The sequence below is a fragment of the Arvicola amphibius genome, chromosome 11 (assembly GCF_903992535.2).
Source record: "Arvicola amphibius chromosome 11, mArvAmp1.2, whole genome shotgun sequence".
NCBI classification, from domain to species: Eukaryota; Metazoa; Chordata; class Mammalia; order Rodentia; family Cricetidae; genus Arvicola; species Arvicola amphibius.
The window spans coordinates 10,365,047-10,509,225 of NC_052057.2; the positions used below are offsets into that span (position 1 = coordinate 10,365,047).

Sequence of the window (144,179 nt, forward strand, 5' to 3'; positions counted from 1 at the left end):
ATTGGAGCAGTGGTTAAATGGTTAAGAACACTGACCGCTTTTGAAGATTCAGGTTTGGAGACCACTCTTCTCTACCCACCATAAATAAAGAATGTTCACTTTCTTCTTAGTTGCCCATCAGAACTCCATGATAATAACCTTTCTCTGAAGACACCATACACATTGATCACCAAACGTCAAGAAGTTGTTGCTGACCACAAAGGTCTCTTGTCATTGGCTAGCTATCATACTTCTGGAAGGTGTTATGAAAGAGGCCAGGGCACTCATCAACTGGTTGACTCAACTGTTAACCCTATGAACTCTAACGGTGACCAGCCCAGCAATAGTGGCATGAATGTTATGGGGGAATGGGATATTTTCTAGCTGGATATATGGCATCATCATATGCATATTACTGCAGATCTGACAAAGAACTCATGGCTTCAGAGTTCACATGCTTCAGGGGTAAATCTATTACTCTAGTTTTGGACATGGTTTCCAACTGCCCCCTAACTTTCTATTCATTCCTAGATTAGTGACATTCTCAGACTTCATCAGACAGAATTTATGAGGTGGATGGCGGTTAATACAAAAACTCGCCTTTTGTTAACATACAGAGCTAAGTGACTGGGGAGTGCTCAGCCACAAATGAGAAACTTGCTGCATTCATAAAAACCTGAGGATACCTCGATAAACATGCCTTGATCAACCAAGTCTACTTTCCACTGTAGACTACAAGGAGGTGCATGAGCTTTGCCATTGATTTAGTAGCTATAGATTGTTGATGATTTCTGGAGAAGAGTAAAAAAAATTTTTTAAGGATTTTATTGCTGCTAGATCAACCAAACTCCAGTGATATGTGCATACCCAGAATTCCAGGGGAAGTAAAATAGGAGTTTAGGGGCTAATTAAAAATAAGGGAGAGCGCATTAGGTTTGGTTGGTCAGGATGTTGGGGTGGACCTGGGAAGAGTTAAGAGAAGCTGGGAGCAAAATGGTCAAAATGCATTGTATGAAATTCTTAAAGCGCTAATAAAATCTTTACTTCCAGGCAGTGGTGGCACACACTTTTAATCGGAGCACTCAGGAGGCAGAGGCAGGAGGATCTCTGTGAGTTCAAAGCCGCCAGCCTGGTCTACAAGAGCTAGTTCCAGGACATGCTCCAAAGCTACATAGATAAACACTCTCTCATAAAACCATAAATAAAGCCGGGCGGTGGTGGCGCACGCCTTTAATCCCAGCACTCAGGAGGCAGAGGCAGGCGGATCTCTGTGAGTTCGAGGCCAGCCTGGTCTACAAGAGCTAGTTCCAGGACAGGCTCTAAAAAAGCTACAGAGAAACCCTGTCTCGAAAAACAAAAAAAAAAAAAAAAAAAACCATAAATAAATAAATAAATAAATAAAATATTTACTACAAGTAAAATAAAAAATTCAAATGGATATTCAGCATAGTCACAAATTGGACAACTATGATTAAATTTTACTTTATGTTATTGGATAAAACTATTATTTTAATGTGTATATGTTGCCACTTCAGCAAAAGTTTTCGAATGTTATATCAGTTAGTTTTTGGAACATTTCAAAACCATAATAATAAATTTTGCATGCAGTACATACAGAAGTAAGTGAATCAAGCATGTTATATAGGAAGAATCTAAGAAAATCTGTTGGGTCAGTTTAGATAATAAATTTGCCTGAGTCCAACAGTGAAGTGTTACTTAAATTTTGTGTCAGGTCTCTTGATTCCCTTGTCCTCATTCTGCTTCTGGAAGAAAAACAAATCAAGTATAATTTTTCAGTATCCTTAAAATATTCTGAGTAATATATTATTTAAGATATTCTGCTTTTTTGCTTCTTTGTTTTGTTTTGTTTTTTTTTTTTTGAGACTTAATTTCTCTGTGTAGCATTGGCTGTCATAGAAATGTCTCTGTAAACCAGGCTTGTCTTGAACTCACAGAGATCTACGTCCTTTGTGTTGCAATCAAAGGCCTGTGATACCACTGCCCAGGGGATATTCTGCTTTTTAAACCAACTTTCTCTAAACCCATATTTAGAAAAATTCTTTTTTAAAAATAATTTTGCATCAAGTGTGTAATTTCCCCTCCTACCTCTCTTCCTAGTTACTCCTCCTGACACCCCAACTACTCCTTCTCTGTTACCATTCAGAAAAAGGTAGCCCTCTCATGGATATCAACTGCCCAGGGGAGGTGTAATGCCTGATCTCCCTGCTGCAACTAGAGAGGGGTTGGGCCAGCTCTCCCACTCCCATGGCCCAGGGGCCAGTTCTGTCATCTGCCACAGGTAGCAAGGGGAAGGGGGAAAAGGGGCATTTTTTTCCCTCGTCCATGCCACCTTATGGCAGTTGAGGGGGAGGTGAGGTAAGTCCTTGTGCTCTCATGCCCCCCAGGTCTGTTCATGTGCACCCCGACAATAGAGAATGTGTACTCTTAAGTTCCATGTTTTCGTACTTCCTTAATCATATCACCATTGGATAACAGAGTAAATTAATAGTGGTTTTCTTTATTGCTGAGTCTGCCACATGTATGTCCTGAAACCTATATCTCAAAAATAGTATATAGTGTACTATATTTGATTTAATTTATTTAATTAAATGATTTAGTTAAATTTATTTTATTCAATCTCATTTCTCTTTATTCCAAAGCTACTTCCTCCTATGTTTCTGTTCTCTGTTTGCCTCTCTTGTGTGATTGCTTTGCTCTTTATTGAATAGAAGTAGAAATACAGGGAGACGCAGATATTAAATTGAGTCATTGGAGAAAATATTTTGTGTTAAATAACAGGAAAAGCAATAAATAGCATTATGAGAATTACAATAGAAAGGAATCATGGGAGAAGGAGCTAAGTTAGAAGAAGTTAAATTTGGGTGCATTGCATTTGAAAGGCCTGGAGGCTATTTGAATGGGAAGTAGTAAACAGCTGAAATATATAATTTGAGTACCATAGTGATGAAGAGGGAACTGTTTTAAGTCTCCTTTAAATGAGAAATCTCTGTAAGATTAAAACCAATGAAAATTAGAAGGGATAAAATTCTGAGGACCTACATTTAAATAGCTCAGTGGACGTCATAATCTTAGAAGAGCCTTTTGGCTGAAAGTGGCTTTAATGACAGAGACAATGGTATTTGTATTTTGTGCAGAATTTATTTCCCTGTTATTGAAACCAGATTATTTCCTCAGACAATGTATCCTGATTATGATTTCCCTCCCTCCTCTCTTCGTAGGTTCCCACCACCCCTCCTCCCATCCAGGCCCATTGCCTTTCTGTCTCTCATTAGAAAAGAACAGGATTCTAAGAGATAATAACCAAACATAACAGAATAAAATATAATAAAGTAAAACAGAAGACATCAGATCGATGTAGTCCAAGGCTAACAAAGAGAAGGAAAGGACCCCAAGAGAAGACAGAGTAATATATAGTAGATATCCTTTGATAGACTCAAAATATAGGAACTGCTCTTTTAATTACAGTTTACAGAGAACAGCAAAGTTTCCTAATCCTTTCCCAATGGTTAGTATTATATTATTGACCATAATCTTTGTTATTTGTCCGTGTAAATATTATTATGTTCATTTTAATTTCACTAATTCTTTAGACATTGAGTTTCTATTTTTGAGAAGTCTGTTTTAGGGGAAGGATAACACCAGAAAACAGCATAATAACAATAGAAATTTATAAGAGAATGGCAAGTTGAGGAATTGCATTGCAACCTAATGTACTGAAAAAAAATTTGATGGCACAGAGATTGTTAGATTGGAATTTTAGTATTCTAATCGGTAAACCAATTTGAAAAAGGAAGCATATGGTCTGGAATGGTGGGCAAAAGGGTGCTGGGAAGATGAGGGTGGAAAAAGAATTATGAGTTTGGTTTTATGGGAGGAAAGCTGTTTCAGGTCAGGTCAAAAACGCAACTGTCCATGTAAATGGGGAATGCTTTGTCTTTGGAGAGCTGTAATGTGAAGGTGTTGCTAGTGATGTCAAGACAAATCAGCTGGGGAAGACAGCAAGGCATGATTGTGACAGGGCGGTGCAGCAGGTTCTGCTTGTGGAGATTTTGACCCTTGGAATTTAACACACATAGCTAAGTTATAATAAGTAGACCTGGATCATAAAATCATAAATCTTTAAAACTGATGTGGATAGTCGAGATAAACTTGTTCAAATTAAGCCATTTTACAACTGAGGAAACAGAGAAAACTTAGGTTATCTAAGGCCAAACTCTATAGGAGTAACAAAGTTAAATTAAATGATACACATGGATCATGTCGCACTGAAATTGAGGGATCTTTCCTATCACGTGAAAGTTATCTATGGAATTTGTCCTTTTAAGTGAGTTGAGTTTAAAATCCTTTTTTTCCCCAGTACTCTATGTATTGGTAATAGTTTACTTATTGACAATAAAAATTTCAACAGGCAAAATCACAGTGATGTGTACTGGACATTTTTTTAGAAGCCACTTTCCCTTTTTATTGAATCTATATATTTAACACATCATTTTTCTGTAGACTTTATATTTCTTTTCAATGCTGCATGTTTTAAAAGTCTTTAGTGTTTTTTTAAATGATTTTTATTGAGCTCTACATTTTTCTCTGCTCCCTTCCCTGCCTCTCCCCTCGCCTTCAACCCTCTCCCAAAGTTCCCATGCTCCCAATTTACTCAGAACTTCTTATCTTTTTCTTCTTCTTATGTAGCTTAGATCAATGTATGCCTCTCTTAGGGTCCTCACTGTTGTCTAGAAAACATCATTTTGAGTGATGTAACCTAGACCCAGAAAGAAAATTATCACATGTACTCACTCATAAGTGGTTTTTACATATAAAGCAACAACAACAACAACAACAACAACAAAAACCAGCCCACAATCACAATCTCAGAGAACCTGAACATTTTTTTTTGAGTGGCTCAAACAGATTATATCACTATTTTGAAATGTTGTTTTAACGTACAAAGAAAAAATTCCTCAATTTTCTTCAGTTAATATTGAATTCTTAGTAAATTCTATTGCTGTTTGTTGAATGTTTTGATTAATTTACTGGGAAATATTTTAATTTAATCTTCTACATAGAATCACATAACTAAGCTAAAGAACATTAGCTTACATTACATTACGAGGTGTCTCAAGCCTGTGGTCTCAGCACTTAGGAGGTTGGGAAAAGTGGCCTTTAATTCAATGCCATTCTAGGCTAGAATGGAGAACCATGATCATGTTGAACATCTACCTTTACCTTGTTGCAATGAGAAGAGTTCCCATTCTTCTCTGAAGAATCAAGCAGTGTCAAAAAAACACAATTAAATGGGAAATTTTCTTATATCGTAGTGATATTTTTATAGAATTGAAGATATGACATAGAATATTTAGGTCACAAACAAAAACTAATCCACATCCAAAGACCAGAAAAATTTTGAAATTGAAGGTAAAAAGTTCATCAGTGGTGGTCATCACCGAAAGAGTAGAGATAGGGTAATTTTTTGACAAAGACAATTTCATGACAAACTTACCATTAAAAAAAATGTTCCCAGAAGCATTCAAAAATCTTGAAAGAAAATAACAGACAGAAAACAGAAAAAAAACTTCTTTACCAAAGACATTAAAAACTCCACCCACAAAACAAAACCAGAAAATGGAAAGTTTATAATATAGACAAAATAAGAGAAATAAAAGTACCAGTGGATAGGTAATCAAATATTGAAGAGAAAATTACAAGATAGACTAAATTGCCAAACATAAAAAAAACCAGTGGAAGCTAAATATCTAGAAAAAATACAGGGCAGCTATACACATGAAATCAAACCAGTTATGATATAATGCACAAGGTGTCTGCAAATGCAAGGCAAACCAAAGGTCATCATGGAGAAGGAACATAGGCATAAAGTAGTAGCCACAGCCAAGAGAACTTTGACAATTAATAATTGCTGAGAAGGAAGAATTAGTGTCCTTCAAAAATGTCATGACTGATAAGTCAACAGCATAGGAGTAGACGGTCATACAACTAAGAGTGTATGCACAACACAAACTAGATTTGAGTGTTAATTTAAAAAGAGGGAGAGGGAGAGCATACAAACACAAAGTCATTTGGGTAGGGAATGGGGTGGACCTGGAAGGAATTGGGTATAAATAGGATCAAAACACATTTTATGAAATTCTCAAAGAACTTTTGGAGCCTGTCCTGGAACTAGCTCTTGTAGACCAGGCTGGCTTCGAACTCACAGAGATCAGCCTGCCTCTGCCTTCCGAATGCTGGAGTTAAAGGTGTGCACCACCACTGCCCAGCCAAAGAACTAATTTTTAAAAAGCAAAAAAAAAATGATACTGTAAATAAGGGAAGGTAAAACAATTAAGAAAGTAAGCTATCTCTATGTCACTTGAACTGGTGAGATGAATCATGTATTCTGTGATATTAAATATAATTTATAATGTAATAGTCAGAGAAGTCAAGAAACTAGAAAAACTTTATACAAAACCTAAAAAGAAACTCTAAGAAAACTTCAAGTAACTCACAGAAAATTGAAAACAAATTCCTTTTAAAAGGTATACAATTACTGAATATGAGATAGTGCATTCATTATGCAGACATAGTAATTGAAACAACATTGTCAGATTGGATTACAAGGTAGTGAGCCTAGCCTTTAATGGCTGAGCCATCTCTCCAGCCCTTGGATTACAAGGTATGGGCCCATACACAACTTCATAAAACAATCAGCAGTTTAGGTTAAGTCAAAAGTACAAGGATGAGAAAAGAGTTTATGGGAGATTTTATTGAACAAAACCCAGGAATGCTATATGAATTGCAGAAGAAGAAGTCTTAAAACAACACATTTGACAGCAATAAAAGAGGCATGATGTAATAATTAAAGTGTCAGTCTATCAAGAAGCCTCAAGTACTGGATTGCAGAATAAGTATATGAATAAGTATATAAGAATAAGTATATAAGAATAAGTTATGGAATAACCATCAACTCAGGAAACTGTTAACTGTAAAATGTTTAGTTTTCTCCTCGCTAGCAAGAAACAATTATTTTCTGTAGTATTAGAAAACAGTGTATGTTCCTTTATCCAATTGTATTTTGATACTAGGTGAATAGAGATGAAATTCTGATAGAAGATTGTTTTACCTACACTTTAGATACTCATCATTAGCCCCAGGTTGATTTAATTGTGCTAGCTTGGTTCTAATTCAAGAGTTCTACAACTCTCTTCTTAGCTTCAGTTAATTAGCCTAAGGATCTGACAGAACTAAGGAAAAAAAAATCTTAGTGGTTTATCATAAAAGAAAAGACAGAGGGTGTGGACTACCAAAGGAACAGAGTAATGTTTTCAGTAAGGGAATTGATACTTGATAATTTACATTTGGACAGCTGTGTAAACTTACAAGTAGACCAGAAGGGCATAGGTTATACGAATAGTCTTTGTAGAAAACCAGGCCTGGTGGTACAAGCTTGTAATCCTTCCTTTTGGATGAAACAGGAGGATGGTGAATTGGAAGACAGGAAAGCCTGAAACATATAGCAAGCCCTTTTCTCCAAACAAAACCAACCAACCAACCAAACAAACAAAACAGAAATGAAAAAAGCAAGGAAAAGGGTAATAAAGAAAGAGAGAGGAAGAGAGCATGTCACTCTCCCTCCACGATTGGAGCAAGAACCTCTGACATCAGGACAGCCTCATGTTTTACTCTCAAACATGATGGCTCAGATAACGTTTTATGGCAACTAAAGATAGGAAGGAGTACTGATTCGATGAGTTTCTGTCTTGTCGAAGAGAGAAGTATAACCTGGGAGTTTCAGTTTAAAAAAAAAAAGCCTCTATGTAACACATACATATGCATTACAGCATTAGAAGTGAGTCACACAGTAGCACTGGAAAACATGAAACAAATTGTTAAACATTGGAAGGATAAATAGATATGACAAACAACTAAAGTTTGATACTTCAATATTACTCTTCCTCCAGTTTATGGTTTAGGAGGATATAGAAGACATCAACAGCAGCATCTAAATGTTATAATAAAACATCTCCAGAACTTCCCAACTAACACAATCAAAGCATCAGTTGTTTTAATTTCATTAAAATTCATTAGCATAGAATAAATTTGAGGCTTACAGCAAATAAAAAAAATTAAAATAATCAGAGTCATAGAAAATATATTCTTGAAGTAAAATTAAAACTCAATCACAGAAAAATCTTAAAACATATGGAAATTTAAAGAAAAATTCTAAAATAATCCAAAGCATTGGGGGGAATTATCAAGGAAATAAAAACATAGAGTGGAATGAATAAAAATTAAATTACTTACACATGATGCACTTGCTATCTCACCAAGAATAAAACAAAGAGGAGACACCTATATTCAATAATGAGAGCTCTAACACCAAGATGAGAAGCAAGCAATCAATTTAAATCCAAGAAAAAAAAGGACTCAGAAAAAAGAACAAAGTGAAGCTGAAAATATAAAAAATATGTAAAAATTAACTTTTGAAAGAATCAATAAAATGGACAAAATAAAGACTTGAAAATTTTCAAAAGGTAAACAAATTTCCAACAGTATACAGAACCTGGAGACAAAATTATCAACAGTAATATTAGTGGCAGTAAGAGGCACACCCACAGATACGAAATGCTGGATATTTGGAAGGCATTTTGAAGAAATTTCTCTCTGTCTCTGTCTGTCTCTGTCTCTGTCTCTGTCTCTCTCTCTCTCTCTCTCTCTGTCTCTCTCTCTGTGTGTGTGTGTGTGTGTGTGTGTGTGTGTGTTTGTGTGTCGGGGGCATATGTGTGTGTGTGAGGGTGTTGCATCCCTGGGAACTAGAATTACAGACAGTTGTAAACTCTCATGTGGGTGCTAGGAATTGAACCCGAGTCTTCTGAAAAAGTGGTCAGTGCTCGCAACCTCTGAGCCATCTCTCCAGCCCTCTTTGACTATTTCTTACTTATCATGTGTGACTAATGAAGTTTTACAAAATACTTTTTTTCTGTATTTATTGATTGAACTGTTTATCCTTTACTTTTGTCTTTTTATCATGGGTTTTATTAATTGTTCTTCAAATATTAAGTAATCCTTGAGTCTTTCAAATAAATTCCATTATATTATGGTACATACATTTAACATATATTTATGTTTATTTATGGTATATATAATTGTAAAGATTTTAAATTGTTTCTATTGGGCTGGGGAGTTGTCTCAATCATTAAGATCACTTATTGTTCTTCCAGAGGTCTAAGACTTGATTCCCACAGTGAGATTATGCTAATTGCTTTAAAAATAATACATAATTAATCACTAATTAGTGACTCCTTATATGGAAAATAACAGTAAAAGGAGTGAAAAATCAAATATAATGACCTTCTGACAAATTGTTTTTTTGTTCTTTCAAAAAGCATAACCACTTGTAGAAATTTGTGTATTTATTTTTGCAATTGTTATGTTATTTTAAAAAATTAAACACTCCAATTATTTCTTTCCCCCTTCCCAATCACTCCCATGTCCCTGCAACTCCTTCTCAAGTTTATGACTATATATATATATATATATATATATATATATATATATATATATTTGTGTGTGTGTACATGTGTGTGTATATATATGTATATCTGACTAAATAGACTCATCAGTATTGTATCTATCTATCTGTCTTTGCAGAGAAAAAGTATTATTTAGGATTTAATAATCAAAGACAACCTCTTTAATTGGAAAACATATACTTGTGCCTACGTTTGTCTGATCTGACCAAGTAAATTTATCCAACGGATGCTATAAATACCCATATCAACTTGTACCCCAGTTACAGATGCACTTATGCATACATTTGTATTACTGGGAACTTAAAAGAAACACTCAAAATTACTATTACTAAGAATTGGAAAAAATTATTTTTGATTTTAATCCAGGTGTGGTCATAGGAATGAATTTCCAGGAATTGAGAGGAAGATAGGGAACTCTCAACTTCACAACTTGTCTTATCTACAAAGGGTATTGGAGGTCATATTGGGCGGTAGGAGATGATGTCCCCAAACAAAACTAACTAAACTAAACAAACCAAATCCCTCCTCTTTAGTAAACCAGCATAATCCCTAAATAAATATTTGTCCTTCTACACAGACATCACTGCAGCCCTCACTCTTAATCAAGTAGATTTCTCTTATAATAGACACCATTATGGAAAACCACAACCAGTCAAACAGCAACATTGTAGAGCTCATATGGAACTGAGGCATCAAAGAGTAACTCCTGCATACGAAGCTCAGGAATCATTGGGGAAGATTCTAAAGCCTGATGATCAGGGATTTTGCTGTGGGATTATGTCTCCTAGCAATGGCAGAAGCTACACCCATAAAACCTCATCAACATGGCTACCCAAACATGAACTGAGCAAAGTAACAATAGATATACTAAAGTGGATGGGGAAAGGCTGAGGAGGTCTCATCCCTCCACAAAGAACTACAAAAAGACAAATATGGAATCCTGAGAGTGGGAGAAATAGACTTCCTGAAGGAAGAGCACACCGGTTCGATACATAATACACAACAGTCAAATCTGAAAACATATAAATATAAATAACATACAGACTGAGCAGGCTGTATGTATGTGTCTAGGAATATGCACATATACATTTAAAATATGTAAACAGGTTTATAGAATATGCATGCATGTACATAGCAACAACTGAAGACAAAGGAGGTCATGAATTTGAACAAGACTAAGGAGATGTATGACAGGGCTTGGAAGGAGGAAACAAACGGGAGAAAAAAATATAAACACATAATAATCTCAAAAATCAAAAAATTAAGAAACCCTTTGTATATAAGAAAGTATTTTTATAATTTTTATAACATAAAAAATTAATGTGAATATCATAATCTATAAGCAAAGATAAAATAGTAAGCCTATCTGATTAAATAATGAAGCTATGTAAATAATGTCAGTTTATGTTTTATATTATGCACAATACTCAATAGTTTTAATTAGTAGGTTTATCATAAGCTTAGTTGCATGCTTTCAATTTTTTTTCCATTACGACTAAGGAATTTAGCTTACCAAAATGATCCTACATTTTTAAAGGACTTTTTTTTCCAAAATATTTTGAAAGAAATTAGGTCATATCAATAAATTATTTAGTCTGTTTTCGAATGGTAGCACATTAATATCCTGCTGATGCTTCACTGTTTCCTGGAATAATCTCCATCTGAGATGCATTGGCTGTCTGGGGCCATCAGTGTGCTCTTCAGTAAATGGCATCATCATGGGGCATCATTTTTGTACCCACCAGTGTTTATTGCTTTTCTCTGCTATTAAAGACCAGGAAAAACAACCAGAAAAGAATAAGGAACTGAATTGATTTTCTCTTGGCAGACCTGGTGAGTAGATGCCGTATTTGTCATGTGATTTTCTATTTTGTTCTGATTTTTTTTTTTGTTTGAATGAGCACATATACTAACTACAAGCACATTTTTGCCTCACGTGGGGAAAGGCTGCCCCATGGTTGTCTGTGCTATCTAAAGAGTTTTATGGCAGGGATTATCATACAATTTGTCAACTGGTCAAAGATCAATTTAAAGCCAGCTCAGGAAAATGTTATTGTGTAGATTGTTGTAATGCAGGGATTGGGGGGCAGTCTTAGCTCCAATTCTATTCTACAAACTGGTATGGAAGATATACCATAAAGTTTGAAAAGCCAGTCAATTGAAATTGACCATCTTGTAACAACATAGGAAATACAAGAATGGAAAACTTGTATAGTAGCAAGTGAAGTAGCAACTTCAGAGTCTGGAAAGAAATGTGCAAAGAGATGGTTGGTGTGAACTGGAAAACATTATGCATTACATTGTGAGATTTAAGGAAACTGTCAGTTTCTATAGTTAGTTCTCTGAAGTCATAGACAAAAATCAATGTTAAATGAATCTGAGGAAAGTTTTCCTAATAATTTAGCTATCATCTGAGCGATATCTTCAAGGACAGTGTGCATTACACTCTTACAGTGACACTGTCACTGTGAGCTAAGTGGCAACAGCAGTATTTTATCTGGACAGGGACCAGGGTTCCCCAAATACAGTGAGAGTCCCTTAGGGGTTTCTGTCAGATTACTTGCTTAAGAATCTCTTGAATATGAAGATGTTTGAGCTGCTGACTTCAAGGTTTTGAAGCATCATATATAGAGCCCAGAAGACTCACTTTGTGGAAATTCCAGGATATTCTGATATAATATCAGAAAAATCTTAGCACGCTTACTGTTTATAGACAGGGAGGTTGCTTGATTCAGGTGCTAGAAACTTTAGGAATTTTTTTACCCTATGTAGATAATTTACTTGACTGTAATCAAAATTTCCTAGTTATTTAGAATCTGTCAGGATGATAAAATATGGACTAAAAATATTATGTCTGCATTATTTATGATAGCCATATTCTTGCCTATATGACTGCAATACTTGTTTATAACCATAATAAAACTCCTGAAATTGAGGAGCAATCTGGCATATTTACATTATGTTTTCAAACTTGTAAATATTTACTTTGTATTTTTTGCTGTACAGCCAGAAATCTAACACATTGTCTTGCACTGTCTACCAGCACACTCGTCCTGGTGACCAGCATAATACTAAAACATATCTAAACAGTGTTTATTATTCTTGATTTCCTATGCAGATATTGATTCACCATCAAGGTGTTTGAGGCCTTTTCTTAACTTTTTTTTCTTTTTATTTTTTTGGCAAAATGCATTCTAAGTAGAGATGTAGGGATGCTAGCATTACTGTTCTGTTGAGCTTAGGAAGGTGACATTGGAAGCGCTGGTGTCATCTTTTTCTCTGCTCTCACTCCATTACCTGATGTAATGAACCAAAGTAGGAGATCTTTAGCCTTTCCTCATACTTATTCCCTCTCTCTTTATCTATTTATTTTTTTGAAATTTGTGACTACAACGGATCTATTCATACTGTTCTATCTGAAATTCAGAAAACAGGTTCTTGTAATGGTGGTTAATTTGACCAATAATATAAACTTGAACAAGATAATGTTATTCAGAAACCTGGAAGTGACTTAGCAGAAGCTGATTGTAAATATACTTATCATAGAATGAGTTAATGTGATTGCTAAATATCGACTAAATTGGTCTTACTTGGATCTCAGGGTCTCTGTTTAAAAAGTCCGTATACCTGCTTGTTGGTGGGTAATCTAGTAAAATCACATTAATAATTAATGATGGATTTCTTTGTCAGGAGCTAGTTTGTACAGAAACCTTCATAACTAAATTGATGAGGAGCCTTGAGTCATAGCAACTTCGAGAGTGTCTAAGGAATGTTTCAGAATGTATCTGTAAGCTCTGATTTCCTGTCTTTTTTATTAGATTCCATTAATTATATTAATGGATATATTAAATGTATGATTTTATTGTCCTCGTGCATCATGAATGCATTTGGATCCTATTTACCCCACCTATTTCAAGTCCTTTCCCTCATTTTCCTCTCCCACACCCCTCACACTCCTGATGCTTTCATGCCCTTCTTTTATGCAATATGAACTTTGCTAGTGTAGTTTATTAAATGTTTTTTCATGCAATTTTTATTTTTTTCAATCCCTAGCTCTTTTAACTCCTCCCACCTTTCTACCCAAACAACTTTGTGTTCTTTCTCCTCCCTTACTCTCTTAAGAAAAAAGCAAAAAACAAAAGAAAAACAAAGGAAGAATAAAAAAAGATAAAAATATGTAACACGTACCACCACCACAAAATGGTGTCCATTTTGTATTCGTCAACTACTCCTGGGCATGGGACTTATCCTCAGATGTGGTTGATAAACCTAACGAGTGACATTAAGTTGAAGAAAACCATTTTCCCTCTCTGCAGGTATCAATTGCATATATGTCGTTGCTTAAAGATGAGAACTTGTGTCCACTTCTCCTTCTCTGTGTTGGAATGTTGTGTAGGTTGAATCAGTGGAAGTCTTGTGCATGTTGTCACAGTCTCTGTGAGTTCATATGAGCATCAGTGCTGTTATGTCTGGAAGATTCTCTTCCCTACAGTCATCTGTCACATCTTTATCTTTTAAAAGATCTGCCTCCTCTTCCAGATCCTTGAGACTTGAGGGACGTTCATAAAAACATCTCATTTAGGGCTTAGTGATTCAATACCACTCATTTTCGTCATATTGTCTAGCTGTGGTTCTCTTTTGATTACCATCTAATGCAAGATGCTTCTCTGATGAAGGAATTCCAACCTATGGGTTTACAAATATTTTATTAGGAATTATCTTATTGTTCCTCTATTACTTTAGAAGAGTAATAGTAGCATCTTTTCTTCAGGGCCTTTGATCTATCTAGTCTTAGATTCTTTGATACTCTAGTAGTATGTGTTCCGTGTCATGGAGTGGGCATTAAATCCAAATAAAAAGAGGCTGATTTATACTTTTTTTGATACTCTTGTACCAGTACATCAACCTTTTCTTCCTTCGTTCCTTCCTTCGTTCCTTCCTTTGTTCCTTCGTTCCTTCGTTCCTTCCTTCGTTCCTTCCTTCGTTCCTTCGTTCCTTCCTTCCTTCCTTCCTTCGTTCCTTCCTTCCTTCCTTCCCTTCCTTCCTTTCCTTGTTTTTCCCTGATTTTTCGAGACATGGTTTCTCTGTAGCTTTGGAGCCTGTCCTGGAACTAGCTCTTGTCGACCAGCCTGACCTCAGACTCACAGAGATCCAGGTGCCTCTGCCTCCCAGTGCTGCATGTGCACCACCTGTTTCTGATGAAAGCAAAAGCAGAGATCCACAGCGAAGCACTGGGCTGAGCTCCGGAAGTCCAGTTGAAGAGTGGGAGGAGTGAGACTATGAGCAAAAAGGTCAAGACTATGATGGGGATACCCACTGAAACAATTTACCTGAGCTAATGGGAGCTCATCAACTATAATCAGACAGGGAAGCAACCAGCATAAGACCAAACTCGGCCCTCAAAATGTAGATAACAGTTGAATGTCTGGGACAGTTGTGGGGCCACTAATAGTGGGACCAATATTTATTCCTACTGCTTGTATTGGCATTTTGGGACTCATTCTCTTTGGAGGTATACTTTGACCAGCATAGATACAGTAGGGAGGGCCTTGGTCCTTCCTCAAAATAATTTGCCTTACCCTCTCTGATGAGTGGTTGGGGTAAGGTAGGGAGGAAGGTGGTAGAAATGGGAGGGGGCGGAATGGAAACTGGGATTGGTATGTAATCATTCTTCAGTTGAGAGGCATCTAAGTTGTTTCCAGGTTATAGCTACTATTAACAATGCTGCTATGAACATAAGGAAACAAATGTCTTTGTAGTATGATTGAGCATCTTATGGGTATATGCCCAAGAGTGGCATTGATGGGTCCTGAGATAGGTTGATCCCAAAATTTCTGAGAAACCACCATACTGATTTCCAGAGATGTTGCATAAATTTGCATTTCCACCAACTATGGAGGAGTGTTCCCCTTACTACAATCCTTTCCAGCATAAGCTATCATTGGCGTTTTTGATCTTAGTCATTCTGATAGGTGTAAGATGGTTTTGCAGAGTTGTTTTGACTTGCATTTCCTTGATGGCTCATAATGTTGAGCATTTCCATAAGTGTCTTTTGGCTGTTTGAGATTCTTCTGTTGAAAATTCTCTGTTTATATCTGTATTTTATTTTTAATTGGATTACTTGGTATTTTTATCTCTAATTTCTTGAGTTCTTTATATATTTTGGAACTCAGTCATATGTCTGATGTGGCTTAGCTAAAGATCTTTCGCCATTCAGTAGGCTGCTTTTTGTCTTATTGACTGTGTCTTTTGCTTTACAGAAGTTTCTCAGTTTTAGGACATTCCATTTATTTATTGTTGCTCTCAGTGTCTGTGCTATTAGAGTTATATTTAGGAAGTAGTCTCCTGTGCCCATGCATTGAAGGCCACTTTTCTCTTTCTTTTCTATCAGGTTCAGTGTGTTCATATTTATAATGACATTTAATCCATTTGGACTTGAGTTTTGTGCATGATAATAGATATAGATCTATTTTCATTCTACAAGTGACATTCAGTTATGACAGCACCATTTTTTGAAAATGCTTTCTTTTTCCATTGTATAATTTAAGCTTCTTTTCAAAAATCAGGTGTTCATTGGTGTGTGGATTAATATCTGGGTTTTTAATCCAATTACATTGGTCAACAAGTCTTTTTTATGCCAATACTAAGCTGTTTTCATTACTGTAGCTCTATAGTAGAACTTGATGTGAGGGATAGTGATGCCTCTGGAAACTGCTTTGTTGTATAAGATTATTTTGGCTATCATGGTTTTTTTTGGCTTTGCACATGAAGTTTATTATTATTCTTTCAAGATTTGTGAAGTATTGTGGTGGAATTTTGATGGAGATTGCATTGAATCTATAAATTGCTTTTGGTAGGATTGCCATTTTTATTATGTTGATTCTACCAGTTCAAAGCATGGAAGATCTTTCCATTTTCTACTTTCTTCTTCAATTTCTTCTTCAAAGACTTAAAGTTCTTGTCAATCAGGTCTTCCGCTTCTTTGGTTAGTGCTATTCCAAGATATTTTATATTATTTGTGGCTACTAGGAAGTGTGATGTTTCTCTGATTTCTTTGTCAATTTCCTTCTCATTTGTATATAGGAGGACCACTGATTTTTGTGAGTTGATCTTGTATGCTGTCACATTACTGAAGGTATTTATCAACTGTAGGAGTTCCCTGGTAGAGGTTTTTTGGGTCACTTATGTATACTATCAGATCATCTGCAAATGGTGAAAGTTTAACTTCTTCTTTTCCAATTTGTATCCTGTTGAACTCCTTCTGTGATTTTATTGTTGTACCTAGAACTTCAAGAACTATATTGAATAGATATGGAGAGAGTGAAAGTCTTTGTTTTGTTCCTTATTTTAGTGGCACCATATTGAATTTCTCTCCATTTATTTTGATGTTGGCTGTCAACTTGTTGTATATTGCTTTTATTAAATGTTACTTGTATCTCTGATCTCTCCAAGACCTTTATAGTGAAGGGGTGTCAGATTTAGTCAAATGCTTTTTCAGCATCTAATGAGATAATCAAATGTTTTTTTTTTTCTTTCAGTTTATTTTTATGATGGATTTTCATGTGTTAACCCATGCCTGCATCTCTGAGATGAAGTCAGCCTGATCATGGTGATTGATTTTGCTCGATGTGTTCTTGGATTCGGTTTGTCAGCATTTTATTGAGCATTTTTCCATCAATGCTCATTAGTGAGACTGGTCTGTAATTCTCGTTCCTGGTTGAGTCTTTGTGTGGTGTCAGTTTCAGTGTAAATGTAGCCTCATAGAAAAGAGTTTGGCAATGTCCCCTCTGTTTCTATTATGCGGAACTAATTGAGGAATATAGGTATTAGCTCTTCTTTGAAGTTCTCATAGAATTCTGCACTGAAATCCTCCGGCCCTGGGCATGATTTGGTTGGAAGGCTTTTCATGACTGCTTCTGTTTCCTTGCAGATTTAGGTCTATTTATATTGTTCACCCTGTTTTGATTTAATTTTGGTATGTGGTACATATCAAGAAAATTGTTCACTTCTTTTACATCTTCTAATTTTGTGTAGTACAGGTTTTGGTATTATAACCTAAAGATTCTCTAGATTTCCTCAGTGTCTGCTGTTTTGTACCCCTTTTCATTTCTGATTTTGTTAATTTGGATATGCTATCTTTGCCTTTTGATTACTTTGGGTAAAGGATTGTCTGTGTTATTGATTTTCTCAAAGAACCAACTCTTTGTTTTATTGATTCTTTTTATTGTTTTCTTTGTTTCTATTTTATTGATTTAAGTTTCCAATTTGATTATTTCCTATTGTCTACTCCTCCTGGGCGAGTCTGCTTCTTTTTGTTCTAGAGTTTTCAGGTGTGCTGATAAGTCACTAGTGTGAGAATACTCCACTTCTTTTATGTAGGCAGTTAGTGCTACAAACTTTTCTCTCTGCACAGCTTTCGTAGTGTCCTATAAATTTGGGTGCGTTGTACCTTAATTCTCATTGAATTCTAAGAAGTCTTTAATTTCTTTCTTTATTTCTTCCTTGACCTAGGGGTGATTCAACTAAGCACTGTTCAATTTCCATGAGTGTGTACGCTCTATTCAATTGATGTTGTTGTGAATTCTCACTTTAAACCATGCTGTTCTGATAAGATACAGGGGTTTATTCCATTTTTAAAAAATATCTGTTGAGGTTGACTTTGTTACCAAGTATACGATCAATTTCGAGAAGGTTCCATGAGGTGCTGAAAAGAAGGTATATTCTTTTGTGTTTGGCTGAAATGTTCTAAATATGCCTGTTAAGTCCACTTGAGTCATGACATCTGTTAGTTCTCTTATTTCTCTGTTAAGTTTCTGTCTCGTTGACCCATCATTTAGTGAGGGTAGGGTGTTGAAGTCTCCTACTCTTAGTGCATGGAGTTTGATGTGTGATTTAAGCTTTAGTAATGTGTCTTTTACATATGTGGGTGCTCTTGTATTTGGGCATAGATGTTCAGGATTGAGACTTCATCTTGATGGATTTTTTTCCTGTGATGAGTATGAAAAGTTCTCCATATCATCTATTTTATTTTAGATTGAAGTCTATTTTGTTAGATAATAGGATAGCTACACCTGCTTGTTTCTGTGGTCCATTTGATTAGAAAATCTTTTCCCAGTGCTTTACTTTGAGGTAATGCCTGTCCTTGAGGTTGAGGTGTGTTTCTTGAGGAGGATGGATCCTGCTTTTGTATCCATTCTGTGAACCTGTGTCTTTTTTATAGGTGAATTGAGTCCATTGATAGTAAGAGATATTAATGACCAATGATTGTTAATTCTTGTTGTTTTTTTTTTTTTTTTTTTTTTTTTTTTTTCTGGTGGTAGTGTTTGTGTTCTTACATTCTTTGGAATTTGCTAAGGGAGGTTATGTGCTGCCTGTGTTTTTGTGAGTGCAGTTCATTTCCTTGGGTTGGAGTTTTTCTTCTTGTACTTTCTGCAGGGCTGGATTTGAAGATAGGTATTGTTTAAATCTGGTGTTGTCTTGCATTATCTTGTTTTCTCTATCTATGGTGATTGATCTTTGCTGGGTATAGTAGGCTGGACTTGCATCTATGATCTCTTGGTGTCTGCAGCACATCTGTCCAGGAACTTCTGACTTTCATGGTTTCCATTGTGAAGTCAGGTGTAATTCTGATAGATATGTCTTTATATGTTACCTGTCTTTTTTCCTTTGTAGCCCTTGCTTTATTCAATGTATTTTGTGTTTTGATTATTATATGACAAGAGAATTTTTTTTTGGTCCAGTCTACTTGGTGTTCTGTAAACTTCTTGTACCTCCAAAGGGATATCCTTCTTTAGGTTGGGAGAGTTTATTCTATTATTTTGTTGAATATATTTTCTCTGCTTTGGAGCGGGACTTTTATTCTTCTTTTATCCCTAATATTCTTTGCTTTGGTCTTTTTATGGTGCCCCAGATTTTTTGGATCTGGATGTTTTGTGTTAAGAATTTGTTGGATTTAACATTTTTTTAACCAGTAAATCTATTTCCTCTATCTTCAATACTAGAGATTCTTCCATCTCTTGTATTCTGTTGGTTATGTTTGCATCTGTAGTTCCTGTTCATTTACCCAGAAGTTCCATTTCCAGAATTTCCTCAGTTTGTGTTTTCTTTATTGCCTTTATTTCAGTTTTCAAGTCTTGAATTGTTTGAATTGTTTGCTTCACCTGTTTGATTGCTTTTTTCTTGGTTTTCTTGGTATTTTTTTAAAAAGAGGTTTATTGAATTATTTCTATTTTTTGTCTTTCCTCCATTTCTTTAAGGGAACTTTTCATTTTCTCTTTAAAGGTCTCCATCATCCTATAAAGTTACATTTAAAATTGTTTTCTTCTGTTTCTTCTGATTAGGATGTTTCAGTCTTCCTGTTCTATGACTAATGGGTTATGGTGTTACCATGGTGCTTTTTAGGTTGTTGAATGAATTCTTGCATAGGTGCCTACCAATCCCTTCCTCCAATTGGTCCTGGCAGTGTCTTTGCCTCTGGGTCCTGTCCTTGCATTTGGGAGCTGTTCTTGGTCTGCTCTGTACTGTTGCTGTCTGTGTCTCAAGGAGTCACTGAGATCTCGGCCTGCTCTCTTGGTATACTCTCTTAGTCTGTTCTCTTAGTTTTCTCTGTGCAGTTGCAACCTGCGCTTTTGAGTTCATCTTTTGCTCCTCTCTGTGTAGTTGCAGCCTGTGCTTCAGAGGTCCTCTGATGTCACAGGGAGATATGAAAAGAGGGTTTGGTGGTGATGTGGGACTTGTAGCTTATAGGATACAATCGATGGTGTGTGGGTATTGGAGCAGCATAGCTTCTGGAAGCTTGCCTAAAGACTGGCTAGGGAATCTGAGGCAGGAGTGGGAGGTGCCTGGAGTTTTGTTCCTGTATGGAAAGCCTAGAGAGTAGGCTGCTCCGCTGCGTGGGTGATCACTCACCTCTTGGTCTTCTCTGTGTGGTCACAACCTGTGCTTCAGCGTTGCTCTGAGGCTGGTTGGGATATGAGGGTTTGGGGGCAAAGTGGGACTTGGAGCTTACAGGGTCCTATAGATGAGGTGGAGTGTTGGAGCAGTCTACCTTCAGGAAGCTTGCCTGCTGACTGGCTAGAGAATCTGAGGCAGGTGTGGGAGGGGCCCAGAGTTCTCCCCCACACCCTATTCTGAGGGTCTAGAGAGTGAGATGCCACATTGTGTGTGTGATCACTACCTCTTGGTCCTCTCTGTATAGTCACAACCAGTGCTTTTCTTTCTTTTTCTTTTTCTTTTTTAAAGACAAAATATCACTTTGACTATAAGGTTGACTTTATTCTGCCAAAATATACCTGCCTCTGTCTTCAGAGCACTGGAACACCAAGGGTAAATATCACTTTAAGGTAAAGGATGGAAAAGGTTTTCCAGCTAATGAAAACAATGTGCAAGCAGATGTACCTGTTGCAATATTTGATAAAATAAAATAAAAACTATTCAGAAGAGATGAGAAAGGACATTCCATTCTCATTAGATGTACAATCCACCAGGAAGATATTTGAATTCTAAACATTTATACACCAACCCAAGGGCCCACAATTTTATAAAATAAACACCACTGTAGTTAAAAATCATGTACTGACCCCAACACAGTGATACTGAGTGGGGTTAATGCCTCACTCTTGTCAATAGACAGGGCAAAAACTAAGCAGAGAAACAATGGAGCTAAATTTTCTTAAATCAAATGTATCTGAAAGACATTTGCAGAACATCATATCCAACAGATACAGAAAGTTCAGCTTCTACACTGCGTCCCATACAACCACCATGGCTTAAACCAAGATTTCAACAACAAGAGAAACAACAGAGGATATGTAAATTCACGGAAGCTGAGATGCAGAATAAAAATTGGTTCAAGACAGAAGTAGGGAAGGACATTAGGGGTCATTCCTAAATATAATAAAGGCTATTTACAGCAAGCCGACAGCTAACATCAAATTAAATGGAGAGAAACTCAAGGCCATCCCACTACATTCAGGAACACGACAAGGCTGTCCACTTTCTCCTTATCTCTTCAATATAGTGCTTGAAGTTCTAGCAATAGCAATAAGACAACACAAGGGGATCAAGGGGATTCGAATTGGAAAGGAAGAAGTTAAACTTTCGTTATTTGCAGATGATATGATAGTGTACATAAGCGACCCGAAAAACTCCACCAAAGAACTCCTACAGCTGATAAACTACTTTAGTATCGTGGCGGGATACAAGATCAACTCCAAAAAATCAGTTGCCCTCCTATATATAAAGGATAAGGAAGCAGAGAAAGAAATCAGAGAAGCGTCACCTTTCACGATAGCCACAAATAGCATAAAATATCTTGGGGTAACTCTAACCAAGGAAGTGAAAGACCTATTTGACAAGAACTTTAAGTCTTTGAAGAAAGAAATTGAAGAGGATACCAGAAAATGGAAGGATCTCCCTTGCTCTTGGATTGGGAGGATCAACATAGTAAAAATGGCAATACTACCAAAGGCAATCTATAGATTTAAGGGCAATCCCCTTAAAGATCCCATCAAAATTCTTCACAGATCTTGAGAGGACAATAATCACCTTTATATGGAAGAACAAGAAGCCCAGGATAGCCAAAACAATCTTATACAATAAAGGAACTTCTGGAGGCATTACCATCCCTGACTTCAAACTCTATTACAGAGCTACAGTATTGAAAACAGCTTGGTATTGGCATAAAAACAGAGAAGTCGACCAATGGAACCGAATAGAAGACCCAGATCTTAACCCACAAACCTATGAACACCTGATTTTTGATAAAGGAGCTAAAAGCACACAATGGAAGAAAGAAAGCATCTTCAACAAATGCTGCTGGCATAACTGGATGTCAACCTGTAGAAGAATGAGAGTAGATCCGTGTCTATCACCATTCACAAAACTCAAGTCCAAATGGATTAAAGACCTCAATATCAATCTGAACACACTGAACCTGTTAGAGGAGAAAGTGGGAAGTACTCTACAACATTTGGGCACAGGAGACCGCTTCCTACGTATAGCCCCAGCAGCACAGACATTAAGGGCAACATTGAATAAATGGGACCTCCGGAAGCTGAGCAAATTCTGTAAAGCAAAGGACACTGTCACTAAGACAAGAAGGCAGCCTACTGACTGGGAAAAGATCTTCACCAACCCCGCAACAGACAAAGGTCTGATCTCCAAAATATATAAGGAACTCAAGAGACTAGACTTGAAAATGCTAATTAACCCAATTAAAAAATGGGGCACTGAACTGAACAGAGAATTCTCAACAGAAGAAGTTCGAATGGCCAAAAGACACTTAAGGGCATGCTCAACCTCCTTAGCAATCAGGGAAATGCAAATCAAAACAACGTTGAGATACCATCTTACACCTGTCAGATTGGCTAAAATCAAAAACACCAATGATAGCCTTTGCTGGAGAGGATGTGGAGTAAGGGGTACACTCATCCATTGCTGGTGGGAATGCAAACTTGTGCAACCACTTTGGAGAGCAGTGTGGAGGTTTCTCAGGAAATTTGGGATCAACCTACCCCAGGATCCAGCAATCCCACTGTTGGGAATTTACCCAAGAGATGCCCACTCATATTACAAAAGCATTTGTTCAACTATGTTTATAGCAGCATTATTTGTAATAGCCAGAACCTGGAAACAACCTAGATGCCCTTCAGTGGAAGAATGGATGAAGAAAGTGTGGAATATATACATATTAGAGTACTACTCGGCAGTAAAAAAACAATGACATCTTGAATTTTGCATGCAAATGGAGGGAAATAGAAAACACCATCCTGAGTGAGGTAACCCAGGCCCAAAAAGATGAACATGGGATGTACTCACTCATAATTGGTTTCTAGCCATAAATAAAGGACATCGAGCCTATAATTCGTAAACAATCCTAGAGAAGCTATATAAGAAGGTGAATCCAAAGAAAAACATGTAGTTATCCTCCTGGATATTGGAAGTAGACAAGATTGCCAGACAAAAAATGGGAACTTGGGGGTGGGGTGGGATGGGGGTAAGGGGGAATGGGGAGAGAAAAGTGTGAAGTGGAGGATGGGAAGAGCTTGGGGGAATAGGATGGTTGGGATATAGGAAGGGTGGATATGGGAACAAGGAATTATATATCTTACTTAAGGGAGCCATTCTAGGGTTGGCAGAGACTTGACTCTAGAGGGGTTCCCAGGTGTCCAGGAAGACGCCCCCAGCTAGTTCCCTGGGCAGCTGAGGAGAGGGTGCCAGAAATGTTCAGATCCTATTGCCATACTCATGAATATCTTGCATATCACCATAGAGCCTTCACCTGGCGTTGGATGGAGAAAATGACAGAGCCCCGCATAGGAGCACCAGACTGAGCTCCCAAGGTCCTGATGAGGAGCAAAAGGAGGGAGATCATGAGCAAGGAAGTCAGGACCGTGAGGAGTGCGTTTACCCATTGAGACGGTGGGACAGATCTAACGGGAGACCACCAAGTCCAGTTGGAATGGGACTGATGGAACAGGGGACCAAACCGGACTCTCTGAATGTGGCTGACGGTGGAGGAGGACTGAGAAACCAAGGACAACGGCAATGAGCATGAACTCTACAGCATGGACGGGCTCACTGTGAGCCTTGTCAGTTTGGTTGCTCACCTTCCTGGACTTAGGGGGAGTTGGGAGGACCTTGGACTTAACATAGTGAAGGGAACCCTGATGGCTCTTTGGCTTGGAGAGGGGCGGAGTGGGGGTATGGGTGGAAGGGAGGGAAGGGAATGGGGAGGAGGAGGGGAGGAGATGGAAATTTTTAATAAAAAAATGAGAAAAAAAACTTTTATAATGAAATAAATCGAAAACACCATATACCCAAGGTTATGGGGCACAGTGAAGGTAATTTTAAGCAGCAAGTTCATAACACTAAGTGCTTACACAAGAAACATTAGAGGAATATCATATTAATAACTGTGGCACAGTAGTCTCTTCTAGAGAAAACAAGAAAAAATTTTACCCAAAATTAATTGACAGAAACAAAGCAATTAGAAAGAATCAATGAAATGGAGAATTGGTTGTATGTGAAAAAAAATCTATAAATCTGGCAAAATATTAATAAATTTAAAGAGGAAATTTTAAAGAAGAATTTCTTTTGGTGGAACTATGTTTGGGCATGCCATCAGTGATGTTATATGGTGACAAATACAAGTTCATCAAGAAACCACATGTGTGAATACTGTATACACTTTTGGCTCAGTAAATGAATTGCTCATCTTCTCCAGATTGAGTTATTCTGAAAGACTATACTTATTAGTTTATCGCACAGATTAGATTTGTCTAGCTAAATTTATCTCAGTAACTTAGTTTAGTTTAATTTGGAGAAATTAGGCATTAAAAATTTAGAACTGTATAAATCCGGGGCGAAACTAAATAAGTAACAGGAAGGAGCATAAATTTAACTAATGTGAATACTAATTTTCAAGTTATTAATTTTTAACTCATGATTTATTGCAATTGTTCATTAACTTGTATTCAAATTTCATCCTTCCACCTCTCAAATGTCCAAGACAAAATCAAAATCAAATCTTACTTAAAATTATCTTAAGGAGAAATATGTGATAAAAATGAAGACAAGAGGTTTCAACTTTCCTTGTTTAATGCAATCAGTAAAAAATAAGAAACTCTAAAGTCAACATACTGATAATGTCACAGTCTTTAAAACTATTTTAAATGACATAATAACTATAGGGTTCATTTAAAAAGCAATATAACAAAATGTGTGTATATAAGTATCATAGTGCCAGAATGGATATTATGTTTGAGAGTGTATTCTATGATGTTATGGAATCATTATTAAAATTAGGTCAAGATTTTATTGCCTATAATAATCTCCTTCAAAAAAAGTATTTAGACTTTTAGTCTCAGAGTTTTTCCCAGAATTTCATAGAAATAGATACTATCATATCCCAATGTCATAAATGATTTGAAAGTTGTAGGAAGCATAGCTTAAGTAACTAACCAGGAAGATTCATTGTAGAAATGTGATGTGTGAATCTTTTAACTTTTCATTTAATTGTGTATTGATGTTCACTATTTTGAATAATGAAGATAACTGTGTCTTTTCTAGTAAATTTTCTGGTGTTTCACTTTGCAGGTTCATAGTTGTGAAACACATATAGATACACTCCAAACCAAATTGTTTGCTTTAATAAGGAAGAATATGGGTAAGACTCTGGATGACTGGTTATCTCTATTCCTTTTATAGTTTAATAATTTTCATGTCTTTTTCATCTGAGAGTTTTAAAAAAGTAATATATTTATTATTTTTATTTTTGTTTGGGAGACAAATTATATTGAGTTCAGAGGGCAATGTCTAGGAGTCAATTCTTTCTTTCCATTTATCGGATCCTAGGAATCAAACCCATGTCTTCTGACTTGACAAAAAGCACCTTTACCCACTGAGCCAAGTTGTAGCTAGAGGCTGCTCATTCATTCCCAGCCAGAAAAAAAATCACACAGAAATTATATTATTTGCAATATTGTTTAGCCAATAGCTTAAGCATCTTTCTAGTTAACTCTTATATCTTAAATTAACCCATTTCTATTAATCTGTGTATCACCACATGGCTGTGGCTTCAGGGCAAAGTTCTGACATCTGTCTCTTGTGGAGGCTACATGGCAACTCACTGACTCTGCCTTCTTTCTCCCAACATTCAGTTTAGTTTTTCCCCATGTAGCTCTATTCTGCCCTCCTGCAGGCCAAAGTAGCTTCTTTATTAACCAATGATTATAAAATATATTCACAGCATACAGAAGGGAATCCCACAACACCAAGTCATCTTTCTCTGGGAATTAATTTTGAATGTTACTCATATCCTGAAATCATTTGATGTATTTCTCTAGATAAGGGTTCATTTAAGTGAAAACTCTATCAGAAATATTTTGTGCATTATTAAAGATCTAAAAATGAAAATGACTCCTTTTTTTTTAGCAAATAGCTAAAAACTACCTTAAAGTATAACTGTAGCAGAACCATGATTACCATCTCCTTACAAAACACAAACATCTAAATTAGGCCAGTGTGGTGATATATGCTTGTATCCCACAACATAGAAAGCTAAGGAAAAAGTTATTTTGAGTTTGATGCCAGTTTATACCATATGGATGTTACAAGGTCACTACCAAAAAATAATTGAGACATAGTTTCTAAACCTTAAATAATGTAAAACAAAGAAATAAAACAGAAACCAAGCATATTTGATTTAGAAAAATTTTGTAGCCTTATCAAATATAACAAGTATCTAGTGGTAGTCTTTGATGAACTACAATCAATTAAATTATTTAATTTTGTTTTTATTTAGGCAACATCTTTATTGCCCAGGGTGGTCACCGATTAGCTATGCAACTAATGATGATCTTGAAGTTCTGTTATACTTGCTTTTATCTCCTGAGTGCTAGTATGATAGGCATGCACCCCCATGCCTGGTTTTTGTCATGCTAGGCAAGGAAACTAGAGTATACTAGATAAGTCCTCTACCAACTAAAACATATAGGTGGCCCGATGTATTTGTCATTTGAATTCATTTTTGATCATCTTTGTTGAAGTCTAAGCTGTCATCCCTGTCCAGTTTTTGCTCACTGGGGTAAGAGAGAACTGAAACTTGTTTTTCATTTCTTGGTTAGAAACTTGCTTGCTTGGAAACCACTCCCGCACGTGCTTCCTGCATGTGTACTATCACATCGAGATAAAGAACGCTTATAAGTTACAAATGACCCTGGGAACTTTGGGACTTTACTCGGGTTATTCAGATAGTGGCAAGAAACCTTTTAATATTGACATTGTACGTGTGTCTATTATTTATTATTTGAAATATATGACAGGTTAAACTCCATTGGCTCATAATTGATGGAAAGAGCATTGCCTTTGGAGATATAAGTCTATGGCCTTTCTGCTGAAAATGTACATTGAACTACAGAACAGCTGAACAAGGGTTTGTGAATATGCATTTTATTTATGGGTTTCTTTTCTTTCTCTTCTTTTCTCTTCCTACATCTCCTCCCATCCTCTTCTTTGAATATACAACAAAAACAAAGCATAATATAATAGTTTTGTTTTTGTTTTATAGAAAAAATCTTCCTGACACAATCCTTGTGCATAATTCCAAAACTGCTGTGATGATTCACCTCATACATACAACAGAGTTGTGTTTTAATTTTTAAAACATTTCTGTGGAACTCAATTCCTTTAGGGTAGACTTCATTTTCAAGAGGAAGGTGACTTTGGAGAGTGACCTGAAATAGACAAACCACTTCAAGTAATTACTTTTATTTCACAAATATGCAAACTTTTGGGAGAAAAGTCAACACAGAGTCATTTAAAATCGAACAATTTTACAAGTAAATTACTATAAACTTCTCATTGTTCTTGTGCTTCAGGTGGCCTCACCTCTGCATGTCTATGATGGAGTTTGTATTTATCTGACTTCTTAGATCTTTCTTTGAATGGCTTTTTTCTTAACTGTTTGTATATTATTGGGTTTGAAAGGGGAAATATGTCTAATTCTGTTCCAACCATTTACATCATCTTAACAGACGTTAATCTATTTGTAGATGTTAAAATACACAGATTTTCTCCAAAGAAATAACATGAAGTTTCTCTTTTTTAATGCCTCAATATGACCAATAAAATATTAAAATATTCAGCTTTTCTTGCACATTTTTTATTTCATTTTTAATGTAAATAATTTAAAAGTTAAGTCATATAAAAATTACAGAATAAGTAATTTTGAATGATGACTTCCCACATTTGACTTGATTGCGATTCATTCTTGCTTGTTTGTAGTTCTTCATCAGGCTGTCATTGAAATTTGAAACAGATAAATAGATGAACATACTATCTATTTCTCAGAATGGACTTCTATTTTTCATTTCCTGAGTTATGTTTTAGTCACAAAAGTTAAAATTCTTTTTTTGAATCCTGATCAATAGATCCACAATGGTCTTATGTCTATTATGATTCCTGTCTTATCTGAACCACGTCTGTGCTATTCCCAGTCAACAAAGAGCTTTTCAATAGCAGTCAATTGAATGTACAGAAATTCTCAATTTCCTCAGTCATCCTAACTGCAAGCAACTTTATCTAACAACTAGTATGCATCAGTGGGTATATTATTAGCAAGATGATAGACTAGGGGGAAATGAAGGGATTAATGAGCCACAAAGGATAAGTGCATCATTATAAAGAACAAAGATGTGGTTAAAGAATATGGGAATCAAGAAGAAAGAGTTTAGAATTTGGGATTTGTGTTTATCTCTCATAGTTAGATCCAGAAACTTACACCAATTCACAAAATGTACATGATTCAAATTATGTGCATGGAAAAATTTTCTAATTTTAGACCCGGGATTTTAATGTAGCAGCAAATGACAATAGTTGAAAAGCAATATTTCTCTGACATAACTAAATCTAGATTTCATAAGGTAAGAGAATTTTATTAAAACTGAAACTTAGCATAAATATACAATAAAACCCCTAAGATTTGTGTCAAATGACTTGATCAGTCTCAAGTGTAAACATTCAGGAGTTTATCAGAGGCATCTGTCTCTAGGAATAAGGGTCAAATTGGTTAGGATAGCCCATTTCCAAAGATACAAAGAATATTAACTAACCTAGGTTCCTGCTAACTTTAGAAATTAACACAGAAAACCAAACATAATAATGAGTGTGCTGTTTCTTAAATGTTCTAACCTGAATACAGCATTAAATATACTGATAGATTAATGACTAATACATATGTAACTGATATTTATTTAGTGTCTACAACCTTAGCTTCATATAATTGTCTATTCTCTCTCTTTTTCATGTGTGCTGTATGTATGTTTGTGCAAAGGCTAATAGATATTCTCACTCATGTGTGGACATTAGAAGACCAGAAATTAATAAATTCTCTCTCTCTCTCTCTCTCTCTCTCTCTCTCTCTCTCTCTCTCTCTCTCTCTCTCTCTCTCTCTCTCTCTCTCATTTAGCATATTTTTTATTGGTTCTTTTGGTATTTCACATTGTGCACCCTCATTCTGCTCACCTCCCAGTCCACCAATATCCTCCCCCAACCCATGCAGTGCCCCTCCGAAAGAAAATTTTTACAAAATCTTATCACTTTGGAATCCCTGAGCAATAAAATAAGATGTATCTAATGTTAGATTTATTTTAAAGTATTTTTAAAAGTAAATTTATTTTACCTGATATATTAAACAAAAAAGGACCTGCACACACACACACACACACACACACACACACACACACACACACACAGAATGATGCCATGAAAATTCTAAGAAGGGAAAATTCCTGGAGAGCTGATTTTTGTATATGTATTTATGCAGCACGGTTGGGCATGTGTCTGGCACCAAGTAAATGAGGAGGTCAGTGAAAGCTTGTGTGAATGAGATATTTTCTTTTTCCTGACATTTGGCTTTACAGATCAAACTCAGAATTGGCAAGAGGTATATTTTCCCCAGGAAGTCACTCTGTTGACCTGAATGATCAAATTCTAATCTTGAAGGACAAGAAGTGGATCTGTAATGCTTTCTCTAAAACTGGTGGCAGAAAAACTTCTAGGAATTCTTTAGGAATAAAAAAAATAAAAAATAAAAAAAAACAAGAGAAAAGATGTTGTAGAGTTGGCTCTAGAATCTCTGACCTTGAGGAATGAAAACTCAATCAAGGAAAAACTTACAGGGGAATGGTATATCTTTGCTCCTGGAGCGAAGAAGATGAAAATAGAAATAATACAGAGGATGAAGTTCTTTATACTGTAGTTCAGGTGAGGAGAAAGTAGAAAACCAAGCTTAGCAGTTTTCAACAAAGAGATGACAACTGAAGGATGAGCTCTCCCAGGAAGAGAATTGTAAGAAAAAAACATGGGTCTAAAGTAATTTTAAAAGCCAATAAAACTTTTTGTTGATCTGCCTTTTGATATCTAGCTCAATATTCTCTTGACAATCATGAAAAATATGAAGAGTCCATGTCCAGAAAGCAAAGCTGCTGCCTCAAATACCTTTTTTTTAAAAACAAAGGCTTATATCAAATTCCATTTACAGCAACATACTTTTAAGAAAGCAGTAAGATATATATCTGTGCTAGTCACATCTTTTCTCTTGAAAAAAATATTTCATCTAAATACTTGATCCCTTTGGCATAGAAAACATTAGAGAAAGAGGAAAATTATCTTTATTTTTCCAGAAAGGACTAGAAATATTTTTAGCCGAAATCCAGAATTGGATTTGAACATGAATTTTACATTTCTGTTACTAGTTTTTTGATAAAACTGTATTGTTTGGTAAATTCCTTGTCCTCACGGGATCTTTTAAAAGTTATGTCAATTTATTTATTATAAATTGAGTATATTTGTGTGTCTCTGTGTAGGCATGTTTAAAATGAGTGGAAGCGCCTGTGGAGGCCTGTTGTTGTTTCCCTTTCAGATGAACCTAGGAGCTCTGCAATAGCAATATGCATGCTTAATCACCAAGCTATCCCTCAGTTCCTCTTTTATAATCTCTTAATCTGAATTCTATTACTATAAAGGATAATCATATTTACAGTCACCTCTTGACCTTAAGGTGGTTGTATCTGTAATGAAGATAGTTATAATAAAATGCTTACTCAGTTGTTACTACTTTTAAAACTGCATTTAGTTTTTATTTTCCTTTGGGTATCTCATTTTAGTTCTATTTTAGAATTTTTTTATTAAAAATTTCCATCTCCTCCCCTCCTCCTCCCTCTTCCCTCTCCTCCCTTCCATCCATACCCCAACTCTGCCCCTCTCCAAGCCAAAGAGCCATCAGGGTTCCCTTCATTATGTTAAGTCCAAGGTCCTCCCAGCTCCCCCTAAGTCCAGGAAGGTGAGCAACCAAACTGACAAGGCTCATTTAGTTTTTTGGCATGTTCCTTAGAAATGGTCAAAAGAAAAGTTAAATAATGGTACATTTACCATTTTCATTTTTTTCCTACAGCAAAATAATTGGTGGATACGGCTGGTGAAACAGCTCAGTGGGTAAAATTGTACTTAAGGTACAGCATGAAAATGAGCATTCAGAGCCACAGAATCAGATGAATGCCAGGAAGGATGGATAGCCCATCTGCAGTCTCTAGCTTAGGGGAAAGACACAGGGTATGCCTTCAGCAAGTTGATTAGCCAGGCTAGAGGAGTCTGGAAGATGTGGATTCAAGGGAGAGACCCTGGTTCAAAATATGAGAGAAGATACTGATGATGATCAATAATACCTGATGGTAACTACTAGCCTTCACATTTTCTCACACTCATGAACACATGTGCCCCACATATGAATGTGTACACACACAATCATGTATATTTCACATATATACTCACACAGAATTATTTAATATTTTAATTGAAGTTACACGAAGTTATATGATTTTACTTGTTTAGATTTTCCAGTAAAGACTTTCATCTAGAGTTCCTTTGTGGCCATTTTATCACACATCACAGGTATATTAGGGATTTTAAATTTCTTGTGTGCTGCAGTGAGTAGAAGATATTGATTCAAAAGAGCTGGTAACATGCTGTTAGACAAAAAAAAAAAAAGATCACTCATGTTTGTTTCTATCAGTCTTTTTTATTATTGAAGCAATCTTTTTGATTTTACATACCAATCCAGGTTCCTGTTCCTTCCATATTCCCTCCAACTTCACCCCACTCCATCTACGGTCCACTCCTCAGAGAGGGTGAAGCCTCCCATGTTAAGTCAGTTCCTATCACTCTTGACAGATGAAAACTCTGTCTTGTTGATTAGTAGAGAATTATGGCAAAGATAAATGTTTTTAAAAATTTAGAAGAAAGTAGCTGCTTTAAATTAAAAACCATGAAAGATGGTAAACTGCATTTGTTGCCTAGTCAATAAATTATTAACATAGGAAAGAATTATAAATATACATGCAAAAATGACATATGGAACTGATCATAAATATGATAAGAAAGATAATGGCACTAAACAAATTTCATATTACATATTGACTATGGCAACCAAATTTAGAATAAGAAATAACTTAGGAATTAAATATATTAGACAAAGAGATAGAAAAAACTTGACTTAAGATTATTAATAAAAATGTCTTCAAATTGATTAGTGGTAAGTATTATGTTTTTAATCACTTACTGTCTTTTTCTCCTGATAGACTCTTTGAGACAGTTTTTAAAATAAATTTTGAAAGGACATTTTATTGTCTGTACCTAAAATAGAACATAGTGTATGAAAATTGTTGAGTAATTATTAAATAATAAATAAAAAGTAAAGCACAAACATATTCCATAAAAATAACATTTTACTTTTTATATGTCTATGAACTCAGAATATACATTAGTATCACATGTCTATAATAAATATAATTAATATATAAAATATTTAAAACTTGACCTACTAATTTTGTTGATTTCACACTTATTTCTAGTGCATATTTATTTATGTAAATGAATATCTATTTTAGTTTAGAAGAATGAAGGACACAGTGTGTGAGGATCTCATTAGCGTGGAAGGGGATAAATGAACAATTTTCTGAAGTGTAATTCCAAAGAGAATTTAAATTTTTTAAAGAGGTAGCTCATTTAAGAGCTAAACTCATTGCAGCTTTATTCATAATAGCCAGAAACTGGAAGAATTTCAGATGTCCCGCAACTGAAAAATTAACAAAGAAAATGTGTTACACAATGTTATATTACTCAGCTGTTTAAAAAAGACATCATAAAAAAATGCAGGCAAAGGATGTAACTAGAAAAAAATTATCCTGACTGAGGTAAACTCAGACCCAGAAATACAACAGGTACTTATTAGCTATTAAGCAGATGGTCTCTGAACAACCCAGGCTGATGCGAGGACAGGTCACTCTGAAAACTGACAGTAGAGTCCTGTTGCTGAGGGTAACGTCCACACAGTTCATTGAATGTAGAGAGGCTGAGCTTGTGTAGATTTGGAATCCATGCCCTGCACTGCAGTAATGGCTGAGAACTTGACTGGAAAGCCCAGAAACCTAGGGTAGAATCACACGACTGTCAGAATGAAAAAAAAAATCAATGAAATGTTCATAGTGATATTCAGCTATACTCCTAAATTGGTGCCTTGTGTTGTGTTCATCAGAGAGGTTTCCAATGACAGCAGATGGCAGTGAGTGCAGAGATCCACAGTCACACAGTAAGAAGAGAATGAGTGTAAATTAGAGGGCCCCATCGGGTCCCTCTTCGAGGAGCTCCGGGAATCTCATGGAAGAGGGAAATGAATTATTGTAGGAGTCATCAGGTGAGACACCAGAGAACATGGCCCACAGAATAAACCAAGCAGCACACACAAGGACACTCAGAGTCTGAAGCAGCAAGCACCAGGCCTGCAGGGGTCTGCACTAGACCCTCTGCATATATGTTATGACTTTAGTTTTGTTTCTGTGAGACTCCTAACAGTGGAATCGGGTGTGTCTCTAACTCTTTTGCCTACTCTTGGGACTCTTTTCCATCCATTGGGTTCCCTTCTCTAGCCTAGATATGAGGGCTTTTGCCTTATCTTATTTTATTATGTCTTGTCCTCTTCAACTGTCATCTCCTGGAGGCTTGCTCTTCTATGAAGATGAAACAGGAGTAGTGAATCTGGCTGAGAGGGAGCTGGAGGGAGCAGGGAGAAGTGGACAGAGGGGAGGCCGCAGTTGAAATGTATTGCATGAAAAAATAATCTATTTTTAATAAATCAAAAAAGAAAATTTTAAAAAGTAGCATTTTTATCTTTCCCATGTTCTATATTTTAAACAGAAGTCAGAATTTTAAATACTGGATGAAACAAACATTTAGGGAAATCATATTAAAATCATGAAAATTGTGTTGTAGCATTTATAATGCATATTTATCACATGTGATGTAGCCTAAACCTAAATTTAATCCCAAAACATTCTAACTTTATATTGCAGCTAGAGTCTCTCAAACAGTCTAAGACGGATAATTATGAAGTTAATAATGTAAGATTTACTTTTTATATTCCTGATGAAAACTATAGGGAAGCTATTAGTCACATAAAGTGTCTTTTCAGTCTTTGTTTTATTTAAATTAGAGAGTTTTCTTATCATTTCATAAAGAATTCTATAACCGGGGGCTTTTGTTCCAAAGAGAAACTGCTTCATAGCTAACAAGGCTGTGATGAGAGTCTTTTATTTCTCTCCTTTCTCCTCCCTCATGAAGAGCTGGATTTTCCTAACACATTAACATGTAACCATGGTCACAAAAACCTCGACATGCAGCACTTATTAATATGTGAGCTGGGAAGGTTTTCTTGGTCCAATAGATGTTCGTTGGCTTGGAAAGCACATGGGTTAAATGACCCTTTATATCCTGAAAGCTTATTCATGAAATGACTGTTAATGTGGACATAGAAAAGCTTGTGTTGGGAGTTGGTAGATACAACCTTAGAAATATCATAGAGATGTAGTAATTAATAAAGATTCTCTTATGACTGTCAACATCCTACTGGGACCATCATCTAAAATTTCTCTGTTGTAACAGAGAGCTAGCATATAAGTGTCTTATAAGATAAATTCTGCTTCTTTTTCTTCCTATTTCTGGATTAAAACACAGAACCCAACTCATAAGAGGAAAGAGTTTATTCTATCTGAAAATTTATAGTTTTTCATGAACATTGTATGTTGATACTCTTTCTATGCAAGTTCTTTCTCTGTGTCTAATATGTAACCCTTTCTTATCATTTTAAAGCTGCTACTATATTTGCAAGTTCAAGGCTAAAATGCTTTCAAAATCCAAAAATTTAGATTACTTAAAGTAATCGCACCTACTAGTCCCAACCAAAATAATTCTTCCAGCTATAACAATGCCATTGTAATTTTGTCACTTATTATCAGAAATGCAGAAACATAATTTATCTCTATTTTTAATTATTCAAATTTTTATTCAAAATAGATTTTTTCATAAAATTTATTCTGATCGTGTCTTCCACTCTCCCAACTTCTCCCAAATTCTTCCCACTAAATTGGAATCGGCATGAATTTGAGAAGAAGAGATATGGAGATAGAGAACTAGAGTTGGCAGAGTTCTATTTAATATGAACTGAAGATGAGTTATCTAGAAATTTGGGTATGAAGCTTAGGAGAGCAGTCAGGTATTGATATTGAACCTTACAGTGATATATGCAGTGCATCACTGCCTAATAATCTTGGAAACATCCCAGCTCCTTTTAAGCATTCTATTTTCTGAAAGATCTTTGTATGACAACCAATTTTTTTTCTGAATGATAACTACTGAGTACCTTGTCTTCCTCTTGTACTCCTTTTTTGTTCTCCTCTTCCAATAGTTCTCCCTTACCGTCTTCTTCCTTTTCTCTCTCTGTCTTTTGTTTGTTCGTTTGTTTTTGTTTTTGTTTTTCGAGACAGGGTTTCCCTGTAGTTTCTAGAGCCTATCCTGGAACTAGCTCTTGTAGACCAGGCTGGCCTCAAACTCAGAGATCCGCCTGCCTCTGCCTCCCGAGTGCTGGGATTAAAGGCGTGCACCACCACCGCCCGGCTTCTCTGTCTTTTTTTATTCCTTGTCCTTATGGTTTTCTTTTTCTCGCTACCCTCCCTTTATCTTCCTACTGAATTCTTGCTTCATCCTTTGTCACTGTGGTCATCTGCTTGCTTTTCCTGTTCTCCTGACCTAAACTTCTACCCTTATTCTTACAATCCTCCTCTGCCCCCTTCTCTCTCCCTCTCTCTTTCCTTCTCCTCCTCCTCACCTTTATGCTTTTGTCCTCTCTTTTTTCCTTCCTCCCTTCTGTTTCCCCGCTCTTTTCCCCCTTTGTTTCCTTGTTTGTGATGGCATGGCCTCATGCAGGTTCAGTGTCTCTTACTTTTAACTTTGATATATACTTCTGCTTCTGGCTTCTGTATGTAAAGCTCAAGTTCTTCAAATCCTGGGGCCTCCTGTCAACTTTGTTCCACTCTGAAGCTGGTTATTTTCATTTCGTTTCTGGATCTAATTTTGTGTACATCCGTAAAGTAAATAGAAACTTTCTGATAATTTAGTGTTTTTTAAATATCTCTGCATTATTTCTGTGCATGTTAGAATTTTGCTACTTAATCTTTCTACAATGTTTAAAATCAACATTTAACTCTAAAGATTTTGTAACTATTACTGTAATATGCATATTTGATATACACTATTTAACTACCATAAATTTCAAATCCAGACAATTAATACGCCTAAGCACATCTACCTATAAAGAGAACATTTTAGCACAAATCTGTGTTGGTTATAGTAAGTTTCACTCACTGTTATTTAGTTTTATTCTATTGTTTACATCTTCTTATTTTCTAAGCCACTCAAATTTGGGTTATTTCAACTTAGAGCTTTATGGCTGGAGAGATGGGCAGCAGGTGCTGTTGATAATGGTTAGTTTTTGTTAAGTGGGCACAAATTCATTATTCGGGAAGTAGGGACCTCAATTGAGAAGTTACCTACACCAGATTGGCCTGTGGGCATGACTTTGGCAGCATTTTCTTGTTTGATGATTGATTCTGAAGTGCCCAGACTAATGTGGGCAATGATCTCCCTAGGTAAAGATGATCTTCTCTCTTCTCCAAAAAAAAAAAAAAAAAAAAAAAAAAAAGAAAGAAAGAAAAGAAAAAGTAGTTGAGCAAGCCAGCGAAAGAAACTAATAAGCGGTATTACCTCATGTGGTTTGCTTGAGGTTCTGCCTCCAGGGTCCTCCCTGGCATTCTTGCCTCTGCTTCCCTCAGTGATGGACTGTAAATTATAAGCCAAGATAAATTTTTGCCATTCAAGCTTTCTTTCGGCCAGTGTTTTATCACAGAAACACAAAGCAAACTAGGACATTGTTGTTGCAGAAGGAACTGAATTTATCTCCCAGAACCCAAGTTAGACAGCGCAAAACTACCTCCAGCACCAATGGGAATGAAGAACTCTAGTCGCTGGGGACAACCTGCACATACCCAAGTCCCCCAAGTGCACCTAATCGAAAATTAAAGATTAATCTTTAAAATTCATGTTTGTATTCCGTTACAAAATGTGTTGTGTTAAAAGGTTTTGCTTGATAACTACATATAATTTGCTTTTGTTTATAATTGGATAACTATCATGGTTTTATCTGAAGTAATCATTTAGTAATTTCTAAACAGATTATTCAATGTCGTTGGTAGAGGGGAGTAAGAAGACAGGTCAAACAACGGTAAAGAAACAAAAGGATAAAAAAATGCTCAACGCATAATACCAGGCAGATGAGAATAACGGAAGAGAAATGTATTAAAATGCAACCATATATGTTTAATGATTTAGTTTACTTTAAAAAAAATTTTTTTCTTAGCATGTAAATTGTAGATTTCACAATGATAGTTGTGATTTCTCTTCACCTCCACTCTCTCCCTTTCCCTTTCTATCACCCCACGCTTTAGTAGCTTCACCTCCACTCTCTCCCTTTCCCTTTCTATCAGCCCACGCTTTAGTAGCTTCACCTCCACTCTCTCCCTTTCCCTTTCTATCAGCCCACGCTTTAGTAGCTTCCTGTACTTCACTTGTGTCCTATGGACCTCTCTTTCTCTCAACACCAACTGTGATCCTTGCCCTCCTCCTGCACACACTTCAATGTTAGCTTATCTAGAATCGGGGCCTCCTACACTCTCACGTGTCCTGATTTACTACATACACACAACCATTCCAATTAGGATTCACATATGAGGGAGAAAGTATGATTTTTATGTTTCTAAATCTGGGTCAACTAAGTGCATTTGGAAAAGACAAAAGTTCCTACTTAAAACACATTAATATACAAAAGAAAACACGAAAGAAAAGCAATTGAAATTGTCCATTATTCAAATTGAAAAGGAACTGATCATTGGAAGGTGCTATGTAAGGAAGAAAAACAGCTGAAAATTCTAGCAAGAATGACCATTATTGTCTCAGCAATATACCCCCGACGGTTAAAAAGTGGCATTTTAATAGCGGGAATAGCCAATAACTGTCTAATTGGATGTAAGTTCCATTAAGTGGAAGGGAATTCACGTCTCACACAAAACACACAGCCTATTATCCATGACCAAAAAGTTTATTGGCCCAGAAGAGAACCTATAACTTCCGTTTCTTAAAAATATAGATTATAACTTTATTATAAATTTTATCTTCATACACACAGATTAATTTAGATTTTATTCCGTATCCCCATTCCATTCAGCTAAACAATTACAAAAATCCTCAACTGGCCAAACTACACAAAATACTTGACTATAGGGTACACAGTCCTAATTTCTTCATCTACATTAAAACACTTACACCCAAGACACAGAAAGAATAAATATGCAATTTTATTACAGTATTTGAAAACATACATGTATGTTTATAGAACCATCAGCTTGATAATAAGCAAGAATTCTATCTTTTCCTTTATTTGGCTCTTCTTTCATCAATTTTTTTTAATTTTTCAGAATAGAGTATTTTCTTATAGTTAGAAAATAATTCTACCCAGGTATGTGGCTTTTGTTCTTGTAAAGTGATTTTTACAAGAACAAGTCTATATATATATATATTTTAGATTCAGCTTCCAAATGGTCATTGTTACCTTGGAACTCAATAGACTAATATGTATCAGCCTGCTATACATTGGTGACATTTGTATATTTCATTTCTAGGGGATTTGGGGAGAGCTGATATTTTCTACATATGTTTACACAATCTATATGTAAAGAATGACCCTCTCAAAATTTCTGTTGTATTGAGCTTGTTTTTCTGCTCGTGGAGGCCAGTCCAGGGCAATCTCATCCTGTTTCCTTGTAACTACAGGTTTTCATCTCTCCCGAGAGTCTTATCTACTGGCCTTTTATTGTTTATGTTCACATTTGTACTCAGATTGCCTCAAGAGGGGATTGCTCTATACTCTGTGATTCTATTATTTCAATATTTCTCTGCTGAAAATGAAGTGAGAGAGAGTGTTTGCAGAATTCCGGCAGAATGTAAGCGTCAAAGCCGACTGCCCTTGTGACAGTCCGGGCGAAACAGTGGTAACATATAAACGATTGTATTTTCTCATTGAGCATAACATTGCAGAGTTTCTTTAACTCTTTTTACACAAAGAAATATATTAAAGAAATATATTCTTCAATAAATTTGCTCACAGTATCTGTGGTCAAGTTAGATTTTTTATATCCTATGCTCTCAAAAACCATAGTAATAATATTTTCAACTAGTAGCCTCAAAAGTTTGTAAAGTTTGTAGTATGAACAGAGAAACCTTTACGTCATCTTTTTTTCAAAATAAGTTAATGTCCTACATAAAAGAAATATATGTTCTTTAGGTCCTACATTTTTTTTTCAATTTTTTTATTTCTTAATTATTTAAAAAATTTCCATCTCCTTCCCTCCTCCTCCCCCTCCCTCCCCTCCTCCTCCCCCTTCCCTTCCCTCCTTCTCCCCCTTCCCTCCCCTCCCCTCCACCCATACCTCCCCTCCCTCCCTCCTACATTTTTATATTCTTCTTTTGAATTTCCTAAGTTCTGCAGCCTTTGGGCTTGTAATATACACGATTAACTCTTATATAATTATTATTTTCTAATATAGAATTATCTTTTATCGTTTTCATCCAGATGAATTTGAGTTTAGTTATCTCTTTATAAAGTGAAAAGCAAACATAAGAATGAACAAAATCAAAATCTGTAAAGAAACAGCTTCAGTGCCATGTCTGAAGACAATGTCAAAAACGTCAAAGCGGTTTTGAGTTCACATACCATAATCTGTGATTTTCCAAATCTTCTCCAGTCATTTGAAGACCTGTGATGTAAAATATCAGCTCCAACCTTTGATTTATCACAGTAAAACATGCTAGCTAAATGTTGGTCCTTGAAAATACTTTATAATCTCCATTGTTCAAATGTTTTTAAATCTCATAAAATGAGATATAAATTCCTAAATCCACATCCAAATATTGAAATAAAAACAGACTTTTTAAAGGGAAAAAACAATTTCAAACAGTGATGATGTGTTATTTCAATATGTCCTACTATCTAAACGTCAAAAGCTATCTAAAAACATGGTTATTAATTAACATGGGATGGCAGAGTGGTTTATTTATGTAAACTACTTTCAGGACTAAGGCTTCAGCAATTGAATGTTGAACAGAAGAACATTAAAGGTTGATAAGCTTATGAAAGTGCAATAAAACTTTATGAGTAGTCAATATATACCTGAGCAATTTTCTCTGATCATTACTTAAACAGCCTTTCCAGCTCCAATACAGCACAGCAAATAGGACAGGCTATGAGCTAAGGTAAGTCTCCAGATCCCATTATATCTCTATGCTATGTTTCTAAGCAAATATACTTTTTCTTTAACTAATTTAGAAATATTTCTATCTGCACTTTTTGATAGTCAAATAGTAAATTTGTCATTCTGAGTATGTTGCATGTTCTAAAAGCAGAGGAATAAATTCAAATTTTATAAGATATTAGCATTTTTTCAAGCTTGTTCTAATGGTTTTTGTTCAAATACAGGTGGAATCTTGGTTTTGTTTAAGTAATTATAAAATAGATTTGAAAATCTAAAAAAATACTGCAAAGCTTCAGGTATTGTGAAAGTATTTTTTAAAAAGAATATCTGCATAGGCAGAATAGATTCTAGATTTATTGCATATTCAATTATTGCTACCAGAACCATTAATTAATACCCATCAAACCATCATCTAATAAGGTATTTCTCTTGTAAAATTTGTTATAAATTGTAGCTTATGAAGTTTTGTTCAAAATTCACATGATCTCTAAGATTTTTGCTGCAACTTTCACTCACAAAATAGATCATTTTAGCCTCTAGAGTTTTTGAATAGTCATATCTAGTTTGATCTTTGTCTATAATTTTTGTTCTTGTCTTCTTCATATAAAAAGGTTCTTGTCATGGTACTATGCATTTTCACGTCTTTTTGTTGTATTATATTAGATTTTGAAAAAAATATATATATATTTGAGATTAAAATGTAACTAGATTACATCCCCCTATCCTTTTCTCTATCCCAAGAGCCCCAATCTCTTTCCAACTCAGGGCAGCTTTGTTTTTCACTGTTGTTATAGATATAAATTCCCACAGCTCTGTTTGCTTAGAAATTAATATATATATAAATATTCATAATCAATTGTGTCTTACTGATAAAAAATTTACATTTCCGCAAAAATTCCTTTCTTTCCCTAGATGGCGAAGAGGAAATTCAGCGGGTTAGAGATCACTCTGATTGTCCTCTTTATCATCGTGACAATAATAGCTATTGCTCTAGTTATTGTCTTAGCAACAAACGTGCCTGCTGTGGACGGTAAGCAGAAAAGGGAAGTTTTCGGGGAATGTGACTACAGTAGCTGTGTGTTAACTGCTGTTATTGGTGCCTGGGAGAGGGAAGCAATGAACTAACTTTCTCAAGTTACAAGTTGCCTTCTTGCTTCCATAAGATGTAATAAGACCAAAGTAATGTCCCCTGGTCAATGAATAAATGAAGGAAATCAAAAGTAGCTTTTGAGTAATTTATGAAAAGTGACACGAAACGTGAAGAGCTCAGTGTATATTCCAAAATACTATAACATTTTCAGCCCACCGGAGTCTGATGTTTGTAGTAAGAGACCTGGGCACTTTTCCATAAGTGGACTTTCCAGCATGAGGTAAAGAAGTAAAGCTTTAAAACAGGTGAGATAATTTGCTGGTGGGATCTCCTCCACTTCACCCCATCTCATCACTCAGTTTTGAGGATGCCAAGATTTTTTATTTGGTTTTCAAAAACTTCAACAATGCATGGATGTTATAGACAGAATTCTCTTTGTCCTTGCTATAACCGATGAAACAGAGAGTACAGGACTAAGTACAAAGATGGCGACTTGAAGCTTTGACTTTCTATTCTGGTTTTCCTAACTTAATCACATTGCCATTTTCTGTTGGTCAAATATCAGAAAAGGATGTTATACATCGTACTTCAGCCAAACACTTGTTACAGATCTGACCAATGTCATTATCATATCTTCTCCCTAGTGTTGACAGCTTTATAAAGACAATATTCATCTCTACTAGATATGAGACCATGCACACAATTGTAAATATTATTTAAACCTTTTGCTTTACTGACAAATGCTTGAATTTATAGGTCTTCTAGAATCAGAATTGATTTCATTTTAATTAGGTATAAAATAAATCCATTCATTTGTTAAACAAATTATTAATCACTTGAGAAGTACATAAAATAATTTTCATATTTTCTTCCAGTAGTAACTCCAACTGGTCTTGGAAAGTGCCCCACCGAGCAAGATGATTCTATCAATGAGAGAATAAACTGCATCCCAGATCAAACTCCAACACAGGTCTGCCAAAATTGTTCTGGATGATTTTAGAAATATATACACCATTATGTGCAGATAACTGTTCAATATAAGCTAATTCATATTGTTAAAGATCTAAACAAAAACCTTAGTTATGCTACCATTATTTTTCTGTATAAATACATGAAAGTATATATATTAATAAGTCTGTTTTCAATTCTTTTGTTCAATTCAAATTAAGAGGTTAATATCCATTCTTACTTGCCAAACTATTGTTGATATTATACATCCTCAAGAAAGTTTCATTGCGTGTCCCTGCTTCTTAATGTATAATCACTGATAGTACAGGGCCCTTGAATAACACTTGAGAACTGTTTAAACTACATTGTTTGTAGTGGTGGCATTAAGAAATATTTCACACCAAGAAGTGGTAGTAAACACATTTAATCCCAACACTTGGAAAGCAGAGTTTCCCAATTGGATATCTGTCAGTTTGAGGCCAGTCAGGTCTACAGAGCAAGCTCCAGGACTCACTCCATAATTACTGAGAAATCCTATCTCAAAAACCCCCCAAAAGGAAGAATTTCTAGAAAAATTAAATACTATTCACTTTCTAAATATATTTATATGTTATTCTATGACTATTAGTAGAGAAGCTGGTTAGATTCATGTAATCATACAATGACTCAGACTTTTTAATTCATAAAATTTGTGAAAAGTCAGTAAGTATATGCCTTTTATATCCATATTTGACAATTTCTCTAATATTTGTGTTTGAATCTCACTTCAACATTCCATATCAAACAAAATAATAAAATATTGACAAACCTTTAATTTACACAGGATTTTATTTTTATGTTATCAGAAACTAAATAGATAAATGATGTATTAATCATAATAGTGTACTTATATTACTATCTCCTATTGCTCACCAGTGAAGCAGCTAAATAGATCAGTGATTACTGTTACAGATAAAAGAAAGTTGATATTCTGATTACTATTCTCAATACTTGATTGAAGATTAACACAATCCTTTTAGGAAGCATATTGGTCTTCTAAGAAAGTACCATATAAAGAGGCATTGATTTAGCTTTGATGCAATCTTTAGTTCTTTATTGTTATTCAATCCATTAAGTTGCTTAAGAATATTTTTATTTTCATGAGCTTAGTAATGAACTAATAGTAATAAAACTAAGCTAATGAAGTAAACTCTACTTCAGCAAATATATTTGCATTTGTCATTAAAAAAGACAAAATGGGTCCAACATATGTTTCATGGCTGTAATTCCAGCTACGAGAGAACCTGAGTTAAGATAATCATAAGTCTGAGGTGAGCCTGGGTAAATTAGCCAAGAATAGAAATCCATGTCTTCAATACACCCCAGTGGGATTGTGCTTACATAGCATTGTAATGTCTGGGCTTATCCAAAGTACAGGAAATGAAGTTGAGGTAGAAGGAGACAGCAACAGAGAGTTTCTTGACATTTTGATAAAAAAAATAAACTCAAGCTTAGTTAAAATAGTTTAAAAGAATTACATTAATAAAATAACTCTCCCTCATTAAACTTTAGACATAATTGGAAATTTGAAGAGCTCCTCAAGGCTAAATGAGTATGTCAGAGGAGTTCTGCAAGTGGGTGCAAAGTTCAGGCTTAGCTCATGTTCGATAAACTCAGTAGGCATTAGTCATTAACTAGTATAATAAATGATTTTAATTAGATAATTTTAAAAGGGATTTTTTATATAAAATGCTGATAAAGCAAATGATGGATAAATAAAAAATAAAATGCGCTAGAAATCAAGAATATGGGCTGAGTATTCTTCCTTCTTTCTCTCACTTAAATTATAATATACTTTATAAGTGTAATGATTATTCAAAACTTGTTATGTGAATTTTTTATAATGTTACTTTTAACTATGTGTTTACAATAATATTTTCTCAGTAATACCTTGTAAAATCCTGAAGACACTTGAACTGTAGTTTTCCACTTTCTTTAGTGACAATATAAAACAGTAGTTTATTAACTTAAAGTATATATTTGAATCTCTAAATATAAAATTAGCATTTGAAGATATATATTTTAGTCCATACAAGACATCTAAGATTGAGTTAGTCAAAATGATAATTTTATGTTAATTTCCATCAGTTTTTTCATTATAAATATTCATTTGGGTTTATATATTTGAAGATATATCATAATTGATAATACTTAAATTTAAAATATGAAACACATTGTGTATACAAGGCATACATACTTATTGCTCAATAATGCAAGGTACAGAAGAGTAACAATGGTAACTTAACAGCTGTATTATATTGTCATTCAGTATTTTAGTTAGCTTAGGCTGTCATAACAAATATCTCAAAATTGACAGCTTTCTGCACTTATTTCTCACAGCTCTGGAGACTAGTTGTCGGAGACAAAGTAGTCATTTTCTCTAGTTTATAGTGAGGACTTTGAATTTTCTTAAGTATATATGCTTATTTTAACATTCCCATTCCTTACTTTTTTCCTACCAACAACATTCATTCCCCTGCCATTTTCACATTCATGCCTTCTTTTTCTTTAATTGCTACATATATAACTAATTGAATAAATACATCCTCCTGGATCCATTTAGAGTTGCTTGTCTCTGTATGTTTTCAGAGCTAACTGTTTGGTATTAGATAACCAATTAAGGGTCTTATCCTTTAGAAAGACTCACTGCCCCTCGGTCAGCAGTTTCTGACTGACTGTAACTCTTCATCTAGGAGTGGGACCTTGTGAGACTTTTTGCCATCCAAACTGGCATATCTACTACTTGTATTATATTCTTCTCTTGTGGGGGGTAACCATATTGGCCAGATACCATGGGTGTGTCTTGCCTGTCATATTTAGAAGACACTGTGCCACAGTAGAGATCTTGTTCTTCTTGAATCTTAGTTGTAAGGGTTGGACTGTACATATATCATTTGGAGCTAGGCAACCCACCATTATTTTGATAAGAGATGGCTTCCTGTAATGGTCTCTGTCTGCTGAGAAAAGACAATTCATCAGAAGCAAATGATCTACCTGCCTGGGGGTTATCTAGAGAGGACTTACTAATATTTCTTTAGATAGAGTTTCTTGCCATTTCCTTTTTTTTTTTTTGAGATAGGGTTTCCCTGTAGTTTCTAGAGCCTGTCCTGGAACTAGCTCTTGTAGACCAGGCTGGCTTCGAACTCAGAGATCCGCCTGCCTCTGCCTCCCGAGTGCTGGGATTAAAGGCGTGCTCCACCACCGCCCGGCTATTTCTTGCCATTTTCAAGGAACATTTCTTAATATGCACACCAGAAGGAAGAAGCTGGTTTTATAAAGACACCAATATTCTTGAATGAGGCTCCATGTTATGACTTTATTGCAACCCCTATTCTTCCTTAAAAGTGTTATTGCCAAATGAACTAATATGAAAAGGCCTTCCTACAACATTTAAATTTGAGAACATAATTTGGTTGATACCAGTGTTTCAACTAAGTATCACATAAGTATGCCATAGAATTCTGGTTAAAGTATGTACATGTACTCGAGCCACATAATTAGATAAGAACTGAGAATTTTTTGCAATCATATTTATGGGATTTTACTGAAATCATGACTGCTCATGGATTGTCAATGTTTTTTAACCTTCTGTCTTTCAAACAAATCAGAAAGAAACATGAAATTAGAGAGGTAAATAAAAGTATTGAAAGATTTAAATAACAGAAAGAGCAGCTAAACAAATAAAGAAATATTAAATTCCACAAAAAACATAATTAATAACAATTACCTTTAATGTTCTTATTGTTTTTAAAATAACACTATAATGTATGTATGTGGTTAGTTACATTGTGCTTGCCAAGGATTTGTGTGAACTTGAAGAGTCCTAAACTGTATGTTATTTTGCAAAAGTGTTTTTAAAGATTAGTTTAGTTTCGACTGTTGACTTTATATGGAGAATCTATGCAGAGTGACAGGTGGAACAAAATTGAGTAAAGATTAGAGCCAAGGATTGTCAGTACTTCCCAGAGTCACTGGAAGTCTTGGAAAAAAGGAAGATTCTCCTCAGCACCCTCAGAGGAAGCACGGCTACATGGACACCTTAATTTAGGGGTCCAACCAGCAGTGCTTTGAAGGAATTTATTGCTGTCACCTTTAGTCACCTTTCATTTCATGGTTTTTTATGGCAGCCACAGAAAAGTAGTAATAGAGTACCTGTTAAGAAATTCGCTATAATTCCATTTTACTAATTTTTCACTTTATAAAAATATTCTTATGATGTGCTTGGCTTTTGTTTTTTTTCAAGCATTACCTCAAACCTTTTCAGATTTTTCCATCTTTGTCTGGTTCTATTTTTTGTTTGCAATTAGAATAAAACACCTTCGTCTGCTATAACGGTCATTGTTTTAATCATTTTACAGCATATATAACTTTGTGTCGTTAAGGATCTTTCAATAGGTTCTATAACTAGAGATAAAATCGTTTAAATAAAGGCTTACATATTTGATATTATGAGAAGTATCAACTGATTTTTTTGCACTATTGTGTGTAACGTTTAAATGTGTGTGTGTTTTTCCATGGAGCCATTTTTTTTTTTTTTTTTTTTTTTTTTTTTTTGGTTTTTCGAGACAGGGTTTCCCTGTAGTTTCTAGAGCCTGTCCTGAAACTAGCTCTTGTAGACCAGGCTGGCCTCGAACTCAGAGATCTGCCTGCCTCTGCCTCCCGAGTGTTGGGATTAAAGGCGGCTCCATGGAGCCATTTTAATGTGATATGAAGATAGGAATTTGATGTATACTTTCAGTTGAATAGCATGCAGCACTTGAAATACTGTTTTCTCAAAAAAATTATGTAACTATTATACCAGTATTTATTTTGCAAAAATGTTTCATAATTGAAAATATCACTTTTCAATTATGCTCAATGTTACCACACCATTCAACATTTTAAGTATGCTTGCACTCATGGTTTTTTCTAATTTATATGTTTTTCTCATGTAGTTAGTAAAATCACTGTAAGTCAACATTTTGTAATGTTTATTAAATTATAGTAATTTGTTCTGACTTTAATATTACTCAGCTACCAAGATATTTAACTAATTAATGGCTGACAACTTGTTATAAAACTTTGGGCTGGGACTGCGATGCAGGAGCAGTAATCTAGCACGTACAAGATCCTGCTTGTAAGCCCTAGTCATTGCTATAAGTTACATGGGCTTGAACTAAATCTAAATTTTCATTTATGTAAATTCACCTGACTTTGATGTCTTGTAAACACAACATAAGTATTCAGATTCTTTTTCACTAGTATAATGATGAAGGGAAAAACATAATTATGAGAGGGTAAAAAAGTTTTAAAACGTGCTTACTGAAACTGGTAATAGTAAACAAGATACTAGTCCATCTTATTACAATGCCATTCATGTTATTCATTGAAAATATTTTCCCAGGCAAAATGTGCAGAGCGTGGCTGTTGCTGGCGCCCATGGAACAGCTCGGTCATTCCCTGGTGCTTCTTCGCAAACAACCATGGCTATAGTGCTGGGTCCATAAACATAAAAGGTTCAGGTAAGGAGTGTCCCTGTCATGATAGTTCAGTGCATGTTCTGAGTAGAAAGAGTCTATTTTAGTTTTTCATAAAAATAGTATCTTCAATAGAATTCCAAAAATACACACAGCAAAATTTTTCAATATTATATTAAGATATTTGTCATGGTTTTATCATGCAATATAAAAAAGAAAGAGTTATTTGTGATACTATTAGAAAAATATTAAAATAGATAAATTAGTAATAAATGTTAATATTTATAACTATTCCAAACGTATGTGCTTCCCTTCATTCTGTTTAAGGACATGAAGCTACACTGAGCAGGATCGCTTCTCCTACTCTGTTTGGTAATGACATCACACGTGTCCTCCTCACAACTCAGAGACAAACCCCAAATCGTTTTCGGTTCAAGGTTTGACTTTTACTATTTCTAAAAAATTATTTCTGTTTATTTCATATGTGCAAATTCTGTCTGTCTCTCTGTATGTGTGTTCACATGGGAGCAGTGCCCGTGGAGGCCCGAAGAGGCCAATAGATCTCCTAAAACGGAAGTTATAGATGGTTATGAGGCACTGTGAATATGCAGGCAATTCAACTCAGGCCCTCTGTAAGAGCTACATGGCATATTAACAAGAGAGTCATCTCTCCAGCCTTTGCTTTTAAATATTTCTAGAAAGATTTTGACATAAAGTATACTTGAAGAACATGCTCTTTTCCTTACCATGTGTTGTCCACCATGAGAAATGTTTATCTCCAAAAGATGACTACCAAACTATTTACCCTTTTAGGTGTCATTCTCCCATTGAAGACAATTTCAATAATAAAAGTTTCTTCTGTAGTTATCTTTCAAGAATTCAAGTAACATAGTCTCTTTAAAATACTTACATTAGAGCCGGGCGGTGGTGGTGCACACCTTTAATCCCAGCACTCGGGAGGCAGAGGCAGGCGGATCTCTGTGAGTTCGAGACCAGCCTGGTCTACAAGAGCTAGTTCCAGGACAGGATCCAAAGCCACAGAGAAACCCTGTCTCGAAAAACCAAAAAAAATAAAAAATAAAAAATAAAAAATAAAAAAAAATACTTACATTATTGTCTTCAGAAGAATTTGTGCCCAATAAATGTTTGTATTAAAAAAGACATGTAAGACGGACAGTGGTGGTGCACGCCTTTAATCCCAGCACTCGGGAGGCAGAGGCAGACGGATCTCTGTGAGTTCGAGGCCAGCCTGGTCTACAAGAGCTAGTTCCAGAACAGGCTCCAAAGCCACAGAGAAACCCTGTCTCGAAAAACAAAACAAAACAAAAAACCAAACAAATAAAAAAGACATGTATAGTCTCTGTAGGATTGTTATTTAAAGCATTTTTATCATTTGTCTACTTTGTTTGTATAGATGTATTGTCTTTGTGAATGTTTTTGCACTATGGGTATGCCCAACACTTACTGAAGCCAGGAATGGTTATCCAACCCTGGAAAGGGAGTTACAGATATCTGTTAACAACCATGTGGGTCCTGGAAATTGATTCTGGGTTCTCACTCTAGCAGCACAATAAGTGTTCTTACCCTCTGAGAGATCTCTCCAGGACGTTAATTCAAAATTTGAGTTGATAGAAGTTAATAGTGCTTTGTGAATTCAATGGCTAAAGCTTCATTCTTGAGTTTAAAGAGACTGCTGGTTTATAGAAGGGGGTTAGTCGTGGATGTATGCACTCACATACACACGTATAATCTGTAGAAGAAAATGATGATTATGCAAATTTTTAGGAAAACATTCAAAAATTTAACAGACTTAAATTATTTATATGCTATGTCAGTTTTACGCTGAAAAAGAGACCCCATGTGAATGAATATGCTGAAAAATGATATATTACCACAGTGTATGTCAAACATATCATTAAAGGTGGTTTTGTATATAGTGTTTTAGAGACAAAGGTTCTCTGTTTAGTTGTCCTCCTTTCTGTCCTGGAACTCACGTTGTAGACCAGGATAGCCTTGAGAAATCTGCACACCTCTACCTCCTGAATGCTCGGGTTAAATACATGAACCACCTTACCCAGCTATTTTAAAACACTTTATTCACTGTGGCAAAAACTGGAATAAAATGAGCAGTCAATGAACAGATGAATATATATATAATTATATATATAATTATATATCTGTATATACATATAAAATTTTAATATAATAGTACACACACACAAACACACACACACACACACACACACACACATATATATATATATATATATATATATATAGTATGCTATTCCATTCTAGAGAAAATATAATCACAAAATTTAAAAGAATAATGGGTGGAATAAGTACTGAACAGAAGTAATAAACAGAGATATGAAAGAGAATATATAACTATATGTTTTCTAGTTCTAATTCTTTCAAGATGTGGATACATGCATAGAAAATATTCTGTCCTGCGAGCTTAAAATCCAACGAAAACCTTCACAGCTTCTGTCTTAATGGCTATTTATAGTCTAGAGATTCATTGAGATGTATAGATTTAGGGTATGGTTAATTTCACTGTGTGATTTTTTTCATTTGTTGGGTTTTTAATTTATTGGAAAAATTATTTGTTTAAAAAATTAAAATTAAAAATATTCAGTTTTCATTGGAATATCTATAGATATAGATACTTAATGTACTTAAAATAATAAACTTTAAAGGGTAGTTTTAAATTATACTTAGTGACAATATCTTTCTTACATTATCAATAAATATATTTATCCAACCATATAGAAAACGTCTTAACCAATTAAGTATAATTAATTCTTAGGAATTTGTATGGTTTATCCATGTAAAATCATTCAAATGTTACATTTATATTGTGGTATTAAATTATGTGTGTGTGTGTGTGTGTGTGTTTGTGTGTGTGTGTATGTATACTGCTTGCATGCAGTAAATCAGAGGTGGGAGAAGCTCTATAACTTACTGTTTATGTATAAAATCTTGACAGATTACAGATCCAAATAATAGAAGATATGAAGTTCCACATCAGTTTGTACAAGATGTTCCTGGAATCTCAGCTGACAATGCACTTTATAATGTTCAATTCACTGAAGACCCGTTCAGCATCAAAGTGATCAGGAAAAGCAACAACAGAGTCTTGTAAGTGATAATTTCATTTTGTCTTTACATCCATTCAAATAGGTGGCCAATTTTATTCTGTTGCCAGAGAATACAAACTTCTTTTAAATAGGAAAAAGTGAGGATACAGGTAACATTGAATAGTGCTGAAAGTCAAATCTTATCAATTTACTTTAACTAAATAGATTTGGACCTTTTTACATTTTACAATTTGCTTTGTGGTATTTCCTAAAATTCTAAGCCGAGAAGTCCAATACAGAAAGAGAAATACTTTACTGAATTAATTACATGTGAACTCTAGACAATTCTAACCATAAAATTGAGTAACACAATTTTTCTCAAGTTGGATAAATGGAAGAAGATATGGAGACTTTTGATAATGAGTGAGAAATGAAGAATATGTTTTCAAAATTTTGACATGATATCTTTTATTGAATTTCAAAACCCTGATTTTGAAATTAATTTTATCATGAATGAAATCAGTAGAGTGATGCAGTACCAAACGCAAAAAACACAGTTCGAACCTGGGTTATAGTCTTTGAGAACATGACTTGCTTTATTTATTTATGTATACATCTATTATGTATTTCTATGTAAGTTGCTTCTGGAAAGCATGAGTTTTAGTGGTAGTGCTATTCTGAGACCTGAAGAGGACTAGAGAGGAGAATGCCTGTGAGAAACTGTATTGATGGAAACAAAGTTATGATGATACCATAAACAAGTTCTATTTGTGGAACATTTGATTTTTCAATAATGACTGCAGCTGAAGGCTGATGCTCTAGAAATTAAGTCTCTTGGATGATGTCTACCTTTAACTAAAAGGAGGAAATATTTCTTCTGTACACAAACCATTTCTTTTTATTTTGTGGTACAGGTTTGATACCAGTATTGGTCCACTGGTGTACTCCAACCAGTATCTGCAGATTTCAACAAAACTTCCAAGTGAATATATTTATGGCTTTGGGGAGCATATTCATAAGAGATTTCGCCATGATTTATATTGGAAAACGTGGCCAATCTTTACTCGAGATGAACTTCCTGGTGATGTATGAGATTTTCCTGGCTTTATACATTAAATCATTACAGGGGAAAAGCTAACACATTTATGGCATTTGACAATACTATTTTTTTTTTTTTTTTTTTTTTTTTTTTTTTTTTTTTTTTTTTTTTTGGTTTTTCGAGACAGGGTTTCCCTGTAGTTTCTAGAGCCTGTCCTGGAACTAGCTCTTGTAGACCAGGCTGGCTTCGAACTCAGAGATCCGCCTGCCTCTGCCTCCCGAGTGCTGGGATTAAAGGCGTGCGCCACCACCGCCCGGCTTGACAATACTATTTATATAAAATAGTTTCTTACTATTTATATAAAATAGTTTTTTTACTATTTATATAAAGTGGTTTCTATATAAAACCAGTAAGACTTTCTTTTCGCCATCATTTTTAGGACTCATCTGCACAATCTCATGCTCTCATCTTCTCTTAACAAACACACTGCAGTATCTAAGACAGACAGCTTTCTGTGTGTCTTGTAGGAAAAAAAAATGGATCCAGTTGAATGTATATATTTGAATGGCTTATTCAAATATATTTAATTTTTTTTTCCTTTCTCATGGTTTATTTTTTTTTATATTTAAAAATTTCCATCTCCTTCCCTCCTCCTCCCCCTCCCTCCGCTCCTCCTCCCCCTTCCCGCCCCTTCTTCTCCCCCTTCCCTCCACCCATACCTCCCCTCCCTCCCTCTCAAGGCCAAGGAGCCATCAGGGTTCCCCACTCTATGCTAAGTCCAAGGTCCTCCCAACTCCCCCCAGGTCCAGGAAGGTGATCGACCAAGCTGAGAAAGCTCCCACAGAGCCCGTCCATGCAGAAGAATCAGAGCCCAGCGCCAATGTCAAATATATTTAATTTTAATAAGGCAAAGAGAAGCAAGTGATCTATTAATACATGTTAATGTCTCTTTTGCAAATACAAAATTATTTACTGATGTACATTATATTATTTATATGCTATAATCCCTTATGTAATATATAGTAAGGGAAATTAGTATAGAGCTATAGGAGAACAAATTGTAAAAGTAAGCAAGTTTTAAGTAAATCCATTTCAGCATATTTTTTTCTTCACTTTAGATTCAGTTCAATATTTAATCTTTGAACTTCATCTTTCAGAATAACCATAATCTCTACGGGCATCAGACATTCTTCATTGGCATTGAAGATAACACTGGGAAGTCTTACGGTGTTTTTCTCATGAACAGCAATGCAATGGGTAAAAATAATTTATTTGACGTTTACGTGAAATTTATCTTGACATGTTCAACTACTCTTTTGATTCCCGCCATAGATGTTTGACTTCAAAATAAACAACTTTGTAAATAGAGACAGCATGTGAAATTTTATGGAAAGGTTGTAAAATTAGGTTTTAATTGTGAATGTTCCTGTTTGGGAAAGCATACATTGTGTTGTGACACAATTGTTCAGCAAAGGAAGTCATTTCCGTAATTATCCAGTCAATTCTTTGTACAATGTTAAGTTAAAGAATTAGGATTTCTTTTAGAAATTAATGTGTGGTTATACGATGATTCAATCAATCTTAAATTACAATAATTAATTGAGATATGAATTTAGCAAGATGCTTGATCTTGCTAGGAGTCTGACCCTTTATGCTCTTCTCTGCATTCTCCAGAGCAGCCATGGCAACTCTGGAAAGGGAAGTCTTGGCTAGCCTGTCACAGACCTTACAAGCAGCATATGCTTTCTCCAATGTTCTTCTTATTTTCAGTAGCTGACTTTCTATTAATAATTGAACATTATGTGCACTGATATGGCTAACAAGATGCTCTTCAATGTGTGTACAGTTGTTTTATCATTATGGACACTACTCAAATTATGTATATTTTGTCCTGTTTCTACTTTGCAGAGGTCTTCATCCAGCCAACTCCAATAATTACTTACAGAGTTACTGGAGGCATACTAGACTTCTATATATTTCTTGGAGACACACCAGAACAAGTAGTTCAACAATACCAAGAGGTTGGTTTCAGACTGAGCTTGTCAATTATTTTCCTACACCAGTTTGCTTTATAAATTGTTTAATAATTTCTTGTTGCATGCATCGGACTTCTTCTCTACATATATGTTTCTTAACAAAATTTAAAGACGTTAGCTGATAATGTTCATTATTTCCATGTATAATGAAATCTGAATTTACGTAAATGTATATTTTTATTTTGATTAATTTTTATGGTGAGATAGCTAACCTCAGAAATCATATTTATTTGGAACATTAGAGATTAAAACTTTATTTAGTCATGATAGTTTTTGATAAAATACATCAAAAGAAATTATAATATTTCGGAGAATAGAAATAGCCAATGAAATTATAGGTCATTCACAGTTTTAATCAAAATAGGAAATGAGTAAATGACAAAAAGCATATTTTTGTGTTATAATTTCTTTTTACTATGCTTTAGTTCTTTTTTTAATTTACTTTTAAAAATTTCATTTACATTCCAATCACAGTTCTCCCTCTCCTCTCCTCCCTCTAAATCCACTTCACATACACTCCTCCCAATGGCTAAGGGCTGGCATGAGAAGTCAACAAAGACTGACACATTAAGGTGGGGTGGGACCAAGGCCTTTCCTCCTGCATTATGACTGACCATGGCATCCCCACATAGGGAATGGGCTCATACAAGCTAGCTTATGCACCAGACATACACTAATTCTTGTCAGTAATTTTCCATAATAGATAAATATACCTTGCGAATGTTATTTTTTCTAGGGGTTTCTTTAACATAAAATACAAAAAAAAAAGATGTGGGACAGAACAAAAACTTGATGTTTTAAGAGACGGTTCTTGGAGATTTTGAGGAGAAAAATAGATTTTAGATGGGAGTCTGTATTTATAGCATATACTTCAGCGAATACTAGAGGAATTGTAGAATAAAGATCACATTAATATTAGTAATTGTAAAGACATTTCTCTTTGTCGAAACTAACTGACTGCCCATCCTCCTCAAGCTCATTGGTCGACCAGCAATGCCTGCATACTGGAGTCTTGGCTTTCAACTGAGTCGCTGGAATTACCAGTCACTAGATGCAGTGAAAGAAGTCGTCAGAAGAAACCGGGAAGCCGGCATTCCATATGTAAGGAGAAGGAAGCTTGCTAGGGATGGGGGATAAAGGACAAGCATCTTAACATAACAGGAAATGACGAAAGTGTCAGGATACTCGAATACATAAAGTATGTTACATTGATGATCTAGAACATTTATAATTATAAAAGTGATACATGGTAAATTCATTCTACATTCTTATATGATGTCCATAGGTTGATTGAATTTATTATTTTTTTTGAAATTATAATATATTTACATCATTCATTACTTTCCTTTCTTCTTTCCAGACCATCCAATTTATACCTTCTTGCTTTTTTCAAATTAATGGCCTCTTCTTATTTGATTCAACATATTTGGAAGATATTATCAGGAGTTTTATCAAAATGAAATATTTGTTGTCAATTTTTAATATAATTTTTGAAAATTCATGAATGAGTGCTGTATTTAGTCATTGGCACCATCTCTCTCAGTCTTCTCATTCCTTCTGTGTTCCCTCCATTTCTCCTCAAATCCATAGCTTCTTATTTAATTATTGCTATGTACATATAAATGTGTATACAAATACATCCTCCTGAGTGTATTGAATGTTCCTATATGTATTTAGCTGACCACGTAGTATTAAACAACCTATTCCAAGGATTGTCCCCGGAGAAGACTGATTTTTCCCTCTCTCGGTTGCCATTTTTCACTAGAAATCTTCACCTAAAGCTTCATCTCATTTCATCTAATTTGGATTTTTGTGAGATTTCGCCCATCGATGCTGATACACCAACTGGCACTGTCATTACGCAGCTCAATCTTAGATGACCATATCGTTAAGATTTCATGGTGTCACATAGAAAGTCACTATCTCACAGCAGATGTCCTGGACCTCTGACTCTTACAATATCCCTACCCATTCTTGTGCAATATTCCCTGAGTCTGTAGGGATTGCACTATGGATGTATCAGTCTGGGTTGGGGACACCAACATCAACTGTCCGAAGCCTTTTCATTAGTTGTGGACTGTTCTAAAGGTCATTACTGGCTCCAAGAAGAGGTTTCTTTGCTTAGGAGTAAAAGGTACACTTATCTGTGGGTATAAGGACTGCAGTTAGCAATTATACACATTTAGGTGTGTGTATATATACATATATATATATATTTAACTATATTAAATATATACTCATAAATTATACACATTTATTTAAATGTGTTAAATAAAATTTTGTTTTTTAAATGTTTTATACACACACACACAGATATGATATGAATGAAACTCACCAATGACAAATTTCAATTAATAGTAGTTTAAGCCTTTTACACATGAAAAAGAGATAATCTAGGGCTAAGAGAGTGATTCAGTAGTAGAATATTCATTAGACTCTAGCTTTTATAACCAACACTAAAGAGAAGAAGCAAACTAAATGAGCCATATGAATGGAAGTAAACAGCTTTATAAAAGTATTATTTCTTCATATAAAATAAATTATACATTAATTTATCATTTTTTTCTTGAAACAATGTCTCTACTCTGTAGTTCAGACTGTCCTTGATTTTAAGGACCTCCTACTTTACCTTCCAAATTTTGATATTAAATTACACTAGATTGCTTCCTATGACCTTGTTGAGTTCCTTGTTACGTTACTTTCTCTCTGTATGAAACAAATGTTTGTGCTTAAAGACTGACATTACAAGAAAGCTCTTTCAACTCTCACTGAAGCTCTCTTTGCTAACTTCCAGGATGCACAAGTCACCGATATTGACTACATGGAAGACAAAAAAGACTTTACTTATGATAGTGTTAACTTCAACGGGCTTCCTGAATTTGCTAAGGATTTACATGACCACGAACAAAAATATATTATCATCCTGGTAAGGATAAATTAGTAAAACATTTTCATTATTATACAATTATACATTAAAATATTGCCTACAGAATCTTACTTCTTTATCAGGACCCTGCAATATCTATAGATCGACGAGCCAATGGAGCAGAATATGCAACATATACGAGGGGTAATGAACAAAATGTTTGGGTGAGTGAGGCAGATGGAACGACACCACTTATTGGAGAGGTAAGTTCTCAAATCCATTAAGTTCAATTGGCTCTGGTTTCCAATTTTGCAAACATTGTTCATATATGTGGTGTGTGTGTGTGTGTGTGTTTGTGTGTGTGTGTGTTTGTGTGTACATGTTTTCTTCTTTGGATTTCAATTATAATTATGCAAGGATATTTTACTCAGATAAACATGCATTAGTCTTTAAAGGAATCTAGTTGTGAAAAGTAGATAGCAGAAGATCATTTAAAGTGAATAGTTAAAATCAAAGCCAATAAACAATAAATCTGATACACTGTCTAATGTCTTACAAAAATTCTGTAAGGTTTGCATAGATAATTTAATATAAAATATTTGCAAGTACAAACTGAGTAACTGTATACTAGGCATTGAGTTCTATGAATTCCTTTTAAACCTCAAAATAACATGCATTTATTGAAATCACTTCAAAGGAAGAAAATTGAAATATAGAAAATTAAAATGAAATTTCAAAGATCACAGAGCCAGTTTTGAAGGAATTCAAAATGTGCCTAGCTGTTAGATAAATGTGTATTTCTATAAGCATCTGTCTATCAGTATATCTGAATGCATATGCATATGAGTTCCGGCTCATATGTGCCAGCAAAGGTCAGAGAATAATGGGGTGTCAGTCCTTGCCTTCTTCCCTGTTTGAGACAGAGTCCTTGTTTGCTGCACTAGCTCGTTCCAGGAACTTGCAAGGATTCTCTTGTCTCCTTCCATCCTACTTTAGGAGTGCTGATATTTCAGACTGCTCTGGGAATCTAAATGCTAATCTCATGCTTATGTGGCAAGCACTTTACTGACATAGCCGCCTGCTCAAGCTGTGATGCATATATTTCGACAGAATAAATATTCTTTTGAGAAGTATACTCATAAGTCTTGTCAATAGCAAACATTGACTCTATACATGGAGTTGGTATTAACTGCTGTAGTTTTAATAAAACTAAAGAAAACTGCAAAAGGAAAGAGCAATTTTCAAATGTGTATTTATTAAACTATTATTTATGACACTGACAAATATCCTACCTATGCTTACTGCAATTAGTAAGCTTAAATTTTTAGGGCAACATTTCTTTCCATGGTTATAGACTCCACAAGTGTCAAACATGACCTTGCTCTTACTACCCAGTAATGTTTTACCATCTTTTCTTAAAACTTGACATTTTGTTCCTGAGCAGATTAGCAAGCAATTGTGTTTATATGGTTTTAAAACTATATATCCTTGTCTTAATTAACAAAATCCTGTTATTTATTAATGCTATTATTGAGTCAATATATAATAAATTAGAGCTTGTAAAAGAATACATAATCAAGAGATAAAGTCTTTGATATCATAGGGTCTGGTCTTTGATGCCTTAAATATAAATTCCCGCCAACCAGGTGTGAGGAGTATGGCCTTGAACATCCTATTCGATTTGTCTGTGTGTCATGTCTCACCTGCAAGAAGGATTTAATTAACATACCTGAAATGTGAAATGATAATAAAAGTATATCTCTCAAATTTCTAGTGAATATTATGTTAAAAATTATAAAAACTTTTAGAACACAGAAAATGTCTAGTGTATATTGTTATAATAATGAAATTTTCTTCCCTTGAAGCTTTTGGAAATAGATGTTTAGAAATGTAGTGATATGTTTTCAATGAACGAAACTGGAATACATTACAGTACTCTGGTTTATTAATCAAATCTACAAGAATACTAAGTGTTACTATTACCTGTACTCCTTATGGCATCTATTCCCGTGTTTGCTCTTCTAAATACGTAATGCTTCTTTTTTATATTTACTAACCAATTTTCCTTTAAGGGAGTTTAACATAATGGACAGAAAATTTTGAATGTGGACTGTACATGCGTCATACATACCCACTGAAGTACAATATTAGAAATACAATACTGATATGATTATTAAGTACATGTGTGTGAAATACGACTTATGTTTTAAGTTCTCTTTTATTCATGTGCACATGTGGATGAATTTTTCTTCTAGGTTTGGCCAGGATTAACAGTGTATCCCGATTTTACTAAACCCCAAACCATTGAGTGGTGGGCAAATGAATGCAATATCTTCCATAACGAGGTGGACTATGATGGACTGTGGATTGTAAGTAGCTATTGTAAACAAATAGCTCTATTTGGAGATCACAAAATGATTTATCCATAAGCACACACACATGCATTATATATCTCTATATAGAATGTATTCTAAATAAAATTTAAGCATTTTCTATCACTTTCCAAAACACAAACATTTTCCATGTGGAAGAAAGGAAACAAAAATTTAAAGTGTAAATTTAGATTTTTTTTGTTCCCAACTAGTGGACTTTGAAGAAAAAAATTAATTTTTATATAAGGATTTATATATTTTTGGTATATCTTTTTTTTATTTGAGAAGATTAACTTGGGGACAGACTTAATAAAAATAGTACAATTTCAAAGCACATATGAAAATCACCAGGGAACAACTATGGCATGGTGTACCATTAGTGCCCACCTTAGGAGGCTTCCCTTCCAGTAAGTGATGGACAAGAACAATCTAAAATTGCAGTGGCCTGTATTTTATTTCAAAGCAATTAAAATTTAATTCCTAGATTATTTATACATTTATGAAGTCACTAAATAAAACCATAATATTTGGAAAATTCTTGGGATGATTATTGTTTGCTTGTTTTCCTAATTTTATTTAATCACAGTCCAGTCATTTACAGGTCAGTCAGCTGAAAGTCAATGTAAACCTGTGTTTATTGTGACTCTAACTTTACTAGAGGACAACAATACATTCTAAACACTAGTTTTAGGATAAACTTCTCATAAGCCAGGACACACACACACACACACACACACACACACACACACACACGAAACAGAGGTTTAGGAAAAGCACAACAGCTCTGCAGAGCAATAGATATTGTAGATGGGTTTTCCTTGGTTGTCTGGGTCTGTTGCCATGGTAATGAGCTCACTGTATAAAAAATTAGGTAGTCATTAATTTACCTAATCGGGAGTTAATTTTTAAAAACATACTTGAATTATCCATGTATAAGTTCATTTGACAAGGACAAACCAGGGAAGTTGTCTGTGATGTCAGGATTCCTGTGCAGACTTTCATAGAAGGGTATAGGGAATGTTTATTATAATTCTATGAGGTCACACTGTTTATACTTACTCAGCAGAAAGAATACTCAAATATCTATGATGTGTTTTAGGTTCATTTTCTCACTAGTCTCCAAGTCTGTAATTTCCTACTACCATTCAGAAAACAATGTTTATTAGAAAGCAATTATGCGATACTTTAGTGACAAGGTTTGGTTGCCATCAGCTGTGTGGCCCAGATTTAAGGTGGATCTTAATTAAATTACTTCAAACAGTGTAATTAGGAAAAATTCCTCCCAGCTGTATTGAGCTGCTTGCGCTTTTGTTAACTACAAGTGTAATCCAGTTAACAAACAAGAATATCACATCACAGATGCCTTAAAATAATTCCTCAACACATTTTCAAATATAAATGTGATTAACACTTTCTTAGAAGAAAATTAAGATGACTTAAGGCTCCTTGGAAATCTTTCAGGTTTTTTGTGATGCTCCTACCATCCCATGCTTACATGGTTTAGGACAGTTTGCAAGCTACGGACTAAGTGAATATAGGTCTCAGCAGTAGGCTGAGTGCATGATGAAATCTAGATAACTGCCCATCAAAGTCAAATATGGACAAGAATGAACTTGCAGGCAAAGGGTTTAAATAAGTCACAGCGAGAAGATTGAAACAACTCTCTGAAAGTTGTTTATTGAAGGCACGGTGTGCTTTGTGTAGATTTTATAGCTCTGTAAAAGGAGAGGTATTTTTAATATTTAAAATCCTTTTCTCCAGTCTAAGGTTCCTGTCCTAGCATATGCACCCTGTTTTTAGGTCTGTTATGTAATATTCCATATATGCCATACATACACATACACATATAGATATACATATATATGTATGTATATAATCAAGGAGATGAACAATTTTAACGATGTCTTGTTAGATAGCATGAGAGATCTGCTATTATTCATTTTTAATTGATGTTATTTTCTGTTTTTCTATCTGCTTAGGACATGAATGAAGTTTCCAGCTTTATTCAAGGTTCTCTGAAAGGGTGCACTGTCAATGAATTGAATTACCCTCCCTTTACTCCTGGTAAGTTCCATTTTCTTACCTATAGTTAAGACCATAGTTAAGACAAAGTTTTCGTTAACCAACCAAATTCTAAAATGTATTTCTAAATCATAAACTGTTAAATTTTTGAATCCTAACAGCACTGATATTTCTTTTCCTTTGTCAAATATAACAAGTTGTGATTACATTGCTATAATACTTATTTCTGTATATATTGTTTGTACGTATACATGTTTTCAAGTTTACAGATGAAATGCTTAGGGTCTTGTCTATTCTCTTCTACCTTTTTAAAGTCGATTCTTTGTTTGTGATTTATGTATGTGTACATGTTTGTATATTTCCACATGAAAGCATGTGGAAAATAAGATTCTGATTCCTTCATCTAGCATTCTGCATCATATTTTGTAAATTTTATTTATTATTATGATTACATGAATGTTTGCATACATGTTCATGAGCACATATGCAACTGGAAAGATTTTTGCTTTATTCTCCTATCACCCATTGTCTGTCCCACTGAGGAAAGGTTTCTCTTTGAAATTAGGACTCACATTTTCCCATACCCTAATGACCCTTGCTCCGACTCACTGAGTTACAGATCTGAACTATATGTACATAGCTTGCTATATGGGTGCTGAGCTTTAAATCCCAGTGCCCAAATTTTCAGAAAAAAAAGCCTTTTTATTTAGTGAGCCAAAATTCCTCAAAACACATTTTGAGATAGAATTTCTTCATTACAGCTAGACATCACTGGTTGGCTAGAAGGTGGGGGGGGGGGGAGAAAGAGAGAGAGAGAGTTCTGCAGAGCCAACTGTGTCTACCCCTCAGTGCTAGGGGTAGGACTCATCCTCATGTGTACCTTGCATGTGGGTGCTGGAGATTTGAACTTATGTGCACATGCTTGTGTGCTGAGCACTTTGTTTCCTGACGCATCTCCCCAGTTCCTAACCAAAATCACGTTTAAGTCAACTTCTGTAGTATGAATGACAAAAATTAGTATTTGCGGAATTTCTATATGTGTGTACATCAATGACTCTTTCTCATGGATTTATTATTAAAACCATAGAAGATTATTTAGTTAAATTGCATAAAGTGTAATTAATGTGTAATGCATTTACACTTATTGCAGCGAAAATCATTTCCCAGTCTCTACAGGAATAAAATGCATGAACATAATTGGATATTTGTTTAACTAAATGTAGTCTTCTGCTATTTTTGATCATGTATGGGAGAACACAATAGAAAATAAAGATACAAATGCCTTTCTAAAATAACTCACAAGAATTTTTTTGTTATTTTCTCGAAGATATTCTTGACAAACTTTTGTATTCCAAAACTCTCTGCATGGATGCCGTACAGAACTGGGGGAAACAGTATGACGTGCACAGCCTCTATGGGTACAGCATGGCTATAGCCACAGAGAAGTAAGTGAAATTTCCTGAAGAAAAGCGATAACTCATTATGTTTGGCTTATTTGTGTGTTCCTGGAAGTCCAGCAATTTAGATAGAAAGTTTTAAGCGTAAGAAATTTTTTAAAGATTCATGGTAAAATTCCATGGTATTAAAATATCTTTCTCTTTTACTAAGACTTATCAATATTAGTAAGTTATCAAGAATCACGTAATACACATATTGAGCAAAAATTGGATTAATTCATAGAAGTTCCCTTTAAAAATTTGCTCTGTTTACTTTTTATGGAAAACAGTAATAAAGTTTTGGGTTTTTAGTAACCGTGACATTCTCAAGTGGCTTAAGAAAATGGTGATGCAATAACTGTTATTCAGTCGCCAAAATCAAGTGTTTCAATGCACTTAGTTTCTAAGCAGCAGAGCATAATAGAATAAGGAACATAGCACTAAACAGAACCAGGCAACCAGCGCTCACTGAATTCCTGTTCCTTAGCTAGTGCTGTGTAAAGTTCCACAGAGCAGTCACTGATAACACTCAGACCATAGTGTCAGTATATTTGCAAGTGTAAGTAAGTGCTCAAGTGTTAATGCTTTGCTGGTGGCGAATCATACAATGTACCAAAACTTTTTAATATTTTCATTATAATGTTCATACTCCTCTTTGTGCACACCCACATGTAAGAATAATAATAAAAGAAAAAATATTTTATTAACTTGAAAGTAGAGGACAAAGAGGATGGTACTGGCTGGAAGGAGAAACGATAGGAGGGAAACATCTTAATTCTATTTTAATTAATAACATTCAAAAATAAATTAATAAAACCTAAATGTGGTGTGAAAGTAAATTATTGAAGGAATAAAACAGCCATATCTTATGGTACAATATAATAGAGCTTATAATGTACAAAAGGCACATAAGGATTATATATTTTTATAAAGGAAGTCTGATTGACATCTTACTTTGAAGTACTTTTAGGTTTTTTTTGTTTGTTTCTGATAATTTTCCTTTGAGATAAAATGGTCTTTTTTCAAAGATGTCCTTCTTATGTATTTGATCAGAATTTATTTAATTGAGCTGCATTGTGGTACCTAAATGCAAAACTGAGGCTAAAAATTTTATAAAATTTTCTAAATATTATGTCTTGTGTAAAATAATCAAATATGTATTTGAAAGCAATGTTTTTTAAGTTAGTGAACTCAAATTTGTTTTGGGGATAACACTTTACGTTTTAACTGGGTTAAATTTTTAGGGCTGTGGAAAGAGTTTTTCCTAATAAGAGAAGTTTCATCCTCACCCGCTCAACATTTGCCGGCTCTGGAAGGCATGCTGCTCACTGGCTCGGAGACAACACCGCCTCCTGGGAGCAGATGGAATGGTCCATCACTGGAATGCTGGAGTTCGGTATATTCGGCATGCCTTTGGTAAGACGGTTTAATACTAGTCAAAAGATAAAGGCAACACAATGTTCAAAAGATTTAAGGTAGAGAAAATACAGTAAATTCTAAATATGAACTATGAACAGTCTGAAAGTAAATCTTAAAAATTAGCATAAAATTCAGGAAGTCAAGATTATATAAATCCATCAAAATTATATGAAGTGTATGTCTAATGATTGTTCAGTTTGCTTTCGTATACATGAATAAACTGAACACCCCAAACCTAATGAAACAGAATAGCTTCCACACACAAAATTGAATTTATAAGGTAAGAAATACATTATGATATGTGTATATATATATAAATTTTATATATATATATATATATATATATATATATATATTCAGCCAAAACCAAGGTGAATTTGAGAAAAGGAAGAAAAGTCAACTAACTTTTAAATGTTAGTAATTTGGTCTTTCTAAATAAATGCTTGTTTGTTTTCAGTTATAAAGAAATCTTATAGTCTTAAATACTAAATCAAAACCCAAATAGGTGAGCATAGTAGGCATGCCTGCGATCTCAGCTTTAGGGAAGCTGTAGATAAGATCAGATTATACTTCTGAATATCAAGTACCTTGAAAAACTGGACTACAGAGTAAGATGTTTGTCTTGAAAAGTAAAAATAAATAAAATGAAGCAAATAGATGTAGGCAAATAAAATAAAAAAATCAAAGACACAAATAGTTCAAATTCTAATTAGTGCATGAATTTAAATATAGGGAAGGAAAGCAATTAACTTAAAATGTGTAGTAATGAAAGACTGGTTATTTCAATGAAGCAATGTGAAATATAATAAAATATGCAAAAGAGATTATTAAAAATTCAAACAATCATGTGTTATTAAAATAAAATTTCAATAGAAAAAAATTCCTTAAATGAAAAACACTGATATTAACAATAGAAGACATTAATTTCGAGTTACTTTTATTAAATTTTTATATGTCACTCTAGTTTGCGTTTATTCATTCCTCCCCATTGTTCCACCTATTCTTCCCTGACCCCAATCTTTTTTATCATTTGAAAATTTCATATCTGCCTATAATGTCTTTTGGTCGAGTCCACTTTCTGTTCCTTTCCCTCCACTTCCTCCTCTATCACCTCCAACTTTTCATTATATTTTTAAAACATATCAAGTCTATTTAGTGCACTCAGCGTTTACGCTGGTGTAGGGCAATCTACGGAAGCACAGAGAACCTCTCACCAGTTACATCCCTGAAGAAAACTAACTCCTCCTCAATAATTATCTACCAATAACCCCTGAGGTAGAAGTGGGACTGCATGGGCCACTCCCTCTGTACTGGGTTTTCTGGCTCAGTCTGTCTTGTGGGCCTCCTTCCTCTTCTGAAGAATGTATTGCACATGTATTCCCATTCCTGACTTCTCTTTTTGCCCTCTCTCTCTTCCCTGTTAAAATCTATAAAGGTCAGAAATTGTAAAAAAAAAAAAAAAATACTAAATAAATTGAAGAATGAAAGCACATTTGCAAATATTTGCAAATAGAAACACAAACTTTTCCCAAATTGAAATCCAAACTCACTATGCATGATTTTGCTGTGTCAGATAAAGAAAGCATCATGAACACATTGAATATGGTCTGTGGGTTTTCAATCAGGCTTACTCTTTTTTAAAAAAATGGCACACATTCATGTATATATACATACCTTCTAAAAGACCCACAAACTGTAGCTATATGAGGAAAGTATCAAATATTCCTACAGATGATTAATTATACATTTGAAAAAATAACACCATGCTATTTCTTACATATTCTGTAAAAAATCAATATCAAGTAGATAAAAATATGTGATTAAGGTAAACTTTAATCACTTTAAAAGTAATTGTAAGAGTTTAATTTATAACATGTTAGAAGAATAATATTGCAAACAGAACATAGTAGATGCAATTGACAGAGGAATGCATATAAATTGGATTTACATTTTGCTAATCAAATAATATCTTAATGATTAAGAGTAGAAAGCAGCCAACATACTAGGAAATTATAATTTCACTTTATTTAATCATAAATGATCAATTTTGAATTTACAATGCCCAGGGTAAATCTATAGAAAACAAGAATAGAGAACTTTGGAAAGTGTGTTTGACAAGAAATATTAAAAGAAAAACCTCCACATACATGAACACTTCAAAAGATTTTAACCTAAACAGAAACCAAATAAATTAAAGCTAAACATTAGTGAGACACATGTAAATCAGTGATAAAATTTAAGCCTGGACAACAAGAAGCGCTCTGAAAATTAGTATATGATTTAGAGTGGAGAGGTGAAGAAAGGAGGAAGGTGGTGGGAAGCAGAGAATAAAATTAATGTCGATAGATATAAAGGAGGATCAAACATGAATAGAAAGTCAGTTCAGAGGATGTGTTTGAAAACAGTAAAACAAGCAGACAACAAGCAAAACCAGTCAGTTGGTGCATACCCTGAGATGTAGTAGGCAAAGCTGAATGTCAACACTGACTAAGAGACGCACTTCTTTAGGTTGGAGCAGACATCTGTGGGTTTGTGGGTGATACTACAGAAGAACTCTGCACAAGATGGATGCAACTTGGAGCCTTCTATCCATTTTCCAGAAACCACAATGCTGATGGCTACAGGGTAAGTGACACTCGTTCGTCATGTTCTCGAACAAACAACTCTATTTTTAGAAGGAACTGTGACATTTCGTGCAATCAGACCTTTTGCCAATCATCATTGACCACACCTGTAGTTTTAAACAATGTCCTTTCATCGATATAATGTGGTAAGAAAAAAGTATGTAATATGTTTTATAAATGAATATTTGAAATCTGTTTCTCAACATCAATGTATATTATGTGTAAAAGTGAACAAGTGAGAACAATCACAAAGCATAATGTAGTGATGTAATATTTTTGTCTTAGATTTTATAGTGGACATTTCAGTTTATTTTATAAGAAAATATAACATTCTAAGCAAGAGTCCTAAATGTGGTTGTTTCTTTTTTAATATAAAAGGAAGGCAGAAAATTCAAGACACTTATAATTTGAATCTTCAAGCCAGTTAAGAACATGCAATTTAAAAACAATACAGTGTCAGTGTTCACATGTTGCTATCATACAAAAATCTTAGTTCCATCCATCTGGGAAGCATCAACTGTATAGTTCATGCTATAAGGAAACTTAAGAGAACAAAAACAAAATGGTCCAAAGGAGATTCCAAACAATCCATGTCCATAGGAAAGCTATTTACAAGTATTTTTGCACACATCTGAGTTTTCTAAAAAACAAATGACATGCCAGAGTGAAGATGATAATGATTAATTGCTAAAATGCACGTGAAAGACAAGAGTGACTATGAGCCCGTGGAGTGCTGGGAGTCTTCGATTTACTCTTTTAGGTCTGGTCCTCATGAAGCAGACAGAAGAGTGGCAATCTTAGAGGGAAAATCAAAGAGCAGCTGGGTTCTAACAGACTTTTCTAGGTCATTGGGAAAGATATTAAGGTGAACAGGACCCCTGGAAGAGCCTTGAATCTTCCCAAATGGGTCAGTCACCCCAAGCCTACTGTGTGTTATGTGGCTGGGATTAGTAACAGTAAGGGTGATGTCACTGTAAATTTACGGGGAAACCTCAGTAGATTCTGTAACCATGTAGCAAAATGTAAGCAAGTTTTATTATTGTGGTCCTCCTTGGCACAGAGAGGCAGGTATTTTCTAGGTAGAGGATCTATTGGTCTCAGGAGAGTAAAGCTGATGTTTGCTAAGTGGCCCGGAAACTTTGTTCCATGTGGTTCTGTACCTGAAGGTGTTTTCTGCCCCTTCTGAATTGAGTAGCTATAGAAAGGACAGAATTCTTTAGTAAATTTCACGCCTGTGCTTGAATGGGTTATGTACATCCCATTTGTAAAAGTATGCCATGTAGCTGAGTACAAATTCAATTTTAGGCATGCCGTTATAATTGCAACAAACCACAGATTATTTGACTAAGGTTTAGACAACAAGAAAAGTGGAAAACATCATAAAAGAGTGAAGAGTTGGAAAGTTTCTATTTGGTCATTTTTCACCTTTTTGAAAAATAATTTTAAGTGAGAAATGTATACTTTGAAATAGAATTTAATTAAAATATAAATGAGGATACAAACCCTGAAACATCCAGTCATAAAGAGTTTATAATATAATAGGGATGTGTTTAACTTTTCATAGAGGAGCTCATATACAAACAATTTGCTTTAAACAATAATCAAATGGTTCAATTTGAAATGTTTATTTTCCTTTTCATTTCTCATTTTAATGTTTTTTGATATATCGTACAGGAGCAGGATCCTGCAGTTTTTGGACAAAACTCTATTTTGGTAAAGTCGTCAAGGCACTACCTGACCATCCGCTACACCTTACTTCCTTACCTCTACACTCTGTTCTATAGAGCCCATGTGTTTGGAGAGACAGTTGCGAGGCCATTCCTTTATGAGTGAGTAGCAGGAATTATAAGTGAGAATTGTGATTTAAGGGGTTGAAAAGCGATCTCAGAGGGTTAGAGACCTCACTGAGCAAACGGGGAATAAAGTTCTAATCCCCAGCACCTATGCAAAAAGCTAGAGACAACTGCTTTTGAAAGGAACCACATTATTAGAGGCCACAAAGAGAGGTGATTCTCCAAGAACTAGCTTGTCTGCCTCTAGCCTATTCTAGAGGGTGAGCTCGGTTCAGGGGGTACCTTGATCAAGGCAAAGAGAAAGACAAATTTCTCTCATCTCTCCATGTAAGAATGAGCGTGTACACTTTCAAACTCAAATGCATGCACCACATACACATACATTGCACACACATGCATACACCCACACAGCACACACACACATAGTAGCACATCCACACACATCCACTACACATACATGCATCATACACACACATGAGTTACCCATGTAATAAATACAACACATGCATACAATGTAACACATACATACACATTTATGCATGCTACCCACGTATCATAATACGCAACTACATTACACACATTTATCACAAACACAGACACATAAACAAACATAAATCATAGTAAAAAAAGTACATTTGAACACATAATAAAACACTAACAAATAAATCAAGATGCAATGTGGATCTATGATTATTTTTCTAAATGTATAGAAACTTTTTAGATATATACCATGATTGTGATAAATATAATTAATCTGGGTAGACAAGAATAAGCTACAAATGACATAATTTAGCAGAACTTATAAAGGAAACTACATAAAAACACATTAGGAATATCAGAAATAATTAACTTTAAAAATTACTGAAAATGTAACAATCATGCATTGTAAAAATCACCTAAATGCAAAGCAATAATGTGGTATAATTATAAAAATGTACATTGTCTACATGTTTGTATGCTATGAACAAATATAACATTTCTTAGGGAATGACCTAATGTTTCTTATAAATCCATATTAGATGTTTGGTAAAAATATTGAAAGATTATGAAATAATTCTAGAATTTTATGAACTTTACTTATAAAAAATAAAAAGAAAATTGCTTATTAAATGTTAAAAGTTGCCATATATCTGTGGTAGACTTCTTGGGCTTTTTGAATGTAGAGCTGACTCATGCCTACCATTCCTTTCTCCCTTTCCTCCCCCTCCCTTCCTCCTTGCCTGTCTTCCTTATTGCATATTGTATGAACTACATTAGAATTATTGCTTAAGAATGACACATTTAACAAATTTAAAATGATGATTCTCAGGGGAAAAATAAAAACATAAAGAAAATAATTAATTTAGCTTTTTGCTTCATATAGTATATCTTGAATGTTATCATTGTCCTTAGATTTTATGATGACCCAAACAGCTGGATTGAGGACCTCGAATTTCTATGGGGCCATGCACTACTTATCACTCCTGTTTTGAGAGAGGTAGGCCTCATACGTGTATTATATTTATCACTTAAAAACAATTTTGCATAGCAAAATCTTTCCAATGTTATGATAAATCTGAATAACATTTATTACTCATTGAACTGTTTCAAGCTCACAATCTCTCACTGAAATTTAAAATGTCAAAAGATTTTGACACAAAGTTATTTGATACCTTATGAAATATGTAATAAAGAATGTAGCAAGGGTGTGTGTGTAATCAGATTTAGATTAAAAAGTTTATATTTATTGTATTACCTCAAAGCTTATCCTAATGTTACTTAGCTTTTACTTAGGGAGACATAAACATTGCAGTTTTGCTAAGATCTAAGTAAAATAGCCATGTAAAGCAACTGACCTTAAGAATATGTAAAACGAAAAAGTGGAGCAAGATTTTTGTGTCTCCCATTTCTAAGATCTGGAGTCCATGTATCTATTTAGAAATGAACATTTTATATCATAGCAATAAAGTGGTTTATAGACAAGTGCATACATGAATTATAATTGTCACCTAAATAGTATCCCCTTTGCCACTAGAATCCATATGTTACATTACGATGTAACGCTAATAGTTCAGAACTACTGGACTATAGCCACTAGAATCCATATGTTACATTATGATGTAACGCTAATAGTTCAGAACTACTGGAGTATAAGAACAGGGAAGGATTTTTTTCTCTAGAAAATAGAAAATCTAAAAGAGTACTTAAGATTCTTAAAAATTTGAATTTCAAAAATGTGAATAATATATTATATATAGTACTATATATTGTATATTTACATGTATTTTCTTTAATTTAGGGAGCAGAATCTGTGAGTGCATACATTCCTGATGCTACCTGGTATGATTTTGAAACAGTAAGTATCCTAAATATACATATATATGTATACACACACACACACACGGCACTCCCGAACATTTCCACACACACAGTGTATCTGCATCTATTTTGGGGAGTTCCAAGAGTATTATAAAAATGTTTCTGAATTCTAGAGCTGTGTAAAAATTGGTATACTGTTACTTTCCATTATACACAAGTCAGGTTTTTGATATGAAGATATATTTTATCAAACAAATACATTTTTTGTTTAAATGGAATTAAAGGAGTATTATGGAAACTTATTTAATTCTGCTCTCTCCTAATTTACATTTGCCTTCTTGCCAGAAGAATTGAGAAAAAAAATCAAATCACTGTAAATCTTTTTATGGTCAACTAGAAAGGCCAAAATAATAGCTTCCATAAATTCATGTATACAACTCTTTTATTTATTTTTCGGAAGTGGGTGTTCCTAAAACATCTTCAGCTTTAGAAATATTTACTTTTAAAGTGACTATATTTCCCATATTTGTTTGACTGATGAGGACTTTTGTTTAAACAACATTTGAAGAAACTTTCTAAAGGCAAAAAAGCATTATATTGTGTGTATCACTTTCCTGTTATTTACGTCTTTATTGTTTTAATTACATATATTTATGGTGTAACATAATAACTTAATGTGAATATGCAATGTGCAATGAACAAATGAGTTGATACTTGCATCTCAAGTACTTTACATGAAATTTTACTGGAAATATCAAAAAATGTATTCATGTATTAGTTAAGTGTAATATTTCGTTGATTTTGTTCATTTGATACTAGTCAGACCAATGCCATTACCATTTCTACTCCCTTACTACTTGTTACTTGTGTACTGCCTTTGAGCTCTCCTGTTAATAACTGTCATTGCTGTGAAGTGTTAAATTTCTAATTCTGAGCCTTCTTTTGGATGATACTTATACTACTCTGGAATAGAAAATAATACCCATTTATTACTTACAAATTGTGTTTTATTATCTTTTCCAAAACCTCCTTCTATTTTCCCTTCTGTAAAATCACACAGAAGTTCCTCGAAAATCTACTGACAGACTTGTCTTATTATCAAATTATGTTGCTTTGGAAGGCATACATGGCAGTGGCAGGGATGTTTCAAAATGTATGCTCCCTAGTGGAAGAATACATGAAGAAAATGTGGTATCTATACAACATATCGTTATTCACACATTAAAAGAGTGAATCCTGTCTTCTTCAGATTAATGGGTGGGACTAGAGGGTGATCTATTGAACAAAGGAGCCACACTGCAGACAAATGCCACACATTCTCTCTAAAATCTAGATGCCAGTCTGAATAATACTAGAAGCATGATAACTTTCAAAGAGAGTAGAAAATGAAGGTATAATGGTTAATTATTGTAGGCAGGAAAAGTTTCTCTATATCCCATTTTATATTTCAGAAGAAAATGAACTTATTTTTATATGCACTGAAAACTGAATGAAAATTATTTTCTCCCCATAATAATAAATGAATGCATGATAAGTAAATAAAATGTATAAATTACAGTTGTTATGAAGTAGGATTTAAAACATACATTACCAATAAAAATACTGTTTATTCTTTAACCATAGGGTGAAAAAAAGCCATGGAGAAAAGAAAGAATTGAAATGTACCTTCCAGCAGATAAGATAGGATTGCATCTTAGAGGAGGTTATGTCATCCCAACCCAGGATCCCAATGTAACAACAACAGCAAGGTAAAGTGAAGGACCATTGCATAATCTTAAGACTCCTAATGCTTTATTTGTTGTATGCAGTATGTCTGGTATCCTAGACTACAAACTTTATGTATGCACCGACTCACATTTCTATACATTTATAGCTCAAGTGTCTAGCCTCTATTTTCTTGAACTATTTATTGAGAAAATACGAGTGAGTACATCACTTATGTTAGCAGTTCCAGAGTTTGGTTTCCTGAAATTGATTATTATTTTTTTTCTCATTTTTTTTATTAAAGATTTCCATCTCCTCCCCTCCTCCTCACCCTTCCCTCCCCTCCCTTCCACTCATACCCCCACTCCACCCCTCTCCAAAGACAAAGAGCCATCAGGGTTCCCTTCACTATGTTAAGTCCAAGGTCCTCCCAGCTCCCCCTAAGTCCAGGAAGGTGAACAACCAAACTGACAAGGCTCACAGTGAGCCCGTCCATGCTGTAGAGTTCAAGCTCATCGCCTTTGTCCTTGGTTTCTCAGTCCTCCACCGTCAGCCACATTCAGAGAGTCCGGTTTGGTCCCTTGTTCCATCAGTCCCATTCCGACTGGACTTGGTGGTCTCCCGTTAGAGCCCCACATAGGAGCACAGGACTGAGCTCTCAAGGTCCTGATGAGGAGCAAAAGGAGGGAGATCATGAGCAAGGAAGCCATGACCGCGAGGAGTGCTTTTACCCATTGAGACGGTGGGAAATTGATTATTTTTGCAACTGTTTCATGGCTGTGTTCTCAAAAAATCAGTCATCATCCAGAACTTCCTCAACAAGAAAATCAAACTTTAGGGAATGTTTGCAACATATTCTGTGTAGAACAGTTGCCAGGACCCTACAGCCTCAGAAGCAGCATCTTATGGTGATACACCATAAAAAAGATATGTAATTGACCTCATGAGTCATTTCCACTCTAACGAAGCTCACATTTGAAATTATTACACACTCTTTTAACATTTAAAACCACCACTATTTTAGTTAGGGTTACTATTGCTGTGGTGAAACACCATGACCAAAAGCAAGTTGGGGAGGGAAGGGCATATTTGACCTACATTTCCACACTGTAGTCCATCACTCACGGAAATCAGCACAGGTCAAGCAGGGTTGGAAACTGGAGGGAGAAACTAATGCATAAGCCATGGACGGGTGCTTCTTACAGGCTGCTCTCCATAGCTTCTTAAGTCTTTTTATCAAACTCAGGATCACCAGCCCAGGGATGGCTCCAACACAATAGACTGGGCTTTCCCACATAAATATATATATATATATATATATATATATATATATATATATATATATGAAAATTCTTTACAACTAGCCCATGGCATAATCATTTGGGGCATTTTCTCAATTGAGTTCCCTCCTATCAGATGACTCTAGCCAGTGTTAAGTGGGCATAAACTTAACCAGCATAGCTATATTTTCATATCTTCAGGATAATTAATGTGTTTTAAGGTTACTTTGGTTGAAATGAACTTTATTATTTATTTTTAAATTTTATTTGAGTGTATACATGCTTGTTTGTAAATATATACAACATATGTGTGCAGAGTAGAGCACATAGAGACCTGAAGAGGGTGTGGTTTTCTGATGACAAAGTCACAGTTCTTGTGGCTCCCCTAGATAGGGGTACTGGTGACCAAACAGGGGTCCTTGTGAATAGCAAGAGTGTTTTTGAAGCTGAGCAATCCTTCCAGAACCCTAAACTGAATACCAAACACATTTAAATCTTTTAGTTTTTGTTGGAATGCTACAATGTTTAGATTTGGCAGTTGTTCTTATCCTTCGGTGATTATATATCATCATAATTACATATTATGCTTTTGTTTGCTTACATGTGTATGAAGTATGTTTTTACTCATAGTGTATTTACATCAAAAATTATAAATGCAAAATATATATAGAGAGATGTCAGTGCTCTTTTGCTAATCCACAACCAAAAATTCTTCAGTTGAAATGTACTTGTTATGTTATAATTTGATTACAAAGTTATTTTTAATTCTATACAAACCTCATTTTACCTGCAGCCGTAGGAATCCTCTAGGCCTTATTGTTGCCTTAGATGATAACAGAGCAGCAGTGGGTGATTTCTTCTGGGATGACGGTGAAACTAAGAGTAAGTCTCATTGTCATCTATTCTGATGACTTGGTGATTCACCTTAATTCATACCGAGTGCATTCCTAATGATGTTTTTATGTTTCTTTATGAGATTTGTCATCACTATTTGACTTGTATAAGTGGTTAACCTATCAGCGTTCTGAACTAGGGCAATGTAGAACATCTTTGATAAATTCATGTGATTTCTATGCTATATTAATACTTTTAATTTGATGCAGTTTGCCAAATTTTCAATGTTGAAATTGCATCATGTCTTTGAATATTTTGGATAACTCATTGTAACTTTAAAGGTAAAATTTTATTAATGAAAATGAAAATAAAACCAATAATATCCGATGTAGTTAATTAATATCAATGTCAAATAATTTAAGGTAAAAAAAATCCTTTTCCATTATTCAGAATCCTTTAGTTTACTGTTTGAGAATTTAGTACAAACAGAAATTAAATAATAAATAAAAAACATGAACCTGTTTTTATGCTAAGTAAATCATGCCTGTTGACTATGCTTTAAGATGTAATTAAACCTTTACAATTCTGTTGATATTACTGATTTATTTATTCTAATAGTTTTATTTTTTCTATGAATATAATCACATAGATTCCATTTGAACTTACTACTTTTCAAATATCATTCAATTTTATTATCATCAATTTCCATCAAATTTGGCTAGTCCTAGTCTTCAGTTTCCTTCTAACAATGCCTTAGGATTATTTTAGCACATGTATGATACAGGTATCATTGCTTTCTTACATTTTCCTCATTAAATGTTATTTCATTTAGAGGTTAAAATTTAGGTTTCAGTATCTCTTTACATTAGTTCCATATTCCAAAATAATGATATATAATAAATAAAATGATGTAAAATAGAATTTTCTATATCAGGTCTTCATAGAAAAAATAATCTTATTCTTGATTATAAGATATAAATATCACTTGAAATAGTAATTTGTAACAACTATCACTCTCTATAATCATTGCTATTACTTTATTAGTGGAGACAGAGTCTCATATACCCCAGACTGGTTGATATTCACAGTCTCCTATTTCTACCTTTGCCTCTTAAGAACTGGGATTACAGGCTTCGGCTAATACATCTGACTAGGATAGGTTCTGTTTTTTCTAAATTTCTAGTATTTTACTACTCATGGCAAACTAAATCATATAGTATATTTAGCAATTTTATTGACAAGAAAATAAAATGACAAAAATTAATATATTGCTTTTTATTTGAAAAATATACACCTGTATATTATATTTTAATTATTTTAATTTTATATTATGATATAACTACATCATAATTTCAAAATTTTTCTTTTTTTTATACCTCAAATACCTCCCAAATAACCCTTCTGGCTCTCCTTCAAAATCATGTCTTCTTTTTTCACTAACTTTTGTGCATTCATACATACCTACATACAGAAATGCTTATGTATGTGTGTGTGTCCATATCTTCTGCTCATTGTGTGTCTCTTTATTTTGCATATATGTTTTCCAGGGCTGACCATTGTATACAGGATAACCAATTAGTATCCTTTCCATAGGAGAAGCCTTCCCTGCACGCTCAGCTACAGGATAACCAATTAGTATCCTTTCCATAGGAGAAGCCTTCCCTGCACGCTCAGCTACAGGATAACCAATTAGTATCCTTTCCATAGGAGAAGCCTTCCCTGCACGCTCAGCAATCTTTAGTCGTCTGTAATTCTTTGTGTAAGGTTGAGTCCTCAGAAGCTTTCCGCCACATACATGATATACTTTAATTATATTCACGATGCATTGCTTCACTTCAATTCCTCTTGGAGCTGCCCAAGTAATTTCCTTCTAACCTTACTTCTGTTTACTCTTCTTATTACAGGAATTTACATTTACTAGAAATGTAAAAGTAAAAATTCTTAACAGTGCTTCATTATTACAATTATAAAATAACTAAGTACTATATAAATGTAAAATAAGAAAACAAAATTTAATTTATTTTGATCTGCTAACTACTTATTTTTCAATTTCAGATACCATAGAAACTGGAAACTATATATATTACAACTTTACAGTTTCCAACGTAAGTTTTTATTAATATATGTATTTTTAATGTCTAGTTTAGAATTTATTATAGAGTACTTCTGGGATGTGCTTAAGTTTCTCTCCAGTTTTCAATAAAATTAGATAAAATAAATAGTTGCATGAATTGTTAAATTTAAATTATTACATTATGAACAAAGAAAACCTATTTTTCTAATATTTTTATTACTTTATTAATAACAAAGAAAACCTTTTTATTAACTGTATTAGATTAAATTTATAATGAAACTGTTCATTGTATCATTTGTACTTCTTAAAGCCTATTTTAATATCGCTTTGAAAATAGTTTCTGTGTATTCAATATGCCTTAAACTTAATAAGTCAATCAGTGATAATTAATGTTCATTTGGCAATAAAAATAAAATATTCACACAAGTTGGAAAATAATTTCTATATCATATGTCTTGAAATGTCAATCAAAGTGATAATTCATGTTGACTTGGCAATGAGAATGAAAAATATTTGCATATTTAAATTTCTAAAATAATTACTGAGGAGTTTTTAAACAAAGGTTATATTTCTTTATTCTTTTCAAAGAATTTGAATTATCTCTTATCAATATAAAAGCTAGATTATGAGACATTATATATATCAGTGACCTCATATTTTATTTCATTATTAATTCTAAAAGTAAAGTTTTGTCTCATGTGCGAAAATGAGTTACATGCACAGTGGTAACTGCTGGGATGCAATGGGAGACGACTCAGCCATTTCTTTTCTCACATTCTGTCCCTCAGAGTGGTCAGTATCAAAGGAATTAACAGCTAACGTTTTCTACTGTTTTTCCTCAGAATAACTTGGTTGCCACTTGCACACATTCATCATATGAAGAAGGCACGGCCCTCGCATTTAAAACAATCAAAGTCCTTGGGCTGACCAACACTGTAACCGAAGTTAGAGTTGGAGAAACTGACCAGCAAATGAATGTTCATGCAGCCTTCACGTTTGATGCTTCCAATAAGGTAAACTGGTCATTAAAATGTTTGCTATGCTTTCTATCTTCTCTAATACTCATCTTGAAGCTCTGGCTACTCAAGTCACATGCCTTTCTCACCCTTTACTTTTCTCTTCTTCCAAAAATTTATCAGAGTAGTAAATAATTTTGAAAATTTACTGGGTTTCCTGTACTTTGACATCTTTTTCAGTTTACCCATCATCAAGGTCAAGAATTAATCATTAATGTTTTTTTTCCCCACAGGTTCTCTCAATCACAGATCTCAGCTTTAATCTTGGGAAAAACTTTGTAGTAAGCTGGACTGATGATTTCTCAGAGAATGAGAGATTCGGTTGTTATCCAGATGCAGGCATACCAACACGGGAAGTTTGCGAACAGCGAGGCTGCATATGGAACGAGGTAAATAACCGTCTTCTTGTGAACAAACCCGTGGTTTTCACATCCCTTATCAGGGGGAAATTTACATATAAATTTTAAATTCAGCAACATATGTGTCATTCATTTATGAATCATTTGACATTTGAAATTTGCACATTTGATAGACGATCAAACTTTTAGATAAATTATTGCTTTAAAGACATAGCTTAGCAGATGACAGACAAGGTGAACAGATACATTACTTTTCTGGCAGAATGGATGATAAGCTTCTTCCTTACCAAACACCATTTTGTTGGACACATATTGTAATTTTATAGGTGACTGGCTAAACTGGCAAGGCATTTTGTCAGTAGTAACAATTATTTTAAAAACAAAATTTTGACCTATAAAACCTTGGATATGCAACACTACAGAATATTGGATATGCTCCAGTTATTTTGGCCGCTCAAAGAGTGGCCATGCATGGCAGGGGTTTTAGTGTTTTGGTCTGTGCTACAGGACAGAGGGATCTCACTTGCTACGCTTATTACTCAGTTCTCAGCCTTTTCGAGTATTTTTTGAGTTTTGAGGACAGGCAGTATTTACTCCATTAAAACAGGTAATTGAAATGTTTGTGTTATAGTACTGAAACTAGGAAACATCACCAATCAACTTTTGAGGGGCTTCTACTTATGTGAAATAAGTCATAATTTCTGCTTCCAGACAAATCCTCCCTTCCCTTTTTGTTTAACAAGAAATGTTTAATGTTTAGCATTAGAAATATTTAGGCACGGGGTAGGTAAAAGGGAAAGAAAAGTCACATTTATTTATTTGTAAACATTCTGAAGGGAAGGAACAATTTTGAAGTCAATGTGAGTCATGCCAAGTGGTATTCATCTATCCTGAATCCTGTTCTTTTTTTAAGTACAGTTACAATCTCAAAGACAAATAAGAACAAACACAGATAACTTCTAAACATCAAAAGGTGTTGAAATGCACTGTCACAGGCAGTCATACTTTAGAAAGGAATATCAACTGGCACACTAGAACTGAGTGACTATTCACCAGCCACATTTCACAAACAGAAAAAAAAAAAGGCCAGTGTGCCTGAAACAGAATTAGTGGTGGATTAACACCGAGATTTGTTTTCATGTGTTATAAAAACATGAAAACAAGTAGTTTAGATCAATCAGGTAGACCTTTTATAAGCGGATGAGTCTTAGCCTGAGGGAAGTTGTTTTTGAGATTTACAAATGCCAGATCTTCATTTCATTTTTAATGCCACCATCACTGCTGCTATGTTGGAAGGACTGTCAGAAAGCCAATGAATGAATTTAGTGCGGTAATATTTGAGGTAATCAGTGATTAATCTTACACACATTTATCAAAGAGCCAAAAACTTTTGTTTTCTCATTTAGCATTGAAAAATAAAACTATTGACTGCAGGTCATTGGTTAAACCATTGGGAAAACAAGAAGTGTACTTGCAGAGGTTGAGGAGTCTGTTGTTGAGAAGCAGGCTTGGAGGATAAACTTTTGTTTTAGATATATCGAGGTTAATATTCCTAATAGAAGTTCAAGTACATTGATCAAGTAACAACATGCATTTAAACCTCTTGAAAGATACATTTTCATCACTTCTCAGCATATGTGAAGTCTTCAAAAGAACATTAATACTTATCATATAGGTATTTAGGCTGTTTTATGAATTATTTTTCAGTTTATTTTTTTAAATTTTACACAGAGGGGCATTTTGCATATACATGTATGTATACCCCATATGTTCAGTGCACGTGAAGGCAAAAGCAGGATGTCAGATAGCATGGGACTAGAATTTCAAAAGGTCTTCAGTCCTCATGATGGTACTGGGAAGCAATCCCTGGTGTTGCAAAAGAGACACCAATGCTCTTAACTGGTTATCCATCTCTCCAACCCTCCATAAATTACTAATATTAGAATATGCATGCTCAATAAATCATTTTTGATCATGATTATGAACAAGGGAGCTGAAATGAAATTTAGGAAAATAGCTCTGATAGAGTCATAGACTGGAACTTTCTAGAGGTGACAATTGTATAAATTGAGTTCTAATGAGAAGTACAGTACTCATATTTTAGGATTGCTTTGAACTTTAAGCACCTAAAGTCTGAATAGATAAAGTAAAACAGATTTTTTTCTTGTAAGCAGAATCTTGAGCTTGATTTGCCAGCATTTTAATATAATCAGTGTGTCAGAACCACATGGTTCTGTCTTCAAAGTTTATCATAGCTATTGACATTATATTTGCAAGATACCCAATACAAGGAAGATGGGATTAAAAAACATCTAATGTTTTTTTTAAAAAAAAACAAACAAAAAAATTTCATATGGAAATTAAACATATCCATAAATATAAAAAAAACAAAAAAATTTCATATGGAAATTAAACATATCCATAAATATAAAAAAACCAACCCATCTAATGTAATTAGTTTGTGTCAAATTATTTTAAGGAGATTTGGATGTTTTGTACAATTTCTGAAAAATAGACAAATATGATGAAATGTCATGCTTATTCAGAAATAATAGTGTATTAATAACTGTGAATGATTATGAGAAAAGATTGTGGTATGCTATTTAATGTTCACAGCTGTAATTATCAATTTCCTTTTGGGTATCTTCTACTGTGTCAAAGAACAGATACTAAATATCTTTGCTGAGAGTCCTGTTTTAAATCTGGTTAGGGATTCCACCTGCAACTTTCAACATGAGCCAAAGAGGATACTATATTAGTATCCACAGAAATGGGAGAGAAGAAACAATAACTTTGTATTATATAGTCATTTTCAGAAAGAGAAAATAATAGCATGATAAGCATAAAATTAAATACAAGCAAAAATTGTCATAATTTTTATAAAATTGCATATATTATTTTGTATTGATTGAAAGGCAAATATTTGATCATTTCTTTCTACTGTTCTAACATTGGAGTCATTATGTAAATGCGATATAATTTAGAACACATCTCAAATGACTGGTAGAATTTTTCATTGTGAGTCACATGAATTCTTTCTAAGCTCAGGTGAGGTCTTCCTGATTTATTTTCAAAGTTCAAGGTCATTACGCTTTCTGATGCTGATCATATATTGCTTTTAGGTTGGCTTGGCATCCAGGGCACCTGACTGCTACTTTCCGGCAGACCACAATCCCTATTTGTTAACTTCAACTCAGTATTTGCCAACGGGTATAACAGCTGACCTCCAGTGGAATCCTGCAAATACTAGAATCAGGCTTCCATCTAATCCCATCTCCAGTCTCCGTGTGGAAGTAAAATATCACAAAAATGAGATGCTACAGTTTAAGGTAAGTTTCACATAAACTTTATTTTTAGGAAAGATTAAGCAATTTAATGTTCTACTTGCCTTCATTAGAACCTGCATATGCAATGTTAGATATAAGGCAAATATGCAGAATCAGGCAACGGTTCTAAATGCTTTATTTTTTGGACATATTATTGAAAACAGGCACTCTATTAGCAGCAAGAACAAACTCTACTCTGATGTCACTGTTTCTTTGCCATAGATTTACGATCCCCATAATAAGAGATATGAAGTTCCAGTACCAATTGACCTTCCAGAAACCCCTACAAGCTCTTATGAAAATAGACTCTATGATGTTGAAATCAAGGAAAATCCTTTCGGCATTCAGGTTCGAAGGAGAAGCAGTGGAAAGCTTATGTAAGTGACTAAATTATTTGATACAAAGGATGAAATTTTTAGTTTAAAAGAGCAATATAGTAACAATTGGAGTTATATTAAATATTTTTTTCCAGTTCTAACACTTTTAAATAACACTCTCATAGAACCATATAAAAATTTCTTTAAATTTTTTTTTTATTCTTTAGGTATGATTGCTTTGGTTAATAAATACTAGATTCAGTATTATAATTATGTATAGCAAATTTGTCCTAAAATACATAATGAATGTTGATAAAATAAACAATTATGAATGTGTTATGTAAATGTACTTTAATGTAAAATGTAAATGTAAAGTGCAGACGTGTAAAACTGTTTAGAGTATGCGATCTGTAGCCTGACACTTATTGATGAAAATAATATGAGAAACATCTGTGTTAATGTTGTGGTGAATAAATGTATTTAAAATTTCATCCTGTTTTTACCAATTGTATCAAATATAAAGCATTTGCATTTAAGCTCTCTATGAATTCTTTTAAAAGATAGCAGGGTGCTATCATGTTATATTTCACACAATAGTACATAACATATTTTACTTATTAAGCCTTTAACTTAGTCAAAAGAAAATATAAATTACAGTAATTGTGTAAATGAATTTGATACCTGGATGTAATTAAGGGTATGAGAAACAACTCTTTTTTGGATCACAAAGATAGAATTAACATTATTGTTAAATAATTTTGCACACATTTACATTGACAGGCTTGTTTCTTTTTATTTTCAGCTGGGATTCTCGCCTGCCTGGATTTGCCTTCAATGACCAGTTCATTCAGATATCTACCCGTCTACCATCACAATATCTGTATGGTTTCGGGGAAGCAGAACACACAGCATTCAAGCGAGATTTGAACTGGCATACATGGGGGATGTTCACAAGAGATCAACCTCCTGGTGTAGGTACCAATCTGTGACTACCTACTGAGGCAGACAAGAGTGGGAAGGGGATCTAGTTTGCTCCTTTACCGGGTAAAAGTTCAAGATTGAAACTATACGAAAGGTGCTAGAGATTCGCAGAGCTGGCGCAGTGGTTTTCTGTAATATAAAGAGTGTTATGATAATTCTTTGAAAAGAGTTGAGAAGATACAACTTGTTGAGCAATTTTTAAAACTTATTTTTAATTTATATATCTTAAAAAATAACTGGTTAGTTCGAGACCAGCCTGGTCTATAAGAGCTAGCTCCAGGACAGGCTCTAAAGCTGCAGAGAAACCCTGTCTCGAAACACCAAAAAAAAAAAAAAAAAAAAAAAATAACTGGTTGAGTCAAGTTAGTGCTTTCCATATGGACATGGCCTATGAACATCATCTAGTGGCGCATGGGGAACCTACTAGTGGCCTTTGTAAAGAGTGATTCTTCTCTCTTCCTGGCACTCATGAATGGCCACTCCCTTTCCTCTGAGGGTGGCAGACTTGGGCTCCCCTACGTGGTCTATAGATGGATCCTTTGCAGACAAGGGCAGGCACTGTGAGTTCATGTTTGTAGCACACATGTTCTTTTGAGAGGACAGCATGTCAGAGACCTCTTCTCCATTCCGTCCCTTGCAGCTTTTGTGCCTCATCTTCTCAACTGTGATCTGAGTCTTCTAAGTGGAGTTAGAGATATAGATGTCCTATTTGTGACTGAGTAGTCACAGTTGCTTAGAATAACCATCTTGAATAGTGATACATTTGTGCGGTAAACACAGCTACCCGCCATGAATGATAAGTTTCTATGACGAAGATTGGTAGCAGTTCAAATATATAGATATAAACATTAATTGGAAAAGCAATTTGACAGCATGCTCATTTAGAAAAGCAACATCTCTAGGTTCTCTGCTAGAGTCTACGGCTTTTCTAGTCATGGATTTTGATCATGTTTATAATACTAGGCCTGAAACCTTCCTGTGGGCAGATCTCAAGCCTAATCAAAACAGCACCTGCTCACTTCCGTATACTAGCTTGTTGCTATTGTCCAATGTGTAAATCTTGCCAGGTGCATCAATATTGTATCACGTAAGTTCTAGCAGTGGACAAGACTACTGATGTCTTTCCTAACCTCAGACACCTGAATAGTACCTTTCAGCATGTATGAAAACTAACCTGTTTCATACATTACCAGCCACATTAAACAGAACATGCTCAATATTCTGGAAATAATTGCTCACAGTATTTATTTATTTGATAACAAAACACATTTTCTTAATAGCTAATTCATTAAACAATAAATATTAATTATATTTATTCCAAATATATCATAAATAATTATGTTCTGAACACTAGCTCACCTTCATTTTTACTTGTAATTGCTGCTTGAAAAATACATTTAGGAACAAATTAATTGATGTTGCATTCATTTTTGTGGTGATGTGCACATCAGTTGCTGCCTTTACTGTACTGAAATTGCATCAGCATTTATTTGAAGGAAGGCTATATTAAAATCATTTCCAAATAACTCTTCAATTTTAATATAATAATTATTCGATTAATAATTTTATCTTGATCTCACATTCCAGGAAATTACTAAAATTCAGGTTTGGAAACACAAATTACATGGAAGTTTGTTTCTTTATAAACTTTTTCTTCTTGACAGGTTGACTATTTACATCAGTTTATTTCCAGGATGCTTTATTTTGGGAAAAATGCTGACTTACAGATAAAGTGAGATATTTAACTTCTTGGAAGAAACATAACTACTGTGGCATCAGGGTTGTTTGTCAGTTATTGTTACGTAGTCTATGGATGTTCATATTTTCATATTCATTTGCATGCTCTATGGAAATAGTAGTTTAAACAAAAGAAGTAATATATTTAGATGAAGAACTACATTTATTTATTCAAGTACTGTACCCTACTAATCAGGAATATGTTAACATCCAAACTCAATCATAATAAATTTGAACAACCTGAGTTAGTTTATACTTTGTTTTTTCTAAATATTCATTATGTTTTTCTATGTTTCAGTACAAACTGAATTCCTATGGATTCCATCCTTATTACATGGCTTTGGAAGATGAGGGTAACGCTCATGGAGTTCTGTTACTGAACAGCAATGGAATGGGTAAAGCTATTTTTGTTGAATTTCCTATATTAAAGGTGTAAATGTTATCCAATAACAAGTGAGTTTCTCACATATAAATAAAAATTAAGTCTTATTTTGGATTTTCAGATGTTACATTCCAACCAACTCCTTCTGTAACATACCGCACAATTGGAGGAATCCTGGATTTTTACATGTTTTTGGGACCAACCCCAGAAGTTGTAACACAGCAATACCATGAAGTATGATTGTATATGCATTTAAAAACTATAAAGTTTTATTTATAAATAAATATAAAGTACTTCTTTCTTATCACTCATAATATTTTTGTAGGTAATTGGCTTTCCAGTCATGCCACCATACTGGTCTCTAGGATTTCAATTATGTCGTTATGGATACAGAAATACTTCACAAGTTGTGGAACTGTATGAAGGCATGGTCAATGCTCAGATTCCTTATGTACGTATACCAATGAATGGATCCTTTAAAGACAGAAGGAAATACTTAGAGACTATATTCTTTAGAAACAAATTAAAAATTTGGAAATAATGCTCATATTTTGGTAGCATCTTAATAGCTGCATGTGGGATTTTTATATATCTTTGTCAGATATTTAAGTAAGGAGATATAATAGTCCACCTTTATCTACTATGCTCCTTTAGTAAAATCCTGATCTATTCTAAGCAAAACACTTCACATTTTTCCCAGAGTTATGGGTCGTACAGTCATACATAGTCTTTTTATATTTGAGTAATCTATAGTATCATTTAGTGTAAGAAGTTTGAAAGAGCTTGCCTTAAAGCTGTGTGATTTGAGCCTTAAGATTTATAATTGAAGCACACAAAGCTAAATGGCAGGCTTTACAGAATATCTTCTTTCTACACTGCTTAGAAATCAGTTTACTTTTATCAATATAAAGAATTCTAGTAACACATAAATATTGTAGGATATAAAGTTTCTATGTAAGTGATCATTTTATATTATGAACCTTCCTATATGAAATTGACACTGATTCTATATCAGAATCTTATAGTTCTAACTGCATTATTATCAGAAAATTAATTGCATATATTAAAGGGACAGTGTATTTGAGTTGATATTTGAAATTGAGGTTTATCCATTATTATCATAGAGTTTTTTTGCAAACTGGAATAATTAAGGGTAATTTTGATTCAGATAAAATGGTTGGAAAATTAGTTGAGACTCATTTGAAATTATCATAATAAAATTCAAATTTGATGGCTTAAATATATTTCAAAATATTTAAATGTAAGCAATGCATTATTTAAGTAATTTCAAAAATCAGTTTGATGTGTTTGAAAAGAAATTTCATAATAACTGATATAACTGTAAGTAATTTTCCTTTTTGTCTCTGATAAAATTATCTTAAAATTTTCCCACATGATTTATGGTTAACATGAGTACAAAAGTATTTCTTTGAGCATGCATTGAATTTCAGTTCTTAACTGACCATATTACCATAAAATCATAGCCTTAAAAATATTTTTGTGTTTGCTTCACATGGAAACCGATATTGAAGTATTGCTGATTTATAATATTTACTTCTCCAATTAAATTATTGCTGAACCATTGACAAAACCAATCATCTCTGTAAAATTGTTTTTAGACTATGTTTTCTTTTTTCTTATTTAACATGCATCTTTATATAAAGGTGAAACTAGGCACAACCTCAAAAGAGCTCTTACCAAATTATCCCTGTTACCTATTTTAGGATGTTCAATATACAGACATTAATTACATGGAGAGGCAACTAGACTTCACAATTGGTGAACGATTCCAGGGTCTTCCTGAATTTGTTGATCAAATAAGAAGTGAAGGAATGAAATACATTATTATCTTGGTCAGTATTTATTTTTACATGAATTATATTCTTTGTTTGTATTTTCTCTTCTAATATGAGGGTATAAAAGCTTTTCAAAAAGAAAAAAAGAGTATAACTTTGGACATCTTCAAGGCCTGGAGATGACTTAGTAGTTAAGAGAGTTGCTTCTTTAAAGTAGACCCAAGCTTTGATGCCATCACTGTCTTGGGTAGCTCACATTTACCTATAACTTCAGCTCCAAGGGAATCCAATACTCTATCACGTGTATACAGGGCACACATGGTGCGCGTGCACACATACATACACAAACACACACATACAAGCACACACACAAATACAAATTTTAAAATAATAAAAAAATTCTAGTTTTGAACCTTCCTCCTACCTATTAATTTTTTTTTATCAACGTTTTCTTTTATTTACTTAGGCTCTTACCATTTACCTTAAACTAAGGTAGATGTGTAAAGATTCATGTCAAGTGATGGGTAGTAAAGGCAAGTTGTGTTCCAGTTACCCCCCCCAAGTCAAAAACTGGCTTCGGTTTCAAAGACTAATAGTAGATATTTTTGTCCTGAAGTATTTTCCAGGTGTTCTTTTGAATTTGCTCTGTTGTTTTCTCATTACAATTTGGCTTTCCCTGGGTTGAATAAAAATACTCAGTGGAAAGGATAGTTTGTGAATATATTTTAGGGGGCAAGCCATACAACCAGGCAGTCATGAAACCAAAAAACGCTCAATAAGCTTGCTTGAGTTTCTAACAGATTTTCTTGCGAATTTCTTAGAATATAGCTGTGGTATTGATGTTTGGTCATTTCCTCAAATGGTGGCAGAACGTTATGACAGTGTAGAAGAAGAAAGATACATTGTCTCTGAATAACCACCCAACATGCTATAGGTTAACCCAATACATAGTTTGTTTTAATTTTGTTTTATTATTTGCTTTGATTTTAGGATCCAGCTATTTCAGGAAATGAGACGGATTACCCTGCCTTTGACCGAGGAATACAGAAAGATGTCTTTGTCAAATGGCCTAACACAGATGAAATCTGTTGGGCAAAGGTACTTACTATTTTTAACTTTAATAATTTTGAAAATGCTAAAGATCTTATTTCCTTAAATATTTTAAAAGAATGTTTTGTGTGACAGAAAAGATTTTATAGCTAAAATATCATATATTCAATCGGATCTAAATCATTAGACATAAATATGGAACTCAAACAAACCCTAAAATCAAATTTTTTCATCATTCAATTGCAATTTATTAAATTGGACATATATTTTGTGTTTTATAATGAGACTTACAATAGTGGAGTGGCTGCTCATATGCTCTGCTGGGGCAAGTGCTTATGCATTTTTACTTTTGTTAAAAACATGTGCAGTGGTTTGGGCATTTGCCATTCTTTTGCTTTGAGAACTGAACTTAAAGGTCAACAATGAAGAAGGAAACTTAATCATTGGACTTTACTAACAGTGACACTGAGATCGGAGTGAGTTATGGCAACATCTGGATTTGCTTTCCATTTAATATTAAGGAAGCAAAGGGAAGTGAAGGGAAGAAAACTCATAATGACCTTTACAGCAGACCAGACTTTTGCTGGTGCGTGAAGGATATGTGAAGACCAGTGGGAAAGCAACGAGGGTGCAGAGTAAAGGGTTGTCAGAAATCACAGGCTGTGTAGTTGCCAGTGGGAGGGACGGAAGTCAGGACTTGGCCACACCTGGAAACTTTTTCTGTGTGAACTGTGTGTTGCAATAGAGAGAGCTAAGTCAGAGTGCCTCTTTTTGCAGCCTTCTGGATTTCATAACCCATTGTAAATTTTAGGAGTTTCCTGGGAATTTTATGAATAACATATTTCCTGGAACCTTGGGCCTATTTTAGGTCAACTGGGCTTTGGCCATTTTTCTTTAATATTCAAGAAAAACATTCCCAAGCATACAATAATGACATATAAGAACAGAATAAATTTCACAAATTCCTGTGATTGTGACATAATCTACAATTATATTTTTGGTTTTTTTGGGGTCTTTTTTTCTAAATTACTAATTTCTGGTTGTTGCTTTTTATTGTTGTCACTGGATCAAAAGTTATGTGTAGCGATATTAATAAAATCCCAGTATCAGATATTGGGGTTCAACCTGAAGACCAGAAAAGCAAAGCAGTCAGCCAATGGCTCTTACCTCTATTAATCCACAGAATGAGACTGAGTCTGAAATCAATCCCATTTAATATTCCTCTTTTGTGCTGGTATTAAAGGCATGCACCACTAGTGTCTGGCTTCTATGGTAAAAGAGTATGGCTAATGGAATTAAAGGTGTAGGTGTGTGCACCACTGGCTGGTCTCTTTGGCTGATCAGTGTGGCACACAAATTTTGGTCTGAGGTAGAGGTAAGAGCCGGCAGCTGATTGCTTTGCTTTTCTGGTCTTCAGGTGGAACCCCAGTATCTGTCTCTGGGTTTTTATTAACCACGCTACAATTATATTAATTATGAAAGTGGTAGAGTTCAAGCGCATTTAGACACAAGTTTAGACACAAGTTAATTATATTGCACCTGTGGTAGTTAAAGGGGAGGCAGATGAAGGAAATAGACTAATTTTCATCATTTTTTCCATGAATTCTAAAAGTATTGTAAAATGAAATCGGCATAATATACATATAGGGATTGGAAAGTCAAGGACAGGAAAGTTAGAGTATGCCTCTAATAACATATTCCTAATTTTTATAGCAGTCATACCTTCTTACTTTGAATTATTAATTCACTTATACGTTTTGACAGGTTTGGCCAGATTTACCTGGTATTGAAATAAATGAGAGTATATCAGAAGATGATGCTGTCAATGTAAGTTTTGTATACATTATAGCTAAAAAATAATAATCAGAATTTGGAATTTAAAGGTCATATTAGTATATGATTGAATTTGAATATTTTCCTTTAAGAAGAGGAAACTTACTTTAAAATATTTTCTATTGGATTAAGTTTAACCAATTAATTTTTAATCAAGCTTTTTTGAAATATGAAATTTTAGGAGTAAATAAATGAATCAATCATATGTTTTACATTGTTTTCATAAGGCAGTAATATTTAAGATTTTTATCTTACCTTTCTTGTCTTACCTTAGCAATGTTTAGTAATGAGATGCATTTTATATGAAAAAGAATTTTACATACCTGGTTATTAGATTGATACCTTACGTTTTTTGTTGGGTACCTAATATCACTCGGCATAATACTCCTAGATTCTAGGTGATGACAAAGAGAAGCATTATCATGTTTATCTCAAAGAAAATAGATTTTCATACACAGAGGACATTCCCAACAGATATCAGTTGCCAAAAGCTCCAGCACGTGGTTGGACTTGGTGCACATTGCCACTCACTATGTTGGGATTTCAAACGACTTGAACTTGCACAGAGCTTGTGTATGCTGTCACAACCCCATGATTCATATGTGAAACTCCTCTAGTTTGTCTAGAAAGTTTCTGGTGGCCATCTACCACCTCTGAGGCTTCCAATCATTCTGCTTGTCTTCCACTGCAATCCGTAAGATTCTCTCTCTCTCTCTCTTTCTCTCTCTCTCTCTCTCTCTCTCTCTCTCTCTCTCTCTCTCTCTCTCTCTCTCTCTCTCTCTCTCTCTCTCTCTCTCTCTCTCTCTCCCCTCTCTTCACTATGATGTGTAGCTTTGGCTGTCCCGGAACTCACTCCGTAAAACCTGCCTGGTCTTGAATTCTCAGAGATCCACCTGCTTCTGCCTCTTGAGTTCTGGGTGTGCGCCACTACCTGGCAAGCTGTTCTCTTATCACGCGCATAAGTTTGGGAGATGCTTTCTCTTTCTCTGTGAACTTTTATTCCTTTCCTTGTATTACACATGTGTAACTAGAGAATCTGAAGACAACGTTCTGTTCACATATGCATGTTCTCTGAACACTTTTTGGTTGTTGAGTATGCCTCTCAATTTTCTTTTATTTAGGCTTCCAGAGCACACGTAGCATTTCCAGACTTCTTCAGGAACTCCACATCAGAATGGTGGACAACAGAAATTTATGACTTCTACAATAATCAAATGAGGTTTGATGGCTTGTGGATTGTAAGTGAGCTTTTATGATTTTATTTTATATTTATTCTATAGCAGTTTTGTATATCTGATAATGATTATATTTTCCTGTGCAGGTTAGCTCACTCTTTTTTGCTGAATTTTATTATACAAAAGAATGGTAAAAATATACCTTTAACAGTTTAATATATATGTATAACTGTAACTTTCTGGGCTTCTCAACTTGACTAAGCAATCAAAATAGCCTATGTTTCAGGTTACAAAATATATTAATCACTTATTTTATTACCTAATGAAAGAATGTCACACTCAAATATTAAGCTTTTACAAAAAAGTGATACCTTTCAAACAACTTTCTTATCTTTGTCAACGCTTAGCTGTATAGTTTTGAGATGGTGTAAAAAGAATCTATTTTTCTTTTTGTTTTTTTGGTTTTTCAAGACAGGGTTTCTCTGCAGCTTTTTTAGAGCCTGTCCTGGACCTAGCTCTTGTAGACCAGGCTGGCCTCGAACTCACAGAGATCTGCCTGCCTCTGCCTCCCGAGTGCTGGGATTAAAGGCGTGCGCCACCACTGCCCGGCAAGAATCTATTTTTCTACAAGTAAATATTTAATTCAGGAGAGCATACATGATGCTTGTCTAGATTTCTAGAATGTCATTGCTTGTTTTGATGCTTTGCATATGAAAACCTGAATTGTCTTAGTTTTTAAAGAAGGAAGATGTAATATAGCTACTGCTATGAACATATACATGGGATAGAAAATTGCCTAATATTCAATTAAAAATGAGCATTTATTTGATATTCAAATATTGAAGTATGAGGAATGTTTTATAAATATAAATTATTCTTTATAATAAAGAGTTATACACAGATTAGCGAAGACTGTTCTCAGGTGTGGGAAGTCATTTCATAAAAGTTATTCAGGTTTGTGTCCATTTTGCAGGATTACAGAGACTAATCCATGTGCTCAGTAGAGAGACTTCTTGTTTCCTGGCTTTTGGGCTGAGATCAAGTGTAGAGAGACCCCTTGAAATTGTATAGATTTTATGCTACATTTGTATGTTAAAAAATAAAACAGCTGATGTCTCTTTAAAGAATGGTTAGAGGGGGAGAAGGTTTTAAGATATATAATATTATAAATTTATATCATGGAAGCATTTTACTCAATTCACTCTTACATGCATTATTTACAGTGAGGAATACAATATTTAATATTTTTTAAAATTAGGCAGATTATAGAACTCACTTTAAGTATTCTGAACTAAACAATACATCTTGATGAAATGTATTATTATTTTGAAACGTGGAGCAAACAAAACACTTTTCAAACCCAATTAGTTTATTTGCACTCCAACACTCCAAGTTAATTTTCTGGAACTCCCCACCCCCAGGTATCCCACTGTCTCAAGATCACGACACTTCTGTTTCAGTCTCCTGAGTTCTAGAGTTACAAACTTGTGTTACCTATCAAGGTTTTCAAATTATTGTTTTCAATAGATTTGTAGTAAAATGCTTCAAACCTCTTACTTTATTTTTCAGGATATGAATGAGCCTTCAAGTTTTGTAAATGGAACCGTTACTAATCGATGCAGAAATGATACACTAAATTACCCACCTTATTTCCCAGGTAGAATTTGATGGCTATACTTTTAATAATATGGCACCATTATTCTTTTTTATTGTGTAGGTAGACCTTAAGTTGCAGTAAGTGGAAATTAATTATAAATTATTAGTAGTCAGTCTCACAGTGAAGTGTAACCAACCTCAGGTCCAATATCTCATAATTCCACACTGTTTTGAGTAGAAAAGTAAATATTTTCTCTGTACCCATGATTCTTAATTTAATTTTTTTGTTCTGGTTTCTTCAGATATTCTATCTTAAAGTATTGGATACATGTTGCTCATTAAAAATTGTTTGTAGTAATTATTCATAGGAATGGGAAATGGGAAAAAAAATATTCTCTGTCCACCTGTGCTGTGGTGACAGTTGATGTCTGAAAAGAAGGAACAAACACAAAATTTGTTGAAGACAACAGTGGTTTTGGTTCTGAGATTTGTAATTCAATTGAATTCTTTTAATGAAAATATACTGAGTCAGTATTTTTCATTTAAGTGAATAAAAAGCAGTAGAAATTTCAGGGATGGAGATTGAGTGCCTACTGTTTTTCCAGAGAATTCCAGTTCAAATCCTAGCACTCACCCAGGGCAGCTCAGAACAGGCTATGAAACTCCAGATCCAGAAGATCCAATGCTGCCTTCTGAACTACATGGGCAGTTCTTCTCATGTGCATATGCACATATACACATAACTAAAAATTAAAAAAAATCTTAAAAATTGTATGTAACTTCCATCAGTCCCATTCCAAGTGGACTTGGTGGTCTCCCATTAGTTCTGTCCTGCCGTCTCAGTGGGTGAACGCATCCCTCATGGTTCTGACTTTCTTTCTCATGATCTCTCTCCATCCGCTCCTCATCAGAACTTTGGGAGCTCAGTCTGGTGCTCCTATGTGGGGCTCTGTCATTTTCTCCATCCAATGCCAGGTGAAGGTTCTATGGTGATATGCAAGATATTCATGAGTATGGCAATAGGATCTGGACATTTCTGGCACCCTCGCCTCAGCTGCCCAAGGACCTAGCTGGGGGCGTCTTCCTGGACACCTGGGAACCCCTCTAGAGTCAGGACTCTCTGAGGGTGGCTGATGGTGGAGGCTGACCGAGGAGCCAAGGACAATGGCGATGGGCTTGGTCTCTACGACATGGACGGGCTCTGTGTGAGCCTTGTCAGTTTGGTTGCTCACCTTCCTGGACCTGGGGGGAGTTGGGAGGACCTTGGACTCAACATAGTGTAGAGAACCCTGATGGCTGTTTGTCCTCAAGAGGGAGGGAGTGGGGGTGTGGGTGGAGGGGAGGGGAGGGAAGGGGGAGGAGGAGGGGAGGAGATGGCAATTTTTAATAAAAAATAAATAAACTGGAAAAAAAATTGTATGTAACTGAGCAGGGCGGTGGTGGGACACAGTTTAATCCCAGCACTCGGGAGGCAGAGCCAGATGGATCTCTGTGAGTTCGAGGCCAAGTTGGTCTACAAGGGCAAGTTTCAGGACAGGCTCCAACGCTACAGAGAAACTTTGTATCAAAAAAATGTATGTAATTGACAATGTACTCATGTTTTAGATTTAGATCTTTTTAAGCAAACATAAGATTCAGTTATTACTGCAAAGATCACTATGAGACTTAAATTTAGTATACACAAAATGTACAAATGATTAAAAATTAATAATTATTTGAAAGCTCATAATCTGCTTATCAAAAATAAATGAGTGGATGTAATTTTATCGTTGGAGGGAAGGAAAGCCTGTTTTATTGGACACATCAGGTAGCTCACAGTGGTATACGGTGTTTCAGATATTTATAAAAACAAGTTTTGCACATATTCACCATAACAAAATGTTTAAAGCTTTGGGCGATCATTACGCTAATGACTCTGAGTTGATTGCGATCCAGTTTAAACGCGATTAGAACGTTTCCTTGCTCTTCATGCTCTCCAAAGTGTAATTCTATTTTCCTTGGTTTTCCCCAGAACTGACGAAAAGAACTGATGGGTTACATTTCCGCACCATGTGCATGGAAACGGAACAGATTCTTAGTGATGGATCGTCAGTTTTGCATTATGATGTGCACAATCTCTATGGATGGTCGCAAATGAAACCCACTCTCGAGTAAGTAATGTTTGTCATTTTCTTCTCTGGCTTTCTCGTTCGTTTTTATATTGATGATATCAGCTTCAAGGTTTCATATTTCAAGAGTCTTGCTAAATTTCTTTCTTTTCCAATTGTTCTTTGTAAATTACTTCTTTCTTCATAAGTCTTAGAAAAAATCATTTCTATCAGTCAGTTGAGCAATCAAACAAAACTTGTCTTTCCTCATTATATTCCTATGGTTTTCTAAGCCTTATTTATTTTGCTGTTCAAAATATGCTTAGCATAATATTTGGCGAATAATGTTGAATGTACAAATGAGTAAATAAAGATAGAGTAAATTTGTAATTAAAACTAATTATTAACATAATCAGTTAACCTCCCACTGGCATTCAAAGAAACCTTCAGAATATTCTAGATTATGTCAAATTGGTAGCTACCACTAACCATCCCATGAATAACAAAGCAGCATGATGAATTGTTGGAGATAAGCAGATCATAATAATCAGTGTTACTTGTTGTGACCCAAACGATATTTAATTCTAATAAGAAACTTAGTATTAAAATTAGTTATGCATGTGGGGTGTCATCTTCTGAGTTGTTCTTTGTTTGTTTTGTTTTGTTTTCAAGACTGGGTTTCTCTTTGTATCCCTGGCTGTCTTGGAACTCACTCTGAAGACCAGACTAACCCTAAACTCACCACCTGCCTTTGTCTCCACAGTGAGATGATTAAAGGCATGAATCACCTCTGTCCATCATCCTGAAATACTTTTATATTTTGTATTCATAGAAAGATTTTGAGTATCATCAACTTTTATTTCAGTTGATAGAACATCTATGTATATAGGGAGAGAGGGATGAGAAAACATTTGAATAATGACAGAGAAAAGAAAAGTGAAAGAAAGAGTTGCATATAATATAAAGCAATATATTGTTGCATTACACTTTAAGCTAGAATATATTTTAATATGCACAAATCATCAAGGCTACTTTCTTTAAGGCTAGAAAAGAAAGAGAAGACTAATTAAGAACAAATTTGTATATTTTCTTAGTAAGATTTCACTTGGGATAAATTCCACAAGTACAATGATTCTTTTTGAAAAAAAATTCCGTTAAATCTGTCCATTCATCATTTACTATAAAGCAAGGGAGGCCTTAGCAAATATATTCTTCAGATTGATATGTACAATAAAAGTGGCAGGTTGTAACTGAGAAGAGCCACGTCGAGTTGTCACATCTACACTCCTATTAAATGCTACAAGTTTAAGTAGAATAACATTCTCTATTTGATTAATTTGCTTAATTGATATAATCTATGGGTAACTTACATGCATTGGAAGGTTTAGAAAGGAAAATTTCACATTATATGTGTATTTCACTCTAGCAAATATTAGGAGGAAAGAAAGTGATCTGTCATGCCTGGGAGTATTTTACTACATAGTGAGCGAAAACACAGCTGTGAAGGGCAGGCTGAGATGGGAAACCTGACCATAGAGTAGATACTGTGTTTCCATGGAAGTTGTTTGTGTGGAAATATGCCAGATGTGGTAACTCAAGCCTCTAATCCCAACATTAGGAAGACAGATCTCCGGGTTCAAGGTAAGCTTGGCCAGCAAAGCAAGTTCCAGGACAGCCAGGGCTACACAGAAAAACTCTGTGTTGTAAAACAACAACAACAAAAGAAATATTTAAAAAAAATAGCTAATGTAAACATGCAACTTATGTCTTTTTACAGTGCAATACGGAAGACCACTGGTTTGAGAGGGATAGTCATCTCTCGGTCCACATATCCCACGGCTGGTCGATGGGGGGGACATTGGCTTGGAGACAATTATGCAAACTGGGATAATTTGGAAAAATCACTCATTGGTATGAGATCAATTATCTTCTATCATATCATTGTTTTTTTAAAGTTTTCAATAAACATTGCTTTGCGTTGTGCTAGATAAATATTACAAATAAATTGTAAGAAATAAAACAGTCACATAAATTTATAACACAGGACACCATTGAAATGTTACTAGTCAGGAAGGCTTAGCAAAGAATACAAATGATCAGAGAAACAAATGACTGATGAGACCTAGCGAGTTCATTTGGATAAACATCACCATCCATATTGGACCCTGTTTCTTAGTTGAAGAAAACATGAGCTTGAAGAGACACTATTATAAAACTAAGAAGGCCATCTGTAGACATCATCTGCTAGAGAATAAATCACTGAGAAACGTTCAAGAAGGAAACTCATCAAACTAAAGTCTTTCCGACAGTAGATACATGGCACATCACTACATCATTTCAAACCACAAATAAATAGTTACTGCTTTGATTCTCTACTTAAATATTATCGGCTAATGAGAGATTCATTAAAACCATATTTAGAATAACTTTTTTATTATTTAGAATTCTTTTTATTCTTTTTATTATAACAGCTGATAAACATGCATTCTCTTTTGTTGAAGGCATCATTTTTAATATAATAATATAAGAATAATTATATTTGTTTTATATGGTAGATAATGGTTAAATAATAGTAGAAAGACAATTTATTTTTCAAAATGAAAGTGAGGAAAACACTACTATTTTGTCTTGATTCACCATGGTGTGCTTATAGCTTACTTGTGTTTAAATTATGTTATAATAATATTGTCTTTAAGCATATGCTCTCTTATTTTAGAGAATATAATTAACACCATTAAGTTCAACAAGTATGGTTATAAGGGAATAATTCATTATTATACCAAAATGTTTCATTTAATAAGAACTTACATTGAAGAGAGCATCTTCATTAATAAAATAAAAATATATTCTATTCTAATTTTTAGGCATGCTGGAGTTTAATCTTTTTGGGATACCATATGTAAGTAGATCTATCCAGTTTACATTTGTAGTCTGTTAACTATTAAGAAACAATAATTAATATGCATTAAATATAACTATCTTTTAGGTTGGAGCAGATATCTGTGGTTTTTTCAATGATTCAGAATATCATCTCTGTGCTCGTTGGACGCAAGTTGGAGCCTTTTATCCATTTTCAAGAAACCACAACATTCAGTTTACTAGAGTATGTAATTACTACTTTGTGTCTGTTTGGTTTATTGTGTTTGTTTTTCCCTTACCCATCCTTAGATTGTTTGTTGTTTTTTATTCAATCATATTTTACTTGACAAAGTTTTAAATGAATTTTTAAAATACATTCATATTTATGAAATATTACTTAGTTCATCTTTTTAATGCGTTTAAGACCTGTAGTACACTCAGGGCACATGGCTTGGATCTGGAACACCCATACTACAGCTGGTCTATAAGATTTTGGAAGAGTTAGGAGAATATCCTACTATAGAACTTATTCCACACTGGGACAGAGCAACAATCAAAAAAATCAGCTATAAACAAAATTGATGAGGTGTCAGACATTTGCAGTGATGGATGACATGGGAAGAGTTAAAATCAATTATTTAAAGAACAAGTTGGTAAATTGAGAAACAAGAAAAGGTAGCATTAATTTGAAGAGCAGATTTCTGTGCAGTGTCTAACACTGAGAGTTATTAACTTATTTGCAGGCTTATTTTGAGTCCATTATACAGGGCTTAATTTCATGGGAAACTGTGAACAGTTAGAGTCAATATCCTACTAAGTACTAGTTGGTACTAAACTTTTAGCTAGTAGTGCAGAGAAAAGGTAAACTGAGCAGAAAACTTATCAGTCAAGGTTGACATCAGAAAGACACAGTCCAAACATATTTCCTAATCAATGGATGTGAGCTGTGCTGAGAAAATTTTGTGCCATCTCAATTTTACTTGAGCTAGAAGAGGTAGATTTATTGTCTTAATAGTCAAAATGCAAGGATACAAAGCAATTTAGGACTATATTCTGAAGCAGTTTGAAAGACAGGCAAACTGTGAAGAAATATTTTGAAGAAATTTGAAAAATATAATAGAAACTTGTTAGTAGCATAGGAGATTAAGACTAGAGGAAAAGAGCAGGGATTAAGAAAGGCCCAAGTCAAAACAGAATGACTTAGAGAATATGTATCGAGAATATTCAACTTGTTTAAGTATGAATTAATTAACAAAACTTAACACTCTATGACACAAATACATTATAACAATAGAACAAAAATTGAGATTAAGTAACTTGGCAATAGCCTATGATTTTTGTCTCTTTCTACTACTTGACTATGAAATTACTGAAATATATTATGTATCAATAACTAACATATTATACATAGGATCACACATAATTTGATAGTTGTTGGGTTGGTGTAGTTTTAAGTTAATAGTGTGTCTGCCAGGGATAACACCAGGTTATCATTTCAGCCTTATTTCCCAAATCTAAAAAAATTGGAATCTTCATAGGCATGATGTAGCTCGAAAAGGTCCCCCAATGATTGCTATCAACAAGCATGAGAGGTGTTCTTGGCAGTTGTGAGGGACTGCAGTTTGTCTACATGACAATTTAACTATACAACAAACGCTGTCCCTTATGCTTTCCTTAAATGAACAACAATATTTTTATAAATTCTTAATACTACTTCACCAATATTACTCTTTTGAATTGAGATGTATATACCAAAGTAGACCGAAATGCTGTCATTCAAGATTAGTATACATACTTCTCCTGTGTTATTAGTACTGTAATCTATTCATTTCATGTGTGAATGCATGGCATGTGAAGCCAGCATGGTGAGCTTGACTTATCTCTTGGTATATTTCTTGGTATTTGGTACTTATCTCAGGCCACTTTTATGTAACAAGCCATATAATTTCCTTGCTACATTTCACATTCCAGTGAATTCCACATTGAGTATTACAATAGCTGACAATGCATTTATTTTCTTTTAAAATATAAACTATATTTCGTGTTATGTTTACTTATGCTTGTCTTAATTGCATTATCTTTTAAAATACTAATATTGCACCTCTTTCATTCTATATAAATGATGAATGTATTTAGGATTTTTGTAAAGGCAGTTCTTAGCACATGATATTGCTAATAATTTGTTACTTTTTTTTTTGTTTTGTTTTGTTTTGTTTTTTTGGTTTTTCGAGACAAGGTTTCTCTGTGGCTTTGGAGCCTGTCCTGGAACTAGCTCTTGTAGACCAGGCTGGTCTCGAACTCACAGAGATCCGCCTGCCTCTGCCTCCCGAGTGCTGGGATTAAAGGCGTGCGCCACCACCGCCCGGCTTAATTTGTTACTTTTATTCTTCAATTTGACTGTTAAGATTTTAACAATGAAGCATGGCTGTTTCATTATGTTTTCTTTTAGAGGCAGGATCCTGTTTCCTGGAATGAAACTTTTGCTAACATGTCAAAGGAAGTTCTAGAGATCAGATACACCTTGCTGCCCTATTTCTACACGATGATGCATGAAGTCCATGTTAGTGGCGGCACTGTCATCAGGCCCCTAATGCATGAGTGAGTACAAGACCTATTTGATGCTTCCACAAACAGCTTTCATTTGCTTCAATCTATTACATATCCTAGCACAATATTTTGTAGTTGCTTTACTATATATTTAGAGCTAAGAAAGCATTTATAGAATAAGTCTAATAAACCTTCTAATGTAGACATTTCTTGTATAAAATGCCCTAATGATTAAAAAGTAATACTTATTTTAAGAATACCGCTTTAACTTATTCATAAAGCATTTTGCTTCTCAGTTCTCTAACGATTTTAACTGAGTAGTTAAATGTGGTGGCCTGCCAAATTTTATTATTGACAAAATAATAAAAATCACAACTGGGTAATATAAATTAAGACCTAGTACTCAAAATGAACTTATCAAAATAACAATTTTCACTTGTATGCCTTCACTTTGGTTAAAGATTAAAAGATATGGCAAATAAGAAACCGTGGGGTGATCAGCCATTAATGGGACACTGATATAGTACCATCTTCCCCAAAGCTCAGAAATTACTGTAGGAGAGGGAGAAAGATTGCGAGCGTCAGAGGTTATGGATGACTACAGCAAAACACACACACAACAAGGCAGCTGCGCATATGAACTCACAAGGCTGGGACAGTCTGCACAAGGCTTGTTCAAGCTCAAGCCAGAAAAAAATCCAAGCTTGGAATGGGAATGTAGATAGGAAATCCTACTCTTACACTCAAGATTAATCCCTTTTGCATTTTTAAAATTTGATAGTATGGTTATGGATTCTGAACATTTCCTTTGTCCTACTAAGTAAGAGCATTTCAGTCTTTGTCTCATGGGGACTACCACAAGGGGTTAACCCCCACTGTTATTTTACCACTACCCTTGGTTGCTAATGAAAGAAAACAAAAGGAAAATAGCATGAGAAATGGGAACATTGCTAGTGTCTATTTCCAAATTTGTAACATCTTTTTCAATGTTAGAAATCAATTTACATATGCAAGAATCTTTAATGATATATTGACATGGCAGACAATATGAAAAGCTCTAAGATGGGCAGTCTCCCCGAGCCCACCACGTTGACATTTTAATCTTCATTATTTGGACTAAGTATTCCCTACCCAGCAGTGTGTCTCCTAGCTTGTAATGTCGTATCTTAGTACTTTAGCTGTTGAAGTGGCCTTTCTAAATCACTGGTCCTCCCTTAATTTTGTTATCTTTGTTTTTAAGAGTATTTACACTTTGGAAACAGGATTTTACTTTGAATACTTGGAACTCATTAAGTTTATTCTTCATCTCATGGCAATCCTCCTGCCTCAGCTTTCATGTATGGGATTACATATGTAAACCTACAAAGCTTGTCTTAAAAAATACCCTTCTTGGGAAGGGGAGAGGCAGGGAGGGGGAGCAGAGAAAAATGTAGAACTCAATAAAAATCAATGAAAAACTCTTCTTTTAAAATTTAGAAACAAATTATAAACATCCATATAGTAAAAGTTTTACAAACTTTTGCAGGCTGTTTATCATTTCTGCTTCTAATATTCTGATCCTTTACTAGGAAAAATGAAAATTTGGCCACCATAATTAATAGAGTTTTTCATCTTTTGTAACCTTGCAAAATCAGCCCATTTCTGCATAGGACATCTTGAAAATAAATAGCAATATGAGGATAAAAATGTAACCAGGACCTAAGGATACACTTTTAAAAAAATGATTTCTCTTTTAAAAAATATTATGTTGTATTTTGTTAGTTTTTAACTAGAAAACTGTTAACACTTGTGCCGAAATCTCGGTGTATTAACTCCTCTATATAAACTCTACATTATAGTTACATTTTATTATACTGTTCACATACTGCTTAACAATCCTTTTTTTTAGAACATTTAGATGTGATTTGGTTTTACTCAGAAGTATATACTGTTTCACACTGTCTTTCAAACAACAAATAAGTTCTTTGTTTTAACTATACATGAGCATAGACTTTTGTTGAATCCACAAAGTCCTTTAGAGCAAACTGGGTTTGGAATGAGCATTTTATGGTGTTCAGAAGAGAATAAGTTCCTTGGCTTAATTGAAAACTTTGTGATTCTTTTGTGAAGGTTCTTTGATGATAAGAAAACATGGGAAATATACAAGCAGTTCCTGTGGGGTCCAGCTTTTATGGTGACCCCTGTTATTGAGCCTGTAAGTGTGACCATGTATTTATTCATAAAATGATTTGATTTGATTTCAGATGATTTCAATGACTTTCTTTTTCAATTCTAGTATGTGACCACTGTGACCGGCTATGTACCTAATGCTCGGTGGTTTGACTACCATACGGTAAGTTTTATAAGAATTCTTAGAAGTTAACTAACCTGAAATATATATTTGAATGATTATATGATAAGCTCTGATTCTGTTTATTTTCCACTAAAAAAATTCAAAGTTAGTAATATACTGTTAATTATTACTGACAGCAAATTAACATGCCACGGAACAATCATTTATTATACTCTAGTGTTTACACAGGTATTGCTTTGCTTTAGCAGGTAAACACGAAAGATTATACTATATTACAAACATCTGTTGCTCTTTTGGTTAGAAAATTTGGCCACCATAATTAATAGAGTTTTTCATCTTTTGTAACCTTGCAAAATCAGCCCATTTCTCTATAGGACATCTTGAAAATAAATAGCAATATGAGGATAAAAATGTAGCCAGGACCTAAGGATACACTTTTAAAAAAATGATTTCTCTTTTAAAAAATATTATGTTGTGTTTTGTTAGTTTTTAACTAGAAAACTGTTAACACTTGTGCCGAAATCTCGGTGGAGATCTCCAATTGCCGTGCACCGCGCCCCCGTGTCAGCGCTCGGTGCGCTGACATCCAGTTCACAAGTTTCAGGCAAGGGGGCTGGAGGTTAAAATACACAGACACACACAGACAGAGAGACAGCGACACGGGTCATCCTTGAATTCCCCAAGAATGCCCCCTTTATTGTGTTCAGGGGCAGATTATATAGGGATAGCCACGCCCCAGCCAAACCCACCAGCAACCACTCTCCTGCCATCAGGAACTCCTGAAGGTCTTGTGCTCAGAGCAGCTGTAGGCACTCAGTTCAGGGATTACAAGAAATTCAGGATCTGGGGGTCTCACTGCTCCCGACAACTTGACTTCATGAATGTGTCTTCTTACATTCTTACATTACTCATTGCCTCATGTCCATGTTTCCCATCCTTCTCCTTACCAGGGGGAAGATATAAAGGTCAGAGGACAACAACAAACATTTCCAGCTCCTTTTGATACAATCAATCTACATGTTCGAGGAGGTTACATTCTACCGTGCCAAGAACCCGGGCAGAGCACATATTACAGGTAAGTGAACTGTTTTTAAAACGATCATTTCATTTTGTAATATATCCTGCTCTAAAGTCAGTAGTTAGAAAGAATCTGTCCTTTTCCCCTGTGATCCTGCTGCAATAACACAGATGCTTAATCATAAACAGAAGGCATGGCAGAAAAAGAGCTTCTGATGAACTTCAGTTTTCCCTGCTCTGTAGTCCCACTGGGATGCCCTGCTGTCATCCTGGTAGATCCTGCAGTTAAATACCCATCTTTAGCTTGGACAAGAACATTCTTTCTCTTTAGTATAATGAGCAGTAATATATGAATAATGACAGTGATTAATAACATTTCAAGGTCTGACGCTATCTTCCAGAATCACCTACCTAAAAAATTTATTTAAAATGTAATTTCAAAAGAAAATTGCTAGTACCTCTACACATGCAACATGCATAAATGTTGAACACTCATGAAAAATGGTCTTCTAGTGACATATCCCCTTTATAAATAAGGCTCTCCTGACTAAATACAAACTAAATCTTCATGACTCGGTGTATGATATGCAGAGGTATTTGCAAACTAGTACTTGATCTTTTGAACTACTGCCTAAGAAAGATCATTATATCTTTATTTTCAAGTATGACATGAAAATAACAGCTCATAAAAACCTTTTTTCTGGGTTTTAATTGTTTGATTTTTATTTTTTGTCTTTGAGGTAGGATCTCATATATAGAGAGACCTTGAACGTTACTTGCTATGTAGCACAGGATAACCTTCATCTTCTGATCCTGCTGTCTTTTCGTTCTTGAGTGCCGGGATTACAGGTGTAGCCCACCCTTCCTAGCTTCTGGAAGAATAGTGCCCACACCAAGGGATTTATGTGTGTTGGGCCAGCTGTCTAAGTGAACCATATTACTAGAACTGAAAACAATATTTTCCTAAGGCTTTCTAGAATACAAATGTGAATTATAGAAAACTAAAAGGAGGATTTACACGCTTCAGTGTCTTTGCCATTTCATAGCCTCTTTATTATAAATACCCCACCATATATGATGAACCTGCAAGACCTTAGTTTTCTCTGGTTAATGTTTTCTTAACTTCTATTCAAGTTGATATTCTTATATGACTAACATAAAATATCCTAGTCCGTAAACATGGATACAATTATGTATTTCTTTCTTGTAGTCGACGGAATTACATGAAGCTCATCGTTGCTGCAGATGACAATCAAAGAGCACAAGGAACTCTATTTTGGGACGATGGAGATAGTATAGGTGAGTTTCCCACTCCCCAGATGAATGGAGCTGACAGCATGCATCTTCCCTATATTGTGTTTGCTGTACGTAAAAGCTGAGCACAAAGCTACACAGATCATTTAAAGTTAAAAGTATATAATTGCTTGAAACTGTACACACAATTTAAAAAAAACTTAAAGGCTCCTCTCTTACTTTAAAATTCCTTAATCTCTGTATTAAAAGGTAAATTAAGTGAAATGTGTGGGCGGGACTTACTTATAGCAGAAGCTATCACAGTGTTGTTTACATTGACATGGAAGGTCAATAAGCCAAACATGCCATGTTCCGTGTGCATAACTGATGTCCAAAACTTATCTCTAAAATCAGCAGATCTCTGCAAAGCAGACAGAAATATTTAGTCTCTTTGCTGTGTTACTATTGATTTTTGTTTTGTCTTTTTTTGCCTTTCTTTTTTGATATTCAATAAGTTTTTTGTTATTGTTTCTAATTTTACCATAACATATGAAATAATCTAAAATTTACTTTCATAATTATGTCTCAACATCGCAAGAAACAGCTAAATCTTTCAGCATGTCTTGCTCTCCCTTGGCATCAGGCACACAGAAAGGTTTTGTTAAGAGTGAGTATTCTGAATGCTGTGAAGATAACTCAGCTTTCAATGTACTTATCTTTAAAACAGGAGAATCTGATTTCTGTCCCAAGAACATACCCCTCCTTTCCCCCATTCATGGTAGTTTGTCCCTGCATTCCTACACTGAAGAATTGGTTTATTCGTGTGTTTGTCTTATAGCAGTTTGCCTCTTTCTAAAATGAGAATAACAACAAAAATAATGATCATTATGATAATAACAATACATGTCTCCTACAGTGTTTCTGTTACTGTATCTAAAATTTGTCACACAGAAAGTCTTTTGTGTTAGCTATATTTTTATTGTGGTTTGATAGACTTTAGATAAAGTCATGGCTCTAAATAACATTTTTTATATGTTTTGTGTGTTTGACTTTAGCTAGAAATGCATCAGTAGAATATGGCTCCATTTTTAGTTAGAAAGAAAAAATAAGAATGCTAGTATTTACTATTGTTCTTTGAAAAATAAAATCACTTTATATTTCTCTCTCTCCACAGACACTTATGAAAGAGGTCTATATACCTTGATAGGATTCAATCTAAATCAAGTACGTAATACCTTCTATAATCAACGGTACTAAAAATGTGTGGAGTTTAATTTCTGTTCATTATATAAAACACATGACAATATACTGGAATCACTGATTTGCTATACAACAAGGTTCATTTTGGTTCACAGCTATGTATTTTTCTGGCTATTTACTTGAATTTTTAAATGGAGTATTTGCTTCTTTGTCTTTGCCTTTCTAGACAACGTTAACAAGCACTATACTGAACAAAGGATATATAAACAAATATGAGATGATACTGGGAGACATCTATGTGTGGGGGAAAGGAACAGCCAGTGTCTCTGACGTTACTTTGATTTATGATGGAAATACACTAAAGCCTTCATTCACTCAAGAAGCAGCCAAGGAGGTGAGTGACATATGGATATTCTTGACAGTAGCATGCCTCTGTAAAACATCTGAATGACTCCTTATGTTCATCGCCAGGACTAAAACACAATGACAATTGTTGGTTTTTTTTTTTTCATTTTAGTTTTTTGAGACAGGGTTTTTCTATAGATTTGAAGCCTGTCCTGGAACTAGCTCTTGTAGACCAGGCTGGCCTTGAACTCACAGAAAACTCCTCTGCCTCCTAAGAGCTAGGATTAAACCACTACTGCCCAGCCAAAATAAAAAATTAAATGTGGTGTTTGCCACTTATTCAATCTAGTTACGCCTTCATATTTATTTTTATGCTATTATCCTCAATTTAATGGCAGCTATTTTATAATTTTCTTCATATAAAATAAGCAATATTAATTTAAATTAAAACACCAAATTACTATCACGAGGAACAGTTCCTCAAGTACTGTCTTCAATAGAAATGTTTACCTTTGAGCATTGCATGTGTCTTTCATAAAAAAATAATCTGTGAAGTTCTTTCAAAATTAATGTAACTCTGCTTAGCACCATAGATGTTATCATGAGAGAGGCAGTAGAAACTCTGACCCAGGCATCAGGAGTCTTGTGTCAGAACAGCACCTGTGGTTACAATGCCTTTTTATTTTCCACTGTAATTTTAGATTTTTATTCTAAATTTGGCAAATATGTAAAAGTATGTAGGTTCTCAAGTTCCTTCACATTCTAGTTGTATGAATTTGTGACTCAAAAGTGTGGATTTAATACAATATATTTATTTAAGAAATCAGTTAACTGTGTTTCCTTTGATTAAGGTCATGTGTTCATGACTCTAACTGTGAAGAAAACATACTTTTCAAATTTGATATTGTATGAAAAGAGCTAGCAATCAACCAATCACTTGACGTGCACTTAATTTATGGAGTAACAGGTTGCACAACCTCAATTTTAAGACAGACATTTAAACTTTGCACAATCTTAGGTTTTAGAGGATTTCCCAGACTGTGAGAGTTTAATGGCTCCAAGGCTGTAGCTCCTGTACTTGAGCCTGCATACTCAGTGTTGATAGTGAGGTCTCCTCCGCATACCAGATTCCTGTATCAACTTAGAATTTAGTCTTTTTACTACTTTGACATTAAACTATCCCAAATTTCTTTAAATTATGTCAGCATGGGAATCAGTTTGGAGTATTTGATGCCCTTCCTTGGTAAAAGTTGATCATTTAGTCCCTCAAACATATTTTGTTTTTAAAAATTGTACTCGCTTATAAAATTCCTAGTCAAAATGATACTACTTTAATAATCCTTTGGTCAGAGGTAGAAAACCAAGAAACAGTTTCTCTGCCAAAACAAAATGTTTCTCCACGGTCCAGATCTTAATGGTTATTAATTACAGTTTAAAATAAATTGTGTTGTATTGCCTATTTTTAGTTAAACTGATAAAAAAAAGATGACTTTTTTTATATTTTCCTGGGTTTTATTTAGCAATGGTAAATAAATCTCATATTTTGATACAAAAATGAAGGGCATAATGACAGTTGAACAGGATCAGATGAGGGATTCTAACGTGGCATTTCAAGTTCATTTGGGACAGTTAAACCATTTAAAAGCATATTCTTTCAAAAGAAGTTTGCTTCATTAATTACAATTCCTTAAAATAATAAGTTTAAATGCTAAGAAAATTACTTCAATAATTTAAAAATATACTCATTTAAAATAGCAGCTACCAACAGTTCCTTGTAAGTTTATGTCAATAAATAGCATGCATGAATATGTACACCAAAATCACATGTGTGGGTTATTCCCTACCAAAATGTCAGACCTGAAAAAATACACATGAGTGACTTTATACTGACTGAGAAAATTTCATTTAGTTATTTAGGAATATTTTGTAAGTAACAACAACTAATGAAAACAAAGGTCATGAATTTGAAAAAAGGATGATATCATCAACTAGACAAACCCCAGAATCACCTAAAAAAAAAGTCTCTCTGAGATATTGTCTAGACTAGGCTGGCCTGTGGGCATGTCTGCGGAGTTAGTCTTGATCAAGTTTATGACTTGGGAAGACACAGTACAATATTCCATCCTGAGCCTCTGTCTTAGACTGTATAAAGTGAGTTGATCACTAGAAAGAATTCATGTAGCTATTATTGTTACTGTTTACTGTGAATGAGATGTCACTTGCTCTTTTAAGTGGCCAACTTAAAAGTTCCATTTTGACTTCCTGGCTATGATGAACTATAAACTGTGCTGTGTATTAAAACACCACTGCCCTGTGAGAACCACACACACAGAAAGGATTATGTGTGAATACTGTCATCAACCAAGGAAAAACTCTAACTGTTAACGTACACTTAAACTGAGATGGAAATAGTGTTTGTTTAAAAAATGACAGGAAAAATAAAATTGTAATTAAACAATTAATTGTGATTTCACTTTCTGATTTTAGATACTGATAATTAACATGAGACAGATGAATGTGTTCCTTGATGAACCAATAACTGTCAGCTGGTCATGAAGATTACCATCAGTTTGAGTTCCTGAGGAGGAATGGATATCAGATTCATAGTTCAACTTCAAACACTTCTCTCTTCCTGAATTCTTACATATTTTAAAGCAGAATTATGGTAGTCATTATCTACATATTTCTGTATTGTATATATCAAAAGAAGTGCTAACCTAGCCTATTAATGTACGCCACTGCTTTGCAGGTTTAACAGGATTTGAATAATTATATTTATGTTTAAGCAACAGCTAAACCTGTAAACTTATATACATGTAACTAGGATATGATTAAAGAAAGTAATTTTTAAATTAACAATTTCTGTAATATAAATTTTATAAGATGTATTTAATTACATTGATGACTTATTTAACAAATCACAATATTTAATTTTGTATTATGCATATTTCATTCCAAAACAGAAAATAAAGTATATAAATACATTAAGATGTGGTTTCTTTCCCTTTATTTTTCTAAGAAAGTCTCTCATTCATTTTGGGATACTGAATTAATATAGCATTGTGTTTTAATCAAGAACATCAAATTTTCACAGCTCTTGGGTACCTATAGATCATTCTGTGTAGAGAATCGTCTTACAACGACAGAGAGAAAGGAAGCATCTTCTCGACCTCTTCTTTAGTGGGCACTAACAATTTTATGAGAGCTCCATCCTCATGACCTACTCATGAATCATACTCCCAAAGGATACATGTCTAAATGTCATCACATTAATGTTTGGAGTACATCCATGTTGAAACTCCTGTTTTTAATAAAAATCCTTTTCTTTGTTTAGTTTCACTTCAGAGGAAGGGAAAAAATAGTGTTGTCTATTCTTATGCATTCAGTCTGTAGGGCTCTCATTCTTTAAATAGATTTCCATGTTGTCTTTGAGTTTTTAGATTTTAATATAGCTATAATAATCAGCATCAAGATTGGAACTGAAAGGATAGAAACTTAAGAAAATACAAAAATATCACAGAAATCTGGAAATAGTAGAAAGACAACTTGGATGAAGATTTGCTTTTCAGTTAAAAAAAAATCCCACAACTGAAATTATGATGTGTTTTACCTAACATGTTACCTCAATAATCATTATTCCTTAGGAACAGACTCGAGGAATGTAAGATGTTTTAAAACCTTTTCAAACTTTTAAGGCTATTTCTTCTTTTATTGTAAATAGATTGTTTTCTCAAAGAACATACCCAAATTATAGTTTTCCTTCCCCACATAATTATAGTTACTTCTCCCAGCTCCTTCCCATACCTCTTCCCTCCAGATCCACTCCTGTTCTGTCCCTCATTAGAAAATAACAGGCTTCTAAGAGATGACATACCAAACATAGCAACATCAAATGTAATAACATGAAGCAAAAACTATCATATTGAAGTTGGATGTGACAACCTAATGGGAGGAAGTGTCTCAAGAGCTGGCAGAAGAGACAGAGACCTACTTATTTTCAAAGTTGGGAGTCATATAAAAATAATTAGCTAATAGCTATAGTATACTTGCAGAAGACCTGGTGTGGATCCATGTAGACCCTGTGCTTGCTACTTCAGTCTCTGTGAGTTCATATGTGGCTTTCTTAGTTGGTTCAGAGTCCCTTGTTCTCCTGGTATCCATAATTCTCTCTTGCTCTTACAACCTGCCTCCTATTCTGTTGTATTCTCCGTGTTCTTAGGGTAGAGATTTGATGCAGATCTCAAACTTAGACTTTCTCTTCACGTAATGTCTGGTTCTGGCTGTGGGTATCTACCTTTCTTTCCATCGCTGCCAGAGGAAGCTTTCTGATAATGAATGGATAAGAATTGATGAGTATGGCAGAAAATAATTGGGAATCATTTTCTTGATTATTATTATTATTGGACCAGTAGTGCTGAGATTTTACCATAGGTCTCTGAGCTATCTAGTCTTAGTTTCTTGGTTGCACAAGCAGTGCCAGGTATAGATTCTTTCTTCTGGGATGGGCCTTAAGTCAAATCAGACAGTGGGTGGCTAATCCCACCAGCTCTGTGCCACCATTGCCTGAGCATATTTTTCAGACCAGTATTTTGTGGATCAAAGGTTCTGTGCTTGGGTTGGTGTCCATATTTCTCTTTAGCTAGCCTACAGGGTACCTTCCCATACCAAAGAGACTATAATGTTGGGGTTTTTATTCAATTAACTGTAAATCTTCCATGAACTATTTAGCTGAAAGTTGAAAGTTATTGTCACTATGTGATATTTATAGATAAGTAAATTCTAAAAGCTTGAAAACAAGTTTATCTTTGCAACAGACATACCATGTCTCCAATTAGAGATATGTAAATTAAATTTAGACATTACATAGTATTCTCTTTTTGAAAGATTTATTTTAAATTTTAAATACTATATACTATATTGCTTTAAAATTTGCAAATGAAATATTTACACACACATTCCCCTTACAAAATTAAACATAATATTTCATTGTGTCTACGTGTGATTGTGTGCATGTGAGGGCAGGTGCCTGCAGAGGCTAGAAGAGGGTAGTACATTCTGGAGAGCTGAAGTGACAGGCACATTTGAGGCCTCCAACTTGAGTGCTGAGCCATCCTACAATATGTAAATTATACATTTTAATTATATATTTGTGTCATCTTTTCTCCAAGTCCTAAAACTCTCTGGGAACATGAAGTAATCACAGGTGTACCCTTAACACTTTGAAGCACATTAAACACTGGGTAAACAAGCAAAACTATTTTAGGAGTGACTTAAATGGCCCTTTGAAATATTTGTAGTACAAAAGTTTGTAGGTTTGCCTTAATTTCAGCAAAATGCCACGTTAGTAAATTCAGTAAAAAAAAAAAAAGTATCACAACGAAGACAGACATTTAATTTGCAGTGCTGAATTCTATTTTGCTTTAATGCTCTTATTTGTATTTGGAAGAGTTGGGGATGGCAAAGCAAAAAGTATTTTCTTTACCAAAAAAAAATGTATTCACACAAAAAATCATTACTTTACTTTATGTAGACATTCCTCATGTACTCCATTCCTCAGCTTCCTCTAGTTTAAATGGTAAATATTGGGCTGGAGATGAGACTTCAGTGTGCAAAGTGCACTGGTGTTCTAGAAGACAAAGATCCTAATCCCAGCACTCACTTGGAGGCTCACACTGTATGTATGTCCAGTTCCAGAGAATTTGGTGCCCTCTTCAGATCTCTGTGGGCACTGCATGCATCTGGTGTATGAATATATAAACAGGTAAAACAACCATACACATACATTTTCAAATTAAAAATAAAATAAAATTTAAATGATTTTAAATTGAAGAAGTGGAGATATTCATTTATCTCTTCAATGGTGAAGTTCTCTACTCAGTTGGTCAGTGATGGCTAATCCCACAAGCTCTGTGAAACCATGGTCCTAGCATAGTTTTCAGGGCAATATTTTTGTAGTTCGTAGTTTTGTGCCTGGGTTGGTGTCCACATTTTTCTTTTGGTAGCCTAAAGAGTACATTCCCATAACAAAGAGACTAGAATGTTGAGGTTCTGTTATATAGCAATTCTATATTTTAGTTTTTGGAGAAATCTTCACACCGATTACCATAGTGATTATGACAGTTTAAGTCATATGCATATACACACACACACATATATATATACATATTTCTATATCTATATCACTTTACTCTTTGAAATTCTTACATATGTATGCAGTGCACTTTAATATATCCACCCTCATTCCAACTATCCTGTTCTCTCACTCCTCCAACAAATCCCTTTTTTAGATTCAAATCCACTTTAATTTTAAAATTTAGTTTTAATTTTTAATATTTTATTAACTATATTCACCCTCTACTTCTGCCTTTATCTCTTTCTAGATTAAATACTATTTCCTAGACCTCTACCATGGTTTTTTTTTTTATCTTTTCCTACTTTTTAAAAGACAGGAATATTATCTGTTTATTCATTTTTATAATTATCTGTTTCTACTCAGTGATTCTACGTTTTACTATCAATATACTCCTGGGTATGGGGGCATCTAATAAAGTGTGATTCATATATCAGTAGAAACATAATCACAAAAACAGGGCTATTTCTCAAAAAGAAAACATTAACTGTTCATCAGTCCTCATTTAGAGATGGGGTTGTAAACCTCTTCCTAATACATGCTAGAATTTTGACTACTTGATCCTGTGTAAGCAATCACAACTTCTGTGAGTTTATAACTAACAAGATCCTGTCATGTCCAAAAGACAATTTTTAGCTGTCAACCTAGGAGATCATGCTCACTTCCAAAGTCATAGGTTGCTAAAGAAAAAAACCCAGTGGTAGATCCAATATGTTTTTCCTTGGATTGTTGGTCAGATGTATCCTATAGGACTCCCCATCCTCTGAAACAATACGTCTTCAAAAGCAGAACAAACCCCGTCATTAATAATGAAAATTCAGGCTATTTCCATCGTTCTTAGTTTACCATGAGAACTTGATAATGAGACACTATTGCTCCAGATACAACATACTTTGAATACAGGACATGGGGATATTAAGTTGGTATTGATCAGGAAACAGTTTTTAGGGTAGCTTTCACAGTATAGGAAAGTGTTGGGCAGACTTCTGGATGCACAACATCAATACAAGTCTTACTCAATAATGAACTATAATAATGGCCATCATGGCAAGATATGTCCATGGGTACAACAGTAATATGAATGTTATGCGGGTAATTACCTGCTTTCTCATTGGATTTAAGTTACGTTATAAAGGAGAAAGCATAAACTTTGTCCGGAAAATCTGGCCAAAACACAAGATTGGAAAGCTCAAAGGACCTCTACTACTAGTAGAAACTACTACTAGTCTGGTGTGTGTATATTGTATTAAATACTCTCTAACTTACTCTCCATAGATTAGTGTTGTTCCTAAACCTCATCAGAGAAGTTCCTTACAATAATGAATCAACTCACAACTCTCCAAAAGACCAGAAAAGAAAGCCCCAATGGCTCCCAATTATCAAAACTCTAAAAATACAGGACAAAGAAAGAATATTAAAACTTGGAAAGAAAAAAGGCCCAGAAACATACAAAAGGAATATCTATTAGAATAACACCCACTTCTCAAGAGGGATTCTAACAACCAGAAGGGCTTGGGAAGATATCCTGTAGACTGTAGGAGACCACAGATGCCAGCCCAGGCTATACCCATCAAAACTTTCGAACATCATAGATGGAGTAAACAGTATCTTCCATGATAAATCAAATTTAAACAATATCTATCTACAAATCCAGCCCTATAGAAAATAATAGAAGGCAAACTCTAACCCAGTAAAATTAATTACATCTATGAAAACACAGGAAATAAATATTATCCCACCAGCAAAACCAAAAGAATAGGAAGACACACAAACACATAAACACTGCCACCACCACCACTTGTAACATGAGTAATAAAAACCCAGAGACAGAAATTGCTGTTCAACCCGAAAACCAGAAAAGCAAAGCAGCCAAGTCATTAGGGAAGTCTTACTTCTATCAAGGCTGCATGACCACAGACTAAGCAGACAACCTCTCTCTTCTCCCATTTTGTATTCCCTCTAGTGCTGTGATTAAATTGACTCCCTAGGACTGGGATTAAAGGTGTGAACCACCACCACCCAGATTTGTTTCTGCATTGATTTTGTGTTGCCCAGGGAGGGTGGCCTTGAACTCACAGAGATCCATCTGATTCATCTGCTACATACAAAAAGCAAATCTCAACATCAAAGGTAGACATTCTGTCAGAGCAAAGGGTTGCAAAAAGATTTTCCAAGAAATTTTCCCTAAGAAAGAAATTGTTATAGCTATTCTAATATCTAACAAAATGACTTCAAACAAAACTTAATCAAAAGGAAAAGAAAGAACACTTTATACTCATCAAAGGAAAGATCAACCAAGACAGTCTTCCAATTATTAACATCCGTGTCCCAAACATGGCATTCATATTTGTAAAGGAGACATTACTAAAGCTTAAATCAGGTAGTATCTCTCACACATTGACAGTGGGAAAATTCTCTTTGGATCTCCTCAAAGGACACTCAATACCACCAGGGTACTTGCTTAACCATGTTCATTGCATATTTATTCTTAATAACCAGAAACTGGAAACAACCTAGATGTCAGTCAACTGAGGAATGGATAAAGAAAAATGTGATACTTTTTCTCATTGGAGAATTACTCAGCTGTAAGAAACAAAGACATCAGGAAATTTGAATGCAAATATATGATGCATTGTCCAGCTTTGATATGAGGGTATGTAACCGGTCTTATTTGGTTGTGCCCAGTCATATTTGGTTGATATACCTGGGAGACTTGCTCTATATACATATATAGTGATGGAAGAGGAATGATCTGAGGGAGAGGAGATGTGTAGGGAAGGAAATGGGAGGAGAGTAAGGAAAGGAAATTGCACTCAAGTTATAATGTGATAGAGAAGAATAAAAGCTTTTAGATTTTTGTTTTGTTTGTTTTTTTTTGTCTTTGTTTTTCTTTAAGGCCACTAACCTCTTTGATTGAATTAGAACCTGTAGGATGGCCACATTTTAACTTACTTACAGTTTCTCTAAATAGAGTCATATTTTGTGGTACTAAGGATCAGAATTTAAACACATGATTTTTGATTTTAGGGATATAAGGACAACAACGGCGATGGGCTTGAACTCTACAGCATGGACAGGCTCACTGTAAACCTTGTCATTTTGGTTGCTCACCTTCCTGGACTTAGGGGGAGCTGGGAGGACCTTGGACTTAACATAGTGAAGGGAACCCTGATGGCTCTTTGGCTTGGAGAGGGAGGGAGTGGGGGGTATGGGTGGAAGGGAGGGGAGGGAAGGGGGAGGAGGAGGGGAGGAGATGGAAATTTTTTATAAAAAAAAATAAAGAATTTAAAAAAAAGAAACTAGAAAAAATATATGTGTGGGCAGGTGTCTACTTGTAAAACAAGTTCTGGGGAGATAGACACAGGCTATTTACTGACCAGCCAATCTAACCAATCAGTGAGCTAGTTTGGTGAGAGACACCCTGTAAAAAGATAAGGTAGAGGAAAGTTTTAAGATGACACTTAATGTTAACTTCAGGCCTGGAAACAAACATGCAGATACACACACACGCACACACACACACACACACACACACACACACACTCACACACATGCACACACACATATTAAGACAAAATAAAATATAATTAGAATACAAGAAATTAAATTTTTAGTATGTAATATCATTTACAAAAAGGCAGATCAAAGACAGAGTTGTGGCACATGTGTATTGTACTTAAAAGCTTAGATAGCACGTTATTAATTAATTAATTAATTGTTTGTTTTGTTTTGTGTTTTTCAGACAGAGTTGTTCTGCAACAGCACTAGCTCTCCCAGAACTAGCTCTTATAGACAAGGCTGGCTTCGAACTCACAAAGATTTGCTTGCCTCTGCTTCCCCAGTCCTGCAATTAAAGGCATGCGCCACCACTGTCCAAATATTAATTTATTTATCTGACATGAGTATGTGCAAGTAAGGATGTAAAGGTGTGGGTGAGGGTGGGTCAGAGGATAATCTCGTCTACCATTCCAATGCCATTCACTTTATCTTTAAGACAACGTCTGTCATTGATCTCAAGAGTATCTATTAGTCTAGAATGGCTGGCCAAAAAGTACCCAAGGAACTCAGGAAAATCTGTTACCCTCTTCTGGCTTACTCAGGTACCTGCATGCAGAGGACATACATTTCTCTCTCTCTCTCTCTCTCTCTCTCTCTCTCTCTCTCTCTCTCTCTCTCTCTCTCTCTCTCTCTCTCTCTTCCATCTCTCTCTCTCTCTTTCACACACACACGCACACACAAATACACACACACAGGCTTTATAAGTGAGATATTTTAAAAAGAGCTTGTTTTCCCATTATCACAGGGATATTGGAGTTAATGATATATACTTTATGCTCCAGAGGAAAAGGTAAGTGGTTTTTCTAATATTAAAAATAAAACAAAAAGTGTAACTCTAAAAAAGAAATAACATATGTATTTGTAGGGAGCTTTTTCTACCCTGTCCTCACTATCCTCAGATGATAGCCTGAGAACAATTAGATACTTGCCTACAGCTATCATTTTTGATTTAAAAAAAATGATCTCACTTAGTAGATAAAAGAGGAGTTTATCTCTTAAGAGTCTTTTTTTCAGGAGACACTTGGCAATTTCATAAAAATGTCTGTCATATAAACACGTGGAAAGGCTCATTAGGTAGAGTGTAACATTAAATATTAGTGGGAAATTGTTTTATAAATTTACATCATTGTGTTATTATACTATTTCCAATATAATAGTAGTAACACAATTCTCTTCTAGATTTTATATGGATTAAAAGCAATGATGATCAAAAAGTACTGAGGTGGGAATCTGAGCAAACACCCTTGATGCTGAATGTATCTTTGTTGTGTTCTCAGACACCAAATTTAGATATGTACAATGAGCTCAAAGAAGACTGGATGTTCTACTTTAAAAGAATTCAGAATGTAATGCTAATAATCAATATAAGACTTGCGTTTATTTTTATTAACTTGTTTTATCACTTTCAATCTATGTGAGTTGCTTGGTCCTGTGTCTCTTACTTTACCAGAAAACACAGGCATAGTCATCTGGTAATTAACAAATAGTTGCCATTTTAAGTGGTCAATGAATTGTGGTCATTCTTATTTTTAATATGTAAATATTATTATTAATAAGGGATTTTAATTCAATGGCTGAATAAGTTGTCTTCGTTTGCTTGCCATAAGTGAGAAGGAAATACAAAATGTAGTATATGAAACCAAGATGCTTATTGCATTGTATGATTAGTGTTATATGGAGAAAAGAAGGTGAAATATGTGCTAAAACACGTGTAAGAGTATTTTCTCACTATTCCCATTGCAGACACAGTGTTGTGCACTGCACACCATTCACTTGAAAACTGGAGGAACTACTGCATTTTGAACAAGTTATTAATATGAACAGAGAGATGTATTCTTTTAAATGTCTTTATAATACTGTAAAGATATTAGGAGCATTTATTAACTTAATGTATGCTTATTTTATTACAAAAGGTTTTAATGTATCTCTGGTGGGCTTGGAACTGTAGAACCCAGCATGGCTTCAAAGTGGGAATGATCATTTTTGCCTGTGTCACTAAACCGCTAGAATGCCAATTACGTGCTACCATGCACAGCTGTATTCAGTATTTGCCATTATGTTTGTTACTTAAGGAAAATTCAATGCATTGCCTCTTGCAAATACAACTAAATTGTGATAAGAATATAATTTGTGATTATTGAAAATCACAATACTCAGAAATGTTCATCATCTAGAGAGTTCAATATTTATAAATTCAGAGAACATAAATGTTCTTAATATATTGTTTAATTCCAGCAATAGTGTGCAAGCAGAAAATACCAATAGCATTTACCTCAGTCTATTCTGTTTCTTCATACAGATACAACTAATACAAAATATATGTATTCCAATTCTTAGGAATGCTACAGACTTGTAATTGCAACAGTGAAGGTGTTACAGATTAATAAGCAATGGTCACCACAAGGGTTTACTTGGCTTACTTTATACAATCTTATTTGGCTACCTTTCCCCCTCTAATAAGAATACAATGTGACCCTTCCATCTAACTTTAATATTCCTTTGAAAATGTAGAGAACTTGTTTAATTTTTACCTTTAATAGTAAATGAACCTCAGGAAATCTATTCCTAAGTTTCAAATTTCAAATTTTAATATATGCAAATTATAATGAAAATGTAAGTTGTATTTTTCCGCAAGGACACTTGCTCAGAACCACACTAAATTCACCAAAGGAGCAACTCACATGGAGACAACAGAGACAGCCTTGAAGGTGAGGATCTATTACAAGCTGGTTTCTATTCTGAAATAAATGTGACCCTTACTCCTATAAATGTCCGAGTATGTATGTGATTGGGATTTATGCCACTACAGAATGGAAAATTGCCACGCCAGAGACTCTTCTTGTCATTTCTGAATTATCTAAACCAAAAATGAAGATGAGAGTTTTTATGGCATTTCATTTCACATATTTATATTTTCCCTTCTGGTTTGAATTTCAAGGAGTTGCTCTGAATTATTTAAATGCTATCAGGCTGTCTTTTTAGACTCTGAGGGAGACAAATTCCCTCTTAGTCCCTTGCTAGAAAATATTCTTCACAGGCAAAAGATTTGAGAGCAGGCTCTGGCATCAGGGTTGTTAGACAAGGTAGCAGCAATGGGTAGGGAGATACTCATTTCTTTGAGACCTTCCTCCTCATCTCTCTCCTGTCTATAGAGATATAAAAAAATCATCTCTTTGGATGTCAGTGTGGCACGTTCTCAGACAAGTAGGAAACAACTTTCCTCAAGACCCAGTAATATCACTTTTGGGTATATATCCAAAAGATGCTCAATCGTGCCACAGTGGCATATGTTCAAATATGTTCGATGCAGCATTGTTTGTCATAGCAGAACCTGGAAGCAACCTAACTGCCCCTTGACTGAAGAATGGATAAGGAAAATATGGTACATTTGTACAATGGAGTGCTATACAGCAGAAGAAAATAATGTCATCTTGAATTTCGCAGGCAAACAGATGGAGCTAGAAAACATTATTTTGAGTGAGGTAGCCCAGACCCAGAAAGACAATTATCACATGTACTCACACATAAGTGGTTTTTAAACATAAACCAAAGAATATCAGTCCACAATTCACAATCCCAGCGAACCTAGGCAACAATGAAGACCAAAGAGAGACATACATGGGTCTAATCTGCATGGGAAGTAGAATAAGATCTCCTGAGTAAATTGGGGCATGGGGACCTTAGAAGAGGGTTGAAGGGAATGGGAGAGGCAGGGAGGGGAGCAGAGAAAAATGTAGAGCTCAATAAAAAACAAAGAAAAAAATCATTTATATTTTAATAACCAAAACTACCAGATAAATTATCATAGCATGAGGGAAGACAGTTGCTGAGTCACTAGCTCTAATATTGCTTGTCTTTTACCTTAATAGTAAATGAACATCTAGAAATCTATTTCTATGATTCAAATTTCCATGTAGAGAAATTATAATGAAAATTTAAAACATATTCTTCAAACTCATACTAAGATTGCCAAAGGAGCAGCTCACGCGGAGATACTGGAGACAACCCTGTGTGACAAAGTGATCAGCCCTGAAATCATCCATATAAATAGCAAATTATTTTTAAATAAATATCACTTTCTCTGTCTGTGTAATGTTTACTTGTATGTATATGATTTCAGGTTTGTCCATTGGGATTGGATAGCCATACCAATTTTCAACAGGCTCTTTTCTGAGGAAGATTATTATTATTTCTTCAGATCTCAGCATTCCTAATTGCCTTGTGTTCTTTATCAACAATCGGGGCCACTAGAGAGCTTGTCCTTCCATTTTAGCTTGTCTATTATGTCATATTTGTTCAGGTCTTACTTAAGCATCCCTGTTTAATCTTCATGGGTGTTAGTTCTTAAAGATGCAACCTCACAGGAGATTTAACTGCTCCTCTGACTCTTCCATTGTGTCTCCTACTTGTCCAAGATGCTCTTCAACCTTATGACCTTTTAGTTTTTCAACATTCAGTGAGCTTATGCATTTTTTATATCTGTTTGCTATTTATTTGTTTTAGTGACAGAGCCCCTCTAGCCCTGGCTGCCTTGGTGCTGATGATCCTCTTGCCTTTGAGGTTCCCATGCTCCACTCTAGTAAATATAAGAAAATATATCCAGGGTACTGCAAAGTCCAGTTATACAATCAAAACAAAGGGAAACTAAACTGAAGAAGAGCCAAAACTATTTGTTTTCCACCTTAGCTTAGGTGATTAGTTTGTCAGTAAAATCCATTGGAAATATTAGACTCCATGAGAGCTGATTTTTGTTCCTGAAATATAGAAAATTATTTAAATTGATAGGTAATAGGTCGCAGTATAAAAGGTAAATTTCAGTAGCTGTCAGTATGCTGCCACGTCATGTTGCAAATTGTGGTAACAATAGATTGCTCATTTTTACCAAAAGTGATTTAGAATAAATGAACATATAGGTTGGGATTTAAAATATCTAATTTTACAAATTAGGTCAAATTAAAAACAATGTTTTTGTTTATTTCTAGTTAGTCTTTGTGGGGGCGAGAAAATGCGGGCCCATTTCCACCTCGTCTGATGGTCAGTCAGAGAGTTTGGAGATTGACAGGCATAATTGCACATCCCATCTCAGGATGTGATTACTTGGTTCTTTTGAAATTAAGATAGCTGCCTTCCGTCCTGACAGGTGGTCAGGATATGCAAATCTACTTCTGCTCCTTCTTTTGTAAGTATGAGGTCACCTAGGGAAAAGCAGCCTTCAGGATGTGGATACTGATTCAGAGCACCTTTGCTACCTAGACAACTGAATGTTAATTATTTGATGTCTCAGAGTGATAAAGTGATTGACTCAACCCCTCATTTATATTGGGTATAAAAGTTGTGGAAAGCCGGGCAGTGGTGGCGCACTCCTTTAATCCCAGCACTAGGGAGGCAGAGGCAGGTGGATCTCTGAGTTCGAGGCCAGCCTGGTCTACGAGAGCTAGTTCCAGGAAAGGCTCTAGAAACTACAGGGAAACCCTGTCTCGAAAAACAAAAAAACAAAACAAAAAAAAAAAAGTTGTGGAAAAATAAAAGCTGGTGACTTCATGCTTTCAGTCACAGAAATACCCTCCCAGGCAGATGGGGGGATAGTTGAATTTATACATCCTCTTGGCTAGGCTATCTGGTTTGGTCAGATCTTAGTGAAACATTGTTGTGAAGATATTTTGCAGTTGTGAGTAATATTCATAATTACTTCATCACAATATTCTGTATTTGGGTAGGCACTTAGTCATTCCACATGTTCTTGTGTGTGGATGTCCATAACCACAGCATGCTGCCAGCGATGTTCATGGCACAGCTTTGACATCCCTTTGACCAAGTGGATAACAGTGCTTCTAAGACTAACAGTTTCAGATTTAATTACCTCTGTGATTTCTACCTGCTGACCCATCTCACCAGCTCTTTTACATTAAGTAAATATTGTTACATTCATAACACAGGTAAGATTCATCCAGCAGTGTTAACGTTTTAAATTCCAAAACTGATGTCGAAGGAATAGGAACTTTGTCTCAGATTACACATAAGAAATTTTGCTCCAATTTTCAATTCAATGTAAAAATCACAGAGGAACTGTACCAATTATCCCAGAGGTAATGTCTAAAATAGGGCACAGCACAACTCTCTATACAGATGTTACTAAGAACCAGCAAGCTGTGCTTTGCCTTTTCCACCTGAGGACAGGCTAGCATCTCCCTCTGTGCAAAATTCACTTCTGGCAGTAGATATGTGCTCTGTTTGAAAATGTGGTCACTAATTCATTGTATTTCAAAAACAAAAGGAAATTGATTATGATCCTGGATGGCCATCACTCAGACCACAGCAGGTATTAAACTGTAAATGCAGCTCACTACTCAGACTAGAGCAGGTATTAAACTGTAAATGCAGCTCACTAGTTAGCAATCTCAGATTGTTCTATATAGGGAAAGATATTTGCAATAGAGAGGGGGGATGGGAAAAAGAAAAGAGAGAGATCTAAAACACCTTGCATCACAAAGGAATTAAAAACCACATTATTATAATGCACAATGCAGTGTAACACATAAATTTAACATGAGCAATCAAAAAGAGAGCATCTCATGTTGAAGGAATGAATTGGTCATTGTAGAGAATGGAACTGAGAAGTATAATACCATTCATTATACTGTAATGTTGATGTAATTCATGCTGAAAAACAAAGGACAATCATCCAAAGTTCTAGATAAAATTATTCTTATGGAACATCAGCCTAACAAAAAATGAGTAAAATCTTACAATAGAAAAAAATGATTATTCCATTTCATAAAACACATTTAATTAAAGTATCAGTTTTGTAGACTTTATACCAAATATCACAAATATCAGCTTCCAGCAATACCAATTTATTATTATGAATTCTTTCCACTTAATCACAAAGGCTGATTCACAAAATGTTACAACACATAGACTATAAGATGTTATTTTTTGCTTTGTAATATCATTTCTGACAGTCTCTGTGTTTACTGCCGTTGGTGAGTTTGTTGTCTAGTAGGATATAGGGCCTAGAGAGGCAGCAACTGTATCCCTCTATGACTGATATATAAAGGTTGTGTGAAACAAGCGAGTGTGGGAAATGGAATCTTCCATCCCAGAAGTTCCCTTTTTCTCCCTGCAGACCCGTCCTGTGCTGCCTCCATCAATCCCCACCTAAGAGGAAGTGCATCCTGTTTGTCCCAAAATAGATCTTCTGACCCTCTGACAGGTGCCTTGGTGAGTATTTTTAGCCTACGTGGACCCCAATAATGGAGAAAACGAGCCACAAAGACACATTTTTCTATTCCTAGAGATGTAGAAGCCCTCTTCGACCCATCATATTCGACACTTTTTATAGGGCACAGGGAGTAGTGTCTCTGTTCCTATATATGTAACTCTTCCAACAGTTAGTATATTTTTACCTCAGTTAAAAGGGATACTTATCCAGGTCATTAAAAAAAAGTAGCAAGCATTTACATGGTGAGAGGAAGAGAAGACCCAGAGAGGCTCAGACTCCATTTTAGACTTGTATCTGCTTCGAATTTCTGTACCCTTGGTTTTCTTCTTTATTGCAACTTATCTGTTCCATTCAGTAGTTTTTGTTTATATGTTAACATCTTAGATATTTCTGCTAAAATCTTGTGAAAAGCCGGGCGGTGGTGGCACAGGCCTTTAATCCCAGCACTCGGGAGGCAGAGGCAAGCAGATCTCTGTGAGTTCGAGACCAGCCTGGTCTACAAGAGGACAGGCTCCAGGACAGGCTCTAAAGCTGCAGAGAAACCCTGTCTTGAAAAAACCAAAAAAATAAAAATAAAGTCTTGTGAAAAGTTGAAGCACTTTAAAGATATGAATTAACAAACTCTTGGGAGGACAGAATAATAGGAACAGCTAATTAAAGCACAGGTACAAGTGTGTGGTTATGAGCCTCATGAGTTGAAGTAGGATCATTGTGTTTTATCTACAACATCACAGGTGACTCCTGAAATCTTTCATTATTGCATGTGCCTATGCACACACAAAAGGAAAGATGGACACACACGCACACACACATGCACATGCTCACGCTTGTGCCTGCATGCTTGCAGACATGTGTGATGTGGGTCTGGGATAGGAGTGGAGATGAGGTGAAGAGGGAATGAAATTGGAGCGCAGCAATCAAGAGTCAGTTCTTTGCACCCCGAGTCCAGGATTGATCAGGCCACCAGCCTTGTGGATATAAAGGAGAATTCCTGAAAATAAATTGGTGGTTGAGAAAAACTTCAAAGACTGGAAAGTTCAACATGTTGCTGATAGCCCACTGAGAATTTCCTTGGGGCTCTCTCTGGCCCTCAAAGTCATTATCTGCCCTTGGCCTAGCAGACTTAAAATGAAAGAGTGAATAATGCTATCAAATGGTATCTGGACCTATCTGCCTTGCTGTGACCTCCTTCTCTGATATACCCACCAGTCTGTTTTCAAATCACCTTGATTTATGACTTTTGTTTGTTCTGCTCCAATAAAAACACTGTGAAACTTCCTCTCTGTTAGAACTTGGAACCCGAGGCAATCTGTCTGGTTCCATGCTTCCAGGGCCATAACCACTCAAATTTGGATTCAGAATACACTTTATTCTCTTTTAGGTAAGACCTGAGTTTTGCCTCGCATAATCAGTAAACATTTATAAAATTTGGTTCTCATATACCTCTTATTAAATATATTTAACACAAAGGCATAGTATATTTGTGTATCAAAGCATCGTTCTCTTGTAGAGATGAGATATTTTACTAGTTTTCAAAGGATAAGTTTATTTTCTACTATACAGACATAAGGAAATATATCTGATAAAAGCTAACTATGCCACAATACACAGACCCAGAGAGACTAGGTAACAAGGAGAGTTCATGGGGGTGGAGGGTGCCCATATCTCCCTGGGAAGGGGAAATAGAAGAGATTTCATGAGTAGGCTGAGGACAGGTAGTGGTAGGAACATAAGCAATCAGACTGGGGCAGGGAAATGCTCAGGGGGGATACTGGGGATGGCCTTTTGTGGTTGGATGGAAGCCTCACACGGGGGAATCTCCTATGAATCTATGGGGAAGACCTCAGCTTAGCCTCTTAGCAATAGTGGATAAGTAGCCTGAACTGGCTTATTGTCATCAGAAGCTTTATCCAGCAACTGACGGAGTCAGATGCAGAGACCCACAGCCGAACATTAGGCAGAGTTCTGGGATCCTACAGAGGGGAACGAAGTGTTGGAGCCAGATGGCTGAAGGTCACCACTGAAAAGCTCACACAATCAACTAACCTGGGCTCACAGAGACTGAACGAACAACTAGGGAACTTGCATGAGACTGACCTAGGCACTCTGCATGTATGTTACAGTTGTGTGGTTTGTTCCTCTTGTGGGACTCCTAACAGTGGGAACAGGATCTGTCTCCAACACTTTTACTGGCTTTTGGGACCATACTCCTCATACTGGGTCACCTTGCCCAGCCTTAATACACGGGGAGGGGCTTAATCCTCCCACAACTGGATATGCCCAGTTTTATTGATTTTCTACAAAGACGTACAGTTTCCCTTTTTCTTCATAGAGTGGCAAACATTTTAGGGGAACATATCTATGAAGTAAATATTTCACATTTTTACTATTTTGAAATTTCTAGAATATTTGTGTCTGTATTCCTAATGTCGTTTTAATGGACCACTCTTAGTTTGAATCTATTCACTTGGGAGGGTCATATCTTATTTATAAATTTACAGCAGTGTGCCTACTTAAAGCTGTAGAACAAATAGACTGCACTCTCTGTATATAATGTCATTTGAAAATAATTTGTAGAAAAGTATATATGAAATTCTTCTGTCTTTTGACCAAGCATTGCCACAAGTGAGTCAGTTGGGTGGTAGCCTTTCCTTTTCTGAAGACCTTTCTGCTCCATTAACAAGAAGAGAATGAGGTGAGAGTTTAAGTATCTTTTCTTCAGAACAATATAGAAAAGCTTACATGTCACCTTCAGGTTTCTATTTTAACAGGTTTGTAATTTAGCATTATAAGCCAGTTTGAGCTCAAAGTTTACATAAAGTAATTTCCAGATATCACATACAGATGGTTCGTGAAGCACATTTTAAACAATACTAGGTTGTTTTACTCTTTTTCTGATTATGTAATCTAAAAACAGTGCACGCTTACATGATTTCACTGAAAGTCGGCACCAGTTAGCATCATAAAACATGTCAACTGCTGCAGTTCACAAATTTTTCTTGCTTAAATAATTTCAGAATCATTTTATACTGTTTCTGAGAAATACTCAAATGAATGCAAATATTAATCCAAACAGACCTTTTTTTGTTATATACTTTACAACCTGCAAATAAACAATCTGCATACAGATGAAATGTAAGGGAGTTGTATGTAATTTTTGCATGTGTGCAAAATACTTTCTTTAGTGGGTTTTAAGTTATTTTTCTTGAGGGTAATGAAATGGAGAATTTATAGGTAATGAAATCAAGAATCAGAAATGTTATGAGGTATTATCTTTGACAGGTTCTTGGACTGTGATGTCATGAAACCCAGAAAAATCAAAAATAAGAGACTATTTCTGACAACTCATGATATCTCAAAAATATAATTCCTTTATATTTACTTTTAGCACTTAGTACAAAAAGTCTGAAACCTATGACCAGTACTTTTATACAGATGTATGTACCTGTGCATATGGAATTTAGCCTTACTACAAAAGGTATTTTAGTCACTGCTCTCTGGAAGCAATTGTCAAGGCAATATACCATATCCAAAAAGAAGTAGATTTAAGCATTAGTGTTAAAGAGATGGTGGTTGAATTCAAAGGAAGAATTAGAATTAATGAGCATTAATTCATGCAAATATAATGAATTTCAGGATGTCATTTTCTTCTTCAACTACATGTTTGAGAAGGCAATTTTATGTCAATATTCTTTTGAAGGAGTCAGAGAAGACACAGGGTTTTCTGAGTCGATGTTCACAAAAGCAGAGAGAAGAATATTTTATGACAACAAATGCGACTACAAGGAACACATCCATGTCTCCTTATATTTGTCCTTCACACTGGCTTACAAGACATCCTGGTGAAGAGTACCAGAAAACTGACTTCTCAAGAAATATACGAGTAGGCTGTGATAGCCAATAATTATTCAGATTGTCCTAAGTACCATGTAAGCATTTATGATATTGTTACGTTTATTACTTATTCTAACTCGCCAGGATAACTAAAATCAAAGTATTCTTTACATGTGATAATGTAGGATCAGGCACTTTAAACATTCATTTTCTGGCATGACGCATTTGCAGTTCTAACCCTCGGCTTTCTTTCTAACAGGAGAATTTTCCTTCCCACTTATTTCTGTCAGTTTCATAGGAAAGCTTATTGTGTGTGTGTGTGTGTGTGTGTGTGTGTGTGTGTGTGTGTAGAGCAGTGAGGAGTTTGCTTGTAGGAGCCAAATTAAGTACTATTAAAACTTGAGATTGGCATAATGGAAAGAGACAAAGAATGAAATTCCTTGCTGGTCTTTCACAGGCGGTCTGTGCACAATGAGGCTGCTCCTGGCACTTGCTGAATGAGTCTTCCCTTCCCTGGTGTTTTTTTTTTTTTTTTTTTTTTTTTTTTATAGACAATCATGACCATAAAGTTGACTGAATGACAACAACACATGCTGCTAAGGTAGATTTCTCTCCTTATTTCTACAACCCCAGTGAAATCCCTTGCCTGCTTCCTTAGCTTTTCCATGTCTAAGAAATTAAGCCCTTTAACTTGGGTAAAGTTAACCAGAGTTAATTCTCAGAAGCCTTATAACATGGTTCTCTCTCTGAAAAGTCGGACAGAAAAGACTGTCTGCTTCAAACCAGCATGGAAAGTGTCTAAGTTCATCTTTGTTACATTTGAAAACTATTTATGTCACACGTTAATTTATTCTCTTGATCAATTACTCTAATTTAAAGTTGAGAAAGTTTATGAGCTCCATAACTAAAGTAAATCAAAATTTTACAAATAAAATCTGGGAGTTTTCTATTTTCTATCATCATTGACAATGTGGCAACTCAATAACAAATATATACTACTTATTTCCCTTCATAAAATACATGCATAATATAGATTTGAACTTCGTTTATGAGTATGACTAAAATGCATTTAAGAAAATATTCCCGAGTTGGGAGATACTGAGCTCCTCTTTTCCAAATAACTTCATGATAAGAAATAAAATTCCATTGAGTTCTGTGTTTATACTAAGAATCACATTCAATATATAAAATGTATCTATATTTTAAATCTAGACTTTTTACTGTTATTAAAAAATAGGTAAATCACTTGAATTATCCACAGATGGAGTGTGATATTCATATAGGTCTCAAAAGACTTCTATATTAAATATGTGTGTTTTCTAGTCATTTTAAGTATTGGGTGATACTTTTTGTTTCTTATTTATTCTTTCTAGAAGATAAGAAAAAATTAGACATAATAGTATCAATTTTACATAAGCTATGTTGCTAACATCTAAAAGTATTTTATTAGCATATTAATAATCTTTCCATTTTGGGATTAAAATTATATTTTCAGCATATATAAAAGGCAAACATATTTAATTAATCTTTTTATCCCCTAAATTAGCAAGTAAAAATGATCAAGCGGTGCTTTTAAAATGACAAATTATATGACACTTATAGAGCATAATAAGTCAGGTGTTTACATGAAAGAAATTAAACTGAAAATAAATAAAATTAGTGGAGTGAGAAAAGCAATTTACATCACTATATTTAAGCATTTATGAATACTTCAGGTAGCAGAAATGTCAGCAATAAAAACTACATGAATTTTAGAAGCAAGTGGGATATTAATACAGCGTTCTAATGTTCATGATCTTGTAACATAATATAAATTTGTTATTATCTCTCATAGTAAAATGTATGGAAATTATTTAAAATATTCTACTAAGGTGATTCTATAGTTTTCAGTTTGTATTATCTAAAAGTAAAGATACTTAGGTGTTTTTACAATTGAACTTACTGATGATTAACAGGATAATTGGAAATACTGTCAACCTTGAAACTTTTTACTTTATAATGGTTTTATTATTTTTAATATTGTTTTCTTACTTAATGTTTAGTATAATTTATGAATTGTTTACACAAATTATATGATATTTGTATTCTGTAACTAATTTGTCATAGGGAACATTATGCATATTGATTTCTTCATGAATATATGAAAAGTTTCCCTGGTTGATAAATTTCTGACACATGGTGTTCTGCTCATGTGCTAGGCACTGTGCAGCATTAAAGTGCTTAGGAACAATAATGAAGTTTCCCCAATAATTTTCAATTTGTGATTGCTGCAGTTCCAACTTGTAGCTGATATCTGTCATTGTTACACACAGATACATACAAGTGCTTTCATTTCCTGGTAGATTACCACTTTGTCTTAGTATTTTGTTGTTGTTGTTGCTGCTGTGATGATATATCATGAACAAAGTAACCTGGGGAGGAAAGGTTTTAATTGGCTTAAATAACTGAATCACAGTCTACTGAGGGAAAACAAGGCAGGGATTAAAACAGATCAGGGACATACAGGGAGGGAGGAGCTGATGCATAGGTCATGGAGGAGTGCTGCTCACTGGCTTGCTCCACATGATTTGCTTAATTGCTTTCTAATAGCACCCGGGACCACCATCCCAGGGATGGCACTACCTGCTATGAATTGGGCTTTGCCCCGTGAATCAGTCATTATGAAAAGTCCATACAGACTTGTCTGCAGACCAATATTTTGGAGGCAGTTTCTCAATTCAGGTTTCCTTCTTTCAGATGACTACAGCTGGTATAGAGTTGACAAAAATCTAGACAACATATCACTCTGCTTTAAAAAAAATTAAAGATCTTACTATTTACTAATAAATTCTTCTGTATAAATATGATATCGAAAAACAATTATCTTCTCAGTATGTAAAATATATCATGCAGAATTCTTTATTAATTGATATTAATTTAATGGGCTTTTACATTCTAATAAATTATAATCTCAGAAGTTGCATAGCATTCTGGCTACCACACTATACTAGGTGTTATAATTTATGCAAAAAAAGCACATGCTCATGGCAAGAGGAGCAAGATCCTGCTTCTTTTGACATAGACTAAAATACATCCTTGTCACGGTCAGAAGATCCTCTTACACGGCATCATCTTTTTTTTAAGGAATATATCATATAAATTACTCAAATCAATTTCCACAGTTTTTGTTACATAAGTTATATAAACAGATGATGAGGTTAACTACAGAAATGGACATTAGTCTTTTTCATTCAACAGTGAGTTTCTGATAAGAGACAATCATTTGCCTAGCATGAGGGGAACAAATAACCATCAAAAGTAGGCATGCCATATTCCTGCCTTACTAGGATGGAAAACTTAGTCATTAATCAATCCTCAAGACAATTTCAGAACACAGGAAGTACTTGATGTTCTGGTTTAAGCACATGATACCACGTTTGGTTTAATCTTGATGTTTAAAAAGTTTGCCTGAAATAAAGAGGTTGAATGTAAATCTGAAACCATAGTAGATGTTAGGTGAGTATGGGGAGAAGAAAACAATATTCTCGGCAGAAAGGTCAGTGGAGTTTGGGGAGCAATCTCTGTACATGGGGTGAAAGCAGCTCCATGTGGTGCTATGAAGAACAGAAAAGCATGGGAAATGACGAAGCTGCAGAAGGAGACAGGGACCAAAGCTTGCCAGGACTTCCGGGTTCCAAGCATGTATCTTTATCCTAAGAATGATACGGACTCCAAGAATCCTTGTAAGCATGAGTTTTGGTGCTTGCTAGTGGTATCCACGTTGCCAGATGCTGCATTGTCATTCTCTCTCTGTCTTATGTGGCTTCCCAGTGGCATTAGAGTTTGTTTTAGCTTCTCTAAGCACTTTGTCTGCTTCCAAAACTGTCACCTACGCGTTTACACAGCATCTTCTAACACTAAGACTCTCATTCTCTTTATGCCCCCTTTTCTGTGATGTTTCCTGAGCCTTGGGTGGAGGAATTGTGATATAGATATCCTCCATAAAAATGGGAATGTCTTAGTGTACCTTTTTCAGAATTTTCCACACAGAATCAATAAATGAGTATAAAAATGAGAAATTCCTTAATGATAACAAATTCATGCATTACAATGCATCTGTTAAAATACTGAGAAGCAGTCATATAACACTAAACTCTGGATATGACAGTCATACATGTTAAGGAATAGATTGTAAGTAATAGTAGGTAATAGACATCCTTTAAATTAGTTATTTTCCCTTTTTCCCTTCCTTCCTCCTTACCTCCCTCCGTCCCTCTCTCCCTCCCTCCCCTCCTTCCTTCCTTCCTTCCTTCCTTCCTTCCTTCCTTCCTTCCTTCCTTCCTTTTTTCCCTTCTTTCTGTTTTATATATATATTTTTTTTTGTAATAGGGTTTCTCTTTGTAACCCTTGCTGTCCTAGAACTTTGTGGACAAGGCTGATCTTGAACTTACTGTTCTGCCAGCCTCTACTCCCAAATACTGGGATTAAAGGTGTGTACCACCAACATCCTGCTTAAATTAGTTAATTTTCACTTTAAATTTTAGTAAAGATACACTGTTAAATGCACAAATGTTAACCATTTCACATGATTAATTTTCATATATGTTTATATTCATAGAGCAATGAAAATTAAAAAAATGGAATCTCAACCATCTTTCCCTAAAATAAGTTTAATAATGCCTGGAAGCTATAGTGAAAGATCAATTGTATTGTACAATTAAAATGTAGTTCATATAGCTGTTCCTTTGAGGTATAAAACTTGAATTAATTTACAGAGAAGTAAGATCCCTTAATAGGTAATATTGATAAAAATTAGGCAGTTAAATTTGGAAGCCCTTATAAAGATAATATGTAGTTGTGATGGAATTTGCCTTTGAGAATAAGATTTAAGATATAGAATATTATTTACAGAAACTTAATTCAATTCCTTTCTAGAAACAGTAGATGAATAATAAGAGATTATGTCCAATCAAAGATTCATAGCTCTAAGGTCCCTTCTGAATTAAGCAGAAGCATTTAGCTTTGAGTAAAATCTGATTTTACCTGATTAACTTTCAAGAGGAAGTACTAAGTGAAAATAATAGCTAATGATTATAGGCCTTCTAACTGCACTGGGGAATTCTGGGCCCTTAAGCAGGAGATTCTATTTGTAAGATGAACTCTTGCACGGTAGTGAAGTGCAGCTGTGATATTCGTTAACTGAAATGAGGAAACACATTAGGGACAAAGTTTGAATTTTCATTATGCAGCTATTAAGAGAAAGGTCTATCTGAACTCCATAAAGGGTTCAGACGGGTACACCATGGAGTTCAGAAGGAGAGTGCTTGCCTAGCCTGCATGAGGCAAAGGGAACCTTTCCACATAACTGGGAGGGCAGGAGAATAGAACAGGAAAGGAAAGATGTAGGGACGATGTCTTGCAGGTATTTTGCATATATCTATGTACTGTGCTGCTAGAATTCAAAACAGTCCTCTATATACTAAAAATCAAATGACTTCAGTCTTAACGTCCTGGGTACCTCTGGTTGAAACTGTGATTGTCAAGGAGTCAGATTAAGACAACATCCCATGACTGGTTTTTTATTCCTGTTTATAAGCATTATTTTCCAGATGCTTGCAACAGTAACTTTCAACCCAATCTCAAGGTTACTTTCTACATGGAACATTAGGATGCTTAATGGTGACGGTGATGGAGTCAGGATGACTAGGATGGACCAGGTAGTTCTAGCAACAAAGCCCATGGTTCTTGCTATTCTATAGTAAAGTGTCAGGACAGATGAGGGAGCTTAGATAAGATCATTTCCTCATTTACAAAATGCAAATTAATTATACTGTAAGGTCGAACATATTTAATATAGCCATGCCATTTTAGTAATAACATAGCTCCAAAGAAAACACAGATGTTCCTTTCCACTTTCAGATTATTAGAGTATGTGGCACTGTGTTCAATCAGATAATATTAGTGATTTTTCAAAAGCGAATGATTCCTTAAAATGAAATAATATAACATTTTAATTTTTTAAAAAAATTACTATTTACTTATTGGTTCATTGTCTTAATCACAGGAAAAACTTGACCTTGCTACTGAAGCTCAGTACAAGCAATATTTTCAGCCCTTGTTTCGTGATGTCTTGTATGAGGGTAATGAATTCCTAAGCCTATTGTTGTGTAGCATGTTTGTGTTTTAGTCCCAATGATCTGAGGGTGATGGGAAGATGGCTTTTAAGTCCTGTTAAGATAGATGATTTTATAAAAAGAAGTGACAAACTACTCCACCTCTTCTTAAATTTTTCTTTGTATTTCAATTCAGTTGCTATTTTACTGGGCAGAAAACACATAAAACAGCATCTACCTTCTTAACAATTTTAAGTATTCAGTACTTTGTTAAGTATGTGGACATCGACAACTCTCTAGATGATTTCCTGTTGTAGCTTTACAACTCCAGTCTCATTAGCCATCAAATACTTGTTTTCTACTGCCACATCCATTCTTTGCTAAAGTGTTATTAAGTAGTAGAAATCTAATTATTTGTCTTCCTGTGACTAACTTTTTACTTAGTGTCATGTGTTAAAGGTCAATTCATTGTGTATGAGAGGAGAAAGAAAAAGTGTGTTTGTGTTTGAGTGTGTGTGTGTGTGTGTGTGTGTGTGTGTGTGTTACTGGGGGTAGATGTTATTTTATCTCATAAGCTAGGCCAACACTTGACTAATGACCTCTACTCACAGTCAAAGTTTCTGTATTCTGTCTTCCATCAGTGGATATTTAAGGTTCTGTTATACAACATTTTCGCCATTGTCAATAATGCTGAAATGAATATGAAACTGAGAGTATCTTTTTGAGGTCCTGAATTCAAATATTTTATATAAAGATAATTATTTTAGACAAGATAATTCAATTATTTTAAAGATAAAAATTTATACATTTATACATTACCCATTTTCAAAAATTAATTTTTTAATATGACTGATTTTACTCTGTTAATTCTGCTATCTTCTATACATAAAATCATGCTCCTTAGACATATTTTCTTCTTTGTATAATGTTAAGTACCTAAGAGAAATCCTCACTGACTTTTTTTGAATAATTTTTCTACATATAACTTTCAGTGGTACAATTTGTCTGTCTTGAGTGTCTATCCATTTCCTATGTTCTTCATGGTACAATTACTCAAAGAGCCTTGATAACTTTTTTATTTCCATAACACCGAGTACAATGTCTTGCCTGTTACCACTGATTTTATTAATAATGCCCTTTTCTCCTGTTAAGGCTAGTTAATATTTTGTAAATTGATTTGATATTTTAAGAAAAAAACTCATTTACTGATATTACCTATTGATTTTCCAGGGTATAATTAATTTATCTTTACTTTGAAACTTACTCTTTCCCCTCTATTAAACTTATTTAGTCTGTTATTTTTCTGGTCCTTTGAACACTCAGGTTACTTATTTTTCATAATCTTTTCTGTTAACATCTACTTCTATAAATTTCCTCTTAATGCTGCCTTTCTCTATTTAATCATTTTGATATTCCATGTTTTTATTTCTTGATAAGTTGTATTTAGTTTTCTTTTCTCATTCTTCTTGGATCCAATGAATTACACATGCTATTTAATCTACACATATTTTAAATTGTTAGGCTTTTCCTCCTGACATTATTGGCTTCACACTTTATCAGAGACCTTTCCTGTAGAAATCAGCTGGAGGTACCGTGAGAAGGGGTACTGAGGTTGAAAAAAAATGTTAGATTAAGAGAAATGAAGATAGAAATATAGGGTAGAGCAGAAGGTCTGAAGATTAATACCAAAGAGGCCCGAGTTTATTTCTCAGCCAGCATACATACTAAATATAGGCAAAAGGCATAACAAAGAGCAGTACATTCAGCTAGTCATCTCCCTGCACTGTCCTTGGGAGGAAGCTCAAGCAGGTGCATTTTCGCAATAGAATTCAGCTAGTAGCAAGCAGCTACCAGTCACTAAAGACAAGTGCCTCCTGCTGGCATACACCAGCCCACCTCTTTTTTTTTTTTTAAATGGACTCAGTGGAATTTTATTTAGCTATAAAAAATGAAGCCATGCTAGTTTCCAGAAATAGGATACAACTGGAAATTCTTTTTTTTTTTTTTGCATTTTTTTCTTTTTTTTTTTTTATCATTGTTTTTATTAAAGATTTCCATCTCCTCCCCTCCTCCTCCCCCTTCCCTCCCCTCCCTTCCACCCATACCCCCACTCCACCCCTCTCCAAGACAAAGAGCCATCAGGGTTCCCTTCACTATGTTAAGTCCAAGGTCCTCAGCTCCCGCTAAGTCCAGGAAGGTGAGCCCGTCCATGCTGTAGAGTTCAAGCTCATCGCCTTTGTCCTTGGTTTCTCAGTCCTCCTCCACCGTCAGCCATATTCAGAGAGTCTGGTTTGGTCCCCTGTTCCATCACCTGTCAGAATGGCTAAAATCAAAAACACCAATGATAGCCTTTGCTGGAGAGGATGTGGAGTAAGGGGTACACTCATCCATTGCTGGTGGGAATGCAAACTTGTGCAACCGCTTTGGAAAGCAGTGTGGAGGTTTCTCAGGAAATTTGGGATCAACCTACCCCAGGACCCAGCAATCCCACTCTTGGGAATTTACCCAAGAGATGCCCAATCATATTACAAAAGCATTTGTTCAACTATGTTTATAGCAGCATTATTTGTAATAGCCAGAACCTGGAAACAACCTAGATGCCCTTCAGTGGAAGAATGGATGAAGAAAGTGTGGAATATATACATATTAGAGTACTACTCGGCGGTAAAAAACAATGATATCTTGAATTTTGCATGAAAATGGAGGGAAATAGAAAACACCATCCTGAGTGAGGTAACCCAGGAACAAAAAGATGAACATGGGATGTACTCACTCATAATTGATTTCTAGCCATAAATAAAGGACATCGAGCCTATAATTCGTAAAAAATCCTAGAGAAGCTAAATAAGAAGGTGAACCCAAAGAAAAACATATAGTTATCCTCCTGGATATTGGAAGTAGACAAGATTGCCGGACAAAAAATGGGAACATGGGGGTGGGGTGGGATGGGGGGATGGGGAGAGAAAAGTGTGAAGTGGAGGATGGGAAGAGCTTGGGGGAATAGGATGGTTGGGATATAGGAAGGGTGGATATGGGAACAAGGAATTATATATCTTACTTAAGGGAGCCATTCTAGGGTTGGCAGAGACTTGACACTAGAGGGGTTCCCAGGTGTCCAGGAAGACGCCCCCAGCTAGGTCCTTGGGCAGCTGAGGAGAGGGTGCCAGAAAAGTACATATCCTATTGCCATACTCATAAATATCTTGCATATCACCATAGAACCTTCACCTGGCATTGGATGGAGAAAATGACAGAACCCCACATAGGAGAACCGGACTGAGCTCCCAAGGTCCCGAAGAGGAGCAAAAGGAGGGAGATCATGAGCAAGTCAGGACCGTGAGGAGTGCGTTTACCCATTGAGACGGTGGGACAGATCTAACGGGAGACCACCAAGTCCAGCCCACCTCTTAATAGATAATTTGTTCTTTCTCATGGGCAAAAATGCTCTTTCCCATAAGCTCAATCAGAACATTTTAATCAGTCCTCAAGGTTACTGGAAAAAGCAGAGGAGACAAGCTTGGACTCGGATGACTTTTTAAAGTCAGAAATGACTCCAGATAGAAACTGAGTCACATGTGGGCTCCCACAATATTTTAACTCTGATGTGGTTGGAAATGATACTTGAGAAAACTAAATCTTAATTTTAATGCTAATGCTTCCTGCAAAGTGTTCTGGATTATAAATAACATAAACTCTGCTATTGGGTGGAGTGCTCCGTATCTCTCAGTTACATTTGGTTTATACTGTTTCCCTTGATGCGCCTGCCTTCATTTAATGATTCTCTGGATGTCCCCATTCATTGTTAGTGAGTTTTTAAAATCATCTATTACTGTGTTATAGAAATCTTTTTAATTTTACAAATGTTTGTTTTATATATTTGAGCCCTATAATACTAAAAATGTACTGATTATTAATCTATCTTCTATAAATCTGTTCCTCTTTCTAATACCATCTATATGACAGGCACCTCATATATAACATAAAAAAATCTTAAAAGTCCACAATGCAAATTGAAATCTGTTGCCAAACTCTTTTGAAACAACCCACTTGAATAATGTGTGAGTCTATCCTTTGTTTATTAACGTACAATTAAACTTTCTGTCCCTGAATCAAATTACTTTAGTTACAGAAGAGTCAAGAAGAAACCATATCTCGCACCAATTCACGTGACACATGTTGTGCTGTATTATCTTTACCTTCTAAATATTTATTTTTTTTGCTTCTTTGTTTATATTTAGTGTACTGTTGCATTGTGATTTCTGATTTTCATCCTATTTTTGTTGTGCTTCTTTTCAGACACTAAATATCAGTTCCTAATTTTTTCCAGTTGTATGTAGTAATCTTTCGTCCCTTGAAGCAAAGAAAGAATTTTTTACTACATTATGTTATAGAAGTTTTTCCTATGTTTTTCCCACTATATAATTAATAAACATCATAAAAGAAAATGTAACCTTTCACTTAATTTTTCAACGTGTTTATCCTGAAACATCAACTTTGGCTCTTTGAACAAAGCTACTGAATGGAAATATTTTATTAGATTTCAGTTAGTGCTCAAATTCCCTCAATAGCTTTGCTGATAGAGGATTAGCATAGGTTATCTTGACCTACAGGGTATCAGGCTTGATACATGGAAATATATTCTCTCTTGTTCCTTTGAAAAAGGGCAAATGGACAAAAAAAGATGATTTAAATGATGAGATATCCATCTGAACTTCTAAATTGGTTGCTCAACTCACCAAACTTTTACTTCTGTGATCAAATGTTTTTTTCTCTTAAGATTATAATAAATGTACATTATATCCTATTGCTTGTTTTATAGGATCATAAACACTATACTAAGACTTAGCACTTGGACATGAAACATGTCTTACCTTTCTGAATATGCTAGAAATAACAAAAAGGTTTAAAATGTTTAATATTTCTAGTTAATACCATTTATATCAGTAACTGCAATGTTGTAACTTTCAGCATCTCACATAAGTAGTCAATGAAGTTGGTTATTTTAAGGGTTGGGAGTAAGAACAGAAGAACAGGAGATATAAGAATATCAGGTTTCACACTTCTGCTAAATTTTTAAAATAAAAACTGCTTTCTCTGCTGCAAAAGAACTATCAGACTTGAAGTATGTTTGTTTGTTTTAATCCCATGACTCATCATCCACTGGATTGGATTTTGGCTAATTATTGGGTCTAATTTCTACTTGATCCTTTAAAAGAAAGAATAGTGTGGTACGATGTGATAACATGATTTTCGTGGAACAGTGGAGACTGAAGCCTTTCAAGTTATTTGATTTCCAGACCATCAGACATGTCATGAAAATGGTTCAGTTTGCAATGTGAACTTTGTACTTGGTGGTAGGACAAATGTTTGCTTTTATAATATACAGATTTTCCTTGGAAATAAAAAATAATACATAAAAAGATAATAATAAATGATATTTATTTGTAATGGGATAAATTTTAATAACTATATAAAATTATTCAGTTTCAAGTACGGTTGAATCTTATATTATATGTGCCTAATGCAATCACAAAGGTCCATATAGAAAACAAAAGGGAAAGAAGAAACTCAAAGAAATGAACAATGGATCAAGAGATTAGGGAGAGAGAGAATTGTAGGAACTAGCATGCTGGCTTTAAAGATTGAGGCAGGTTCCACATGTGGTGGGGGGGAGTGACTCTCACGTGTTCCAAAGGCAAAAAAAATGATTCCTTTATAGAATTCAGGATGAATATAAGCCTGTGAACACACTGCAGCTAACCCCCGTGAAACTTCAACCCTAGCAAAGCTTGTGGGACTGTGTTAATGTCTCCACAGGCAATAACACAGGAGGTGGGAAACTAATACAAAGGTCAAGTGAGCTGAGAAAGAAACTGGACGTGAGGCGAACAGGAGACAGAGATGGTTTTGTAGACTTACGAAGCAGGGAGACTTTCTGGCAGGCTGTAGACTTTCCGATAGTCCTCAAGAGAGGAATCTGCATGCCAGGGACACATTTTCTGTTCTTACTAAAATATCAACGGGCGTCATATTTTCTTGCATAAATCATGTTTTAAAGTGACGTTGCAGAAGCTATTAAGGTGCCAGGTGGTGAAATGTGTGATAATCCACAGACAAGTTTTGCAGGAGCTGGCGGCCATCTGTGTGGTTTTTCTTGGTATTAGCCCTGCAAGAGATATACTCCACCATTAAAGATCATTTGCGGCCTTTCCCTGTTGCCCGATTATTTCAATTTTCCTTAGAAAGTTCTACGTGGTACTTCATAGCTTATATTTTATTAAGAATTAGTGATTTCAATACATTCATGAATTTCCCAGTCTCCTGGTTTTCTATAGGGTAACAACTTCCAAGTCCCTTTCGAGTGAATTAGCTGAGAGTTACATTCAAGCTGTGTCTTTGTCACAAAGAACTTTAGAAACAATACACTGTCTTTCATTTAATGTTTGTATCTTTTAATCCACTCTAACAGTACTTGTGTTGAATTTTTAGCATTCAATCCTGCATCCATTGTAGGTACCTGCACACACTATTAGAGAAACCACATCGATATGCAGGTTGAGTTTCCAGAATTAGATATTTTCCCCATTAAAACCTTGTTTACCAATGCTTTAGCCAGCATCAATCATTATCTGTCTTTTCTCCTTAGTTTCCAAAAAATCAGCTTTTTTCTATTACCTAAATAAAAGCAAAACATTTCCACAACATGTTCTATTAACAGTTTTCCTATTTAAATGTCATTTCTATCAAGATAGCTAATTTCTAAATCCAAAAGTTGTTATTGGTGTCTTCCTTCCCTTGAATCGTAAAACAACTGTATTCACAAAGAATTTAATTTCTAAATTCAAAATATGCCACAAGTCTGTCCAGTTTCTTTCATATATGGTTTGCCATCATCTCAGTCCAGAAAATTTTGCTTACTTCCCTACCCCCCACATAGGCTTGTAGAAAATAAAGATCACATTTGAGACTTTCTTAAAACACCACAGGTTGACTGCATTGTACACAGACCAAAATTCATTTTTCCCTGCCAGCAATACAAGGTTCTGTATGATCCGCCCCTCGTTTCACCCAAGGCTCATGTCAAGGTCTCAACTATTTCCAGCTTTGCCCTCACCCTTTCCCCTTTTACAGCACAGTAAGCTGTTTTCTACTGGAAATCCTCCACTTCTCCTTCGGGAGCTTGTGCGGAATGGCATCCTTTCACCTTTGCTTGACCGTCTTCACCGGACACTGAAGTCTAATTTCACTTTTCAGAGAGGGATTCTCTGTGTACCATCAAAAAGCTTGGTCTTCCACAGCTGCCGTTCCCTTCCTGCTTCAGGCTCCAATCTCTGTCTCTGTCTCTCTGTCTCTCTGTCTCTCTCTCTCTCTCTCTCTCTCTCTCTCTCTCTCTCTCTCTCTCTCTCTCTCTCTCTCTCTCTCTCTCTCTCTCTGTGTGTGTGTGTGTGTGTGTGTGTGTGTGTGTTTGTGTATGTGCAAGTGCGGTCTTTCTCAAAGAATATCCTCAGTCTCAAGGTATACTGCAAATCGTCATCCTTCTCTTTTAACTTGGTTCCTGTACTGGAAGAGAAATCGTGCTTGTTTCGCTTTTCAGTAAATGCGCTGTCCGCAGTGTCTAATTCTCGGCAATAGTTTGTGGGGAAGGAAATGAAGCCTTGACTTTCATTCATTTCATTTGTTTCTCACATCAACAGAGTGATAAACACCGCCCCTTGGGAATCCTTGCACAGTTCCCCATCTCACTTCCCCATTCTCTACATCTTCAAATCTGCACTCCAGCCCAGAGCATCGTTTATGTCAGCCACCCGAATGATTGACTTCATCCCTATAAAAATCCCATTAGGATTTTTCCATTTCTCTTTCTATCCCAGCTTTTCTAATTTCGTCAGAGACTGCCAGCCTGCACTGGGTTCAAAAGTATCTTTTAAAAAAAATCCTTTATTCTGTTCTTATCATGTTTGTTTTGTACACAATACTTTTAAAACATCAGGTTTCGGCTCCCTGTTATCTGAGACTTCCTATCAGATAGGTGTATTCTGTCCAAAAATTCACCAGCCTGCATCTCAAAAGAAATTGGCTTAGCTCTTACAAGTAAGTCCCATTCAGTGCTTATTCTGGTTAGCCTCCCTATACCATTTGACTCAGTCATGCTGAAGAGCCCAGAAAGGTGTTCTAGTAAATGCTTTTCTAGGAGAAATCACTGTGGTGGATTATGTAAATGGGTTTAAAAACCCCAAATGTTTTATCCTACATGTCTTACTGATTAAGCATCTGTGCTGTCCAGTTTGATGTCAATTTGGCACAAGCTGCAGCAACCTGAGAAGAAGAAATTCTAATTGTTAAAATTCCTCTGTTTAATAATATTGATTGATGTGGGAGAGTCCAACCCGTTGTGCAACCAGTCCTGGGGCTGATGGTCTTGGTTTCTATATGCAAGCAGGCTAAACAAGCTATAGAATGGAAGTCAGTAAGCAGCTCCTCTCCATGCTCCTGCATCAGCTCCTGCCTCCAGGTTCCTGCCCTGTTTGAGTTTCTTCTCTGGCTTACTTCAAGGATGGATGGCAATGTGGAAAAGTTAGCCAAATAAGCCCTTTTCTCCCCGACTTGGTCCTTTATCCCAGAGATAGAAACCCAACTGAAGACAGAGATTAATCAGAGTCAAACTAGCAATCAGAGTCACCACTTTATAGTCTCCCTAGACAGATACCTAGGAGCGGAAAAGGCAGCATTCCCATTTGGAGATGCCAGAAGGGAAGGCTTCACTTAGATTTCATCCATGTTCTTGGTGTAATTGCTTATGTCCATGGGTATCCCAAAAGGGCTAAAGCTTCTGAAATGCTACTGGTCAGAGGCTGTCTCTGGTGCTAGAGACAATCCTCTGCTTATTGCCAAAGGATACTTGAAAGCCCAGCATTCCTTGTTGTGCTTGCATTATTGGGATCGGGTGACCTGGTACAGATACATGTTCTTTCCTTTTCTCTGCTCTTAATCTCCCTAGCACTGTCAAACCAGCTAATGCATGAAAATCTGTTTTCACAGTCTGCTTTTCTTAAAGACATCGCCAGTTTACACAGATATATAAATAGCAAACAAAGCAACAAATGTCATTGCTTGACATATCTAAAAATATAAATAACTCTTGGAGTAAAATCAAAGTTATCATTTTCAGATTGGGACTGATGGAGGCAATATGGAAATTTGTGTAGTGTGCGTGTGTGTGTGGAGAGAGAGGTTGGGAGGGGAAAGAGACCTGTACAGAAGCAGAGAAATTTTTCTTTAATCAGAATAATTGAAGGACATCAGTCTCTCCTTAGGAGTCATGACTGTGTGCCCAGAGAGAGGGACCTTGAGCTTCATAGAGTGCTGCACACCGTGCCACCCATTTGTGCTCTATGTGCTAGAACCCAGTTCTCAAGCTTTGGGCAATGGGCTAGAGGTTGAGGAAACACTCGCAGAGATAGACCAACACACGGACCTCTAATCGCTGGTACCAAAAACCCCTCTGTAATAGTACCATGGAGGCTTAAATACCCTGCAGTCAATGGCAACAGGTGAAAATCCCATCCTCTGATCCTCTAGGCTAGGCACAGCTTCTAGTAACTTCAATTAGAAGGCTCTAGACAGGAAAGAGCAGCTGAAGGCCAGGACTCAATTGGTCCCAACAATAGAGCAGTAAAGGGAACCTTGGAGGAGAGTTTTTCCAGCAGTTTCAAGGCTTAACTATACCAGTAAATGTGCTCTATCAAGTGTTGCCTTTTATTTTTCAGTAAGATAATGTGTGGGTGTGCCGAGTCAGGAGTTCCTCAGCACCTCTGAGGTTCTTGTTTTTAAGCCTTCAGTCATTTCAAGTCTCCAAAACACCCAGAGATGTACCAATATTCGTTATAAAATTTTATTTCCTATGTTCTTACAGAAGACCAAAAAATGCAGAAATGTACTTTGTTAAGGTTGGGGCATAGCCCCAGCCCCTGGCCTGGAAGTTGCTTTGCTTTGGACATGAGAATGGCATTATCAGTTTGCTTCGTGGGTCCATTTGCTTGGAAAACATTTTTCCTGTGATTTCCTCTGAGGTAATGTCTGTTTTTGTATCCACTCTGTTAGCCTGTATCTTTTTATTGGATAACTTAGTCCACTGCTATTGAGAGTTATGAATGACCAATGATTGATAATACCTGTTATTTTGTTGTTCTTAATGGTGGTGGTGGTGATTGTGTGTGTATGTTTTCATTCTTTTGCTTTTGCTGATGTAAGAGTATTAGTTTTAAGGTTCATGCTCAACCTCCTTAGCAATCAGGGAAATGCAAATCAAAACAACTTTGAGATACCATCTTACACCTGTCAGAATGGCTAAAATCAAAAACACCTTTGCTGGAGAGGATGTGGAGTAAGGGGAACACTCATCCATTACTGGTGGGAATGCAAACTTCTCCATCTACTCTTACTGAACATTTCACTGGGACTAATATTCTAGGTTGACATCCATGGTATCTCACAGTTTGTACACTATCTGTTCAATTGTTATTCAAGTAGGTCTTTCTTCATAATTTTTTGATTTTTTTCCTTGATGCTTTTATTATTTTTCATTGTTCCTTGTACCTAATATTTTGCTTTTTATGTGCTAAAGGTACTTTCTTTTCTGGTTCAATCAATTTGATATTCTGTATTTTTCTTGTACCATGATATTTATCTTTCTCTTTGGATTAGGGACATTTTCTTCTTTGCTTTTTTTGGAAAATATTTCTGTTCTTTGATGTGTGATTCTTCTCTTTATTCCATCCCTATAATTTGTAGATTTTTCTTTTCATATTTCCTGCAAGTATTGTGACTGGAGGTTTTTTAGATTTAACATTATTATTTGACAGTGATATCCACTTATTCCATTTTATCTTAAATGTCTTAGATTCACTCTTAAATCATGTTATTCTGCTGGTTCCTGTTCTCATTCTTGTTTCTAATTTCTAGATTTTCCTCATCACTGTTAGAATGTGGTCCAACAATAGACTTATATGGCAA

At 34.9% G+C, this 144,179-nt stretch overlaps 1 protein-coding gene across 1 annotated transcript; it reads left to right on the plus strand.

Moving 5' to 3' along the window:
* The first annotated feature begins 41,683 nt into the window (after nucleotides 1-41,683).
* On the plus strand, nucleotides 41,684-108,886 carry Si (sucrase-isomaltase). Its single transcript, XM_038347729.1, has 48 exons — nucleotides 41,684-41,801; nucleotides 42,324-42,326; nucleotides 42,737-42,831; nucleotides 48,232-48,349; nucleotides 48,632-48,741; nucleotides 51,294-51,445; nucleotides 52,299-52,470; nucleotides 53,581-53,680; nucleotides 54,332-54,444; nucleotides 55,435-55,560; nucleotides 57,254-57,385; nucleotides 57,469-57,588; nucleotides 59,581-59,694; nucleotides 61,677-61,761; nucleotides 63,047-63,164; nucleotides 64,400-64,571; nucleotides 67,083-67,199; nucleotides 68,873-69,027; nucleotides 70,384-70,468; nucleotides 71,270-71,326; nucleotides 72,913-73,037; nucleotides 75,067-75,155; nucleotides 77,163-77,212; nucleotides 78,024-78,194; nucleotides 78,431-78,586; nucleotides 81,679-81,885; nucleotides 82,105-82,259; nucleotides 83,002-83,170; nucleotides 85,216-85,312; nucleotides 85,421-85,533; nucleotides 85,625-85,750; nucleotides 87,024-87,152; nucleotides 88,086-88,193; nucleotides 89,910-89,972; nucleotides 91,100-91,216; nucleotides 92,723-92,810; nucleotides 94,761-94,899; nucleotides 96,614-96,747; nucleotides 97,701-97,735; nucleotides 97,823-97,939; nucleotides 100,145-100,293; nucleotides 102,352-102,436; nucleotides 102,518-102,574; nucleotides 103,486-103,610; nucleotides 104,763-104,851; nucleotides 105,960-106,009; nucleotides 106,212-106,379; nucleotides 108,818-108,886. The coding sequence occupies exons 1-48, from the start codon at nucleotides 41,684-41,686 to the stop codon at nucleotides 108,884-108,886; spliced, it is 5,442 nt and encodes a 1,813-aa protein (XP_038203657.1).
* Nucleotides 108,887-144,179: the final 35,293 nt, after the last annotated feature.

Coding starts and splice junctions, on each gene's coding strand:
- Si (XM_038347729.1), top strand. CDS start 41,684: ATGGCGAAGAGGAAATTCAGCGGGTTAGAGATCACTCTGATTGTCCTC. Junction 73,038..75,066: donor AATGTAACAACAACAGCAAG/GTAAAGTGAAGG, acceptor TTTTACCTGCAG/CCGTAGGAATCCTCTAGGCC. Junction 85,751..87,023: donor TCAATGCTCAGATTCCTTAT/GTACGTATACCA, acceptor TACCTATTTTAG/GATGTTCAATATACAGACAT.